This window comes from Vidua chalybeata, chromosome 1, assembly GCF_026979565.1.
Source record: "Vidua chalybeata isolate OUT-0048 chromosome 1, bVidCha1 merged haplotype, whole genome shotgun sequence".
Classification (NCBI taxonomy): domain Eukaryota; kingdom Metazoa; phylum Chordata; class Aves; order Passeriformes; family Viduidae; genus Vidua; species Vidua chalybeata.
The window spans coordinates 29,690,762-29,834,940 of NC_071530.1; the positions used below are offsets into that span (position 1 = coordinate 29,690,762).

The 144,179-nt window shown below is 37.1% G+C and overlaps 1 protein-coding gene across 1 annotated transcript; it reads left to right on the plus strand.

The window, feature by feature from the left end:
* Positions 1-43,133: 43,133 nt before the first annotated feature.
* On the plus strand, positions 43,134-106,881 carry AHR (aryl hydrocarbon receptor). The gene is made up of 11 exons (XM_053944442.1): positions 43,134-43,217; positions 50,893-51,080; positions 82,617-82,732; positions 86,164-86,253; positions 88,063-88,186; positions 92,387-92,517; positions 93,396-93,598; positions 95,238-95,347; positions 97,766-97,907; positions 98,691-99,963; positions 103,165-106,881. The coding sequence occupies exons 1-11, from the start codon at positions 43,162-43,164 to the stop codon at positions 103,318-103,320; spliced, it is 2,589 nt and encodes an 862-aa protein (XP_053800417.1). The 5' UTR covers positions 43,134-43,161; the 3' UTR covers positions 103,321-106,881.
* Positions 106,882-144,179: the final 37,298 nt, after the last annotated feature.

Sequence of the window (144,179 nt, forward strand, 5' to 3'; positions counted from 1 at the left end):
TTTTTTTAGGGAAGCCATTATTTTAGGAATAAAAAAGAGTGCATTCATATTATGGATGCAAGAGTGAAAATGGCCTGCCATGTGGGAAGGGACCATCCCAGTGTGCACTGAAGATTTCACTACAATTGCAGTTACAACCTGTTATTAAAAGCATTATACAGAGAAAGAATTAGATTCAGTGGGCTGTGATTTCTGGGACTACCTGGTGGATACAGGTTTAGGATGGAGAGGGCAAAGTCATTCTCTGACTAGTCCTAGCTAGCTCCAACATCCATGGTCATAACCAGCACCAGTGTTCAAAAGGATATTTCTGCACAGTTCAGTGAGGTTTGGTTAAAGCTCTGATGTATTAGTTTGAAAATTTATTTTGGCTACAGAGTTAGCTGAAATAAGTGTTCTTTTACAAGGGACAGCTTAAAGATGTATTTGATGGTACTTTTTCTTGAAGCCCTTTAGCACCACCAGGCCTTAACATTTCCTATTCTCTTGGTCTTGTGATTCAATACAGATCCATTAATTTAAGAAAAGCAGTGCCATGACTTTTTTGTGTTAGCTGGTGATAAAATTCCCTTTTATTTTTTGCTGCAACTCAAGGTGGACTATATCTCTACTTCTAGTTCTCACAACCCAAACAAAATATTTCTTTGAGACTATTGAGAAATAAAGATAAAATGTGCATTTCAGTTCTGTGTTTTATTTCTGTTAGAACAATCTCTGGATTTTGCAAGGATGATTGAAATGTAAAAAGCAACTTGTGGTAGAGTTTCACATATTTTTAAAAGATGAATGTAAGTTTATATTGCACTTAGAGGTATTATATCAAAATAAAAATGAAATAAAAAATATAAGTATTTCTGGAAAGATAATAATCTTACTGGTGGGAAATTTCACTACTGACAAACCCTTATTTTTTCTAAGGTTTATATGTAAAACTAAAGGTTTTAGTTAAAAAAAATCAATCAGATCCAACACTATCAGAATATCCAATCATTCAACAGCGACTGCGTGCGGCCAAGCCACATTCACATAATTCTGTTAGCAATCAAAGCAGCTGGTCTGTATGCAGCTACATTACACTGAGATCATGTATCACCACCAAATAAGCATTTTATTAGTTTAACATAAAGAAGGGTGACATCAGAAAAAAATAAATGATTACAAAATGTTGGACAGTGACCCTCTGTGAACTGCACTTTTATCCCAGAATGATTTAACTCAGTCCTTTACTGTTACAGGGCTGGGATTTTTTATTCTTGGAGGAGTCCTTTTTCAGATAAAGTACAACACTCATGTACTCAGCCCTTGTGATAGCTGAACCTTGATAGCGTATCTTTTTATTAAAAAAAAAAAAGTCAGAGATAATAGAGAACAGCATGATTTGAATGCAAAGCAGTGGCTGCTTAGAGCTGTCTTCTAGAATGAGTAGGTGTAGCATGCAGGAAAAAGTAGATGTTGTTATGTGTCCAACACACAATACATTTTTACAAAAGCAGTGATTTCAGCTACATCCAGAAGAAAATAACACTTGAATCAAAACATTATGCAATTTTTAAAACTTTCAAAAATTATTTAGTATTGAGTAAAGCAGCCTTTAAATGTCTCTTTGTTCCAGTACGTGTTGCATTAATGGGTATTTTTGAATCATATTAGTGAGCTCTGGCATAAGACAGTAAAGAAGTAAAAAAAAAAATTGTTCCACACAAAGTTCTTACAAGAAGTCATATGCTGTGTCAGAAATTATGTTGTAGATAGCGCTGACATTCTTTTTGGAAATGTAAGAAAAAAGGCAAAAGTGTATGGAGGTTAAATTGAATTAACAAAACACACTAAGCTATTTATTGCACATTAAAAATTGAATCTTACTCATCTTACAATGCCTTTTGGGCTTTGGATATAGATCTCCTGACAGCTGCAGATATATTCAAAGCAGTATTAGAAAAACAGAGATTTTTTTTCTTCCAAAGTTCAAGACCTGAGCACTGCCTCAAAAGGGAGACATGCCTTCAAGCACTGCACTTTTGATATTTTTCTGACTTAAATGCATACCAACACTCGAAGTTCAAAGCATGAATTTAGTAAACAAAGGAAAAAATATTAATTTCAACTGTGATTGCATAACAATGAAAAACACAACATAAGTTTACCTGGGAAACCCTGAAGATATCTGACTACTGTTTTTTTCTTTTTCCTTTTGGAGTGAAAATAGATCAGGGGAATAAAATGGTGTTATTCACCATTGTCTGAAACATTTCAAAGTTAGCAAACATTTCTGTTATGTGTAAAGGTGGAGATCCATAGCAGGTAGAAACATGAATGCCTTCTACAATTATATTACTTGGTTCCAGGCTGAGGTAGATGGCCGTTCACCCAGGGATCCAGACAAACTCTGTCATTGAGGCTCCTGCTGAAGTCAGAGGTGTTTTCTGGCCAAGTGGCAGCCTAGACCTCAGAATATACCATGGAAGCTCCTAGATTTCAATGAACACTAGTTCTGCTACAATTGTAGCCGTACAGCTGCTTTCACCCAGCCACAGAGCAGATTGCTGGATTTGTTTTGTCTTTGCTTTCACCAGATCACTTTTCAGGCAGACCAAATCCCTGATCTAGTTCCAGACACCTGAAGACTACAGCTGGCATGCAGGAGAGCATCAGCCCTCCTCTTTTCAGGGGTGGTGTGGATTGTTGTTGAATTGCATCGTTGTGGTCTGCATAAGAAGAATTTAAAAGTAAATGTTCCTGAAAATGAGGATTTGAGAAGATGGCAAAGGACCAAAGATAGATCTCTTTCAAGAACAAAGTCAGGTGAACAACTGCTATGTCTCATTGCAACTGCCAGGTATTTCTATAGAACAGAAAAGTTACCAAAATGTTAGTATTCTTTACGCACCTTGACTCCCCAAAAAATTTAGATAATGGAGAAGGACATTACAGTATAATGATGACACGTAATAATCACATGGCTAAAACCTCTTAAACATTTGATCATTTTACGGCTTTAAAATAAATGCCACATTGTAACACTGTATCTATAAATCCTCCCTAACACAGAAATCTTTTGCCTTACTCAGCCTAAAAGAAATACATTCTTTCATGGTTTTAAATTGAGCTTACAAAACCTGATGCTTTGAACATGGAAAAAACCCCAAGGCATTCTTTCTAGTGGCAATTGAAGGAAAGTTTCACAATAGCAATGCGCTGTTCAGCCTCCCTTCTGGGCATGAAAATATTATTGAGAAGACTCAAAAGAGTGCAGTCTATTCTCTCTACAGTACTAGATTCAGTATTTATTTTTTGCGGGTACAAATACCTTCCTTCAGATGACATCAATGAGAAAAGTTTGCAAGTAACCTGGTATCAAATGGAATCCTTATCTACTGTGGGAAATGTTCTCAGGTTGTGGATTACAGTCAAATTCTGGTCTCACTGAAGTCAGTAAGATTTTTATTGTTGATTTCATGTGAACTAGTGAAAACTCAAAATATGCTTGACATTTGACACAACAGGAACTTCAAGGGACCTTTAACATGAAGCAAACAGAACTTAGCTTCCAGCTGGACCACTGATCCTGCTGGCCATATTCTCAGTTATAACTGGGTTCCTTTTTGCTTGTTGGGCAATATAATGGGCCTTTGAAGTCTGTATTTCCTTCCTGTGTTTCTCTCCAAGGCACTAAAGACTCATGACTCTGCTCCAGCCTGGTCTCTTACAGTGAGCCATTGCCAATGTGTCGCACTCTCTCCTCTGGTTGCCAGCATCCATCCAGCTGAGGCCCCAGGCTCCTGGATGTGGCAGCCAAAAGCTGGCTGAGAGCCACTGGCTCTGCATTCTTGCCAAAGATTCTTTACTCTGCTCTGGGGATGGGCAAATAACCTCTCTCTGCCTCAGCTTCCTGACAGGTTAGAGGAATACCCTGGGGTATGCCATAGGCTGTGGAAATACAAGCTGTGGGGAGTGAGGTGCTCTGCATCAGCACCTTGGAAGTGGACTCCAGCTTCAGTCACTGACTCTAGACAGCTATGTATTCCATGAAAAAGTCAGAAAAAACATCTTCTGGCCCCAGAAATAGACTATATTGTGCCCCGAAGAGTATAAACAGATAATCTAATTTTTTCTCATATTGCAGAACATCTAACAACAAATGCTGAGAATTTTCTTTGTTTGTTATCTCTCTGCTCTTGGTTATTGTCTTGTAATCTGCTTACCTATGACTTTATTATTCATGATTATATGGCTTTTTATCTCAACTGTACTTAAACACCAAAAAATGTATACATACTTATTTTCTCGGGTGAGAAACACTAGAAGCAAAAGTAGACTTGAAACCTTTTGTTGAAATCTCTTCCATGTATAGATGTGCATAAAGACATGTCTATGATTACAAATAACTTATTTGCACAACTTTGATGAGACAGAAATAAACATCTCTGATCTTTGCATGGCCCTCATATTTTTATTTTCATACATATATATGTCTATATATAGATATATAGATATAAAATATATATATGTATATATTTCATATATACAAATATGTACAGCTTCTTATTAAAATGCAAATAAGTTTTCCAAATACTATTACAGTTAGATATATTTAGTTTTCATATTGCAAAAACATACTGTACTGTACAATATGGTATTAAAAAGAAAACATATAAAATGGAGTTATATTTCATCTCCACACATTTGTACTGCAGAGTTTATATTTTAATTCTTAAAGAGTTAGACAAACTATAAACAGAAAGTTAAAAAAGAAATTCCAGCTATTTTCTAATTATTTTCGACAAATTAAACCAAAACACTATAACTTTAATGAGTTCCTAGAACATGGCTATTTTGAATCATAGCATGTTTCCCTTAGAATATATTCTTATTAGGTCCCTATCTCATTATGCCTCTGATGTTAAAGGAACACCACATAATTTCAAGTAGCTGAAAGAATAAGATTTAAGTCTTTGTTTAGAGGTAAGATTGCAAGTGATTTCATGGATCAAGACCACCATGCTCAACACTGAACCGGGTTTGCCAAGACTTCTTTCTGCCAAAACACAGCATAGTAAAACCCAAAAACTTTTGGTTTGGCAAAGAGAAATTTAAAAAAAGTATTCAGAAGATGCATTTCTAGTGAAAGTATGCCACAGGGCACAGATTAGCCTGGGGAATAGGATTTGCTCTATTGCTTGAAGATGCAATTTTGATTATTTTTCTCATAGGCTTGAAACAAAGATTTCTGTCTAAGGTTGCTCAGACACATACATTAAAAAATGTATGGACTTTCAGATTTTCTAAACTCTTAGTTTGGAATAAGTACCATTCCTAGCAGGGTGGGGAGCTTTCTTGCTCTTCCATGCTTTTGTTGGATTCATTCTATGTTAATACCAAAAGAGATTAATTTTCTCTGTGTGACAAAGAAATTATCCCAGTGCAGATCTATCCAGCATTTTGTAAAGCTTAGGCCTCAGTGAGAACAGGAATTCTGATAGGCAAACTTCCAAAGAAACCTTACAATACTATGCTAAGGTAAATATTATGATACTTAAAATATTTTATGTTTAAATTTGTTTATTTTATTATTTAATATAATTTGTTTTAATAAATAAATATTTTTGTTTATTTTATTATTTAATAGCATTATTTTATTGCTTATTAAAAAAATTATGTTCTTAAACTTTTTTTTCCTTCTACAGTGATAGAAAGAGAGCTGTCTGAGGAAGGCGAAGGAGATTACCGAGTGATTCCACGTACGTCTAAAGTATACATGGAGCTTTGTAAAGCGTTTCTACTGAGGGTATAAGGGACTGAAAAAAATTACCCTTAAATTTCAGATAAACTGATTTAAAGTAAGAAAATATAGGACAAGTATGAATTATCTTTGCATACTAGGACATAAAATCTTCAGCAATTTTTTTCTATGGAGGTCTGTTGTTCAAGCCTGAAAAACTTCAGTTAAAATGTATTGGATGTCACTTCATTTCCCTATCCTCAGAGCAGACATATCTAGTGAGAAGAATGCCAGTCTCACTGCCAGTGAATAAGATAAGGGAAGTTTGGAGTTCATTGAAAATATTGAAAAATATCAATTTAATCTATCTTGAATGTAAAACACATTAAAAATACAAAGGAAAAAAAAAAAACCACTCAAACCAAAACCACAAAAAATCAAAAAGCAAACCAACCAAACCAACCAAAGGACATTTTTTACAAACCAGAAAAACACTTTCAAGTATCTCCAATTCTAGCTTATTTCTTGTTGAGATGGTTTCAGAAGTTGAGAAAATAGTTCAGTAACACCCCATAAACTGTTATAATAAAAATGACACCGGTGCTGCCCGGGTACCCAGTCAGTCTGAGGAGATCCACAGCTGACCGGTCTGCGGGGAGAGGTCGATGGTATCCGGATAGCTCCACCGGCAAGGATGAGAGGACTCCTGTGCTGCTCGAGGCTTTATTGCGAGGGAGGTAAAGGGAGGGGCAGAGGAGGCAGGGAGACAATCACGTGAGGAGGGAGCAGGCTGCAAGAGCCCCGAGGGGAGGCAGGACTGGGTATATAAGGGAGGAGGCGCAGGAGTGGCTAGGCTACAAATTCCCCAATGGGAAAAGGGTAAAGGGGAGGAGACAAGGTGGGGTGATATACAACAAACCAATGGGGATACAGAGGAGGAGTGGTTTTACAACAGGGGCCAATGGGGGTAACAGAAACAGAGAACTTTCTGAAACTGAGGAATACATTAACATTGAGTGACAACAACTAACTGAGATGGGTAAAAGCAAATGATTGATCGGTCTAAACTGGTGTTGTCTCCCAGGGGAGTGCCGAGACCCCTCCCACAATAAACCTCCTTACACAATTCAAGATTTGGAGTGTACCAAGGTTCAAATGACTGAGATGAACCAATTTAAAAGTATTGCAGAAGACAGATTGGAAGCTGCAGATCCACAGATCTTATCTTTCTCTTCCTGTGTGATTTCTAGCTGGCCACTGATAGGTTTAAGCCATAGAACTCAATGAAAATATTAAGAAAACCTGTTTTTTGTGGGTTTTTCTTTAGAAGCTGGCATTTAGAAACCATAAATGGTGACAAAACAATATTGTGGCTTGATGCTCGTGGTTGTAACAATGATGTGATAGGAAGTGGGTGTCAAGTTCCCTTGGTGAGAAATAGGGAATAAATGAGACACTCTGAATCACCAATGAATCATTTATAGAGTTCTGCTTCTGTGTTTTGGCTTTTATTTTCAGACTCTAAAACTAAGACAATTTTAAAATGATGGATGAAGGTGAACACTTTACAGCATTCACAAATGTGTGGTAAGGTCTGATTGCCATTAGAATTCCTAAGATCATGAAAACAGGAAATTTTAACAACCAGCATTTATTGTTTCTTTTGGCTAATATCAGAGTTAACGACTGTTCAGGATCTTTGTAGAACAAGAGAGGATGAGGGTAGAAGGACAACATCTTTGTGGCCAGCAACAAAGCCACTAAGTTCAGCAGAGTTCAGGGAGTTCTGGATTTCTCTCACAAAATTTACAAGAACTCTCTCTCTTTGAGCACACACTGTACTACATATTATGCTGGAAAATGAACTACAGTAGCTTTTACTGTGAATAAATATAGGCATTTTGATAGCCAATAAAAATAAAGTGATAAACTATGCTAATCTGAGAAACTGGGAGCTCCCTCAATTTTAAAACATGATGCCACAATTGAAAGTAAGAAATATCAGGATGTTAAAGGGAAAAATAAAATTGTCCAGTTAGAGTGTGTATGTGTACATGTGCATATATGGGTTCCTTATCATCAGTATCAGCACTGAAATTGTTTTAAACAGAAGTTTCAAAAGCAATGTCAGAGTTCAGATGTCAGTTTTGAATTAAGAAATTTAAAAGAATTTTTTAAATTCATTAATCACATGAATTAAAATATTTACTATAAAGGTACACATAAAGTTTATTCTGCATTGATTCTGAATTCCTGTAGGGTAGGACTAGGTCCAGGTTCTGGTGCCTTGTCACACCAGATGGAACCAGACAGAGACCAAATCCACTGGTGTCAGAAGCTTTAATCTCCATTTCCTTTGTTTATTCTGTTCTGTATGACAAACTGCGTGCATTGAGCAGGCAGGACCAGGGAGAGCCTGGGCAAATTTTGGCAAAGCAAGTGAAGAAATTTATCCTGCAGGTTTGCCATCTGGGCATCTCTAGATTCATATATGTACAGTGATGTTTATATTTATTGACAATTGTATTTGCTATAGTTTTGATTTCTACTATGAAGCGATTGCATTGAATTAGCAATGGTCATGTGTTATAACCAGCCAGGTCTCTGGGATGATTGTTGCATACATTTCAACACTCCTGAGCTTATAGTCCACTGGACTTACACTAAGAAAATGCTGAAGGAAAAAAACATTAGGATTGTGTAGGACAATCTATGACAAAGTGAGAGTGTACTGGCTATGATGAAAACGAAGTGTGGCTTTATCGACTCACAACATTATATGCTCTATATTAATGTTTGCATTTCTACTGAGAGACATTTCCTCAGAAGAGAAGCACTGTACTGCATGTTGGACTGATTTATATATATTTTTTATCATCTATGCTCTAGCAGCACTTTGTGAAATGTTTGTCTCTGGTTAAAAGAAAATTAACAAATTCAAAACTGGTTCTGGCTGCCATCTTAGGGCAGAATAAAGAGTAGGTTTAAGTTAATGTGTAGGTTATTATCTTGGGAACACCACCACCACTACTTTTTTGTTAAATTTTTGCATTTTCTAGTGCATTTTTTAAATTATAGAAGCACATCCAACTGCAAAAGATCTTGTTGGGTCACCCCATACCATTTTCTTTTGAAGCTGAATTAAATCATAAAACTTAGCTTCCAGGAAAAGCTTTCAAAGCAAGGACACAATGTTCTTAACTATTATTCTCTTCCTGTCTCATGAAATTGTACATACAGCCTGCTTACTTGGAAATCAATGTTTTTACTTTGATTTTTAAGTAAATCAAATTTTTTTGTGTCTTTAATGGAGCTAAATAGCTTCTTCTTCTGTGCCTAATACATTGAAGAGTGGTCAATAAATCTCTCTGCAGAGGTGAAAATTGAAACCCAAAACTTCCAAATTTTTTCCCTCCTGTAAATATGTACTTGAATGTTGAGATTGTACAGTCAAAAGAGCAATGTAATCCACATCATGCCAGTTCATGGTGTTGTCAGTAACAATTAGGAAATTTTAACATAAGAATATGAGAAACTAGTAGCCCAATTAGACCAAGATTGACTCTAGGCTTGACTTGATACAAGGTTCTTGTCCAGTTTGATTTTTGTAGTATCAGACTTATAATAAAATCTCCATAACCTTTTGGAAAACTGAAACCCATTATTATTGGTAAAGGGCCAGACATTTCTATGCTTGAAATCACTGATGTAAATGCAGTTGTGTTCACTTGAAGGTTGAGTTAGAAAGGCTGTTGTCAACTGACTATATTTTTCCTGGTTCCTAATGCATACCACCAGCTATTCAGGATAGCTTTACATTTCTCATAGGCTTCAGCTGCTCTAGAAATTACAATGCAGCTTCACTGGGTGCTTTTCATGGACTACTGAGCTTACTTCTCCCAAATACAGGCAATTCTTCCATGTGCTACAGCTACTTACTAAATCTTTACAGAGCAAAACATTAGTAAAAAAATTAATGCCTGTTTATGCTGTAGACTGTCTTTATTTCTGTCAGCAGCCGTACCACAGATGATCCAAAGTATTTGAGGTGTAAGAACTATTTCTCATTTACTGAGTGATATTAGAAGATGTCAAAAGAAAGTTAGGTCAATTGACCCGTGAAAAGATTGATTTTTCTAACATTTTTTTCAGTCCCTTATACCCTCAGTAGAAGAACTAGATTTCTGTCCAAAATTAACTGCAGAAGATTTTATAAATTGCCTATGCATCCAAACAGATGGTAAATGGACTGGATTTTCCTCTCCCAGTCTCCAAATATTTACCCTTCTATCTAGTGACTGTTAAGGAAATGAAGGACCTGGGATGGTGGAGTCCCCTCCACCACAGATAAATTTACCACATAAAGTAAAACTATCACAAGACAGAACTAAACTTAGGCTGTGAGTTAGAAGAGTGATTCCTCATAAAGATAACTCCTGAAACTGCACACAGTGAGTGGGAGTGATGGACACTGTCTATCTCAACATGCTTATAGTCCATCTGAACCAAGCTGGGGAGCCCATGGTTGCCCCAGTCCACACTGAAGTAAAGTTGCACTGATTCCAGATCAAGGGTGAGAAAAATTCCATAAGTTTTGATAAACAAACCCAAACATATGTATCCAGTGTCTACATGTTTTCAAATATACTAAGAGCTTATGCTGACATTTAAATTTCACAAGTACCAAGTTTCTGCTTTCACAGACTAATCTGACCCCTCTCTAAACCAGACAGAGTCTCTCCTCTGTGAGGTTGAGCAATTATTTTTCTCAATTTTTTTGGCTTCTACTTCCTTAGTTAAGGAGCAAAATAAAAAGTATAACTTGGGAGTTTAGGAAGTTATTAAGAATGGAAACTTATTCAGGAAAGGAACTTCTTGTTTCTCATAGATGCCAGACTCGGACAGAAGATGTCTTTTTGTCTTCTCCCCTCCCCATACACACCCCCACCCTTCCCTCCAGCTACAAAATACACTGTGGATATTTGACTCATTATGTTTCTTTACAGAAAACATAACTGAACATTGCCCTTTTATCCTCTTCAAAGAAAGTCCTGTGTCTCAGTACACAACCTTTTCCAGACAGATGTTTTTATTTCACAGTTTCCATCTCTACAGTTTGACCTGGCCAGCTCCACCTCAGAATTTCATCGGTGTCATAGGTGGAGATAATTTGCTATGACTTCATGGTTATTATTCTTTCTCTTTGCAAATGAGATAAGCTAATATTGTCCCTGAGGGCAAACTATTTTCTCTCATACTAGCAATGAGTCAGCAAGGTGTTATAATGCATGTGATCATCTCACTGCATGAATTTTCAAGGAACTCTATACAGGGTATTAGCTTGCTTGCTGTGCATTATCTATGTCTTATTGAAGCAATGCATTCAGAGAGTCCTTCTGGGTTGAAAAATACTATGACTTGGTAGTAAATTCACCTGCAGAAGAGTTTATTCCTTTTTATTCTTTCTCCTTTCCTTCAAGACTGATGCACAAACTTTCAAACTAAGAGCCTTCATCTAAAACTGTGGAGTTACATATTTTACAGAATGATCCTTAAGTACTCATTTTGAAGCTATTAATTAGTACAGTTAATGACCAGATGAGAGATAGACACACAGGGTATTTACACCAGCATTAATAAAGTACTGTAAGGCAGCAGAGGCAATAGGGGTGTTTTCAGGAGAGCCTTTAGACTGTGACATACATAAAGGAAAGAAACCTGGTGGAATTCTGTCAATTATATATTGCACTTGTGAGCATTTACTCTCATCTTTTAAATGCTTGATGATAGTAGATTTGAAGGAGCAAAGGCTTTTTCATATCACTTAATAAAGCAAAGAAGAGGTCTTCTGCCTTATCTTCAGTTTTTTACTATTAACTGAAGAAAGAATGAAGAAAATATATTTAGCACATACATTTTGAAGAATGCTTATGTTTTGAAAAGTTGTGGTGTCTGACACAACAGTATTTCATATACCTGCCACAGGATTTGTAGCTAATAAACATTAGTACTATGTGGTAAATATAGCCCTTGAACCACATTTCCATAATACGCCACTGCGCCTTTGAAAAACAGGAGAGCATACTGGCAACAGTGGGAGGCTAGAGGGAAAGAATAGAGACTGAAGAAGGAGATTTGGCTGGAAGGACAGCTGTGGTAAGACATTTGGCTGTAAGGACAGCTGTGGTAAGACATAGAGGGGATCCCCAAGAAGTCACCTGTTGATTATACTGTGCAGATGTTATGTTGCCTGGAATGCAAAAATGAAAAAAAAAAATTACCAAAGGAAAAAAAAAAAAGAGAAGGAATGACATTTCCTGCAATTATGTGAAGCAGAATATGCAGAGTTATTTAGGCCATGAATAGATCTGTGAAGAGGTTTTAGTGTGAACAAAATTACCTGCATTGGCTACCGGTCACTGCAGAGCAAAGGTAAAAAAAAAAAATTGCAGTAGCTGGTTCCAGCCAATGCCTGCATTCAGCTGCCAGTGGAAACATCCTGGGCTTTGCCAGGAACTTCACTGAAAGTCTCAGACTGGTTTGCACAGTGAAATGGTAAACTTTAGTTTCTACTAGTTTTTTCTTTAACTACCTATTGTGTTGCACCTCAGGTTCCCTTCTGAGATATGAAATAAAACAGAGGAACTGGAAAGAATTTTTCTTATGTTTGAGGGGGTTCTCCGGATTTGTTATGGATGGCATTATTGTAAAGTCTTATGGAGTGATTGTCATTGACAAAAATTGAGAAACATCTGTAAATAACTTTTTCTTATTTTCTTATTTTTCCTTTTTTTTTTTTTTTTTATATTTTTTTAAATTTCCCCCCAAGACACCATATACTTGTGTCTCTTGGATACATTTGTAAAGCTTGTTGTCTTTTGATATCAGTTCCCATTCTTTATATTTCCCTTTCAGGAAACAAAAGTTCTCTTCAAATGAAGAGTCAGTCTTAAAACAACAGGGAAAAAAGAAGCAGGTGGACTACTCATTTTAGATAAAAAGCATTATTCTTGAAAGTAATTTGGATTGTCTGTTTCTGTTGGTCATGTCAGAACCTATTTATTTTACCTGCAGGAGCGATCTGACTTCAGTTATTTCCACACTTTGGGCTGAAACTCTATCAAAAGACAAGGCACAGATATGTCTATAGCAACTTGCACCTTAAACTTTGTAAAAGTCTCAGCAAAGCACTGTACCAGTGTGTTTAGCTTCCAGAAAGCAAATTGTTATCTCTTTAAGAACAAATGTTTCAAATATTAAGAAGAATATAATTACAAAATAGCTAAAAAAAAAAAAACCAAAAAGCACACTCATAAACTTCCTCTTAAAGATGATAATTGAGTTCTACTATTCTGGAAGATTGTAAAGATGTGATTATAATTTCTTGGTTCTTACTCCCAAGAATTTTTTTTTTTTTTTTTGCCTTCAGTGGAAAAAATCTCCTTTAATGTAAAATACAGATTTCTACTTTCTCATTCCAAATCTAAAATGTATGCCCTGATCAATGAGTTGTTTCAAATAATAATTGTGTCACTAAGAAATACATTGCTGGGATGTTTTCTTTAGTAGTGTTAGAACTTCCTCTGTGCACAGTCTCTTGCTTCTCATCAGTCTGGAGACTCTGCAGACAAATTACCTGCCTTTCATCTTTCTGCCAGAGGGTGGAAAAATTACTAGAAGAAAAAAAAAAAGGCTTAGTAAGAGTTTTTGTGTAAGAGACTTGGAATCTGAGACAGAGACAGATAATTTCAGGAAAAAAGACTTTTAAAAAAGCAGAATGGAAAAGGAAGATGAGAAGATAAGTTAAGCATTATTTTACATTTACCTTTAAAGTTTTGAACTTACTTTGAAAAATTCTTTAGTTTTTATTGATAAAAAGTACCATTTATTAACTGTACTATTGTTATTATTAACCTTCTGGTAGATAAACAAGTCTAAGGGAAGAACTGTAATTTAGCTGGAGAAGGAAAGGAACATATTAATGTCCTTTTCCTTTCTTTTGAAGTAAATTAGAGAAGTGTGAAATTATGGCATAGGATACAGTTCCTCTTCCTCAATAGAAGCAGGACTTATCATTTCATAATAAAGTGGAGCAGAATCTGTCTGAATGATGCTGATAACTTCAATTTTAATTAATCCATTTCAGGGACTGCCAGACTTTGAATACGACATTTGTAGATTAAAAGTTTCAGAACTGTCAGATCTTCCACCCCCTGACCAGTATTTCCAGAACTGAGAACATTTGCTCAGAGTGGTTGTCCTGGAAAGAGCTGCTATCAAAGTCTTGCAGGAAAATCTGAGAAGTATGATATGAAGTTAAGTCTGCCATAGGAAGTGGATAGTACTGGACTCTTCAAACTGAAGAGAACTGAACCTGCTCTATAACTCCCCTCATCATTTGGACATGGCAGGGAGAAAATAAGGTGGAAAAAACTCATAGGGCAATTTAATAAGGCAAAAGCAAAGGATATGCATGCAGAAGCACAGGAAACAAAAATATTTTATTCTCTGCTTCCCATCAGAAATGGATGTCTTGCAACTTCCCAGGAACCAGGGCTTCAGTACACGTAGTAGTTGCTCCAGAAGAAAAATTACATAAATAACAGATCACCCCTGACCCCACTCTCCCACCTCCCTTCTCTTTTCTTTTAGCTTCTATTGCTGAGAACACAATGGTATGGAATATTATGGAATATCCTTTTGGTCAATTTGGGTCAGCTGTCCTGGCCATATTGTCTCCCAAGATCTTGCCCATCACCAACCTGCTGGTGAGGGGAAAATATTGGACAGAGCTGATGCTGTGCAAGCTCTTCTCAGCAGTAGTGCAAACATGGGTGTGCTATCAGCACCTTTCCAGCTGTCAGTGCAGAGCACAGCACTGTGAGAGGGCTGCTATGGGAAAATTAAATGCATCCCAACCAGAAGAAATACACCTGCTAAGGGACATAACTAAAATGCCATTTCTATCAAATCATGGTGATGTATATATTCATATTAGATCATCACTGAAAAAATCAAAACCATTCCTGGAAGCAGGGACCACTCCCCCAACCTTTTGCTGAAACTGCATCTGAAAAAAGCATATGAATTAAAATGAGTTCTATTCACTCCTGATTTCTCAACAACTGTGTTATTTGAATTCTTAAATAAAAGCATATGTTAAACCATGTAAACTTATGTCAGTATGCATTGAAACATGCATGAATAGAAAAGTAGTAACTTTCTTAACAGAATAATCTGCTAAACTGTTAAGTCTTCAATGGTAAAGAAGAGGAAACAGTCTAATTGCTCTGTGCTTTATATTGTCTCTAACTGCTCCAAATTTTCTTGAGAAAACACTTGCCAGAAACCTGTGGTTTCCTTGTGTCTTAGAATTATATTGCTAGTTACTTGTATAATTTGGTGAGGTTTCATTTTGATTATCAGATGCCAGGGCTTCTGTGATTAATTTTTACTAAAATTAGTCACCAATTCCCCTCCCCTTAAAATCACTTTCCTGGATGATTAAGAAATGCAGTTCCATACTATCACAGGGCTTCCCGAATTCTCTTTTTCAAATACTACATTCTGAAGTTCCTTTAATGCTGTTCCCAGAAAGTGACTCATGATTCTTTATTAATTATGAAATATGTTAACTCAATGAATGCACTAGAAATGTATTTTTCTATTCTCACCACAGCTTGAAGGAAATATCAGTGCCAAGGCATTATCTCTAACTGCTCTCATACTAGTAATGTAAATGTAACCTTTTTATGATTGATTCTTTAAAACTTAGCCAAATTTAAAAAAAAACATGTTAATGTAGACCTGATTTCTATGGACTACATCTTTAATTGCATGAATAATTGTAGACATTTAAGGCTAAACACTAAACAATTTCATGAAAAATGAGGACAAAAGCTTTCCTACTGTAGGTTGGCCAGTATTTTTCTCTGTTCATGCATAAGTTTATTGCTGATATGGCACATTGCATCTTTAATATTATTGGGTTTTTGCACTGTAGTAATCTGAATGATACTAACCCACTTTTGTGAGTTAGATGGATAGGTTTTATCCCAGTGTCAGGAAATAAATGGGAATATTCCTGTGTTAACTTCAGATACATTCTCTGGTATCATGAAGGGCATGTTTGGAGAAAAACCTTGTGTTTGTATAGAGATGGTAAGTGGAGCGGTTCGTATTCTTAGTTATGTTGTGCCCTCTGGCAAGCCTGCCAGGAGAGTGCTGTGCTTGTTTTGTGAAAAGAAACCTCCTCCACATTCCAGCTTGAGCATATCTATTGTTTTCAGACATAAACAGATGTCTTCCTTACCTAAGGGAAGCTCTCAAAAATCTGGAAGTAAAACAGAAGAAACTGATGTGAAACCGCAACAGTATTTGACCTGTCTGCATGCATTAATAATCTCAACTTTAGCTGAAGGCAGAGTTCTGTTGCATTCAGTTTTATTTATCTGCATGTTTTCTGCCCTGCAGTATGGAAGAACAATAAAGGATATTAGTATTAATTTAATTTTTAAAATTTCAATTAGGATTTTGTTAAATACATATAAGCTTATTATGTCATTTAGTGTCTTTAAAAGCAAGATAATTTAGAGTTGCTTAAGAAGAGCTGGAAAAAGGGGGGTAAACATATTCTTCATTCTGCCAAACTGCCCTCTATTTCACAGGCCAAAATGTCAAAATTTGTGATGAGATCAAGCTATAGATCCAGAGCAAAGCTTTTTTCTAATAATTCTGACAGTGAATGAATTTTATTTGCATCAATCTTGTCTGACTGCTAACAAAATGCATATATTTGGGGAAGTTATTTATGTCTATACATTTACTTTTTGTGACAGGCTTATCTCTCTTTTACAGCCTTATACAAATGTCTGTAGCACAGTTTAGCTGCCTGTGGGAGGTAAGATAATAACCCCAAGTAGGTCGGGATCACAACTTCTTCATGAAGACAAGGCACACCAAACTTACTCTACATTTGAGACTCATCTCCCTGAGTGCCTTCTCTCTCTCCTCACCCACCTATGCCATGGTTACAACACAGACTGTATGATGACATTAAAACAATGCTAATACTGAGTAATTACTAGGAGTACTGAAAAAAAGTACTGTGTGTTCAAGGACAGCAGGATAAGTGTATTGGTGAAGGGGAAGAAAGGGAAGTGTTGAACACAGTGCAAGAACAAAGGAAGTGGAGAAGTTTTTGAGTGAGGTGCAGTGCCCCCAGCAGAACCCTATACTGGAGCCAGGTCTGCAGCTGCTGGGAAAGCCACATGTCCCAACACAGCAAAGGCTGATCCAGCATCTCTCCAGCAAACCACACTGCAGTGACACTGGTGCTGCCCTTGCTGCTTGTGTCGTAGTGCAGACACTGCTGGGTTAGACCTGGGTCAGACATCTCCTTGCAACGCTACATCCATTTGCAGAAGTAGCAGCTGGGATGCAACAAACCTTATGTCATAGTAAAGATGCCCAGAAATTTAGATTTTTTAATTATAATTTTTTAATTCAGAGGCACCTGATGGTCAGGTTAGAATCAGACCATGAGTCCTCAGTCCTGGAATGATGAAAGTGTAGTTCTGAAAGAAAGAAAGAATGATAATCTAGAGCAAGATATGGAAAAAAAAAAAAAAAGTGATGGAAGGATTCAAGAAATGAAAAGCAAATTTACTTTTAATTCTTGTAAAATTTAACTGCAAGTAGCCTCTCATGCCCATAAAACTCAGTGAGTCATAATCTAAAATAAGAGACTAAATATAAACTAAAATTACTCAGAGATAGAAGAATTTAATCTGTGACATTCATAAGTAAACTTAGAATTCAATTTGTTCATAAAGCAGACAAGGTTTCCAGTAGAAATTCTTAAGAATTATTACTATCACAATGGACTGCTATCTTTGATTTTATTTGTTGTTTCTGAATGTGCATCATCTTGGTTTCCATGCTACGGTAGTGTGATTCATATCTTGTGGTTAGGAAGACTGACTTTTTGTTTCCGAAATTTCTGCTGTGTGAAAACATCTGCTGAAATGTAGATAGTTTGTGGTGTGTGGATGAAATATGTATTCTTTATAACCTCCTGCAGTAAGGACAGACTCGTCACAAGTAACAACACTATTCTCACAGTTGCACTCTTGGCACATTATCCCCTAATAACATGATCAAATATTTTTTCTATTTAGAAAGACAGGTGTCATGTAATATTTATATATATGCGATTTGCATAATTTCCAGGTTGTAGATGCATACATTATTTTGGTTGCAGAGAAGACTATTTCTACAATTTAACAAATTTCTACAATTCCTACAATTTAATCAACATTGATATTCCATAAAATCTAATAATTTCTATTAAATAGAGCAAAGCCTCCTTACAATACCAAGAAACACTTGTTCAATTGAAAATGAAGTTTTAAGTCCTAAGAGCAGAGAGGTTTTCTTATCCAGTTGCAGTTTATCAGGCTGAAGTGGGAACTGCCTATCATGTTGCAACATGAGTACTCATTTACTGGAGCTCCCTACTACTGGTGGCATCTCTCAAGATTCCAAACAGAGTTCATATAGCTAGACTGGAAATCCACACTTTTGCATCCCTATGCTTCTCTGCTCCCTTTCTCAACTGGGGACAACTCCCAGAAGGCGTGGCCCCCTACAAACCCTTCATGTGATCAAGCTTGTGTGAATTCTCAGAAAAAAATAATTAGCATGCTAGCTCCTAGAACATTACAAATTTTTCTGTGTATAACTATTCAGCAGACACTAAGGCCAGCATTTCATCTGCTTTGTTAGATAGCCCATGCAACTCTGTTGCAAATATTGAGACCAGAGGCATTATGCTGAAATATTTGCCACATACATCACTCTAGATAAATAAATATTCATCCAGTCAACTAACAGAGGTAATACTCAGCCTTCTCTTTTTCCTATTTTTTCAGCCTCACACACTTAACAGAAATTTCACAGGTCTTCACAATCCTTCTCACTCCGAATGCCTCAGGTGTATATGCTCTCCATGCTAAATATATAATATAAAACACAACTGAAAATAAATTTTCCCCAATAACATGATAACATGAAACATGGGAAAAACTTCTTTAACCAGAAGAGAGAAAAATGGAGTGTCTGAAAATAGTCCTTTACTCATTTAAATAAGTTTTTAAAATCAATGTTACATATAGTATGCTCACTTGTCCATAGAAGAGCTCATCTTCATTTCTTAATTTTTAAAATTAAACTGCATTCTAGTTTGTAGAGAATATGGCATATTAAACTGTGCACATATACCCTGGTTGGTTCTTTAAAACATGTGAAAATGTATTCCCACAGCTAAGTAGTTAATGTAACAGATGTTATATCTCCTTCTAGACTATTTTTTTTTCCTTTGGCTGCTTCCTACTATGAAAAGCAGAAATATGCATTATTTTTTATAAACAGCATGGTATTCAAAGACTGAAGTATTCAGCTGTGATTCTAAGAAATACTATTTCATCATTGGTTATGACTTTGATGCGTGGTGTTGTACCATGATTTTCTCTAACTACGATTCTTTGGATTTCTTTCTTTCTTCACAGTTAGAGATGGAGCTCAATTTTGCACAGTTTATAGGCGTATCCTATATGTTTTCTTGACATTAGCCAGCACTAAAAGAATGCTTTTTATTTGAGATGCTTGAAGGAAGTAGTCATAGAGTGAAAGTGGGTGTTCCCCTGTTCTCTGACATTTTAATAAGCTGAGCTAAACTTGACAATCATCTATTCCTCTTACCTCAATGGGATTGGTCTTTCATGGAAGTCATCAGATGCTCTTAAGAGGGAGGCTCCCTTGGACAGGGAGCTGACAGTCTGATCAGCACAACATTCACTGTGTCTACATGCAACTGTGACTAGATTCAAAGCCCTTTACAGAACTTATATCGCTGGTAACATTTTGAGAAGTCATGTTTCTTTGTTTGCTTCTAATTTTTTGTACAAACAAGTCCTGGTTTCAGCCAGGATAGAGTTAGTTTTCTTCCCAGTAACTGGTACTACTGTGTTGTGCTTTTTTCATTCAGTGTGAGGATAATATAGATAACACACTCATATTTAGCTGTTGCTACATAGTGCTTGCTCTTAGTCAAGGCCTTTGTCTCATTCTCTGCTATTAAGCAGGTGCACAAGAAGCTGGCAGGGACCATAGCCAGGACATCTAGCTTAGGGATGCTCTGCATCATAGAACATCATTCCCAGTACATAAATTGGGGGGAGTTGGCTCAGAGGGGCTGATAGCTGCTCAGAGATGAGCTGGGCATTGGTCAGCAACTGGTGAGCAATTATATTGTGCATCACTTATCTTCCTTGGGTTTTATTTCTCTCTCTTTAATTGTTATCTCCCTTTCCATTACAATTATTACTGTTGTATTATTATAATATTCTATTTTGTTTCAATTATTAAGCAGTTCTTATCTCAGCCCACAAGTATTAACTTTTTTCTGATTCTCCTTCCCATCCCACCATGGGTGGGGGGTGGTGAGCAAACAGCTGCCTGTTACTCAGTTGCTGGCAACATAATGGCTAACACTCCAGTTATTAATTTTTAAAGTATTTTCCTTTTTTCTTTTTTTGGTAGATATGGGGATAGTTGGGAAGGAAGATGATTCATTAGTGTCTCTGTGTGGAGACAAAAAGCCTCTTAAACAGAGGAGTCCAGAAAAATAAAGTGGGAAGAGAAATTACACTGAAGATTTTGTCACCTTCAGAAACAATTGATGTCGTTTCAGATCTATATTTCACTATTTGTTTGTATCAATGAATACCTGGTATTGAAACAAAAACATGACTCTTCAGTTGTGGTTGTATTTCCGTCGTTTTATCTGATTAACAAATATAGAAAGGTCTTGTCTATCAAGTGGTTTAATATCTCTGTGGTATAAATGTCAAGAAATGGCAGAAATTTTCACTGCTGTGCTGATGTACCTGAGTGTTTAACTCTGACAAAAATGGTAAGGAAACAACCCTAGTCTGAATTCGAGGGATGAGCAGAACATTTAAGGCATTACTAGATGCTTTGGTCTGAAATATATCCAGCCAAATTCACACTGTGCAGTGGCGGGGGTGTATAAAAAGGAAAGGAGGGAGGGTGGTCAGCCACCCATTTAGAGATGTTTTAGAGCCTAAGAATGTCAAATTGAAATGTCAACACCAAAACAAAAGTGCTTTGCTGCAATATAGAGACCTCAGTGTCAACATGGTGTCACTGAATGCAAATTTGCCTTAAAGGATTAACAATTTCTGCTCACTGTACATCCACTCAAGTATAAATTTTAAAGTAACAATAATAACCACCTTTCCCCCCAAAGAAGGGAGGAAATTGTTTTAAAGAAGGCAACTGTAGAAATAAATGCTGCTCTTATTTATCAAGTCTGGTAAAACAGGGTGTAATTGGAGATATGAAGGAAGGATTCCCTCAACACTTAGGTAGACTTGGTAGACTTAGGTAGACATGAAGGGAGAGGTCTGACTTTTCCCCTCAGGAAGCCAATGGAGTCCCCAGCACAATGAGCTTCCCTGGGAGCTGGGGCAGGCAAACAAGATCTCTGGACTATGAAGGATTCTGACTGCAGGAAATGTCTCATGAACCTCAGTAAATTGTAGTTTCTTTTCTCTGTGAGGTCTAAACAGCTTCTTACCTTTCACCAGGGACCACAGTGCCTTTTAGCACAAACTAAACCTGACAACTTGAAAGTAGCAAAAAGCTCTGCTCTCTGAATCTTTTGACCTGGCCCTTTGTACTGCAATGTCCCAAGGCAAAATTCCTTATTTCTTTGCCACTAGAAAATGTTTTGCACTTCAGAGAGACCTTTGAGTTCCTTCAGCCTGTACAGAAGCTGTGGATTTGGGGAATGACTGAGCAAGACTGTCTCCCACATCATCAGTCTGTTTTGATTTTTTTTTTTTTTGTTTCTTGTATATGTGAAGCCACTGACTTGTGATCTGACAAAATAGAAATAACACCTTCTCTTTTTGGCAGATAGGTGGATTTCTGAGATGAGCATTAGCAAATACCCAGTGCAAACATGCAGGGCAATGTTGATGTGCTAATGCTCAGAGCCCACTGATGAGTGAAGCAGACATTTTCATGATAAGCTTAAGAAAATTGGTAATCATAGGGTTAAGACACTAACACTAAAATCAGAGGCTGAGCTAAAGAAAGACCTGGAGAGAGGGTAGAGAACGTGCTCCTGCTAAAGGCCAAAGGTGCCATGCAGACTCATTTGGTAAGTGCACCACTTCTTAGAGTGTGGTGGCAGAAGCAATCCAAACCCAATGTGGCCACAGGACTTAGAAAAGAGAACTGTGGGCCTAGTCACTTGCCTGAGTTCAAAGGATCTCTAATAGAGATTTAAGAGTGCACAATTACAAGCAGGTCAGGCTGTGCAAATTTTTGTTGCCTGCAGCTGGGAAAATATAAAGTCATGTTTCCAATTTACAATTTGCTCCTGGCATTGCTGATAATACTTAAGTAATAGTTCTTAGAATAATTTACTCATCATGCTCAGATTTGGCTCAAGACTTTTCTTGTATTTGTATATATTTAGAGTCACTCATACCTAGAGTTTGTTAATCACAGCTTTTGAATCTGTTTGCCTTAGAATTGCAGAGAGCCTTTTATTTAAAGTATCAGTAGAAACATAATAAACAAAGAAAGGAAAATAATCAAACGTAACTGCCTTTAAGCCGATCCACGTAATGTTATATTGGATATCTCATCAAAATTAAAAGTGCTTAGAAAAGAGTGATTATATTATGACAGTGAAAGCCAAATGCTTTCAGCTTCTTATGGGAAATAATCAAATTGCATCATGTTACTGCCTTAATCCCATTAGGGCTTTAAGAATATTAGTTTATTCACAGCCTTCTTTCATCTAACACTAGACAAAACCCTGTATTAATCATTATTCAGAGCAGGTTTATTAAATCATTATTCAGAGCAGGTTTATTATTGTAGATCCCAGTTCCAAGTTTCTCATTCACACTGAAAATGGCCTGTTTTACAAATTAACAGATAATATTAGTATTTCTAGAAAATTGAAAAGAACATTTATTTTACTTGTAATGTAATTAATTATACATTAATAATCTCAGTTGTTTTCATTTTTAAGAGACATGTGCTTTTAGCTTTTCTGGAAACTAAGGTTTTGGATAGTGATACTTAGGGTTATATTCAGTCATATTACAAGTCATGCTTATTTTGTGGTTCACCCTTTTCCCAGAAGCCTCATATTTTATCCTTTCCATATTGTTATCAACACAGAATCTTTCTCAGTCCCCAGAAGGCTTGTTTTAAGCTACTTGTTTCCAGTTTGTTTCAAATCTTTTCCTACAATATCCTCCCATGCTGTACAGAGCAGCTACTCACCAGATGCCAGATGCATGAAGTACTCTTCAGTTGGCTCCTTTCCTCAAAATTACTGATTTCTATGCCAAACAAATTTCTAATTTTTGGACTTCATAGCTGTTGATTGTGCTGTTACCTCAAGGCAGCTGTTACTGGAAACAGTCCAGGCATCAGTGACTACTGTCACAAAACTTTCACAAAAATCTCAGTCCCTTTCTCATGTATTTTTCCTGGAATTTCTAAGGCTGAGCAACCAAACCTTAGTAGCAGTAGGTAGTTGTGGAAGCCAGAACTTGCTGCAGAGCTAATGTGTGGCTTTCATAATCTTTGAGACCTACATTTCAACAGCTTCTTTTAAGTCCCAAGTAATGCTCTTTTATTATATTTTTCTCAGAAATTATTTGAACCTGTATGATACTGTAGTTATAGTTAATGGAAATTACTTTCTTGGCTACTCTATCAGGCCCTTTAACATTTTATCTCAGAGGATGAAAAATGTATAAAACTACAGCACAGTTTCAAATTTTCTCCATAGCTAACCTGTCTTACAGGTGACATCTCGAGGACTTTCCTACACATTATAAATCATAGAACTGAAAAATATGAAGATAGGACTGCTTAGTGTAAAATGCTACACATTACTGAGTCCAGAGGAAAAACTCTATAGTGCAGAAAAAGATACCAGTAATGTTTTGCTGCATTTGTATATATCTATTATGACACTGCCTTCAATTACATGATCATGATCATGGCATGATCTTTATGTTTATTCTGATATCTCAAGAATTACATACAAAGAAAGATTTAAGGTTTCTCAAACAAATGTAAATGCTAGAATTTTTACTGTCTTCTTTGCAGTAAGCTACAATTTATTATATTTTTGTATGTAATAGTGGTAGATATAATAGAAGTATCTTTGGTAGTTTACAAATTATTAATACTGCTTATCCGTTTTCTCAGATTCTTCTCCCTTATTCTAATTCAGGCCTTTAAAAGCCTCTTTTTTCCAACTACTTCACATCCTACAGCAGATGTTTTGCTGATCCTTTTCTCAGAAAAAGCAGAGAGCACAAAAGCAACTACTCTGCAGGAGCACAATCTGATCCCTTTAAGGGCTTATTTTAAGCCTCCCATTGGAAGGATTTTGTGGGAAAGCACCTGAGGAGTGAATACTTCTGATTTGCAGGGAGCTGCTTTCTCTTGCGAAGTGATGATTGGAGCAAGATGCTGGGGAGCTGGCCATCTCTCCTGTTGTTCCAGTCACAGGAACTACACAGAAGGATGGAATAAAGGCCAGAATATAATATTTGACAATATTCACTTAGTGAAAAGCCCATAGAGAAATCCCATAGGTGACGTACATCTATACCTGCGTTGGGTAAATCATTGAATAATCTCTAAAATAAGGATCAGGGTAGAGCTTGCCAAAAATTACTATTGTTCATTTGCCTGTCTGCATTTAAATTCATTTTACAGGAGACTCTTCCTGGTGTGAATTATTTAGAGTTAACATAGATATCTTATTTTTTATCTGATGCAATGCATTAAAATAAAGTTGGACAATCTAATCTATAGCCCTTTCTATTTCTAAATAAAATTATCAAATAATGTTACTTTAGTTTATATGCTGACTCTTCTGCTTTAGAGTCCAGCTTCCTCAGTGCTAACAGGATGGTTACAGGTGTTCAGTCTTCTCCATGCCAGCCCTGCAGGTCAACTACATCCAACAGTTTTAGATACAGATGAAAAGAAGAGGATTTACCTGCTATTTGTATTTTTTCTTAGGAAAATACAGAATATTCTTGGGTGGTGGCTAAAGAAATTATGTTTTCTGTCTTACATGTTTGAATCTCAGGTTTGGATCTTAATTTTCCATCTTTACCCATCTTTCTAAATAGATTTTTTCATCTTGATACACCAAAAAAAAAAAACCCACTTTCCTTTAGGAACCAATTGTGAGGCAATAGGACAGATCTTTTCAAAGTTAAGAAAAAACTACAGATATAATTTAAAAGTGCACTGTCAAATTTTTATTCTTTACACACTAAATATTGCTTCAATTTCTTTTGAAGCTAGTAGACTGCAACATCTTTGTTATTCTTGTTACCAATTTTATAATATTAAAGGGAAAAGGGAAGTAAACCTGAACTGTGTGGACTTGTCAGCACTATCAGTGTATTTCTGTGTAGATTCTGTGTGAAAAAGACGAAGAAATTCTGAGAATAAAGAAGTCTGACAAAGTGCAGGAAACACTTTACTTCACTATTCTTCCTCTTTCCATTTTTTTCCCCAAATCTTTGGTTTCTCTTTTTTTGGCAAAAAATGATAGAATGAACATATGTGTTAACTTGAATAGAGGAATGACTATTTATAGTCCCATTAAAATAAAAAAAAAATCCACTCTTTTCTGAGTAAAACAGTTAAGAAAACTGAAGTCAGAATAATCAGAAGCATTTGTTTGACATGAAAATCTATGTACGTGAAATACAGAGGTACTATCATGACTACAGAAGTAGGACAGTGCCTCTGAAAAAGAAGAGGCAGTTTTTCATTATGGTGCAAGCCTTTGCTTCTTTTACCTTAATCCTCAAGAGAGCTGACACCCTTATGCATGCATGACATTATCCTTACATCCTTACAGTGGTCTTAGGACTATATTTTGGTTCATGCCTTCATTCAGTACCTCCCCAAGTGTATAATGCAAAGAGGGATCCATTTCTCTGCTTCTCTCCCTGGAAGCACCTTGAAGCTCAATATTTCCCCTGTGCATTAAATTTAGTGTCCAATTGCTGCAAAAGCAACAGAGGGGAGACAACTGGTGTCTTGTTTGGAGATGAGAAGTGGTTGAAGTTGGTCACACCACCTAGGCAAATCAAAAGGTTTCCATAGGTTCCTTCTTTTGGGAGTTGTGGGAATCCAGACGTTTTCCCCAAAACTGGAGACAATATGAGCCACATGTATTTTTCAAATGTCAGTTCAGTAAGTTGCATAATGAAAAGAAACATACAATTGAGATTCATATTTCTGCAAAATAATCCACACACACACAAAATTATATGAATACATCATGGCACCAAGTCCTGAAATGCTGAGATCTGTTCAGAGCTCTGGTATTTTTCCCTGTATAGGACAAAGAAAGCAAACTTTTTTTTGTTTGTTTGGGGATTTTTTGTTTGTTTTAGTTTGGTTTTGAAGACATTTTTAAACTAAAATAAAAGTCAACAGCAAATACCACAGAGGGTGAACTGGAATACATATTGTACTTTTGCTTCTAATAATCCAAATACTATGTCTGCACTTAGCATAAGAAGCAAGGTTTCTTTTAATTGATATTTTAAATAGTTGTGCCAGAACAGATGTTTTATTGAAGTCGAGGAGAGGAGACTCCCAATTTAAAGAAATTTGGATAGAAAAGATATTATGAATGTATCTTAATAACAGTAGCTGTACTCCAAAAGAAATAGCTAATTTAATCATATTGTATAGATTCAAATATTGATCCTTATGGTTAAACACAATTTTATATTTTATATAAAATATTTTTCTATATTTTAAATAGAAGGTTGTCTGCTTTTCCATAGGGGATTTGTCTATATAATCAGAAGTTACCCCAGGTTAAAAAAAAAAAAAAGATAACCAGATCTATGGATGCTTTGTCTTTTTTATGCCACATATCAACTACAGACATAGCCTTCAGCATTATGATAAAAAGAGTCTATGATATGAGGTGTCTTCCTTCTCCCATCTTGCTCCCAGAAAGCATTATTACTCAGAAACTTTCACAGCTGGAAAGAGGGTAAAGAAGTATTTGAATGCAATTATTTTCAAGTAATTGATAACTCATTTTAATTAAAATATTTCTGAAACTGCATCTGAACTTTTAGTGTGTGTAGAGTGCAGTGCATATTCTGCTATAATGTGGAGTCCTGCAAAATGGAAAAAAAGAGCATCCATGCTTTATAAACACACCTTTAGTGCCTGGAAAATTCTCTTGCACAAACAGTTTTGTGTTGTGCCAGGTGCTGACACCTCTGCAATCTTTCTTGCAGTAGTTTATGGCTTTGTCTAAGCTGGGGTGATTGCGCACGATGGTTTATACAATGACGACTTGCTCTTTGCATTTACAGGTCTCAGTACAGTTGTTAGGTTTAGCACTGCTATATAAAGCATTAAGCTTATTACACCCAAAAGAATTAAATTATACTGAGGCAATTTGATTACTTGTGTCCAAAGGAAGACACAATTGCAATGAGGTAAAAGCTTGAAGTGAATGTTGTTAACAGTAATGCTTTGCAATTAAAGTATTTTCTCAAGCATTTTCATGAAATATGTTTTCCCTTTTATTCAGTTCATTTGCTATCCCTGTAAAAATGTCTTTTGACTTCCAGATGTTTCAAAGTATGAAAGCTGATTGAGATTTTTAACCTTATTTCAGTGTTTATACATATGACACAAAATATTGTATTCACAATCTGTATCAGAAATTCTGGATTTGATGGATTTCTTTCAAAATGTTAAATGATAGGCATCTTAGTTTAATTTTTTCTTGAAACATTCAGGTCTGTGTGTGAAAAAATATAATAGCAGTTACTAATTTCAGTCTACCAAAATTAAACCTATCATGAATGGAAGCTGGTTGATATTTCATTAGCATTATTTTCAGTTGAAGCAAATGTAAAACATAAGTGCCTCATGGTGGTCTGCTAACTGCTGGAGAAGAGAGAAGACTGCTGAAGTAATGAAGCAACACTGGGAAAATCAACACATTCCTGCAGAAGCAGGTTATTCAAAATCAGCACCTCCCTTCAGAAGCAGGCAGTGATGCAGTGATGGCAAGTACTGTCTCATGGGCAGCCTTCACATCACAGCTATTTTCAGCAATATATAATTTGATAATCATTTTCATCTCAGCACAGTTTAGCATATTTATTCCTCCATAAGTTTTAATTCCGCTTAAGAGGAATGATCCTATCAACATAAAGAGGTCGTAAGGATTGCTGCATGATCAGATTAACCTCTCTTTGGCTTCATTGCCTCCAAGCTTTAGATCAGTTCTCCTTGATTTTGATTGATTTTGGAAACAGTTTGTGTGCTATTTCCAGGCTACTCCTTCCAATTCATTGACATTATACTCTATTTATTTAATATTATCTAATGTTTTACTTATCTCTATTAATATTTATAGGCCTATTCCCACCATATAGACTGATTCCACAAGGATAACATTACCTAGATTACCTACATTTTAGGACTTCTCTCTCTCTCTATTTTTGTAACTTTTTATTTTGTAACTGGTTGGTTGTACCATACATAAAAAGAATTCACATTGGCATTAATAATGATCTCTTTCCTTCTTCACAAACTGAGGTGAACAAACAGCTGTTAATAACAGTGCTGATTGCAGAACCAGAGCCATCAGAACTTCCCTTAAGACTAAAGTGATACAGATTTGTGAATCTTAGTTTACTGTGAGAGAAGTTTTTCAATGCTTGCTATGGGGCTTGAAATGATAGATGTGAATTTCCTACTGTGGTTGCTTACAACAACCCTACACCCTCATTCTTTCTCATTACCTCTGTTGAGTTTGAAACACCTGACTCCTGGAGGTTTTATTTGGAGAACTTAGAGAGAATGTTGACTTTGTTTCCATCCAGGATAAAAATATGGAATGAAAGAAAACAGGTATGACTTAGGGTTTTGCCTAACCAGGATTTATGCAATATGCTTATGCTTCAGGACCTACTTAAGAGATTTTTAAATTAGTGCCGTTGTTATCCATATGCTTGCTTGAGACATAACCATGCAGTGATTCCTTAACATCATTTCCATGGGAACTCTTCTGTTTTGTATTGTTTTCCAGACAGTAACAACAGTTCTTCAGAAAAAAATTTGGTAACTGGGTATCAATACTGGGTTTTGATATTGTTATTACCTGTATTGTTCTTAATTGTGTTTGTATTTGTAATATGGTATATTAAGGAATGTATGATATTCCATAAATGTTAGATCTCAGGCAGGATGTTCAATTTAATTCTGACTTTTCAATGCCTAGGTTCTTAGGATAATTCAAATCTTTGTATTAATTACGATGCAGAATATAAACTGATGTCTATTTCTTCAATCTGGGTAGCTTCAAGTGGAATAAATAGCACATGGGAAATGTGCCTGAGATTCCATTCAAAATCTGAGCCTGAACTGTGCTGCAGTCATTGTGTATGAAGCAAATTTATAACCATTTTGAGTAGAGCTGGATCCAAGCAGTTTATTTATGTATGAGACTCACTTATTTCAGAAAAGCAATTGAACACTAATCCTGACTTTGTTTCAATTGACATTGAAAAAAGAAAAAGAAGATTGCAGTGCTTTCTAAAGTGTTTATGCCAAAGGCTGGAAACCTTAACCCATGCTCAAATGAAGGAATTTTCTTTTCTAGGAAAAGACCTGGAGACGTGGAAGTGTTCATTTTTTCTAGCAAGTCTGAATTATTGCTGTTTCTGTTCAACCCAAATAAATTATTTCTCTTATTCTTTCCCACCTTTCTTTTTCACCTCTTGAAAAATAAGTCTATATTTAAGAACAGGTCTCAACTTACACACTAAACCTCCAATTTTCCATTGTGTTTACAAGTCAGAATGACTTATATCTACTAATTTCAACCTCTGTGTTTCTCTACTAAAATAGTAAGTGTCACTGTGGTAAAATTGCAAGTACGTATTTTCAGAAGAACTATTAAAAAAAAAGTAATTGTTTTCATTACATCTCAAACCACTTTCCAAGTATTTGGTTTAGACATCCTGAGCATTTTCTTGAAGAATGTAATTTAATTTCAGTATGAAAGCAATTAAAGAAGATACTTTTACTTCTGGATTTTTTGCTTGTTTTTCTCCTGTTGCCTGTTTTCTCTGTGTCTTCAAAATAATCAAAGTTGTGTGTGATTTCATGAATGTGTCTTTGTGCAAGATACAGCTGCAGAAGAAACAAAATGGATTCTGATGAAGGGTGAGGGAGGTACTTTCAATGACTAATGTGTTTGGCTTTGTATTGTTGCCTGTCTGCTCAACAGGAAGGCATTAGATAAAAGAAAGCTATAAAGGAAGACTTTAAAAAGTGAGATAGAAAGGTACAATAATGATACTGGTACAAATTCTCTCTACCTCTTCAGAGCTATAGATAAAAGTGTTTGAGTGTTGGGTAGATTGGGATAAGGGTGCTTGGCAGCAATAAAACATAGATAAGTCAGTAATTCCTGATCATGGGAAACCGAAAACACCAAAAATCCTTCAAATAGCTGGAAGCTTGAAAAGAAAGAAGAAGCCATCAAAAACGTGTCATTGATACCAGTTCAAAACAACAGGATGAATTTTTGTTTGTTTTCGTTTCAGTGAAGGGATTTGCTTACAAAGAGGATTTATTTATTTATTACTTTTCCCAAAGGCTTTTTACCTTGTAAAAAGTAATATAAATTACTTTGTTTCTAAAACCCTGTGTCAGCACAAACATGCTGTGACAAGTTCCCCCAAGGAAAGTCCTGTAGGGTCCAAATCCCAGATGAAATTCCTGAGTGAGCCATGCTGAATGTTTGCTACCTGACTGCTGGTTGGAATGATTAGATTGCAGAATACTAACTTGAAAGGTAGAAAAGCCTGAGGATCTGTACATCTGGCAGTACAGGTGGCTGCTCATTAAACCAAGGAGCACCATTGGAGATTTATTTTGAATCCTATCACTCCTTACAAAAGTATGATGAAATTGCAAAAGTAACCTTCACTGGTTATCTTCTATTGAATTTATATTCATCAATGTCTCTTCCTGGTCTGCATTTAGACTAACAGTCTTGAGCAGTTTGTAACTGATCCTGCAGGTCAGCTACCCTGATGCACAGCACACACTGACTTTCCTCCCTACTGATGTTTCGTCTTCCAATGTAAACTGGAGTAAAGGAAATAAAGATAGAAGAAGAGAGAAAATTATATTGAATTGCAGCTCACCTTATTCCACCACAGAATGTAGCCACCGCCTGCACCTAGGCTCAGGGTCTAACAGCACCCGCAGTTTGGATGAACTGTTAATTCCAACAGAAGCAGCATGACACTCAGAATTGAGAAGGGCACTTCTGAACTGGAGTGATTTCTAGGATTGACATAGGTTGGATATTAGATAACCAACACGAAATCCATAGTTTTCTAAAAAACCATACTTTTTCTTCCAATATCACACTGCAATAGTTTCAGTTACAAAGAACACAAGGCATAGTGTTCATAGTCACCAGCTCGCTGTCCTGATTATTTTCTTGAGCTTGAAAAAGATTGAGTTGTTTCCATCTGTGTGCGTCTGTACATCTGTTAAGCTAAATAGACTGAAGGGATTGCAAAATACTATCGGGCAAAGCACTGATTACTGTACTTTTTATAGATGGAATTGACTAGCTACTCAAAGTAATTTTTTATTTCATAAAAAAACCCACAGGTGACTTAAAATATGGGGTACTGTCCAAAGCTTATTCTGTAAGTTATGCCATCCTTATCAAGTATTTCAGAAAACATGTATTATGTCTGCCGTTTGGATACATGCAAATACATTATCAGTGTGAAAGAACCTCAAATAAATGAATATATCAAATATTACCAGTACTGGATGTTCTTACACCACGTGAATACCAAAAATTACCATGAAAAGCCTAGTCTTAATGATATTAACTCAACAGCAAAAAGGATATAATAATATTTCCTTTCCTTCCTCCATGACACACTGTAGTATAAATCATAAGCATTTATTAATTTATGTAAAATTCTGCTCTGGGTTTGCATATAGCTTGGTGTACGAAATTATTGTTTTATCTGACTAGGCACATATAAATCATTGTATGATAGTTTGATGCATATATACATATCTATATATGTATATAGATATAATGCAGCTGTAATAAGCTTGGAGAGGATCACAGGAGGTGGTTCCAGCCACTACAAGCCTAAACAATCTAGAGCATCATTTTCACATTTAATGCCATTCATCATCCTGTGTGAGTTACGTTAGGGAATCAACTATTTAGCTGCTTGTGGATAGAATGTACACAGGTGTTAAAGAACAAACTCAGCAAAGTCAGAGCATCAATTACCACAAGAAGAGTAAAATGGCACAAATATATCTGAAATCCTTGTTATTTTCATTTTTATAAAAGCAGTTCAAGCGACCTGCAGCCATGATTTTAAGATAACCATATTTCCAATCATCAGGAGCTGTAGTATTTTAGGCTTAAAATCCTAAACTGTCAGTTTTATTTATTCTGCTCTGCCTACAATAGAAAAATTTGAAACGAAGGGCAAAAAACCCCATTGAGCTCTGTTTCTTCCATCTGTATAGTTACAAAAGGAAGGAAAACAAGGGGAAAACACACATAAGTATCTACCAGGTTCTGCCCCAATCAAGATAATTGCCTCATTGTATCTATTATAAATATTGTCATGACTTTGGTTCAAATTTTGGCCTGAAACAATGGAGACCACAAAATATATATTTGCTACTTATTGAGAATGTTATGGGAATAACATAAATATACAAGGCTAACAAATGTAACAAATATTATCTAGCCATTAAATTCTGGCCCATGGATTGCTGAAACAATTGTTACTGGGGAGAGGTTCTGACAGGAAGATTAATATCCCAAAGTAAATTTGTTTTCAGGTCTCCTTTTAGAAAGGCTTTCTTTTGTCAGTTTATTGCAGAAGGATTGTGTGATGGGGGATGTGGAGGTTTCCCTTGTGTGTGCCTTTCTCTGAGGGCTTCACGGAGGAAGAATTATTGTAAACTCACAATATGCTCTATGGAGCCAAAAGACAAGAAGATTCTATGGGGACAAGATTAAGATTATTCCCATATAATTTCCTTTCTTTGTTCATTTTTTGGACTGGCTAATCCTAGAACATGAGTGCGAAAGGCAGCATGCCTAGGAAATTAAATAGAGTTGAGATGTTGGCAATGACCCAGACACTGCTGCTCATACATACGTACTCTCTTAAATTTGTAGAATTCCTTGTATGGCTCTCTGCCACTGTAACTACTGGCATAAAAGCTCTAAGAAATTTCTTTTTAATGTAACAGCATATTAATTGCTAGCTCTTACAATGACTTTTCTAAATGAGCTGTTACAAGATAATAGCTTCCATATTTCTATGAGCTTCTAGTGAAACTCCATAATTTTCTCTTTTGTCTTTTTTTTCAGATTTTTTTGAATATCTTCTTTTTGATCTCAAGTTGCTCCATATCCATTGTTAGTTTTCTCTTACCCACCTCTTTTAACTATTGGCTTATCTGGATTCTGGATATCTGGATTTCCTTATTTCTTGTGCTTATTCTCTTTGCTTTTCATCACTTTTATCTTCCTGTTATATTCTGGCTGCATTTCTAGAAAAGTACTGTAGGAATCCCACTTTTAGAAGGTAAGACTTAAACATTTCTGTGACTCTGATAAATTGTCCCAAGACTTTTTGTTATTAAGCATCTTAAAATTGTATAGAGATGCTTAATTACTTCTATCATGTGCGGAATGAATAAATGCACCAAGAACAACACAGTGTTGTCTTATTTAGCATGCAAACCACTATGCCCAGATATCCTGATCCGATAAAAATAGGGAATTGAATGCAACATAGACTCAATTCACTTCATATTACTATAACTATTTATATTTTTAGCAGGTACAGTAGGAACACTTACCAGGAGACAAGCGAGTAAAACAGAAAATAGAAAATTTGACAGAGTAGTTGCATTTCATTCAAGAAGATAACTCTAATAACTGAAGTAACCTTCAGCTGCAACTCCTGATTCTTTTAGGTTTCAGGTAGAAACAAATACAGGAATTCTTTCATCTTTGGAAACTCCCTTAAAACATATCACAATGGCCTTGAGACATTATGCAGACCACAAGCCACCTTAAGGCAAGCCTGAAGGCCAGCTGAAAGCTTCAGACAGACCAACATGCAACTGCTTGTCTTTCTTAACATAGATGAAATCAGCTCACCCAATTTCTGTGCTTGTTGTTTGGTTTCTTTTCAAATCCTACTCTACTTCAAAATATTGTCATATGTGTCTTGAAAGGATTGACAACTACTTTTGAAGGATCATCTATCATGCTGCACATTACCAGGGAAACCTCACCCTTTGTTCAAACTTACCAAGTGTGGACTCAGGGAATTCCTATAAAAGAAATCCTGGATGAAAAATAATATTTGCTGGAGTTTTGCTGCCTCTAGGACATCCTTCTTGGTAAGTCTTCCTTATGAAAGAAGCTGTGAACTGGCTCTGATATATACCCTCAGAAATAACAAGAAGTATTTTATATCTTTGAAATGAGCAACTTTTAATCTCTGGCAGATAGTGTACATAACAGATCCATTGACTATCTAGGGGAAATGGTGAACTTCTAAAGCTTCATAGTATCTACTGTAGTGCCAGGAGAATAAGAGTATTTGTGCAAAACACTGAAGAAACAGTTCTGACACTATTGAGGTGAGATTATCAGAATTGCTAAGAAAACTGACACAAGAAACTGGTAATGTGTAGGTTTCAAAGCTGGTTTAATCTAGTGTTTTTAGAACATTAAAGACATACACTAAAAACAAGCACTTTTTAAAAGACCTTTTATTGAAAAAAATGCCCATGATATCTCTTATCCACTCCAGTATTTTATCTGTCATTTATTTACAATGTTATATATATAATCCAAAATACAAATGATAAATGAGGCAGCATTCCTTAGAAGAAGCAGAACAGCATTTTTTTTTCCATCGCACAGATAGTTTTCTAACTCAGTATCTTCATTATTCAGTATCTTTATTATTGTAAACAGAAAAATACTTAAAGGACGTTCTGAACTGCAAAAGAACACACCAGACATTGGTCTGTGGCTCTTTTGCATGTGTATAACATAAAAAATATTTAAGAGACAGCTTCTGCATAGCTGAGATTGTTAAAATCTTACTTTTCAGACAACACCCGAGGCTCTACTCTGAAGCTGATGCTAGATAGCTAGTTGGGAAAATGAACATGCAGGTCACTATAACTGAGGAGCTAAACATTTATCTTGCAAGCAGGGCACACTGATTTAGAAGGCTTTGAGAAGACTCATTACAAGCAAGTGTTAAATACTAAAAGTTAGTCTGTGAGCCAGACAGAATTCAGAGAACCAGAGATAATGAGACTATAAAGATGATATGTAGCTAGCAACAGTTGTGTCTTGCTTAGGGATACATGTAAACACCGTCTGGTTGGACACTTAACAGGATAAATGTGGAAAAAATAGAAAGGATAAAGCAAACAATACATCAACTGGTTTGTGGGCAGTTTTCAGTACATGCATGTTCTCCATTAATGCTAACAAGAAATAACAAGCCATGACTACTATTTGCAGAATAAAAGCATACAAGTTTTTCCCATTGAAAGGATACCTGCTCCTCTTACCCTTTCTCCAGTGTTATTGTTTGTTCTTTGTAATGTGGTAGCTCTCAGGACCCATGCTGGCTTTAATTCTTCAAAGGCAGTTGTTTCCCTACTTTCCTGCCCTAACAGCATTGTCTTCTCTCCTCTCTTCATTTCCTCAGGTGGCTCAGTCAGAGATGAGATTAAAAAAAAAATATTGCTGGAATGACAGAAAATCGTAGTCACTCTGGATGGGAAAGTATGTTAGGTGTCTAGATTAGAAAGCCTATAAAAATGGAATTGTTCAATGAGAAAAAGTCTCTAGGAGTAAGCCCTAAGCACGTGAGCTGGGGAGGCAGCAGAGTCCTTGTGACAGAAGGCAGTAAATGATGGGTAGCGCAATTAGCTGTTAGCGATGACACAGATTCAGCTCACTGTGCCTTAGAGAGATATGGACTCAAGAAATGACTGCATTTTGTATCATGTCAATGAAAATAATTTGAATAAAACTAAGACCACAATTTTATTCTCAAGCAGGCTATTTTCTGAGCAGGTATTAAAATCACTGTGTTTGGACTTGTTTGTTTGCTCTTGTCTATTATTAATTATACATTATGTTTGTGGAAATCTCTGTGTAATTATACAGACCACATATTAGTTTTAGCCTTGGTCTTTGGCATTTAGATACCTGTGTATCTATTTGCTTTCTTTTGTTCTATTCTTCTCTTTGTATACCTACTAGATTTGACAGGAAGTATCCTAGAATGAGAAATAATACAACTGCCATTGATATAATACCTGTAGCTCATCTTAGTCAAGGTAAGGTTTTATGAGGTTAAATTAAAATGCATGACACCTAAATTTATTTATTAAAATTAGCTCAAGTTTCTTTTCACAGAAATTAAACTCTGGCACAGAAACAGCATTGCCATGTCTAATTCAGATAATTTTTTTACTCATTAGTCTTACTTTGTATATACCCTTTCCTCTTAATGAGAGCAGAAAGAGAATTTGCAGCCTACTGAGTCAGCCATCATAATTGTAAGCTTGTTTCAGGACCTCTCAAACCACAGGTTTTGTTAAAATTATAAGCCAATTTAGCAACAAAGCCCTGTTAATGAATAGAGTGCAGTAGTGTTTTTAAAGCAGAAGTAAATGATCAGCTCTTCATGTATTTGTTGTGTGTGTAAGAGAACAGAAGGTCTCAGCGCAACAATATTGTATTTGTGGTGCAGCTGGATCATATGCTGCCCACATTTGCTGACTGTCATGGTGATTTATTGTTGTGACCAAAACTTTCCTGCTTCTGCATCCTAGTGTTTGTAGGCTATTTGGAACATTTACGGCCAAAAGCATCGCAACTGTTTTCTGAGGCTAAATCTGTATTAGTAAATTTAACAAGTGCTGCGGAACTTCCAGGATGTTAAAACAATCACTGGTAGAATTAAATTGTTAGAATCATCCTTTAGACAACTTCAGCATGTTCCCACATGATTCCCAGGGGCAGTTCAGGGCCTAGCACAGTCAGTTTGCAGTTTGCATGCAATCACCTTAATTTGGCAACAAAGAAAATATAATAGTCTGTATCTGATTCCTTTAGTGCCAGTGAGCCTCAGCGGCAGGGAAGAATTCCGGGAACATAATGTATTTTTTGATCCTGGTGTTTTGACTGCAGGAAACAGCATACAATATATGCAAAACCAGTATTTTTCTCTTACTAGGTTTGTAGTTTCAGACCTAACTCTTTGTATATTCATGTAACAAACATAAACTTACTCCATCAACAAGAAAGGAGGGGAGGAGGAAGGAGTGGCTGTCAGTCTTATTACACTGCTGGTGTCTTGGTTAAAAGGTTCTCTTGGGTCATCCTGACTGGCCATTGGGAAAAGATGACTTATTATCACTGATTGCTTTATGTCCTCCAGTACTTCATTGGGAGTGGATTATGTTGGATGAAAATGCGTGGTTCTTTACTTTTCAAGACAAAAACAAAGGTCCTTGGGCATAATAATGGAAGACTATTTTAGATATAATATAAAATTTACTTTCCATGCTTGTGAGAAAAAGAGGATTGATTAATGTTTTAGGCAGGAAACTTTCATTTAAGTTGCTTGCTATATTTCTATAGCTCTTCAGAACCTCTTGGTTTCAGATTAAAAAAGAGTTATCTTGAACAAAGAGGCAGTTTCTGTATAAATTTGTTCTCTTCCACTTGTTTCTGCATATGAGAAAAAACCTGAGAATACTAAGCAATGTACTGACTTTTATACTTATTTTATAATAATATTGTTCCTTTATCTCTGCACTAAGAGGTGCAATATGCTTTTTTGGTTTACATACCATAGGATCTGAGCAGAATCGTGATCCTGCCTTAAAGACGATTCTTACTAATTTCCCAAACTTTTTCCAAGTTGAAAAATCTTGAATACAATCTTTAAATGCATTTTTAATCTACTCAATAATATTTTGGGGTTTACATACCATAGGATCTGAGCAGAATCGTGATCCTGCCTTAAAGACGATTCTTACTAATTTCCCAAACTTTTTCCAAGTTGAAAAATCTTGAATACAATCTTTAAATGCATTTTTAATCTACTCAATAATATTTTGGGGGCTCTGTTGGAACAATTAAGATTATAGATTATACTGGATTAGTGCAAGTCAATGAATTTAAAATAATTAAAACACCGTTATTAACCAAGACCTATCAGCGCGAACTTCTATGTGAGGATTATATTCTCCTTTCCCAAATAATTATATTTCATATTTTTCATCCTTTATATGGCCCTTCAACTTCTGGAAATGCTCCCCAAGTTAAATATTCAGTAGAAACTGGGTGTGATTTTAGACACTAACACATCAGAAGCACCTGCAAGGGTAGTGGTGAGGCAGGTGTCTGGATGGGAGAAAACAAAAAGAATGTGGTACTTCTATCTTATATTGCCAAAAATGTAAATAGCAGGGTGGGGGAGGGGGAAGTTTATTGTCAATCCCATTTTCTCATTAAAACTGTAGGCAGTTCAATTAGTACCTGCAAATAAGGCTTTTGTAATATTAGTCCAAATACAGAGTTTCTTTGTTCTCTGTATAATTACTTCTGTTTAATTTTTAAAAAGTGGGGTAGAATCTCCTCCAACAACCCTTGTTTCTCACAGTGATATGTTTGTATGACCCTTCCAGTCACCAAAGAATCCATATATAGGTGATTCACTAACTCTCATTCAACTTCCACAGATTATTACTTCCCTGAAATGAGTAGGACAAGACTCAGATGAGTTGCCTTCTTAGCAGAACACAGAAAATAACAGCTAAATCAGCAACAGTTCTGTATATCCATAAAACCTTAGATGCATAAATCACAATTTTAAATCCCAATCTTCTTTCTATGTCTCCAGGGAAAGAGAAAAGAAATCACAGATACTCAGACTAGATTTCTTCTGTATTATTTGCACTGCAAACAGCTAGAACAAAGTCAGCACACAGAATTAAGCTGACGGAAGTAAAATTTTGGCCATGGACAGAAAGAGTAGGGTAAAAGCTAGAAATGAGTCAGAGATGACCCTAAGATAACAAGCAGTGTTTATAGTTTTTATAAATTCTTCCCAAATGACAAGATTTTTGTTGGTCTCATAGTGACCCTGTGAATCTCCAGCTCACTCAGGAATTTCTGTCTGTTTAGTAAAAGTCTCCTCTTCCAAATAGCCCCTACCCTATGAAATGAGTGAGGGGCCAGGAGACAGAGCTTAGGAGGGAACTGTTCAGGGTAGGAGATGCAGAAATGGGGCAGAATGTGGAATTGTTTGGAACAAAACAATGGAGTTTATTTTGGAGCTAGGGCAACAGGTGTGACTGCTGACAAGTGAGAGCTCTGGAAGTTCCAGAGGATGATAGCTGCAAGGTATACTGGATATGGACCTCACACATGCTGGGGATGGAGAGAGGCACAGTTCACTACATGCACAAACATATTTTTCCTAAAAATCTCATCATTGATTGGCATCACAATCCATATCTATAAGGGCAAAAATGCTAGAATTGAGTATGAGGAGAAAAGTGATTGCTGGTGGTTTGAGAAAATTTATTCCAGGAAGATGTGTTCTTTGGTTAGAGCTAGTAAAACACCCGGGTAGTAGCCTAAAGATAAAATGAGAAGAGATGAGAGTACTATATGCATGAATGTGATCTCCATAGGAACTAAACCTTTTTTAATTGTCCACATGACATTAACCACAATCATCTTTTGCAAGACCAAACCTGTTGTTAAATATGACAAAATACAAGTTCAAAAAGAAGAATAATAAAAAGTCCAACAAAAATAATACACTATAAAAGAGATTCTAAGGCTGCTGAATCAGTTGTATAGTTTTTCTTGTTTTACACTCAATATGAGGCAACATTTCTACTGTACCCAAATTATCAAATAGAAAATACTGAGATAGTGCATTAAGAACATCAGATGAGAACTGATTTGCAAAAGTTGTGGGTAATTTTTAGAATCTTTTAGTTAACTGCCTAAAAGGCCCCAGTGACATATAAGGACATTTTTTGTGTATTCTGCAATTCTCTGTGTGCTGAACATCTGAAATCTCATATTTGCTGTTAAATAGGTGTCTCCCACATTGGAGAGGATTTCTAACAACAGGCAGTGGATTGGACTGCAAATGTACAGAAGATGCAACTTCTGCCTAGCAGCATGAATTTACCTTACTCTATTTCCAAATTAGGGAGCGAAGAGTAACCACAGCACCTTGCTAGTACTAGGCAATTCCCATGGCTTCAGAAGAAAATTGGGAGATAAAGTCCATCATAGGAGGCTACTTCCTTCTTCATGTAATGCCCAGTAGATTTGGAGGTAGCACATGAGACAGCGTAAGTATGGGTGTCTGTTACCGAGGTAGCACAAGAGATTCAAGAAAGCATTGTGATCTTGAGGCCAGTGGAAAATAAGAGATCTTTGTTCAATCTCAAAGTGAATAAATAAAAGACTGGAAGCAATTAAATTAAAAATTAGAAGAAAAGGAGCCATGAACAATGACTGTAACCATTCAACAGAAAGATAAAGTAAGTGAAGAACGAAAGCAGAGCAGCAATTTATGTTGTATGGCATGATCGCAGCCCACTTGTGTTGACAGAGAAAGAAACCAGTGAATAGGAAGAGGCTCAGGGTGAAAAGAACACTGAAAGAGACTGGGAAGTTTGGGCTGGAAGAAATAGAGTGCTTCCATAGATGGATATGTTTGGAATGAAGAAAGTGCATGAATTTCCAGTTTCAGCTCTAAAATCAAAAGAAGAAAGGGGCTGGAAAAGAGAAGGAAGTAAGACACATACAGTATTACCCATTTGTTTTTCTAGGATGCTGGCATGCTTTTGTAAAGAGAGATGAGTGAAGAGGAAAGGGACAGAGGAAAGAAACTGCCAAAAAGTTGGTGTCCTCTGCAAAAATGCACAAAGTTGGCTGGACTGTGACCGCAAGGCATTGACCTCATAAAGCATAAGGTCCTCTTACTGTGTTTTCTAAAAAAAATGTTGTATTCTAAAGACTTATTTTTTCAAAACATAATTTGACAAATTCCTGGCATCTGACAAGCGCACTAGCATCGTTAAGGTTTAGTCAAATTAATATTATCTGCCTATTGTGGCTTCAGTATACTTTGCCCCTGGCACAGGATCGCAGGGAACTAAACCCGAGCAATTAAGCTGATAACCAAGTACACCGAATGCCCGCCGCCAGCGCCCGCGGAGGTACCCGGCGGGGCACGGCCCGGCCCGGCCCGAAGGGACCCCGCTGGACCGAAAGGACCGCCCCGGGGAAACCGCTGGGCCGCGGGGCGGGCACCGCGCTCAGCCCTAGGTTTTTGCCGTACGATAATACCGGGAGCACCGCTATCTCCTCCGTCGGCAGAGCGGAGCAGAAACACCCGTGTAAGCGGGGCTTCTGTAAGCGTCGAAGGCGAGACCCCCGCCGCGGGTGCGATGCCGACAGCTGGCCGGCCCCTGCGGATGGGCAGCCAGAGCAGCACCACGGACACTGCCTCGGCCTCCCGCCAGTGGGAGCGGTGGCTGCGGGGGGACCGCACCGCGGGGCCGGGCCCGAGCCTGCAGCTGCGGTCGTGCTCCGGCGGCGGGGCAGGGCCATCCCCGTGGGGCGCGGGTGCCTCGGAAAGGGAGAAAAGGGTGCTCTCCCCGACTCTCGTCTCAGTCGTCACCGCGAAAAACCTGTGTTTACACAGGGCGACTCCCGGGCTCTCAAGTTTAGCGCTGAGACAAAATTTACTGCGGTTATTCTAGGGGAGGGAAGAGCTCTGATGCTTGCGGCAGCGAGAGCGACCGGAGGGAGAGAACGGGCGGGGAAAGCGACGGCGGGTCAGAGCGGCACCGGGGCTCTTCTTGGACGGTTTTACTTGTCAGCAATTTGGCAGTAACTTTCCCATGCAGCTCCTTTCATTTGAAACAAATGTTTAGCCGAAAATATCAGCGTAATGTCTCAGAGATTCGTCACCTAATGGGACATGAGCCGCGTCCTCGGTGACTGAGACCCGCCGGTCCTCCCGGTGCTTGGCGAGCGACAACCTTGCCCCCAGTGATTCCCGTTCTGTCCCCAGGTGTCCTGCTGTCCTTGTCTTCGGTGGAGCCCGGTGCCATTCCGCTTCCTTTCCAAAAGCCCCTATTTTTGGCAGTCGCCTGTTATTCTGGGTTTCTCTGCTGGGGCGACCTGCGGCTGTGACGGTGTCAGCCCGGCGGAGGCGGGAAGAGGGGGAGAACGGCGGAGGTGGAGTGACAGACATGGACCTCACGGTGCCATGAGCTGGTCTCATTTGTCTTCCAACCTTAACGCTGTGATTATTTTTCTACTCACGACTATTTTCTGTTATCGGGGCTACATGAGTGCTCGCAGCTGACCTTCCTTCTCACTGGCCGCGGGAGCCCCGCTCGCATCGCTCCCCGGCCACCAGAGGCTCGGCGTTTTTCCGTCTTCCCATCCCCATGGCCATCCCGGAGCGCTCCCGCCGCGCTCCCCCCGCCGCCGCGCCGGTCCTCCCTCTCCTCGCGTGACCTTCCCAACATGGCGGCGCGGCCGCCCCGGCTCCCTCCGCCCGCCGCCGCGAGGGGCCTCCCCGGCGAGGGGGCGGTGGCGGCTGTCAGCCGGGCGGGGCGGGACCCGGCCGGGAGCGGGCGCGGGGCCGGGCCGGGCGGTGCGGGGCGGTCCCGGCGCACTCTGACAGGCGCTCGGCCAGCAGACGGCGGCCGTGCCGGGGTGCAGAGCCCGCCGCGCACCCTCCCACCGCCGCAGAGGAGCCGGCAGGGAGACGGCGTCGCCTCGGCGGGGAGACGCGGCGCTGGAAAGCCCCGACCGCCCCCATACCTGTGCCCTCCGGGGGCGGCGAGTGGGTGTAGCCGTCGCCGATCACCTGGGAACCCGCCCCGCAGCGCCTCCGCCTCCCGTCCTCGCCCGCCCGGGGAAGGCGCCACCGCCACAGAGAGCGAGCGAGCTCCGGGCGGCCACGGGCAGCAGGACCGGGGCCCGCGGGCGGAGCGAGGCGAGGGCTGCGGCGCCGGTGGGGCTCGCCCGCTCCCGGCAGCCGGGGCGAGGCGGGCAGGAGGGGCGGCGGCCCCCGGCCGGCGGCGCCCTCGGCGCGGGGCGCTAGAGCCGCGGCAGGATGAACCCCAATGTCACCTACGCCAGTCGCAAGCGGCGGAAACCTGTGCAGAAAATGTAAGCGGCCCCGCGGGCGGGCGAGGGGCGAGGCGAGGAGGGGAGAGCGAGCGCCGGGCTTCCCGGGGGCGCGCCGTCCTGCCCCGCACCGCGCCGCGGGGGCCCGGCGGGGGGGGGGCGCGGGGCGGTGCGGCGCAGGGGCGCCGGGAGCGCTGCTGCTTCGGGGTGCCGGCAGGACTCTTACTGCTTTTAGGGTTTTTCCTCTCACCCCGAAAAAAAAGAAGGGAGTGTCGGGGCTCGGAGGGTCGGGGCGGTGGAAGGAGGGCGCAGCCGGCTGACCTAGATTGGGAGGCATCTGAGGTGACGGCTCCGCGCGGTGGCTGCGCTCGCCCCGCCGGGGTGGGTGCCGTGGGCGGGGGCCGCTCTCCCCTCCGCACTCCCGCACCGCGCGGCCGCCGGCCCGCTCAGGTGTCTTTGCGGGGAACGCGGGCTCGGAGTCGGGAAAGGGTGGGCACCGTTTAGGGCCTGCCTGGGAGGACTGAACCCTCGGCTTGAGCCCTCCTCTTGAATCCTCCGGTACCGCATGAGATGCGTTTATTTGTGCAGAGTCAAAGAAACCCAAGTGCTGTATACCAGTCGGAAAAAAAAAAAAAAAAAAAAAAAAAAAAGCCTGGCTATATAGTGTCGTTTTGTTTATTAATTTATGTTTTTGAGACTGTGGGAACAGTTTAGTGCCAGAGTAATTTTGTTTGCTGCACCTGCTTTAGGTTTGCATCCTGGGTTTTATATGCTTCACTGAAACGTTGCTCTCATGAGAGGGTAATTTTTAGGCTAGAGGAGATGCTTAACTTGCACTTTCAACTGAAAGTCAAGAATCTCTAGGTCATAAAAAGTAGCAAAGGTAAACTACCGAGTTGCAAGAAAAATAAGCAAAGCTCAAAAAATCCAAGTGCATTTCTGTGGGCTACTTCTGTAGATGTAAAATAACTACAAGGTATTCAAAAGCATTAAAGGAAGGAATGGGAAATATTTAATGAAATCATATTGTGAATTATATGTTTTTAGATTCATAGCAGACAACGTGGTCTTGGGGTGAAGGGAATTAGCTTGAGTGCTTGCTTCTCTATGTTTGGAGTTGTTAGAATGAATGCATGTACATAGCTTGGGTTTTTTACCGTGCAAATTAGGAAAAAAGTCTGAAAATGTGTATATGAATGTGTATGTGTATCTATACATGTCTCTCCAAATATATATATATATAATTCCCTGCTAGAAAATGTATTAATTATGAAAAGACCAGTGCCTGCTTTTTTGAGCATTGATTTCTAAATAAAAATTGAGAGGTATCTAATTAAATTCACACTGTAGATTTGGATTTTTAAGAATGAAATCAGTGTTTGTTCATGAGGAAATGAAATGTACTGGTGGCATTTGTAGCCTACTAATAGCTAAAGGCAAATGGTTCTGATTGTGAAAGGTGAGGTGTTCTGCCTTGCTGGTGAGATCACTTAATGTCTAATAATAATAGCTTATTATTAAATTTTGGTTTGCCTTGGATAGAGGATGTGAAACCTTTTTGTTTTGCCTTAGTGTAGTGTCTATGTAAGTAATAATTTTTCCTGTATCTTCTTGTTATGTAAATTGGCTGAACTGCTGTGATTAGTTGAACTTGAAGCTTTATTGCTAATGGGAACTATTTATCTATTGGCCTTACGATCAGAGGGAGAAGTTTCTTCTCAAAATAAAAGTATTCATAGTGAAATAGTTTGTTCACCTGTAATTGAAGTGGAGGCTAATTATTAACCCATCTTGCTTGGGTTACTGGAAATTATTTTTATGTAAGACATTTATCTTGCTTTTAACACATTTATCATGTTCATGTGTTTTTTTTTCTTCTCAAAATACCTTATGCTCTTTGGTTGCTTCTTCTGTTGGGCCAGCCTTGGAGAGAACATTGCTAGTGGGTCAGAGGGCTCTGATTTCTCACATAACTACATACAGACCACACCTTTAGGCCAAAAAAAAGTGAGACAGGCAATAAGCTTTTTTCAGCTGATTGCAGGAGAGAGGAAAGATGTACTTGGTGCTGGCTAATAAAGGTTTGACACTACTGTCATTTTAATCTGTTTGAATTCAATTTTTCCTCCCTTCACTCAGAATTCACAGTTATTCAGAAAAAAAAAAAAAAGAGAGAAAAGAAAAAGGTAGAGGTACAGATACATTACTGGGACTAGTATCTTTTGTAGAAGAGATTATATCTGTTGATAGTTCTAAAGTTTTATTTGCCATGTATGTACCTCTTAATGGAACATGATAATTAGTAATCTGTGTAGACAGCTTATAGAAATGGAAGAAGGTCTAAGTATAAAGCCATAGTTGCCATGGGAAAATAATTAAACAGAAGAAATACTTCTTGTTTCAGGTACAAATAACTCATGAAAACCATGGTCATAACTCTATAACAATTTAAGAAACTTCCTGCTTACAACTCCCAGTTTTTACTATATGCCTTGTAGAGACCTGGATTTGAGAGGGAATCACAGGCTGTTGTCTGACTGTGCCAAGCGTTGAAATGTGCTTTTTTGATTCAGTTGGGAGTTACATTATTGCAGCTGAAAAAGAAACGCCATTGCGGGGGAACATAATAGGCAGTTCCTGCAATTCATCTTGTTATCTTGTCATGTAAGGGGAGAGAAGAAAAAGATGCTAAACACGTGCACTGCAATTGCTTGTAATATGCTACAGAAATAATTTTCTCAATACCTTGGAGTCTTTCAATTTCCTCCCTCTTTAAGGTTTAAACCCTGTGAGTCCCCCTGGTGGCAGCAGGGCTGGGGGATGTTTCACTCCCCACTGAGGCTTGGGGAGCAATGCGTGGCCCCCGCTTTCTGTTTTTCTGTTTTTTTCCCCCCCAAGTCTTCACTTCTTCTGTCTAGTGATTATTAAGTGAACTAATATAGTAGCATTGTAGTTGGAGGGGAAAAATGCAAGTTTTATGAAAATGGGGTTTACTGCAGATAGATTTTAATGTGAGATGAAAGGTATTATATAAGTACAGCTCCAATGTGCAGTTTCTATGTCTTTCTGCCTACTATCTCTGATTTGGTTTGTTTTTCTTTTTTTCTGTGTTTGGATTAGAATTGTTTTGTATAACTGGATAAATGTAATAGACAAGGAATGGGGTGGGGAGTTCTAAATGTTTCATGCTATGCAGAGGCAAAAATCATAATGATTTGTTTATCTAGTGGACCAAATTTTAAAAAAAAAGATAGGGTTTTCTTCTTTGTTATCTTAAATGTATTTGTGGCATTAAGTACTCCAGAGTTTTGACTGATTGATCTTTAGTACTGAGTAGTCCTAGTAGTATTAGAAAGCAGAGCACACATTTTAATTAAAAAAATTTGAACTATTTATGTGTTCATTCAAGGCAAACAAACAAGAAGTGCCAGAATAAGCTTTCAAAAAGGAAGTTCATCAGAAAAGAAAAATAATCATTGAAATATTACTCTGTGTAAAGCAGTATCTGCTACAAAGCAGTTTGCACCTCTTATTTGAAATGGAGGTAGTAAGACTGTTGTCTTATGTAGAATAAGCATCTTTTATACATATTTGTCAGTATTGGGGTAGCTGTATGTTACCTGTAGTAAAATCACTGTTTAAAGTGACTTTACTGTTAAAAGTCACTTGTTTTAAGGTTTGTGGGTTTTTTTGTTTGCTTCATTTTGGTTAATGTTCCTTGTAAAAGAATGCTTTTTAGGAAGAGAATCTGCAGCAAACGGAGGTATACATATATAAGTAACATGGTCATTAGACAGGAACATAATTTTTTGGTTTTTTTTTTTTTTTTTTTTTTTTTTTTTTTTTTTTTTCCCAGTAAATGCTGGCTTGTTATCTTAGAAAGTTGTGAAATATGTTAAAACTGAGTGTCAAACTTCCATCCTTGATTGGTGTTCTGGATGTTTCTATCACTCTTGTTGAATCCTTAGTGCACCAAACCAACCTGAGCTAACTATTTGCTACTGGATGACAAAGAGTAGCCCAGCATCACATAAGTAGCATGTACTGATTGAGGTTTTTTAATAAAACAACTTTATCCCTTCAGCAATTTGAATCTTGACTGGTTTCAGTCTCTGCTGAAAGAGCTACTGGAAAGGATCTCTGCCCTTTCAAGATTGGTTGACAATAACTTTAAGAGGTTGATTGTCTGTAATTCTTACTTGTTGTTTTCAAAGAAATCATCAGCTGAATTTTCAGTAATTATAAATTCAGTGTGGGAAATAAGAGTAAATGCTTAGTTGCTAAAGTAAAGGTTTTTTTTTTTTTTTTTTTTTTTTTAGGATTCTATTACTTCCTTAGTGTCATAAATGATTTTATATACCTGGCCTCCACTGAGTGAAATTCTATGTATAGGAAAAAGATATGTTATTACATGTACTGTTAAATATGAGATGAAAAATATTCAAAGCTGAGAACATTAAATCCATTAGTTAGGTGATTTGTATGTTTTTTCCTTATATCCCTCTTTCCTAAGCAATAAGATAGTCCTGATGAACTAGTTATTAGGGGTTTTTAACAAATAAGTCTTTTAAAAACATGTCTCACTCTCTCTAGTGTTCTTCTTTCACATTCATTTATTCTCTGATTTCATTTCACACTTCAGTCTTGTTACTAATGTATCATGCTTTTCTGTGCTTGGCTGTTGAGTTTTCTACTTTTTTCCCCAGTGTTTTATGTTGTTATGAACAAAATAAAATTTTGCTTTCTTTGAATTTTCTCAGAAACTACTAAAATTTCCCTTTAAAATGAATATTCATTTAAAATAAATGAGCATGTAAATATTGAAACTTAATTTGGCCTTTTGATAATAATTAAGACTCACGTAACTGTGCACTTTTTAAACACTTAGGGTTAAAGTCCATGAAGGTGCACATGATGAGCATGTGTAGTGAAAAAACTTCTGATTAAGTATGCTGTAACAGACCTGTGAAAACAGCAGTCAGCTAGTGTTGAGATGGCAAATCCTTTAAAATTGTTAAATGAAAAAATTAAGTTTTCTTGCTTGTCTTGAAGTTCTTGGGTAACAAAGGTTGTAGATAAGTCTGGAGGCACCAAGTGTACAGAGACCTCTGGCCTTTGGTTAGAGAATTCAGATTTCCTATGAAAGGTAGAAGATTAGGAATGGAAAGATTAGCTTAAATACATTCCTTCTTTTAGTCTTTTTTTCTTTAAAATAAAGCACATGCATGAATTTAATCTTGACATAGCACATAATTTGCCTAGAAGATAATTTTCTGCACTGAAGCTGGGCTGTCTTTAGCATTGAGGGTTTATATAAATGGATGGAAAATTGTTAAGTTGCTCATTATGCCCCCGGCACTTCTGCCCTCATTTCCTTTGCCACTGAAGGATCCATTTTTACATAATGAATTTTAGTTGGGTGACAAAGGAGAAAATTGGGCATAATTGGTGTTTGATTTGGGGGAGAGAATATGGCAAGATTTATGATGGAGGTACTGGTAACTTAGTATTCAGAAATGCTTTGAGGTAGTTAAAAGTAAGATAAATCTTTAGAAAGTAAATGTAAAGTAGAAAAATGATCGCATCTAACTGACAATCTCATGAGAGTTGTTAAGATAGAAAAGCCTGTTACATAGTGCTGATTTATTTTCTCAAGTTTGTGTGTGTTAAATGGCTTCTATCGGGTCCTCTGCTTTTCAGAAGCAGACCACTTTGATTTGATAGTAGTTAGCTGTTCACTGATTGTTATACAGCTGTTACATGCTTAATGTTTGAAATACATTATTTTGTTTCTATGTTTAGGAACAGTCTAATACATAAAAATACATAAAAATATTTTGGAAATACCCTTTAATGTTGCTGCTAATGTTTGATGATTTTTAGCTTTATTTTTTAGGGCTATATTTAAGTTTTGCTATTGCTTGTGCAAATTAATTTTCTGCCAGCATAAGAGGATATGAAGAAAACCTTGCTAAATTATTTAATGTTCTCTTGGGAATATAGTGAATTGCTGGTGTCAAAGTCATTATTTGTGACCAAAGCACCCATCTAACCAAGCAGTTAGTCATCCATTGCCATTGATGATGAATCTATGGTTTTTTTTTTTCAAGAGAAAGAATTTTCCTATTCTTGATTCAACTGTTTTGCCTGCTTTTCAAATGTTTTTAAGCTAAAGCACTACTAATTTATAATGTTTACTCTGCAGAAAGTTTAACTTTATCCATCTGGGAAGTAATTTCTGCTGATACATTGTATTTCTGTCTGTTATCAACATTTTGCATTGTGGCATTTTCACATTTTCAGGCTCCACATAAATGTCCTTTAATGTGGAAAAGAGCAGTTGTAGTGCTGGGGAGCAGGCAGCCAGGCTTAAGTGCAAGTTTTTTGACAAGTGACAATTGAATAAGCAATGGCTGTAAAAAGAAGGGCTTGGATTTAAACTAACAAGAGGTGTAATTGAAACATAAAATAAAAACAAGCTAAAAATAAGAATGTCCACTCTATCAGTACTGATTTGACTGAAAATAGAAAATGAAATTACTTTTCTGTATGGTTTACTTTAAGCAGTGGCAAAAATAACTATTGGAGCTTTTGCAATTGCTCATCATGTAATTGATACAAGGATGACAGTTGGGAGCAGATTAAATGAAATACTGAAGAAATTAGCTGCTAAATGTTTTTCTGCTCAGTATTTTTGAGTGATGCATCTTGCAGAACCAACATTTCTGTGAGAGCAGCACAAATTGATAACTGCTGTAGATCTCACGTAGAACTGCAGTACTGGAAAAGTGACAATGAGTCACTCTTCAATTAGAAGAGTGTTTAATAAAGAACATAAAATGTACTATGGCTTAGGCAGATAAATTATTTGGTTTCAGTATTGGCTTGTAATGACTAGTTGCAATTTAAGTGAGTAGAGGTTTAAACCTTTTCCCAGACTTCTGTGCATATGGGAAGGGGTGAATATCCAAGTATCTGGAATTGGAGCTCAGGGTGGATATGAATGGAAAGTAGCAAGTTTACGAAAACTTCATTATGTAATTCATAACACAAACTTTTAAAATTGTTTTTTGTACTGTACAAAGGCATACTTTTGCCATGCTGTACTCAAATGAAATGCCTTCAGCTGCGAGATGACTTAAAGGATGAGCTCCCAGTGTTTTCTACAAAGATTTTACACGCTAGCTGAGCTATATCTCATGGTTTTTACTACAGTTTTGGATGCCTAGGAAGTTACTAAAACTTTTGTTATATTCAATTAATACTAGCCTCTTCCAAACTGATAAAAAATTAGGACATCTGTGAGAAATTGTTATTGAAGTGAAAAAGTGTACTGTCAAGTTTTTTGTACACAAATATTGCTAAAAATTATTGGTATATTTGGAATACTAATATTTGGAAGAATTCAACTGATATTTGACTGAAAACATAGGAAGCTTTTTAAAAAAATTACTGAATCTCAAAGATTTCAAATGTTCATTGAAAAGTTCAAGTAGGTATTGTACTTCAAACTGCTTAATTTAACAATGTGTGTTTTGGAGGGGGGATTAGGCCATTTTAGGTTATTTTCTTTTTTTCCAATGGGAAATAAAGTCACTTGGGAAAACATTTTGATTGTTACAGTTTGAGACAATACGTAACATTAGGCATGGCAAATATTTGCATTCACTTTTGGAAAGGAGCTGGCATTTACATTGCATTTGTTTTTCTGCCATAGTGTAAAGCCGTCCCCAACTGAAGGAGTCAAGTCCAATCCCTCCAAGAGACACAGGGACCGCCTGAATGCGGAGCTGGACCGCCTGGCGAGCCTGCTGCCTTTCCCTCAAGATGTGATCGCCAAGTTGGATAAGCTGTCTGTGCTTAGGCTTAGCGTCAGTTACCTGAGAGCAAAAAGTTTTTTTGACGGTAAGCATTGGGAATTTATTTGGGTTTGAACTGCTTGTAAAATTCAGTTTATATTGTATGTTGATTTCACCTGTTTAAGTGCTTAAAACTGTTAAATTTATCTGCATTTTAATGGAACTTCCAGTTGCATGAATATATACGATGTAACTGTGTAAAGTAAGCTTTCCACTTTCTTGAAACCAAATGTAACTACTTATGTTTCACTTAGGTCACCAGTCATTCAAAGCTTTTCATTTGGAAGTAATATTGCCCTTAATGGGTCCTCCAATCCTTTTCAGCAGACTGTCAAAGATACCCAAGAGATTTCTCTTTTCCCCCTCTGAAAATTGCCTGAGTAAAACTATTACTGATTCAAAATATGTCATATGACTTCCCATCCAGCTGTATTTTGCTTAATGATGCATCAAAAATGACTTTGCTTTGATATAAATTGATAGCACCCCTTCCTACAGTTGATTGCAAAGGTGACTTGTAAAGAATAGAGACAAAATCTTTCCTATGTCCAAGCCCTGATTAATGCAGGACATGAGGCATTAAAATGACAGCTGAGGTTTTCCAGTTATGTGGGCAGGTGTGAACTGACCCCAATCCTGGCAAGGGTAATACAGCAGCACTAAGAGTAGTCATGGGGTCAGAAGTGTGTGTCCGTGGTCACTTCCAAGCTGGCCAAGGAGTCCTGTCCCTCTCTGTCCTTCACTACCTGAGCTGCCCTGTAGGGTGGGATGCATTGGTTGGCTTTATGCCAGTTTCTTCGAAGTCTGATCCTATTCATTGCGGGAATAAAGCTAGGAGCTTGTATTTAATTAATTGTCTTTTTCTTTTACCAGTCACTGAGATTTTACAGTTATTATATTGAAGATGAAATCTTATTGATCAGCTATAGCTAAAAAATCTTGATTGCAACAAAGTTGATATTAAATTTCAAGTTATTTTTAAACTTTCTTCGACATTAAAATAACATCTGTTCTCATCAGTTTAAGATTATCTCAGCCTCCAAAACATGGGTGAAAGTATTCAAGAAATCTGTCTAAAATAGTTCCACTTTTTCCTGCAGGAATACAGAGTGTTTATTTTTATTTATTGTGTCAACTAGCTTCAGTTTATTAGTGCTTATGAATTTATATTCTGTTTTATTGATTGAAGAATATATCCAAGTGTCTTGATTACTGTGCTGTTCAGGACAATTCTTAGTATTGTATAAGCTCTATGGCTAGAGCTTATACAATACTAGAAGTATAAGCTCTAAGGCTAGAGCTGGCCAAATATTTCTAGCAGTGCTTTTTTCCAATGCAAATATTTTCTTCCATCAAATGAGACTTCTCTTGGCACCTCAGTTTCATGAAAATCTTTGCAAGATATTATCTCAGGTAGACTGCTGTAAAAGAAATTATTTTACTTGTCTGTGTTCTCTTGGTGAATTGAAGAAGTTCTAGTCTCAATGACATGTGTTTTGTTGTGGTTGCTTTAATGATTTAATGTTTTTTGAAATAATTCCAAGATTGCAAGTTTTTGTCTTACTTGGGATGGAGTGATAATAGTAAATCTTAATTTCTCAATTTCTTGTGCAATGGAACTGCTTGTTTTTTATTCTTCCTGCCTCTTCCCTCCAGTTTGCACTTGAAGGTCCTGGAATAAAGTTTAAGGCTATGATTTAGAGTTTAAGGCTATGATTTCTCTACAGGGAAAAAAAAGAATTGATACTTCCAGTAGAAGCTGTCTTGAGGGATTTTTATTAGCAGAAAAAGTCTTTTTGCTACTTCTTTTCAGATCTTTGTGCTGTAGGACTACAGATCAGGTTAGTATCAGTCTCCATCTGAAGGTATTTAAAGACTAACATCAGTGACTTCAGTGAAGATAAACAAAAGTATGACTGACAGACAGAAGAGTGAAAATTAGATCTTCATACTATTTTAGTTGTCTTAAATAATATGGAATCTATTTCAGTAAGATTCACTTTCCAAAAGAAATATTAATACTTTGAAGAACAGAATTGACAAAAAAGCCCTGAAAAGCCCTAGGTTTGATTGTCATGCTCTGTCTATGCAGTGCTTCTCAGAATGACTTTTTTGAAAGAGCGTTTTGTGTAGTTGGATATATGTGGAAAACCATGTAGAATAAATCTGACAAATGGAAGGGGGAGCACTGATTGCCACCTTGAGTGTCCAGGCTGAGCCAAGGCTCTACTTTATTAACGCAGCATGCTGAAGTAAAGGGAAACACTAAATGAATAACAGGATGCAAATGGGGGGTGTGTAAATTCCTGCGGAAAGTAAAATATAAACGTGTAATCATATGATCTTGCTTGAAAGGAAACCCAAGTTTTTGCTGTAACAATAGATTTTTTTTTTCAAAGAAAACACTTGCATTTTTCCAAGTTTAAATAATCTAGAGTGAATGTCTGCTTTCTGAAGACGGAAGTCTGTGAGGAGAAAAAGAACTGTTTCGTGAAAGACATCTCAAAAAGTTAGATCAATTTGAATAAATGTGCCTCACTTAAATATCTACAAGGGTTTTTTGGTGTTACTTAAAAGCTAAGTGTGTGTGCATGTATATATATATATATATATATATATGCATAAAAAACCCCTTCACTTGACCCTAGTTATTAAGATGGTATAGTGGTACAGAATGTTCTCTGGAGCTAGAGACAGGTGAGTTTTTTCATAGTGTCTACTGAAATATGTCAGACCTCTGCATACTTGCCATATTTCAGGTTGTAGGAAATAGATGTATGCATTTCACTCTTCCACAACCTCAAAAGATCTGAGTGTTGGTGATTGTATTCTGTCGAGCAGTTGCTTATGATTGTTGTTTTTCGTTAATGAAGTTATTGTGCTGCTAAGTGACCCTTTACATACACTATAGTTTAGTGTGATCAGGTTAGTTTCAAATGCACATGATGTCAGCAGGCTTTCTATATGCCCATGTCAGGCACTCTGGCATGCTTTTGTACAAATTTGACCTTGACTCAAGAAGGAAATTGTAGTAGTGGATTAAAATAGTGAGTCTCAAGTCTGTTTCTTTATAAAGTCTTGTGTGGCAAGTCAAAGCTAAAAAGTGTTTTAGGGTGGTGTCACTTCTCAGCTGTGTACTTCTACCTGCTGTACTGAAGTGGATTAGCAGTTCTCAAAGTCAAGCAGGTTAGCTTAAATCACTGCTGGAGTGTTTATTTTGTGCATGTAAGATACTTTTGGAAAGTGGCTTAAGGCAAGCTTTTTATATATGAGAGACTGGGATGAATCAGGCAGGTGTCTGCTGACAATCACTAAAGACTTTGTGTGTTGTCCTGGTATTATTTCAGTTCATTTTGCTGTTAAGTGCCCATGCATGTGTGCATTCAGCAGTGAAAAATATGAAGTAGAATGTGGTACAACAGCTCTTTGTGTGGATGCAGGTTAGTGTGAGCTCAGCATCTGGAGCACAACTGGACAATCATTTAGGCATAGCCTGTGTTCACCATGCATACTAAAGGAAAAAGCCCTTTTGCCTCTAGCTTTTCTCCTTATTTCATGAATTGATAATCACTTAAATACTTTACTGTGGTAAAGAAAAGCATTCATAATTGTTCTTGGGATTTTGGTGAAACAGATTAAAAGGTTAAAAGTAGAGTTTGTATGACTGATCACTTTTTTTAACATTAGGGACGTGATTTTTCTTTTTGAAGGTGTACTGAGAATAAAGGAGAGGCTTGCAGAATCTAAGATGAAGTAGCTGTGCTATGTGTGCGTATCAATACATTAGAAACAAAATTCAACATGTTGCTTATTAATTGTCCTTTCATCCATTTCACTAAGAATTCCTGTGGTTTAAAGTATGTGGGATTTTTTCCCCTCTTGCTTGTTGGGCAGTATTTTGCATTTATAGAAGAAAGTTTCCGCTCAAAATTAGTTTAGAATTGGTTTCTTATGTGGGATGCTAGGGATTCTGGCAAGCACGGCAATAACAAAATAATTAAGATTTATTTTTTTCCACTAGGTTTGCATTGCCTTTTTTCTTTAACTTTGTAATATAATTAACACACATTCCTTGGTGTCGTATGGCTTAAATTTACAGTGCAGCCATTGTCATGGCATAAAATATATTTTTTGATAATGTATTTTTCCTGTCATGCCCACTGTTCTATCATACCATGTGCTGGAGAGAACAGACTACATGTAGTTCCTGTTCTGGAGAGTATGGCCAAGATGTAGAAATGGGAAAGACAGGCAAAGTGGGAGACAATGTATTTATTCTGCCACACTGAAAAGGGCAGCAACATTTTCCCAGTCTAGCAGATATAGACACTTTCTGCCAAGTGTCAGGTGGCGGTCTTGAACAGAAACCTGAAAGCACAAAAATTATCAAAACACAGCTCAGTAAGACCAGGACAATACTGTAGCTCTGTCCTGACTTGCTTTTATTTTAGACAGTTACCATCTTTGCCCGCTGTGTCTGTCTAATGCAGTTTTCCTCGTGTATTTTTTGAAAATGTGACTTGTCTTTCATGTTACCTCCTTCCCCTGCTCCTGTTGCTGCATACATAGATATTTGACCTCCACACCGGGAAAAGCTAAAGCCCTGTAGAGCAGTGGAGTTAGGCTGCACTTACTGCTTTTGAGTGTTTATGTGTATGCTGCATAGGAATTTGCTGCTGCCAGCAGCTTCTAGTGGGTCTGGCTAGTATTACTTGATTCATGACTGTCTTGAGCCATTTTCTACACCCAAGGTAGAAAATACCCATAGTTTGGTTGTTCTCTAATTACCTTTCCTGTATCTGATATTTTATACTGTGCACATGAAGTAATTTTCACAGTTTTTAATGAAATACTTTGAATCTTGTCTGAGAGTTGGAGGAAAAAATATTGGGGGAAAAAGCCCCAACCCAAAGAAACCAACTCTGTTTCCTTTTGTGCTGTCTTCCCTCTGGCCCAAATACAAAATTAACACAAAATGTGAACCTTGGAATTGTATAGTTATTTCAGTATCAGACTACCATACCATTCAAATTATTTCCTAATCCATGCTTATTCTTTCATGCTTGTCTCTTTTTAAATTTTTTTTTTCTCCAGACCTCCACCCTTGCCCCCAATCCCTGAGATTCACACTGACCATTTGGGACTGTCTGCTGCAGACTATTTTAGCCTGTATTTTACGTAACAGATGATAAGTAGGGATTTAAGCTTTGAAGTCCTAAATTCTGATCTTCAAAAATGATGATTAGAGCCATGTAGCTGTGACATCACTCTAAATCTCAAAATGTGTATGTTTTCACAATTTTAGCTTTTATTTTTAGGAGTACTGTGTCACTAAGCATCTTATGTAGGTGGGCAGCTCTATACCCCCATGGATTGATGCAATTTAATATAACCCAAACCAACCATCTAAAATTGAAATTTCTGTTAATATAACAAAAAGCAAACTTAAAATGTTAATGTATTTATAGTATAAGAGGAGAAACCAGGTACAAATGCTAACAGCTAATATGTTCTTTGGATATTTCTTTTCCTGTTACGTTCTGGTATTTCAGTGATTGATGTTAATCATTGTTAGAACTCCCTTTGCAAGGAAATGAAAGGTTATCTCTTCTTCTCTGCCCTATGTGTATTATTTAATCAAAGGCATATGAAAAGTCAGTGTAGGAGCCTCTTATGTTCCACAAAGCTGTTGTAAAATTTCTTGAAAACCCTGTCGCAGAATGCAGAGCATTTATTTTTTCTCTGTAGGCCTTGTTAATAGGGAGATTAGTTTTAAGCATACTGTTCTGGGCTTTGCTCTGGATTCCTGACTCTTGTTTGCAAGGTCAGAACCTAAAATATAATTTGTCTTGTTCTAGCAACATCAGTGCTTTGGAGATTGATGCTGTTGTATGACATTCAAACCTAGAACAGGTAGCAAGATAAAAAGCCTAGCCTCAGGAAGTACCACTGCTTCTCTGGCCTCATGTATTCTAAGTCTTGTAATCCTTGCTAACATTATTGTTGTACTGTAGCACCTAAAGATAAGGTGATTTGGACCAAATCACCTTAACACAAATCACCACAACTGTTGCTCCCTCCTCCAATGACAGTTTGAGTGGACAATTATAACTAGAGCTTGCACTTGGCTCTCAACATCTGTCTTCCATGGGCTTCATGATTTATCCATCTGACTTTGTAGAAGTATGGTTTGCTTGACTATGACCTTAGAAATATGTCCTAGTTATTTAAGGCTCCAGTATGAATACACACTAAAAATGTGTACAAATAATCTATTAATACTGGAATAGTTTTTGCTGCTGTCTGTGCTGTTTGTGACTCAGCAGTTTTCTTCCTGTGTGTGTTTGCCAGTGGGAGAAATGCCCTAGCTTTGCCTTATCAGAGTACAGATATTGTCAAACAGGAAATAAGACATGTATGATTGAGTTCTGTAGATGTTTACAGTTCTAGCTAGTTCTAACACTGTTTGTTTTTCCTGAGTAAACAAAAACTTCACCTCTGTTTGAACAGTTTCTGCTGCGTACATGCTTTCATAAGCTACTCACTTTAAAAACTATTGCTTTGTGAATTGTCTTGGAGATCCAGCTAGATAACTAGAAACTAATTCTATTTACAGATCTTGGTCATTATAATTGTTTAATTTATTAGTTACCTCTTTTTAAAGAGGTAAAAAATAATGACTTTCAAATGTGTTCTTCAAAGTTTCAGGTAATGTATTGATAAATGTTTCCTGGGAAAAGTCTCTTGGGAGTTCCTGCTCATCAGTGCTCTGTCCAATCTGTGTATGTTTAACAAGGTATTACGTTAATGATAAAACTTAACCATAGTTATTCTAGAAACTTAAATGAACTAAACTATAAGAACTAGAATAAGTAGTTATCTGAAACTCCTTAAGAAAATGTAGGTTTACTGCCTGCCAGCTGTGAACATTAAAAGGGACCTACAAGTAGGAATTAGTTGTCCTTAGTGATGCATGCTGAACTCTGTTTTTAATTGAACAAAGAGATGCTCATATTTTCCACTGAATAATTGCCTCTTGAAATTCAACCCATGTGCCTTTTCAATTGTACAGTACTGCACATTTTTTGCATGGCATTGTATAACATCTAATGAGTTGAAATATATACATACTTGGCCCTCAAGACAAATTCTAACTGATTGCATAAGATAGGGATTACTGGAGTAAGTCCACTGCCTGATTGGTCAAATAGTGTGACTTCTCCATCAAACTGTGTTGTCACATCTTCAGCAGTACAATTCCTGTGGGGCCACCAGAAGACACTAGCTTTGTGAGTGAATTCCCTTTTTCCTCTTGGTATCTCCATCTGAGCTACAAACTGAAGGATGATGTCTTTGCTTTATTGATTCTTTCCTTTATGCCACATTTTTTAGCATATTGTATTTTACTTATTTGGAGGAAAAAATAAGGGTAGCCCCCAGTTTCCTCCTTGCTTATACCATTTGTTGTTTGGTTTACTTTTACCAGACAATGGCAAGAGACATGCCTAGAACAAAACGAAGTCTTTTTTGCTTGTCCTCATAGCTGCTCTGGATTTTGCTTTGATACTGTCATGCTCTCTATGGTACTCTGTGTACTATCTTACCAGGGACCAGGCTGTTGATTTGATCACATTAAAGGATGTTGAAATGCATGCACCCCATCATCATTTGAAGATAAAACTCAAGGCTTAATGGTCTCCTGCAGGAAGGGTTTGAGCCCCATGACTAAGAGGTTTTAGGAATATATTGTCCTGTGTTTCTGAAGTGTCCCCCTTCCCTCTGCTTGTCTTGGTCTATATTAGCTGACTGTAAGCCCTGTGCAGGAACCCTTGCAATTAATTACCTTTAGCATTAGGAGCATCAGCTACACTGAATCCCTCAGTGCTTCTCGTAACATGGCTGTATTGCTGTGAAAAAGCTACGCTTAGTTAATTGAAGAAATTCTTCCTCAGCTTTTATCTAGTGATAATAATACTTGTTTCATCTATAGGCTCGGGGCAAATCATGCCTGACAAACAGACTGCCTTTTATGAAGGGCACCTGGATTTGTGGACAGCAGGAGCACAGTTAATATTGTTTCCCTTGACTTTTATGGGGTCTTCAGTGTTGTTTTTCTATCACCAAGCTGGTGAGTTAACATCTCTCCAGTTCTGTCCCAAGCAATCCATTCCACTTCCCCCTGTGTAGTACAACCGAGGTCTCACTGTCAATCTCAGTGGCAACCTGTGAAGTTCAGGGGGTGACTTGAAGTTTCTGCAAAGGACAAGGAAAGAATCATCTTTCAGACCGAGTACATGCATGTGGCTTTTAACAAGATAAGCCCATGGGCTCTGGCAGTGAAATAAGCTGAGGGTAACTCTCATATCCCAGGTAGAGAAAGGACGGTCTTGGTCTGGAAAGGAAGCCCACTTGATTCCCTTGCTATAATTCAGTCATTTCAGAAAGTCTTCTTCTAAACTGCTGAGAAGTTATGAATTGGTATAGAAATGCAACTTCATCTCTTTTGGTGAAATGTGTTTTCCTCCCTCAATTTAAATAAGAGATATTTCTGTTAGAAAGTGCTTATTCATTAATATTTTTATATAGCAAGGATTGGAATTGAATGGTCTTGTAAAGAAACATCCAAACCCACTTCCATACCCTTTTAATGCAGTAGTTGCAAAACTCAACGTTGCCTTTTATTCGTAGAATAAACTGTTCTCTTTCATGTATGGAATATAATTGACAGTTTCTGTTTTTTCAGTTAAAATGGTAGAGAAATTCCCTAGGCAAAAATCCTATGAAGTTGCTGTTGAGCCATTAGTGCAGTGAAGATAAAGTTAAGGCATTGTTTTCAGTAGGGGAAAAAAAAAAAAGAATTTGAGTACCAGGTTCAAGTTTGTGTGAGGTGAGTTCCCTAATGAAACTGATGGGTAAGAAAATAACTGGGAACTCTAAAGGGAATTTAAAAACCACTTTTGATTCCTAGGCTTTACAATAAAAGTTAGTACCGATGTATAAAAAGGAACAGTTATTTCAATATGTTTTTTTCTTAAGCAAAGAGTTTAACCATTTCAGAATTAGTGATTTATTAAAAAATAAAATCTATGGCATTAGATTGTAATTTTCTAGTTGCTATTAACTTGTCTTCTTTTCTACAATCCAAAAACCTAACAAATGGCAGTTTAAACAATACGTAATATTTAATAAGCTTTTGCTTTGTTCTAACATATTGAAAAGTTATTATAGGAAGAGAAAACTCTGATTTTAGGTATCAAAGGCTCAGAAGTAGGAAACTGTTAATCTAGGTTCAATTTCCCATAGATCTCATTCCACAAGGAATTAAATTACTTCACTTTCATCTTTGAATTTTCATGCCTCACCTCAAAAAATTAGGAAGCCCTTTTTCTCCCCCTTTTTGTGGCTAAAGCAGTATCACATTAATAGGTCTGAAAAGTTACAATTTACCCTCATGCACCTCTTGCTGAACTTTTGTTTTTCTGAAGAAGCAAAAAAGACATACCAAAAGAAGCAACTGAATGGGAAATAGCTCAGAAGAAATATATGTGTGCCAGGATATGGTTTTGGTGTTTCAGCTGGTGACTGTCACCTCTGTGATAGTTAGGGGACAAGAGTTCATTGCCTCTAAGTTTTGAAACCACAAGCAGTATAGAGCTTGGTATGTGGTTGTTAAGCTTCAAAGCCCAAGTGAGAGATTACAAATTTGAACAACTGTATGCTTCCTGAGATTTACTTTTCAGTTTTTAAGTACAAGATAAAAGCAAAAGTGAAATTCTATTCCTTATGTGTGTTCAAAAAAAAACTTAACTAAAATTTTATAACTGGCTAACCGTAAAAGCACTGCACACTTATTGCTGTTCTGCTGCATTATACATATTCATATGCAGTCATTCTTGAGGCTTGTTTTTTTCGCATCTCTGCTTTAAGTTGAGGAGAACTACCACTGATGCATTAGAAGCTTAGAAATTCCCACCCACCTTTGACCCTCTCTGACAAAGACATAATAGTTTACTCCTGATCCTACATTTACAAGGTCTTTTAACCTTCTGCCCACTTCATGCCCTCAAAAATGGCAAACATCCTTTCAGTGCCCATATAAATCTCATTTTACCTTCCTTTTACATTGTCTGAATCTGGGAGCCTGATGGGGGTATTTTGAGCAAGATGTGCACACATACTCTTAGGCTTTAAGGGAATGAGCATTTATTCCATAGTGGTTGCAACTATTTATGACTCCATTTTTATTTTTCTATTCTTTTTTATTTCGTCTTTGTTCTCACACCCAGATCAGGAGCAGTAGCTCCTTATGCATAGCACAGTTTGGGAACATCTGCTATAGGAAGTGCAACTGTTTGTGTAAGCAAAGGCTTGAGTCTTCCAAATGCAGTGACTGAACTCTCATTTTTGTAGGCTTGTGCATGTTAACTGATGTTTCTGGACTGATTAATTATCCCACTGTGAAGAAAGTTCAGTATCAGTCACTTAAGGAAAAAAAAAAACCACAACTTGGTTGTTTGTTTTACCTTCCACTTAAGAAAACAGGGTTGTGTTAAGTACCACTTTGTAGCAACTGAGGATATGTCCCCCATTTAAGGGAGACTACTGCTTAAACACTTAGCATTCCATACCTAATAATGCTGTTAACTCTTTCTTTTAAAAGCAACATTTAAAAAGCTAAAAACATAAAAACCTGAGTTCAGTTGACCTGCGTAGCAGAGCTTGGGTTGGTTTTATTCAGTGTTGTGAGCAATTCTGTGGTGTATAATGGTTTTTCAGCTCTTTAACAGCAGATATTTTATTTATTTTAATCTTTTATTGGTCTTAAGAGAAATTCAATAAGCAGTTTAGGGCTTGCTGAGCTAAGTTTTGGGAATGGCTCAAAAGAAAGTATATGGTGAAAGTTGAGGAAAATCATCCCATACACAATCTGGTTAAACTTCAAGTTCTTGGGTTAGGTGAATGTTTTACAACAGAGTATGGTATATATGTTAGGCAAATCTAGTAAAAGTTCATGTCTTCATCCTGTAAAATGTTTCTAAAACCAGTAAGTGTATTGCTTCAATGTTACTACTTCAGCCAAATTTAAGAATGTCATAGCTACTGTTAATGCTTTTAAAAGAAACATGTTCTACATGGCTGTGATGTTGTAGGGAAAAGGGTTCAATTACTGTACCACTAATATTTTGCAAAGCATTTTGCTCTAAGTATGCAGCAAGCATTTTTTTAATTCATTACTTTTATTCATAATTTTTCTGTAGTTAGTAATACAAATTTACTCTTTGTTAGTAGTAAGTTTTATAGACAATAAGGCCTGTGAATTAAGGAGTGAGATTTAGCCAACATTTTGTACATTTGTCTGGGTGGGAGGAAAATAGGACATTAAGAGCTCAGGCATTGAACTCCTGATGTTCATGCTAGCTTTCCATTTTAGTGGGTCTAGCACTAGAATGTGATCTTTCAGACATGACATATCTAGTACTTCAAAGGTCAAGAGATCTTAAGAAATTTTTTGAGGATAAACTGCCTATATTACAAGACTTGCATGTTTGAGCTGAATTAGGAATAGTTCAGCAGAACACTGTCAACAAAATTTACAATTGCATTTAGTCTGATTTGTATATTTTGAAAACATTTTATAACCACTGCTTACATATTTAACTCACTTCAGAATTCAAGAGCAAAATAGACATTTGCTTCTCTGAAACCCTATTGAAGAAAAGGTTGCTAGGTAGTTTCGGTTCAAGATAAGGTTGGGTGTTTCTGTTGCTGTTTTAATGTTTTTGCATTAGTGATACAGAAAGAAATATGGATTGAAAAATGCATTAAAAAAAAGGTGGTTAATTGTCTGGACTTATGAGTATTATGCTGTGCTAGGTGGTTTTCTTCTCAGACATAACTTCTGCTTGTTAATTAAAAGTGCTTGCTATAATAAGAATAGGCTTAAATAAGAAAATCTGGTTTTGCTGGACAGACCAAGTAATTAGGCTAACTTTTGAAAATTATAAAAAAGCTTGATTGTTAAAAAAACTAAACAAAAACATTCAGAGCAGGCCTGTGTGTGCAAGCAGATCACCCTTCACCAAATGGTTCTGACTTGCCTGCTGATCATAATGTGTGATTTAGGATATGTTAGAAATCAAAAGTTGTGGCAAACTTTCAAAAAGTCATGATGCATGATATGAATCAGTTGTATTTTGACCACTTCCTAAATTGTTTTCCCAATAAAATATAAAGTGTAAAAAATATGGAATTGCATGCAAGACTTGATGACAATAGAGAACACTTAGAAAATCATTAGGATGCATATCAGAGAATTAAATAAGGCACACATCTCATAAAAGAGAGAGAAAGCTATAAAATCAGTGTGCACAAATGAGAAGTTTAAAAGCAATGTTAAAATAACAAATAAGAACATTTTACACTAAGCAGTAAGGAAGCCTGGGAAATGGTGGAATATTGTAATAAATGTTACAAGCTATATAGGAAAAAAATATTTCAGGCAAAGGATTGGATTGCTAACAATGAAAAAAATGTACTGGGTCTTACAGTGCCTCTTGTAACTAAAGAGGAGAAGGCATTAGAGATGCTAATGACAGAATTAGGTTCCACCTGTTGTGTTCAAGAATACTGGTTCAGTCTTATAAGCTTGTTTCTTGCAGGATTTGATTCCATCTGAATTAGACCAAAAGAGAAAAATGCAACAAAAAACTTTTGCAAAATCAAGAAACTCTTGCTGTGTTTGAGAGGAACCTTAGCAAGTGTTTTCATTCCATGCCTTGCAACTTCAAATTACTTTACCATCATTTTACATCACCTGTAACATCCATGCCAGTCTGTGTTTGTATAATGCAAAGGACTTGTGTTTTCTTGTGCACATATTTACTTGCATTTCCATTCATGGGATCAAGTAGCAGTGCTGAGGGGCAGCTAATGCTGTGAAATGCATCTTCTCTCTGGAATACTATGACTCAAGTGAGCCGCTGCATCTATGTACAATGACATGTTTTTGGAAGGGCTCCCACCCTTGCGCTTCAAATAGTATCTCTGTCCATTAAGAGACAAAACTATCTGCTGTCCTTTTGTGCCTTCCTCTAACTGAAGATACATGACTGTTAGTGACTAAGCTGGCCAGACTAACCTAAATAGCTGAGACTGTCCTTCAGTTTTAACCCTTTGCCTTATTTTAAGCTCCTAAGTGTCCTAGAAAAGAATATAGCCATGTTCATTTTTGTCTCTTCTCTCTCAGGAAACACATATGTAAATTATTTTACAATCTCTTGGAGAGGATTTGTCTGATTAAGGAACATAAATGAATGAGGAGGGAAGGCAGTATCAAGTGGAAGGAGACAGATTCAGATGATGCACTATTAGATGGTTATAAGTGTTCAGAAAAGACTACTGCTGTAACCCCATCTGGGAGAAAATGACTTGTGCAGACTCTTTCAGTGCTCAAAACCATGTACTTATCTGGGTGAAATCATACAGGAAAAGATTTGTCTCCCTTTGGATTTGGTAATGACCCCCAAGCCCACAGTTGCTCATGTTCATAAAGTGGGTCATGTTTTCATTCAAGATGAAAATAAAACACAGGAATTTACACTGTATATAAATATTTTCCTACTTAGGGTATTTTCAAGTATGCTGAAGATTCTTTGTCTGCATTAGCTAACCTCATTCTGTAGCTGTATTAAAGTAAATGTTGAAGTAGAGACATGTTAAATTAAATGCAAGAGACTTATGGAGAAATTGCTTAAATTTCTTTCACTTTTTTTAATGAAGGTACAGAAACGAGGATATACTTACATTTCAGACATTTCAGATATTCTGACTTGAGGTTTTATGATAGCACTGTCTGCTCAGCTATGTGATTCTTACAGGGATCCTTCTAGGACTCCCTGGTGAGTTTCCCTGCCTTTGTAGAGGTGTTTACTGACTTTTATATGTCATGACCAAATCCTCTCCTTTGTTTGCCTTCTCTGATGGAAGAACCCAGTAGGTGCTATTATGAACCTTCTTTGCATCAAAAATTTCAACTCTGCATTCAAGGAACTTGTAAAATGTGAAACATACTATTTAATGTGCACAGATATACTTCAGGCTTGCAGGTATGTGGAAGGTTCTCTGGAAGACATGTAGTCAAGATTATCACTTTCCAAGATATAACACCGGACAATTTAATCTCCCCTAATTAGAAACTTAATGCTTAACAGGATGTAGCTCATGTGGCAGCATCTGAGAGATGTTTAGGGAATAAGTTCTGTATTTCAATAACTTTATGGTTTTCTTTCTGATGTTGAACATGGTAATCAGTAGGAGCCAAAGGACTAACTAGTTTCCCAAAATGCCACTTTCTTGTGTAAAAACAACCTAGGAAATAATAATAAAAAAAATCCATCTAATGGGATATCTGCTTCATTTAGATTATATTAAGGCCACAGAACTCTCTTCCTCTTAAGACATTGACAACAGCCTTAAGAAATTTACCCTTAAATAATAATTGTGTAATTTCTAGTAACTCAACAATTAATCTCAGCCTGGTAATGTGTTAGTTGATGCAGTAAATTCAAATATAACATTGCTGCAACATCACCTTTTCTACGCACATCTCTGAAAATAAATGTTGCTGTCTGCTTTCTGAATGTGATAATAGACTACACGTTACTAAAATTTAGAGATTGTCACCTCACTTAAAGGTTCTGTAAAACAAAGCTTCATGCATAAGGTAAATGGAATGAAGAGATCCAAACAATAAATTATTTTATAAAAGCTGATTATTTTTGTGTTTTTATGCCATGTAGCAGTGAAAATTGTAATCAGTTCTGATTCTTTTGTTTATTTTATGAGCAGGGTGAATTGCTTATAGCAGAAGCTTTTGCTGTTTTGCTTGCAGAGTGAGTTGATTCCAGATTGAATTGAAGTATTTGTTACTTGAATTTATTCTGCAAGACTGGCATCTATATATTTATGTATGCAAAGTGTAATACTGCTAAATGTTTGGAATGAAATAGTAGATTTTTTTTGGCACTAGGATCTAAGGATGGAAATGCCATTTGGTACATACACACACAAAAAGTAAAAAACTGTAAATTACTACAGTCCTAACTAGACTAAATGCCCATAATTCCTTTCATGAGAAATACATTACTGAATTATGTATAGTTTAATTTACCCCTAAATTATTCCAGTTATGTTTCAGGAGAGAAACAAGTATCAGTAGTTTTCACAGCCTGCACGAAGAGCAGGGAAATAAATCTATACATTAGCTACTACTTTTTTAATAACTTCTTTTGTTGCTAGAACTAGAAATAGAATAGGAAAGCTCGTAGAAATATTAACTTTTTATCTTCCCTGCAAAGCCAAGCTGTCCTGAAGAAGGAATTCCTGGGAATTTTGTGGCAGTCTTTTTGTGAGATTGAGCAATATCAGTTAAATCTCAGAAGCTGCGTATATCCTTTGTGCAAAACAGACCATGTCTATCCCACCTGTTTTTTTATCTTTGTATAGGTCAGTACATTCCTCTGCTTGTACATTAGTATAGTCATCACCAGTAATATGCCTTATTAATTTCCTTTTGCACTTGAGTTTTCTCAGTTTAAACATACCTGAGAAACCAGTTATGCTTTTAGCAGGGTGAATTTTATTTTATTTTGCTGAGTAGCTTATACATATGTACCACAGAGCTGGAACAGTATAGACTCAGTTCACTTTTTCTAAACTGGTAAAATAACATAAATCATAAACTTTTCCAATAGTCTTGGACAACCTTGTTTAGTTGAATGTTTGGGTCAGAGAGAGTTAAGAACTGGATATGGAATATTAAAATTTGCAGTGAAAAGATAGTAATAATAGTTTTCTACTCTTTGTAAATTGTAATGTTGGATTCAGTGACATTTAATAATTGTCCATCACATTTGCAAATATTTGATGTATGCAAAGGAGGCTTATAAAATGGTGAGGTTGCAGCTATATGTGTTACTATATATGTTCTGCTAAACTTTATTTGGGCTGCGGGCTTGTATTAGCTGTTGAGCTCTGCAGCCCTGGCTGAGGCTGAGTGGCTGTGATTTGGAAGCTGTGAGTGGAAGCTCAGTGTGGTGATTTACTACTCACTGTGTTGAATACGAATCACTGGGTTTGTTTTACCTGAGCACTGTATGCTGTGAGCTGTCGTAACTTAAAGGCAAATATGTTCCCTGCTAAAACTATCCAAGCTGTAGAGTGAGCCATGTCCGCTCTCGGGTTGGAAGGCAAGCTGGGGGAAAGTGTTTGAGGGCTATCTCACCTTTCTAAATCAAACTCTTCTGTTCTTCAAACCATTGCATTTCTTGCTATTTTATTACTTGTGTTTTGCTGTAAGAATGAGGATCGTTCAACTTTATATTCATTTGGAATGCAGATAGATATCTGAAGCTGAGCTGCAGAATTAATAAACTACATCCAGAATGTGTTTGTACGCAAGCTCTTCTCCAACAGAGATGAAAACTGCTTAGAAATGGAAACATACTTTTACATCCTTTTATAACTCTATGTTATGTATTAAATGTAATGGCAAAATTAAATCCTTAAATTAGGATTGGCAGTAGTGTTACAAAAATGGTGATGTGCAAGGCAGTAAGGGGGATGTGTATAGCTTTTGCCAAAAATTCTCATGTTGCTCTTCCTTCTTTTGTACTGTAAGGCCAGGGAAATTAGTATGAAGGTGTTTCTGGTATCAGTCTGGACTTATTTCTACAAAACAATTCATAGCAGCAGTATATTTGAAAAAAAAAGTTATTATCAGAATATGCCATAATTTATAAACTCAAATTAAAACACTCTTGGTGAGTTCAGCATCCTCCTGCACAAAGGGCTGGGATGCAGGAAGGAAGTGGGGTTTGTCTCACTAACAGTCACCATCTGAATCCTGCAGAGAGTTCCGTGTCATCTTTTCATCTGTCCTATATGCATCTCCCTCAGGAACATATTAAAACTAATAATAGATTCTCATTCTGGTTTATAAAAGCTAATCTTTAATTTGATGGATTAATTTTAGAACTAAAGTGAATGTGGAAGCATAACTTAGTTTCTATTAAAAGATTAAACAAATATGGTGAATAGTTGCAACTGGATCATTTTATATAAGCATATATCTTGTCTTTAATGACAGCTGTCAAAGGAACATATTTGTAAGTGTTGTTATTAATAATTCAAACGGCTTGGTAGAGCAGATGGAGTCAATTGAGTGAAATTGTCACTAGAGTGTTTCAAAGTATTTTTGCACTATTTTAGCTTACATTTTAAATTGTTAAGCTAAATGCATATATTTCTGTAACTGTGTTGGTTTTTTTTTTTCTGATGAACATAGTGAAATAAATTGTTATTGTAAGTCTTTTTACCTAAGAATCAACTGCATAAGGATAACTTGATGTGTATTTTGGGGGAGGAACTGCTCAACTACAAGAAGTGATTTTGCTTTTCTTCTTGGCTAAATCCCAAATATTCGAAGCATATGGAACGATTTAGCAGAAAATACATAATTATCAAACAGATCTGTCTTTGCCACCTTGAAAATTATTTCTTGTGGCAGGGTAAATGAAACCTCATGTTTAGATTTTACTTCATTTGATCTTTTGCTGCTTTGGCAGCTGAATACAAAAAAAAATATGACACCATTAAAATATGGGTTGATTTGTGCTTACTCTAATATGAATCTGAATATGCTTGATAAAGGCATGGCACAAACTTCTAACTGAAATTTTGAAGTAAAGTACATTTATCTTGGTAAGAACATGAACAATCTGTGTAACTGTAAAAACAAATTTAATATCATGCAGGTGTTCACAAGAAAATATGTGCACATTATTCCTTTTATTATAAATAAAACTGCAATCAAATTTTGGCTTTAAGCTTGTTTCTGTTTCTCTTTTCTATGTGGAACCAATATTAGCGATTGCCAATTCTCTATTGCAGTGTCCACTCTGTGGGCAGATAGCCTTAATGATGTTGTAGCCTTACCTATAAAAAACACTTCTTACAACATAAAAAATGTTCTGTCAAGATTAATTCAGTATGCTCTCTTTTACGTGACTTCTGATTTTCCTTTATTACTTTACCAGATCTACAGTCTTTTGAAAACAGAATTTTATGGACTAGATGATGCATTTCCCATGAAACACTCATCCCATAACAGAGTGGTCCCTTTTCAATGGGGACTGGGTCAGAGATTAATCTTGGCTTTTTTGGTCAGTGTCCCAGATGGAACATGCTTTCTGATTTGATCTTTCAGGCTTGAGAAAATTTTTTTTTATTCTTTCCTATATGGTAGATATTTTTCAACAGGAAGAGCAAGTATTATGTGTACCCTCAGCTTTCAGACCTATTTTGCAGTGGAAAAGGAAGGAGTGTGAAGCACCTGTAGCAGAGGACTGAATAAAACCTGGGTTTATATCCTGATACTGAAAAAAAGAGCTATGCAATTTTCTTCAGAAAATTGCCTGTAAAACCTGTAAAAGCCTGTAAAAGAATCAGTGGCTACCAGTTGTCAAAAGAACCAGTTGTCAAAAGATTTATGCCATATGGGGGAAGAGTCAGGAGAAATACAGTTTCTGCATCATGCTTAGGGTCAGGGTGAAGTGGGTGCCAAGCCATTCTTACCCATCCAGAGGGAGGTATGGCAGCTGTGCATGGTGGGGCTTAGAGTGGAACTGAGGAAACTGAAGTACATATGGTATTTAAATTGGGAGTTTTCTAAATATTGTGTTGGATATAGAACCCCAAACTTGGTGTGTAAGGTCCTTTATGTGGATCTGGCCTTCTGGAGTTGTACAGTACTCTGGCCCATAGCCATATCCATCTCTATTGCACTTGTCCGCGTTAAAATAATGTTTCCTGTTGCATAACTGTTTTCAGAAGTCTGGGAGCCAGACAATAACTGTCTAAATGAAAATGTTAAGAATGTTTTTCACTTCAGCAGCTACAGTTAATAAATACTGATATTTTTGTAAACTTGTAGTAGTTCTCAAAGTCCCAGGTTTTCTGGTGGAACTAAAACCAAGTGATGTGGAAGACATTTTATTAAGTTGGACTTAGCTGTCTTTTGTTTCTCCCTTCTGAAGATTTTAGTAGTTTCTCTCGAAGCAGTCTTGGAGGTAGTATTGAAGGATACATTCCTGTAGAACAGGATTACTCCATTTATCAAACAGACTAAAGTAACTGAAATTCTCCAGATCTGAGAGATGTCATTCTGTTTGTCAGATCAAGTTAGGGTCTTACAAATATCACAGGAACAGGAACAAGGGAGCCCTAGAGAGTACATATTAGAGGAGATGACTGTGTTTGTCATGTTTAGCATGGCAGAATGCAACCTAGGTGTTATGATTGTGGTCTGTGAATGCACCAAGTCAGGTAATACCAAAAAGGGAGAAGAGCTGTTGAAGTCAATGGGCAGTGTTATCACAGGAGGAAATATGCTGGACATGATAAAATGGCCACTGGCGATTTGAGGGTTTCAGTAAAATAAGCCTTACTTAGAATGTCAGTGAGGGGAGAGAGGAAAAACAAAAAAAAAAAAAAAAGAGGAAGAAGTAAGTATTACTGAGATTTAACTAAATATTTGCTGTGGTGATGTGGTATAACAACAATTCTTGTCTGAAAATGTTGCTTTGTCCCCTTTAAGACATTGCATCTTCCATCTTGCCTTTTTAATGGCATGTCAGGTGCAGTGAAAGTTGAGCATGCTTCAAAAAGCATTTGTGAGGAAATGGTAACTACTTATGTACAGCCTTTCCAATGTTGTTGTTTCTTTAGAAATAAGAATTTATGGAATTCCCAGCAAGAAAGGAATGCATGTGAAATGCAGATTCAGTGAAAGGGGCTGTTCTTTCTGAGCATCTAGCAAAGTCTCATGTTTACTGTAAAGCTGTGGAACCAAGTTATGTGGAAGCAGATGGAAATCCCTTTTAAATGTGTTGTAGTATTGTTGACTTCAGAGATACGAGATACTGCAACAACACACCATGGGTATCTATGAGCTCCGTGTCACGTAGTGTTGCAACTCCAGAGAGGTCCCTTTTGCTGCCAGATTCTCAGAACAATCTTTGTATTTCTAGACAGTTTCAAAACAAACAAAATTTCCCCACAGCACAAACAGAAAACAAACAAAAGCCCCTAAACCCTCAAGAGCCCCAACCCCTGCCCTCCCCAACTAAAAAAATTCTGCCAGTCCACACAAGCCACATAGTTCTTCTAATGTATGAAAGTGAAGAAGAAGCAACAAGAAGCTGAAATCTGGATACTATCGTATCACTCATCTTTCTTCGTGTGTGTCGTTGCCCTCCAGGGCATCTCATCAAGGCAGGAGCTTTCTGTGTTTATGTGTATCTGTGGGTAAAATGAAGTGGTGATGTTTAATGAATAGCAATTAATTATCTATCTTGATTTCTGAAACAGTTTATTAAAACTAGAATGCAAGCATTAAAAATATTAAGAAAATTTTGTGTACCTTTTGGCTTACTAAAAGCTTATGCTATGAAAGGGACATGTCATTTCTGTATTTAGAATTGTTGGGAATAGAACCTTTACTAGAGTGTTTTTTTTTTTTTTAAATAATAAGTAAAATTTTATATATTAACTTTAGAATCTTAAAGACATAATCTATGTTAAAATATTTTATGGTATTGCAGAAAAGGTTCTGTCTATGAGAACTGGTAGACATATCTGGTAACATATTAATGAAAATTTTTGTTTTAGGTTTACTGTTCATACACATCTGACTCAACTGAGCAGTTGTTTCTGAAAGATGAATAAATAAGTTCCAGTAGTAAGTTTTTGTTAATACTTGCCGTGTGTAGGGTGTGTTTTAATATTTAAAGTTTTAAATATTTAAAATGTTTATTATAAAAAATTCTGTAAGGCTAGAATTATTGGAATAAGCTTTGCAAACTTACACCATGGTTTGCCTGTGGTTTTATCAGATTGCTTCTATCAAGTTTACTTATGGACAGACTAGAACAGGCTCTCTGTGAAATGAATCCTGTGGGGCAGAGCAGATGACAGAGGCAGAGGTTCCTCTTCTTTGCAGCATTCCTTGCCTTTCTATTTCCCTCCTCTTTGGGGTTGTAATGAATAAAATATAGTTTTCCTTTGCGTCACAGCCTAACCCTTAGCAACATAAGTTATATAACGCTTGCTGTTGCTATTTCTGTATTTCTGCTAGATCAGAAATACAGACCTCCGTCCTGTGTGACCTCCTAAGCACAGTCTTTGATAAAAGTGTCTGGGATAAAATCCAGTCTGACCTTTTTTTCCCTTTTTCTTCTTTGTATATCAGAAGCCATTGAAATTTATACCTTGTTTATTATATGGAGACTGGTTATATGGAATATATGAATGGTTATATGGAGTAACCATTCATAGGTCTTTAATTCATAGACTTCATAGTTCAACATAGCAAACCAAAATTGTCAGGAAAGAGGATATTGAAATACTGTGCAGTTATAAGCTTCAAGCTTTGTGTAATCTGATGTGATTTTCACATGGAGCACTGAGATCTCTCCCAATTAGAGAATCTGAACTTCCAAATCTTTACTGCATTTATCCTTGCAGTGCTGGTGGAGCTGAAGTGCTCCTGTTCTGGTTTCATGGCTAAGGAAATGAAGTGTACAGTGCCTGTATGATGTCCACCACAACGCACAGGAAGATGATGTCAGAACCACAAAACCATTCATCCTCTCAACTTTTAGGCATATTTTTGATAACTTCCTCATTGTCTTCAGCCTCTCAGTCTTTTTCTTTCTTGCCTGCCTTCCACCCAGCCTGCCCCATGTATATGCTGTAGTGTATATTATAATCCTATATTTGCTTAAAAAGTATAATGGTGGCTGGTACTGTGTAAAAAATATACGTAAGCCACAGACTCTGCACTATTTATTGCTTTCCTCATTTTTGGATGTAGACTTCTGCTGTCTCAAAGTGCTAACACAACTGAAGCCATGGAGAAAGACAGCTGCCACTTTTGCAGGCTATTACAGTTAAAGCATCATTCTTTTAGGATATTAATATGAGGTTTTGGATATTTCTCCAAAATAACAGTAGAAACCCAGCATCTTGTCCAAATTCTGGCTCAGGAAGTTGCTATACATTTAGCCCACCATAAACTCATTAGGTAAGATCTAATTCCTGTCCTGGTTACCTGCTGTTACCTATTCAGCTTTCCATAGGAGACTGAGGTTAGAGTTCATTTCTTCTAAGAGGCTTTTTGGTGGTATAAAAATAATGCCAGGAAGAGTTAGAGATGTTTCATACAGGCTTTCCCATGTTTCAGGTGCTAGAAAAAAAAAAGTTTATGGTTTTCTTCCTCCTGTTTAGAATTTACACATGTAGTCATGCATTTAGCAGAACAATAACTTTTAGCAGTACAACCAACTATTAAAATACATCTCCTTGTTTTATTATAAATGAGATTTAGGATTTAAATTGTGGTCCACTAAACACACAACTTGTAAAACAGCAGATAAGTTACCAACTTGATGGGTCACCTTTTGTAACTTCAAGATATTTTGAAACGCAGCTGATATGGGCTTGTATTTTTTTTCTATATATGTAGTTTAATAACTATTTCAATGAAAAAAAATTTGCAAATTTAAATGAAAATCTTGTTCTTTAGAAGATACATAATCAAATAGTATGTTCAAGTATAACATACCATAAAGTAAGGGAAATTAAAATACTACACTATAGTATTTATAGGATATGATGGTTTATCAACAAAAGCTGTAGGATTTAGAAACTTTTTGAAAGGTTGTTTTCTGCTTTTGTTTGTTGTTAGTGTTGGTAAATTTTACTAAGCAGCAAAATTAGATTTAGAGAAAAGATTATTTCTTTTTTTCTCCCAGTAGAACAAATAAGTGTACTCCTTTGCTATCTTATAAATAATCTTGTGATTCAGAAATGTAATTTCTGGCAAATTTGTGGCTCCCTTTGAGTCTTGGCCAATGAAATTTGATTGAAGTTTAGGTAGGAAAAAAGGTGATACTCCTGCCAAGTTTTTGTCAGTTTTATGATTTATAACTCTGAGCATTGGAAATGTATCCTTGCCATAGACCTGGAAACCAAGTAGAACTGATCTGGACTCCAGACATGTCAATTTTGAAAGGGCAAGCAACAGGCTTCCTTATGCCAAAAATAGCTTTCATGCTAAATTATTTAAGTGTATTATTTGATCACAGATAAATGAAAAATAGTATTTTTCACTTTGGACCATTTTTGTATAGTAGGGGAAACACAAGGTCATTTTAAATTTAGATGGGTTTTGTTAGGTCAATCTGAAATATCACATGTTCAAAAATCATGGTACTTGGTATTGAGAAAAATGGGCGATGCTTTTATTCCTTATGTATATTTGTTATATATTGATTGCAATGAAGAGACTATTTTAGACTCCTGCAGCAATTCAAGTAATGTGTACCGCTTCTGCACTTTTCTCTTGTTGAGTGTAAAATATGTATGAAGACATGTCTGAAGTGTAAGTACAGCAGGGCCCTTGGGAAGTTCTGGAGCTGTACCTTGAGTAATTTCAGTCCAATGCTGACAAAATATTTACTGGTTCATTTTTGGTTTGTAGGTCTGTTTTTATCCATGGTCTCTGAAATGTTCAAGTAGGATTCTCAGTAGAACCTTAATATTGAAATTTTTTTATCTTAATTATGCTAAAAGTATAAATATTTCCCCATAGTCTAGCAAATACATATGGCTATATTGTAGTAGGTGCTTTGGTGGCAGCCACTATAGGTTCCCAACAATTTATATTGAAATATTTTGTATCAAGGCGCTTTTAACCATTGGAATCATCTGCTTTGGAGATGAAAGTTTCCTTTTCCTGTTCTTAGCCTAAACATTTTTGGGCTAGTCCTACATTTCTTCCTCCCTTATATAAAACTTATTTTATACTTGAACATCCTCACAGATGGCTAGACTTGTGCTTTCTGCTGTGTCTGATTGTATAGCGGATGAGTATGCATTTTATTTGGTTTGAATTTGGGCTAAAAAGAAAGTACAGGATGACTGGAGATGGAGGGGGTGCACATGCACAGAACTTGTCGTGCATCCAGTGCAAGTGGATGCTGCTGGGCTCGGGTTGCAGTAACAAAATCTGCACAACTGGAAATATTTGATTTCTAGAGATTTGTAACATCATTAAGCAGTCTGTATCTGTACAGCAGTTAAGTTATTGACTCTCAAAAGCCCAGGAATGTCACGGTGCGCTGTCGCAGTGTGCTGGGCTGCGTGCTGGGTGTTAGTTCGATGTCAGTGACAGCAGGGGTGCGACATTCCCCCTGCGAGCTCTGCAGATCCCAGTTATCACTGGTCCGACGCAGGAATAGAAAACAGCAACGTGGGTCTTGGGGTAGAACTGGGGTGATTTATTAGATGGATGCCACAAGGACCCAAGACCAGGGCCCAAAGACCAGAACCCCAAGACCTGCGACCCCAAGAACCAATTTAGGGGGTGTACAAAGGATTTTATACTACAACTCGGGGTGCGTGGTATAGGACTAGTAACCAATGAGGGCACAGTGGTGGGGGGGGGAAGGGAGTCTAAGGAGGGACTTTCTACAAACCTTTCAGGGAAAACAGGGGAGGGGAACAACACAAAGAGACAAATGGGGTATTGAGTACTAAAAGATTGACAAGGAATGTTCTGAGAAAGGGGTAGGGATAGGGAGGGTTGACAACTTGGGAGGGGAGGTGAATAGTGGGCAAACAAAAACTTAAAGCAAAACAGACCACAACACAGGAATTGCTCAGAACCTGACCCCTTACCCTTGTTTTGTTCTCCTTTTTCAAATAAAGAAAATAATTTTTTCAGTTAAAACTTAATCTGGTAAAAGTTTTACTTCCCCTCAGTGTCATGTTTACTTCTTTCACCAACCATAACCTACTAACATTTCTTTGAAAGTAGTCATGGTGGTATGATTTATCCTCTTGTGATAGCTGCTTCATGGCATTTTCTCTCTCTTGAGCCATGAATAATTTCTTTGAGGCCAAATCAAGAAATACCTGTCTCTTGTGGCTTATTGGTTCTTTCAGTAGCTTTTCCTAAATATGCATACATATTTATATGTCTCCACATTAGCTGAAAATATTTTTATGAATCTATGTACCATGTCTTCTGAAGCTGATAGTTTTTAAACTATAATTGGCTTTTTTATGGAAAGTAAAGGCAGCTCCTGGGTATGTTTTATTGGTAATTTTTCTGTTTTAAAATGTATTATTTGGAAGCAGGTCCAATACTGTCATAATTAGGTGCATTCGTTGATACTTAAGAGGGGAAAAAATGTATCCTTTGTTACTAGTCACTACCAAATCTACAATTTCATCCTCATTTTGCTTATATTTACAAAATCCGGTTATTCAACTTCCATGACCACTTTTGTAAGGTGTTCTGATATTTCTCTAAAATATTCTGATGTTGCTCTGCACATCAGAAAACTTATGTATTTTTTACATTTTTATTAATGTATTTATTACATTTTGAAGTTTCAGTAGTAATGGAGAGCACATGTTGTTATCCATTGCTCCATCCATCCACAGTTTACTGTAATTTAGAAGCTGAACTGTAATTTATAATACATTTACCAGGAAGACTACTCTTAAATTATTTCATCTTCAGATATGTAAGGAAGAAGACCCACTGTAAATCTATCTTGACAGTTATTCAGAATCATAAATGAAAGGGTAGGAAACGGAAAATTTAAGGATGCAAAACACAGTGGAAACTTTTTCTCGCCTACATGTAATGTGTTTTGCTTGTAAACACAGCCTATACAGAAGTCAGTCTTGCCTCATGTAACATAACTATGACTTTAGAACTAATTATGATAATTCTGAATTTTATTTTCTCTTGTATCTCTGAATACAGAGCAATCCTTCACAAGTTTTATTACTAAAATGTACAGTTTTTGCTATCCAGAAGTGCAGCTATTTACAAAATATGCAGTCAATGCATCTTTTATCTTCCTAGAAAAATAATTAGTTGTATTTTTTCCTTGTGTTATGTAACTTTCATAAACTTTTTTTGCCTTGATACTGTCAGAGATGGCAGGTGCAAAATGTTTAATATAATCTGAAGTGATAGAAATAGATAAGGTTTTATGTAGATACATGTGTGTATATATATGTGTATATATATATATATATAAAATACTTTCTCCCACTTAAAATGGATCTTTCACCAGTATAAACAATTTAGCTTATGTTAATGATTTGAGCAAGAGTTTAATATTAAACTACTGTTTTCTCAGTAGTGCCCTCCTTGTCTTGTGTTAGCTGGTGACCTTTGTGTTGAAGCTTAGCATTTGTTGCTGGAGCAAGACCACCCCCCTCAAGAGAACTGTTGTTTTTGTACAGTAATCTAGAACAGACAAGTAGAATTTATAAATCTACTGAAAAGGTTATGAAACGGTCTCAATTGGCTTTGACTGCAAACTTTGACCTGTTTGGCCAGATTTTGGAAACCATGCCAAAATTTGATTTAAAGCAATTCTGGGAAGCTCTTTAAGATTAAATTCCAGGACTGCATGACTGATGGGCTAGTGATATACTTGTGATATCAGACAAGGGTTGCTTCAATACAGTTTTAGGCTTGAACAGATCATTCACCTAAAAGTAAAAATTATCTCAAGTCTGATTAAAAGAAATTTGTTGCATCTCAATATGATTTTAAAAGGTCTGTTTAAAATTTGGCATCTTGATATTCTGTTCTCTACACCTCTCAGTAGTGAGCTACCCAGACTCCTCTAAAACAATTTGCTATGCTTTTTCTTTGGGGAAGAAAAAGTAGGAAAAGGTTCTAAACACATCATACTTTGGTATGGTTTCCGTAAACCTTTTCAGCCAGCAGTTGCTGAAATGGTTTTATTCAGCACCCTAATAACACGTGGCTGGATTAGATGAATTTTGAGATGGAAAGCTTAATCATACATTTTTTCACTCCTTAGATAATCAAATAGGAGACATTTGGTGTGTGAATGCTCAGGTTTCAGTGGTGAAAAATCTCTCCAGACTTCACAGCTGAGCACCAGCAAATGTGCATTTGTGTCAGAAAATCTTTATTTACTCAAAATAGAAAAAAACTCCACTTTTATTTATTTTTCTCATTTACTTTGTTCTTTCTGATGACCTGAAAAAAAAAGTACTTTTTTCCAAATTTAGTAATTTCTAGATTTGAGGAAAACAGCTTAATAACCTTGATTTGGCTGAGTTGAGTATTGACAGTGTCCTGATACCCACTGATGGATTCTACTCTGTTGTTCTATGGTCAGACAACTGATCGTTACATAAAATATTAGTCACATTGAGGGTAAAGGCATTTTTATTAGATTTCATTGTTATTAGTATTTCCTTTGAATATTTGTATAAGTGCTGTAGGTGTGTCACTTCTCTCATGAACAGGGGAAGTAGAACAATTTTTGAATCCTTTGTCTTTAAGTAATTTAACTATCTATATTGTATTCTTAAAGTAATAATAAATTAAACAGTTAATGTATGTATGTGTTAAATCAGGCTTCTTGCATGAATGCTTGTCAGAAACTTAAAAATAATTAGATAATTAGATAATTGCTAATGTATATGCCTTATGATGAATTCTCTGCATCTCCACTTACTTTATTAACTTTGCAATAATTAGCACAAGTAGGGCCCTCTCAAGTACATCGGTTAGAGTATATTTGCACTTGCTCTATGACAATTTTGTAATTCTCTGCTGTTATAACTTCTGGTGAAGAGAATATGAAATCATTTACAAGATTCCTGTTGAAGGTGCTGTAATAGCTAAAGATGGCTGCCTAGTCATTGATTTTGCAAGCTGAAGTGGGTGAAATAGTGGAGCTGGGACTTCAGAACAGCAGCCTGTCAAGTGAGGAAATCATGGCAAGGATTCTTACTGAGAACAGGAGTGACAGCTGGAAGGAAGAGGATGCTGGTTGTGGGCTGAGGCTTGAGGGGAGCATACCTACCAAGTATAAACCCTAGAGATCAGGTGTTTGAAGGTGAAAAAGACCTTTTTCATCTTGGACTAGAGTCTCTCTTGAAGGACAACATAGTGATTAAATGAGACAGTGGATAGACTTATTTTTTAAATAATTTTCCTCAGATTAGATTACTTTCTGAATATCTCAGCAGATCATTAATGAAATTAATCTATCATGAATTAGTAGTTGATTCAGCATGCTGCTTATAACTCATGCAGTTTCTTATAGTGACTGTTGGTCCTTGGAAAGAAGGAAGATCACCTAATACCTGTTGTCCTTATGTAAATAATTTTTTGATGAATACTTATAGGGTTTTAAAATGAAAGATGGCTTTTGTCAGTAGTTAGAGCTCAATTGCTAGAATTCTGTTTCAGACCTGAAGAAGTAGGTGTATGTCAAATGTTTTTTTTTCCCTCCCACTCCATACTGTTAGTCTAATAAAGTACACTACATCTCCATATAAGTCTCTTATAACCTGAATGTAATGGTTAAAGTCAGAGATAAGAAGTTGGCAAATACTGATGTAACCATTGTTATTTAATTTATCTTTGTAGATGTAATGTAAAAGCAACTGTCTTTTACATTGCTGGCTGGGTGCTAAAGCATTTTGCAATCATAAAACAATGTATGAGAATATATATATATATATTTATGTCTAGAAAAATCTATTAAATGTCACTGTCTAGTTTTCTTTGCGATTCAGCTTGTACTTCAAATCAGGGAAGTCTAGGCAATGGAATGATGCTTATTGCAGGACATAGGATTAAATGGCAATCATTAACCTACTTGGAAAGCAAATGCTTACAATCCAACCCTCCTGCTAAAGTTGTGTAACAGATATTTTTTGGTTTGGGTTTTTTTGTTTGCTCATTTGGTTTTGATTTTTTTTTTACAAATATAAGTAAATTTGCTTTATTTTTAATGTTTTTAAATTATTAGTGAGAAATTCTGAGAAGTAGCTTGATAGTGAATATATTCTAGAGTATGTGCACAGATTTTCCTCTTTACTCTGTGGGAGTATTCCTGTTTTAATTTCCTGTGTAGGAAAATTAAGAGAGGATAGCCCACAATGAATTCTATTTAATTCAGAGACTCTAAGACTATAAAGTAATGAGCTACTGTGATTATTCTGTCTGATGACATGAGTAAGATAGACTATGAGAACTAGCAGAACACATATGGCTGATTTTAAGCTAGGTGATGTTGACTGTAATATTACTTTTGGATGAGTTATGCTTTGTAAGATTTAGTTCTCCTTTCCATTAGCTGGTGTTTCAGAGGCCACCTGATTGTGTGGCTAAGTCTGTTCAGAACTGCTGCTTAGCAAAGTGGTCCTCCCATGCTGTAAGGTTTCTTGTTTCTGGTAGCCTTCAATTTGACAGTGTAGAAGCAAACATTACAAGTGTGCATCCTGGTATCTGGGGTTGTTCAGCACCAGGGACTTGGGTGGCTTGTAGCAGGCACTGACAGGCCTGTGATTGATCTGTCAGAACAAGGTAAATTTGGATTTGTTTCCTTTTTTTCATGAGTTGTATACCAAATTATGGATATACAGCTCTAATTTCCATTGTATCTTCCATTTTTACTAATCCCGATTGTTGGCAATTTTGCATGGGCCTTAGTTGTAAACAGCTTGATTCCATCCACATTCTGATTTCTGCAAGAGGTGTAGAATCCAATTCAGGAAAATGTTTAACTTCACACACACATCTTGTGCACCTTGAAAGTTAGGAAGAATATAGCCACCAGTGCCTTGGCTATGTTCGAGCTCAGGAGCTGTGATAGATTCTAGCTCTCAGACAGTGTTTAATCCTATCAGACATTATAAAGGAAAAACCCACTTGTATTTAATGACATACAGTATTTTGTAGAATGGCAAGAGTGATTAGGCATCTTCACTTGCAGCTTTCACAGCTGAATATGGACTTGTTCAGTAATCATACAACATAAATTTTAAAATGTTTTCTTCTGCTGCCTGTTGGCTTCAGGGGTATTTAGTGAATATTCTATATATCCTTTTGAAATATGGTAGAAAAAAATTGACTACATAATGTATTCACATGAATTTGCTGTGACTGTACCTCTGTGTGTCCTGTTGCAGGACATTTTGACTACCTTATAGGAAGAACAGCAGTAGGGTTTTAATTTCACAGCAAACATTTAGATACATTCTGATCTGATTAATCAGTTAATGTCTCTTTAGAACACATTTTTCCTCTGTGGTGCCTTTGAGGTATATTTTAATTAAAAATGTCTGGCTTGAAAGTTCTTAGCTGCCATGATCGCTTAAAAAATGGGAAAGGCATAATTTATCTTTCAGATAATATTTATAGAGTAAAAATATAATTTAATGTAATTTAAAAGTGAGTGAATAGAAGTTCTTCAGGATTCTTGACTAAAGTTCTGAACAGTAGAAAAATTAAGGTTTTCAGCAGATTGAAAAATCATTTGAAATTTAGGCTGAATATCTCATCAGTATGAGAAATTTGTATTTTACAGAAGTCCTGTTGTTTTTATAGGCTTTATTCTGTTATAAATTTCTGTTGCTTTGCATCATAGGAATTTTGGATATGGTAAAGGTTTAAGGTACAATTGCTCAAATAATTTTTAGCTGTTTAGACACTACAGACCTACTCAGACTAATTTCATATTTGAAGGCTTTTTTTCCCCCCCCTCTTTTTTGGAGTGGTGAAAAGTAGGTAACTTCTGAGTTATGGATGATCTTTGAGTATGTAGTTTTATTTGACAGCATCCTGTTTATTAGAAGGATGCAGAGATGAGACTGTCGTTTGGGAACTTCATAGCAGTATGATCTGATTCTTCATTCCTTAGTTATTGGGTAACTTTTTCTTTCAATTAGATATATTTGTGATCTGAATAATGATGATTCATTGTTATAGTATTTTATCTAAAGCTGGAAAGAGTACCTAGTTGTTTAAAAGGTTAAAATTTAACTATGACAGAAAATACCCACATCTTTTTGTTTGAAATACCTTTCTTTGTTTTGTTGGGATTTTTTTACTATGTACCATGCATTTAGGGTTCATGTTTCTTTCCTTCCTTTCCCTGAAGAGAGCTTTAGGTCTAGAGCAGGCTTTACCTGTCTGATGAACTATAGTTTGATGTCTGAAATTAGGTGGGATAAGAATAAGTGCAAGTGTTTTCCTACCTTAACACAGAGTTGCTGCTGTCATAGGAGGATGGCCTGTGAACACAAGAATGTCCTTAATTTGTCACAAGAGTGACACACTAGAAGTGAGTCTTATAGTAAAGAGAAGGAGAAGAAGGAAAAAAGGTATAAAATAATGAGACTTGGGTTGATTGCAATAATAATGGTTTTGTTGTGAAAGTACTATATATAGAAAAGAGAAAGATGACAAAATTGGAGGGTTCACTCTAAAGGTAAGGAAAAGGCTTGACATGGAAACAAAAATCTTTCATTAGACTGTGTTTATAATATATTAAAATGCATGTATTTAAATCAATTTTTTGTTACACAAAATAGCAGATCATTACCTAAATTTCTAGTGAGCCTTTCAAAGATTGCTCAAATTTTTTTCTTTTCTTTGTTCTAGTTGCATTAAAATCATCTAGCTCTACCAGACCAGAAAGAAATGGCATTCAGGAAACCTCTAGAACAGGAAAGTGTGGAGAAGGGGTGCAGATCCTGGAAGGAGAACTCCTATTGCAGGTATGTTTTGCGACAGACATATTGTACAAAGATTTAAGTAAAAAAAAACCCAACACCTGTATTTAGCATATTAGATGCTCAGGGATGAGATACAAAAAGTTTTCTTCCTGTGAAATTCTCATTTTCTTTAGGGTAATATTAAACAGCTGCTGGATTTTTGTAGCAGGGACTTCAGAGTGGATGTTAGAATATGGACTCCTCTTTAATGTTTCTAAGTAATTTATTGGGGGAATTCCCATCTCTTTGCATCTGTTGTTAATAAAGATGTTAATATAAAGGAACACTTTTTATAAGGGCCAGATAAGTTATTAATTTACTGTAAATTTGGTGACTAATTGTCTGAAAGAAACAATTTTTCCTTCAAAGACCTTGGGCTTGCTGAAATGTCTTGCTTTCTCGGTGTTTTGAAAGAACTGAGCATACATAGTATCGATTCAGGACAAATTTTAAAATACTTTGAATAACTTTTATATGAAATAATGGAAAATATTAATTTAAAAATTGTGGGTTTTTTTTTAAATTGTCTAGCCTGTTTTAATGTCCTAAGCATATGGATAATTATATACTACCAAATCTAGATTAAACTCAAGAAATTACAAATTTAGATATTACTATGTTCTAACTAGTTTCACAGAATGGATTTTATGGAGACCTGCAGCTCCATTTGAAATATGTTGTTAGTCTGTCCTCTACAGAGTTTTCACACTGATGTATCTATCAAAAGTTGCAAATCATTCTGTCAGAGCAAACTGTTTGCTTCAAACAAAAGGAATTTCAGTGTTCAGAGACTAGAAATGAAAACAGGTTCTAAGAATCCCACAAAACAATTATTTTATATTGATGCTAATTGGAAATTGTTTGCTAACCAGCTAAAAAAACTAGGACATATATTTCATTTTCTAACCTTAATAAAGTATGACAAAGAACTGTTGTGGAGTTACTACCAGTGAACAGCTTTCTTTTAAATAGAAAAGAACCTAAAAAGCTGAAATATATGGTACATTGGAAGCATCTATTTAATCTGAAATACAAGGGGAGGTTTTATGACTTCTGACTGGAAGTTATATGAGGGAACTCTTTTCCAGTATGAAAACGAAGTGGGTGATATAGTTATTACTGAAAATTCTGCCCCTCTTGGGAAGTAAATTAACCTAATTTCTTAAATGTATTTGTTTTGTAAATATTTTATATATGTGAAAAAATTTATGAGAATGAATATGCAGATAGAGTTTTCTTAGGTTATGTAACAAGTCATGAGTGTGATGAAATTGGGAATTTTCTAGAAGACAGTGGGAAGCAGTAAGTTGTAAATATTGATAAAGTCCTTCCCTTCCACATATGCTCAGAACTCTTGCATTACTCAGGTAAACAAATTATAACTGATGATGAATTTTTCCTTTTATTATCTCCCTACTTTTTTTTGTTTTGGAAAAAAAATATGAATAAACATCCTATTGTTTGTATTTGCTTGTTCGTCAGTTGTTCTTGCATGCTTCCTAACAAACAGAAAATTGTCTTTAATTTCCAACATAGAAACTGTCTTGCCAATTCAATATATTGTGGAAGCAGAGATCAAATACATAAATGTGCCTTTCTTAAAAGCAAGCTAAATTTCCTTTAAAATTATTTAAATTATTTCAAATTCTTATTTGAAATACAAAATCTGTTACAGCACAAGCAAGTTTATGATAAAGAGTGCAAGAAAAAGATGACCTTTAAGAAATATTTAAAACTTAATTCTCAACTGTAATGAACAATTTTGTAATTATCTCTTTATTAGGACCATTGAGAATAATTTCTAGAGGCACAAATATCATCTTCAGTTCTCCAGGATAATAAACTCACTGAGAAATTTCATTATGTGTTTTCAGATAATTATTTTTGGATTGCATTTTGCAAAAACTTCCATCAGAACTCATCTCTCATTTATTAGTCTATCCATTTTAGAGAATTTTTGGCTTAAATGATGCATATGGCTATCTCAGTAACAATCCTAGTTTGAGAACTGTGTACTAGGGCCAGTGCAAAATGTGATTCCAGGTACAGAAGCTGTAGGTAGCTCTGAATGAAATGGACCAGAATAAGCAATTTTAGCATTTGAGGCAAAGTTAGATGCTGTGCAGCTTGCAGATGTTTTGTGTCAACCAGCTGAGGTGAAATGCCCTGCAGAACAGGTCAGCAGAGGACACGAGCACCTGCCACTGCGGCATTCTGCTCCCATGAAATTACTGCGAGCTTCATCAAAATCAAGGGTTCTGTGTAACCACTAGAGATTCCTTGGATTGACGATGGTATTTAATTTCAGATTATTATTGATTTTTTAATCTCATTCCTTATTCATGTAAAATTTATTAAACTTATAAGGTGTTTTTATAGAGCTAACAACTGTTTATGAGAGTAGATTAAATAATATCTACACATTAAATTGGAATGGTTCACAGCATTTAAAGACCAGTCATTTAACCAGATATTTCAGTTATAAATTATTGCTTTTTGCAGTAAGCTATAGGATGTCCTTCACTTACTTTACATTTTCTATGTACCATAATTCAGCATAAATAAAGATTTTTTTAAAAAAATTGTTTTGAGTGCTGGCCAAATTTGCCTTTGAATGCAGCTGAGGAAATTAAGTGGCACAATATACTCACTCCAGCCCCTAGAGACTGCCTTTTGTTAAATCTTGACTGAAATCCATAGAAGTAAATCGGCACCTTTCAGATGAGCTGCCAAGTCACAAATGTACTGTTTGCTATCACAACAATTGCCATGGACCGTATTGATTGGGAGTTTAGATAAACGCCCTTTGCGTGACTTTGAGTGTGGAGCCGCCTGGTCTGCTGCTCCACTGAGGGGGAAATCTCTTCAAAAACATTGTTTACTTGCAACAGTCTGCTTTTGCAGAGGTTTTCTATTTTAAGTACACTATAAAATGTTTTCTTGGATTATATAGGGGATCTTGATAGCTTGATTTCCTGTCCACAGTGGCCTGTCTGCACTATGAATAGAATGGATTTTGGGACTGAGTTTGTGACATGGCTCTTGTTTGTGCTGTGGGCAGCTGGGGGTATCCAATGCTTGAGCCACACAAACATGGTGAACTGCGGTTGATATTAGATAAATTTATAATTCTTCATATATGTTCCTTGTCTTGTACAATCAAGGATATTGAAAAGTCATCAATATGGATTGGCTTCTCCACTGAATTTTAAAATAAAGTTTGTTTTTTTTTTCATTAGATACAGTTTTCTTCATTTTAACACTTACACTGTAGAGAGATGCAATGAGGAATCCTGTTTGTGCTGTCAGATAATGATGTGCTTTTGCATGCTTCACATTTTATTGAGGGACTACAGTATAGGTAGACCTATAGACACAATAATTATCTGTAATTTTATCTCTGAAGCTGATAGATTGCTGTGTTTCTTCCCCAGGCATTAAATGGATTTGTGTTAGTTGTTACAGCAGATGCTCTGGTTTTTTACGTCTCTTCTACTATCCAAGACTACTTGGGATTCCAACAAGTAAGTTTATTTTTTCTTCTATTTTTTTCAGAGGTTTTGCCTAATTTCAGGGAACATCAGTGTTCGTATTTAGGGTCTTAAAATTTTTTTGTAATAAAAATCTTAGGTACTTTCAGTTGAATTACTTTGAAACCATATTACTTTTCTATCAGCTTACATAGCCAGGATGCCAGGCCAAGCACAACAGGAATATAATTTCCAAAGTTGAGTTAGGCAAGATAGGAAATTTTCACACTTAATTATTCTTTACTGGAACAACTGTTTGAAATTTATACAGTGGTGTTACCCAGTTTATGATGCTGAGTGAGACATAATTCAATGGGAAGGTAATTATTTTAATAGAAACCTTTCATGAAAAATGATTTCCATATGCCTTGAGATTTATAAATATCAAGTGAGTGATTTCGGTATTTTTGGAATTTGTTCTCTTGCTCATGTTTATTTGTTTAATTATTAATTTCAGCATTTGAAAAGCAAATTTGACAAGCATTTGTTTTTACTATTTATGGTGCAGATCACATATGGCTGATTTCATTGGGCTTGAAAACCAGGTACCAAAGTACTAAGGACTGAGGCATAGCAGGCAAATTCTGTCCTTGTTAGAAAACTCCTGGGATTACTTTATGGGAAGATGATAGAGTAGTTGAAGAAGATGATAGTTATAGTTCTCAAAGTATATCCATGAATACTGCATATTGATAGATTCAGCTGCTGTCTAAAAATAGCAAGAAACCATGCTTGGTCTGCAATTTCAGGTAACTGATAAGAGATTGGGGAAAGTTTGTGTAAAATAAAATATTTCAAAAAAGCCCATTTTTATTCCTGGGTTTACATATTCCTTCAGTGCTGACAAGTGAAAAAAGAAAAAAGCTTGGAAAACAATTTTGGCGTAACATTCATGAAGCAATGCCAGTAAATCAAGTGCATGATATAGAAGTAAAGTCTTAAAGTTACAAAAATTAGCATTTCTGGCAATTTGTTCTGGAAAATACTGATTGTTTTATGAAATTTGTCATGGCAAAATTTGACCTAGGCTCCTGCTTTTGCCAGTTCATCTCAATTACATTAGATCTATGTTTTATTTAAATATTTTCTGTTTATATAATGGTTGGGTTTTTGAAACATGCCAAAAAACCGGGATCTTAACTCTTCTCCATCAACTGAGTCTTTTCTTGACTATTTTGGGTGGGTTTTTTTCCCCTTTAAATTCCTTTAAGCACTAATCCTTGCTCTTGAGCCTTTGCCATTTAGATCACATTCCTAACCACACAATTGGTAGTGGAATAAGGGCTTAATAATTGCATGTTTTAACGCATCCTTAAGAAGTGACAAAGCTTTCAGGGAGCAAATCCACTGTTTATAATCTGCTTAGTTTAGTTTTGGCAGTTTGGTTCAGGGTCTTTAGCTTCTTTTGTATTCCTGTAGCACCTATAGTGGGTTAAGTCGAGTACTACCCGGTAAATACTTTATTTACCAGTTTATAAAATTAAATCATTTAAAGAGAATCTAAGCATAGCATTTCCAGGCCTTCTCAAGTAAAAGCAGGTAAAGAAATAGTTGACATAATGTAACTTTTTTCTAAGGCAAATTTTTTTATTGTTTCCCATGTTTATAGTCATGTGTGTAACTGAGCTGCTAAAAAATTGTTTCATGAAGCTTTGCCACCTGCATGTGATTGTATGTATTTATCCCTGAGCAAAATGGATTTTACTATATCCATAATAGTGTTGTTGATCAGACAATTTGTATCATATTATCATATAATTTTCTTATTGTCATTCTCTCTCACCTTTCTCCTTCTGTTCATAGTCAGATATTATACACCAGAGTGTATTTGAGTTGATTCACACAGAAGACAGACCTGAGTTTCAACGACAGCTACATTGGGCATTAAATCCTGCCCAGTCAGGAGATTCTGGACCAAGTGTACAAGGTGAGAACAAATTTTATTCTTTGCCTGTTGGATTAGTTGTTTGTTTTTTGGGCTTTTCTAATTTGTCTATGTAAAATAATTAGATAATTTTAGGTGAGTAAAGGAAGAAATAGCCTCTTTCAAATTTATTTGAATTTTATGGACACGTTTAGCCAACAGTGAGAATTATTATTTTTTGCATTTTAAATAAGCACTGTTATTTGTAGCACAGCACCATTAAAATACTATTTATACTTTAAATTGGAAGATTGTAATTTGGGGCATCAGTGACAATGTTTCTTAGACTGATCAGTCCAAGAATCAGGCCTAGTTGCAGTGTTACTATAGGGAGTAGTGCATTCATTGCACATAGACCAGTACTTCTTTTGGAGATAAAAGGGAAGAGAAATAAAAGATTAAATACATGAGCCTTTAAGATCAAGCAGAGTATGCAGGTTAGAGCAGAGTTGTCACATGTTACTGACTGATGCTTAAATGAGCTGCTATATTGAGAACAACTAAGGAGAGACACATTGCATGTGTATCAGAGCAAAGATGTGTAGGTGCAGGTTATGTGTAATCCAGGAAGCATGTGTCTGCATCATAATGACCACAAAGGCATTGAGACAACTGCTCCATTTTAATGCTCCCTTTGCACAACAGTTGTTTAAACATGTAGGTAAAATCTTCTGTTACTGTGACTTGATTATAGGGGGTTTATTAATCCATAAAAAGTCCATTTTTAAAATAAATCTTTAAATAATTTTAGAAAAATTAGAGTATGGAAATGCCATGATTTGATAGAGAAAAGTTACTGTGTTTAACACACCTCAGTATATTTCAGTTTTTCATTTAGCGGTCAGCGTTGTTACATCATCTCTAGATCGATCTCCACAGGTCTGCTGCACAGCTAGTTAATAGTCCAGTTCATTACAGCAAAGAGTGCGGTTCTCAGAAATCAGATTTTCATCCTGTTTGCTTCAGGGTGCAATTGTATCCTATGGACCTTAAACAAGTGCATATGAATTTAGAAAAGGTTATTTGAAAAGTATGACACCAGGTTGGAGTGGCCTCAGATTTGACTGAACATCAGAAAGTGCTGAGCTGAGTGTCTGATTACAGACAATGTTTTGGTTGGTATCTTGTGTTTCTAGCTTGCTAAAAGCTGCTAATTGTGCCCCATTCCTGAAAGCATTCAGGGCCTAGGTGGATTGGGCTTCTAGCAACCTGGTCTAGTGAAAGGTATCTCTGTGAATGGCAAGGGAGTTGGAATTAGGTGATCTTCAAGGTCCCTTTTATCTCAAACCATTCTATGATTCAATGATGACTTTTGAGCCTCAAGTAGCATAAAATGTTTGGATGTTGAGGATTTTTTAACTGAATTCAGATTTATAGCAAAAGATAATGCTATGACCATAAGGATCCCCTCCATTTTTGCTAATTTAATCCATTTCTGTTTTAATACATCCAGCTAGCATTATGTAGATATTTATAGATCTATTATAATTATGCTCCTGAGTCTGGGAACTGATTCTGCTTCAGTTAGCCTGGACTGGTTATTTCTCAGTCAGTACTCTGGTATGCTGCTAGACCACTGGTTTTCTCAGCTGTTACTGTGCTTCCCAGACATGCCTCCTGGTCCTTGACTTGTTCCCAGAGAAGTTTGCAAAATTCTGATTTTTTCAGTCCCAAATATCTGCTTTGGGGCATTAAGTCTGGATTATCTTTTGAACTTCGTGTATTGTGCAACCATATGGTCTTGAGTTTAAAGGCAAGCACTTAATGCACTGCATGTTCTGCACATTGCTCCATGGTATTGATGAGATCCAGTGTGAGCTTTGTGAGGGATATGTAGTGTTAACTGGTAGTTTTGCTCTAGGGATTGTAGATGCTCTGTAAGATTCTTTGCCTTCTTACAGTGAGTCACTTCAAGATCCTGGCAGTAAAACCTTCCTGCCTTCTGTCTGCCTGGAAAAGTGCAGCAGTGTTGCTTTCACGAGTGTAGGAGGCTCAGTTTTGAAGCCCATTGCCTCCTGTTTTGAGTTCTGTTCCCCTCCTGTCGGGAGCCACTTCTTTCACCACAGCTTTGCTCACTCTTGGTAACTGTACATTTTACTATGGAACTTGACAAACTCAACAGCATCCAGCTGGACTTGCTGAACCTTCAAATTTCAGCTCTATATTTACCCAAAGAATAACACTGAGTTTCTCCTGTGGCAGAAATGCTGAGGGATGCACCAAACAGTGCCAAGGATGCCAGCAGAAACCCTGGCACTGCTTATTGGGTACTAGATCTGCACCCAGAGCTGGCATTTTTGAAATATTATTTTGGATTTGCAAGCTGTTTCCTTGATGCTCTTTCTTCATAATCATTACTTCTTCAGACAGCTTCCTAGAGAAGCACTGCCTCAAAAGCGTTGAAAATTCTCACTGTCAGTTAAGCATTTTGTAATAAAAAAACTGCAGCAGTAGCAAGTAAGGAAGTTTGCTTTGTCTGCTGAGAATTGTCCATATGACAAGTGTGGGAATTGCTAATTTTCTAATTTCAGAGTAATATGGTAACTGGCTTGGACTACAAATACCTGAGTTTGTCTGCCTGTGGGATCTGCTCATAATAGTGACTGACCAATACAGTTCTTTAGATGACTGTAATTTCAGATTATCCCTTTTCATCACACTAACAGCTAGGACAGAAAGAAGTTTCTTTTTCTCCATACCTTGAAGTTTATTAAGCAAAAATTGACCTTGCATGGCAGTTATTTTCAGAAAAAAAAAGTATCTCCTGATTTTATCTGAAAAGCTTGATAACTCAGCATACTTGTAGGATTTATATGGCCTTAGGTTGCAAGGCCTATTGGTAAGATATCAGCAATCTCATTTGGCTCCAATTCAGTCCCTTGAATTCATAGGAGATTAAATAGAACTGGCTTTTGGTAATGATTTATTTACCTTTGGGTGTGTTTTGTCAGTGTACTAACCTCTGAGCCTAACTGTAAGTTTTTCCAGCTGTTCATGAGACAAAATTATATTCCAGAAAATATAATGTGGTGTGTTATTAAGTGACATACTCTCCCTGACCTCAACTCCATGTCCGGAAAGTCAATATGGGTTCTTAAAATTTCTATTATTATTTTATCCATACTTGATAATCAATTCTGTAAGAGTACATGGACTATTTTTTTAAATTAAAGATTATTTTATTATAAAATGTCTTTTTAAGCTAGGTTTTTCTCAATTTTCTGCATGAATGAATTCCTAGGGTATGACTGGTTTTTTATATGTATTGCAAATAAGATTGCTTTGCTAAATTTGCTGTGAGTAGTCATGCTCTGGTATCTCTGTATATGTAGTCTCATGTAGAACATATGTATTTTATCAGGGGTCTATTTATTTACCTTCTGGTTTTACTTTATATTCCAAATGTTTAAGTCTGTTTTGTAAATACGACTTAGCAGCAAATGCTTGTCCTGACAAGGTGGAAGGATGCCATGTTGTTATCAAAGTTAACAATCGTGGTTTTGAGTATTTTGTAAAACAAACAACTGCAAAACACAAGTACTCCAGGTGTACCTAGAGATGTAACTATGGTGTTTTGATCAGCAGAGCCCAGATATATTTTCACTATTTAGTAGGGTGATTTTGCCTTCATTGGAGAAAAATGCTGATTTTTTCTTTGTGATGGTTTCCTAAAGTTGCTGATTTTTATTTATTGCTACATCTGGCTGTCTGGAAAGTAAGTTTCAGTGCTTGATACTGAGTTTTTGAATACTCAGTTACTGTAGTTGCTGTGCCCTTTTGCAGATCCTACCATTGTAGGAAAATGGGTGTGTTCTCTGCTGAGAACTCTGCTCTTTGCAACCGGTCCAGAATCTAGACTGTTGACAAACTTAATGAATAAATTAAAAACCCAAACAAACAAAAGTCCCAAATTAAAAAAAAAAAAAAAAAAAAAAAAAAGGAAACAACAAAAAGACCACTTAAAAATAAATTACATTCAGTTTTCAAATACTATAGCCTGTAAAACATAATCCCATCAGAAGAATTGATGTTTAACCTCAGTGTTACAATAATAATAGGTTCTAAGGATGTTTCCAGTTTACATTGTTCTTGCTCAGGTCATGACCTAACGCTTTGTTTATGAGAAGGAAGATAGTTTGTTATAGATAGCCTTCACTAGGTGTTCTTCTAAAAATAATCCTTATAAATAATCCTTTCCTGCAGGAGATAATGGCTTTTCACAGCCAGCAACCTATTATAACCCAGACCAACTTCCTCCAGAGAATTCTTCCTTTATGGAAAGGAATTTCATCTGCAGGTTACGATGTCTCCTGGATAATTCATCTGGATTCCTGGTGAGTATGGAGTTACAAAAAAAGGTCCACATACACTTAAAAGTTGGAAATCTGCATTATCTTAACAAGAGGGGCAGCAAGTTAATTTATTTGTTAAGTCTCTAAAGACATCTGAGCAGCTTGAACCACAAAGTTTCAGTTAGTGACTCTAAATGTCTCCCCTTTTAGATGTCACAGCCAGGTGCAAGTTCTCTTATTTCTCATGGCCCAGTTTCCTCAGTGAAATTCAAATAAGCATTTGTAAGCTTTTGTAAAGTGCTGTGTGATTCGTAGATTAAAAAGCATTACAAGAGTAATTTCTTGTAGCAAGCTGAGTATCTTGAAATGCCGTAAGTTATGGTAATTAAGAGGACCATAGTTTTTCCTTATTTGGAAAAGTTTGTGCTTGCTTTTTTTAATGCATTTTTTTTGTTAGTCAATTGTTTAGTTTTTAAAACAAGTGTGAGTTTATCACCTTCTATGTGATATCTTACAAAATAGAATTCTTTAAAATTTCAAAGTTTAACATACAAATTTGCAAGAGAAATAATGAAATAATTATACGCATGTATGTTTATTAGAATATTAGAAGCTCCAGCTGATATTTGATACTACATGCTTATTTTTTTGTTTTTTACAAAATAATCTTCCCATTAATCAATTTTTCAGTATGTTTATTAATAGATATTAAAGCTATACACTCAGGGGTATAACAACAGTGTTCTTGTTGTGCTGTGTTGTACTGTACTTGTTAGCTAACTTTTGTGTATGCCATCCTATAAAACTTGAATCTCGTGGATCTTAAGAAAAATGAAAAATACATGTTTTACATCATAACAGAAGTATCTTGCTTTTAAATATCTCCAGCATGTAACAGTTACTTTTTTCCTCATCCTAAGGCTATGAATTTTCAAGGACGACTGAAATTTCTCCATGGACAAAACAAGAAAGGGAAGGATGGTGCTACTTTGTCTCCTCAGCTTGCACTGTTTGCAGTAGCTACTCCCCTGCAGCCACCATCTATCCTTGAGATACGAACCAAAAACTTCATCTTCAGAACTAAACACAAACTGGATTTCACACCCACTGGCTGTGATGCAAAGTAGGTGTAAATTACTCTGTAATTGTCTAATAATTCGCCAATAAAATAGGTTTTAGGTATGTATTTGAAATATAAAGCAGACTACTGTTTTGGTATATAAACCGTTTCAGTGATGGTTGTTTAGAAGCTGTTTAGGTTGTTTAGAAACTGTTAAGGTTTTTCTCTCCAGCCCTGCTATCAAGTAAAGAGAAATAGGTTTACCGTAGTCTATTTCCTTGAAATGGCATTCTGCTCCTTGAATCTCAGTTGTTAGAAAAACAAAGCAAAAGCCCACAAAACCAACGCAAAATAGAAAAACCAAAATACAGCATACTAATGAATTAGGGAAGAAGAAACATTTCATGTTAAATCTGATTTGAAATTTGGTTTTAGAATTGATAGAACAAGTATTTAATTTTATTCTACATTTCTCCTTCAGTTCAAATAGATGTAAAATACAATGGAAATGTTTTTTCCTTCAAAATAATTTAAATACTTTTTATACTATGATTTTACCCACTTCCAAACTATTCTTTTCCCTATGTAAAGTTTGGAAATACTACTGCAATACTAGATCCAAATAATATTATTGTGCTTCAACATGGCAAGAAGCCCATTAGGATGCTTTTTTATCAAAATAAAAGCCTCTGGCCTCATTCCTTCTCCTCTCCCTCCTGTTTTTGACTGACATTTGACTTTCATTTTTAGTGGAGTCTCACATGGGTTTCCATGCCTACTTACAGGATAGAATTGAATTACTTGGTATTTTATCAACTGAGAGACCAAAATGTTTTATTTCTCTATGCTAATACAAGTAAAAAAAAAAAAAAAAATGTTACTACAAGTGTTTCTTTTCTCTGTTTGATGTTTTTATTCACTTGAAAAAAATAGTTTATGTGTATTGTTCCCCATCCCTACTTTTCCCCTTTTTTTACCTTTTGTCTTTGCATCTCCATGTCTTTGTTTCAAATTCTGTTTAAGTCTCTCTTTGGCTATGTCTTTTTATCAGGTATCGCACAGAGATCACGTGAATTCTGTTAAGTGTTTCATCTCCCCAACCTCTAGTAAAGTACTCTAATTTTAGCTGCTAGGGTCAAACATGACTCTTGCTAGTGGTCCTCTGAGTCATATCTTGTTTAAATGCAAACACAGGGGTCCCATACCACTCAATAGCAAAGGGGATGTAGTTCTGAGATACATCTGGGTTCGAACTAAAAAAATCTAATTTAGACAAGAAGTTTTAGATAACTGAAGTTAAACCCCTATTTAATTCTACAGACAAGCACCTATAGGTAAATTATAAGAAACAGGGCTAAGAAAACAGTGTCCTTCTTTGGAACTAATGGGAGCTGCCTGCTAGGAGTAAATATGTTCAGTAGTATGGAAATGAGAATCCGGCTGGTAGGACTCTTTTTTATAATCTTATGGTTTTGTCAACCCAGTCCTAGTCACTGAAGGCAACCTGGCAGACTAGTTACAATTTTATGAATTGTTGACTATTTTTTATTAGAGCTGTTCTGCTTGCGCATACAATTGATACAGTAACAAATTGTAGTTAGCACTTGCTTCTGAAATGTTCTAGCCATAATTGACTTGCTTGACATTCATTCTGTGAGTTGCTTCATCAGCAGTGTTGCAATTTTTTGGTTTTACCTTCCAGAGGAAAGATTGTCCTGGGATACACTGAAGCAGAGCTGTGTATGAGAGGAACAGGATACCAGTTTATTCATGCAGCTGACATGCTTTATTGTGCTGAAAATCACATCCGAAGTAAGTTTCATTCCCAAAGAATGGCTGTAAAATCAAAGCATGGAGTATATTTTCAGTATAAATGCCATATGAATTACAGGAAAAAAAAAAAAAAAGCGGTTGTTAACAAAGAGAACATGTTCATTTTATATGTTCTATCTGTCCTTCTAAAAACTTACACTAGTTGAAGAAATGTTTAATATTCCTATTTAGACCCTTTTAGAATAAATATTCCAGTCTCTGTCACATCATGCTCTTCTCACTTTCTTCTCTGCTCAACCCAGATTCTGCTATTTCAAGAACTTTGGACAGGGAGACTACCAAGGATAGCTTTTCTCTTAACAAGTTAAATAAAGCATTTTCTTTTGATATCGGTGTAAGCTTTTTACCACAAATTGATCTCTGATTTAACATGCTAGCGTCCAAACATTTCTGAGTTTGATTCTTGGCAGCTTGAGTTGGTTTAAGTAACAATTTTGGAGAGAAGCGTAGTGTTGAGGAAATAAGCACCAACTATCTGATGTATAACTATTTAGGGGACTCTGGTTTTTTACTTTTTTTGTTAGTTATAACAGAGTTATCTTTGGAACTTACAGAATCATCTTCAGAACCCTATGGTACTTCTTTTCTACTGACTTCTCTTGAAAAGTTCATTTTTTTTTTCTTTTATCCCCTCATAGACAATTAGATAATGCTCCTCAGCAGGTTGTTCTCAACCTACTGAAGCACATTTTCTGCTTCAGGTTTAGCTCAGTCACTATTGCTTATCAGTGGTTTTGTTTCTTTCATAAAGAAAAACAAAGCAATGGTTCCAGAGCAGAAGGGGTCTGTCTAGAAGTGCTGGATTTTGGGCAATTGTATTACTTCCACCCCTCACCTCTGTGAATTCTTAATATTTTAGAATTATCTTTAAAATTCACATTCATCACACAACCTTCACTTAGAACAACAAAACCAGACAAAATAAACTAAAGCTTCCCACACAAAAACCAAGATAACTTCATCACAACACAGAACAAAACTGGACAATTTGCACAAAATCTGCCCCCTGTCCCTTCACCACAATTACAACAAAACTTCCCCATGATAATTTTACTCTCTAGGATTGTTCAGTGCTCCTTTTGCCTGTTACCTCTCCTGGTTACTGTCCGTATCTCAACACCCTCACGATCCTGGGTTTCAGCACCAAAACAACTGTAGTGGGTTGACCCTGGCTGCATGCTAGGCACCCACCAAAGCCTCTCCATCTCTGCCCTCCACAACTGAACAAGGGAGAGAAAATATAATGAAGGGTTCTTGGGTTGAGATAAGGAGAGATCACTCACGAAATACTGTCACAGTCAGGACAGACTTCATCTGGGCATATTAATTGAATTGATTACTAACAAAAGAGCAGGATAATGAGAAGTAAAATAAGGCCTTAAAAACACCAGGAAACCTTCTCCAGCATGGGCTTCTCTCTCTATGGGTCTGCAAGCCTCTGCCAGGAGCCTCTTTGAGCACTGGCCTCCCATAGGTTCACAGCCTCCCATAAGGCATCCACCTGCTCCAGCATGGGTCTCCTCCATGGACTGCAGGTGTATCTCTGCATCCCCATGGTTCTGCATGGCACAGCCTCTGCACCATGGGCTGCAGGGGAATCTCAGCTCTGGCATCTCCTGCCCTTCCTTCCTCACTGACCTTGGTGTCTGCAGAGCTGTTCCTCTCACATTCTCAACCCGTTCTTCTCTGGCCACAATTATATCTGCACAATAACTTTTTTTTTTCTCAGTTATTATCACAGAGGCATTATCACAATTTCTAATTGTTCCAGACTTGCCCAGCAGCCTGTCCACCCTGGAGCTGCTAGGGATTTGCTCTGCTGGAAATGGAGGAAGTTTCTAGCAGCTTCTTGCAGAGGCCACCCCTGTAGCCCTCCCTGCCACTACCAAAACGTGGCCACACAAACCCAATACAGAAATGTACTGTGAAAATTGAGTATGTTTCTCAAGCATTGCTAGTGGTAGTGGGAACGAAACATAAGGTTTTTAAGTACCTCTATATAAACCAGTCAGAATGTGAAAGGATTGGCTTCAGAACTAATGTGTTTTCTAATTGTTAAATTCTGCTTTATGAAGGTGAGAAACTTGGGCTTTTGTCATTTATGTGTTCTAGTATTTATTAATTTCTGTTATTGAAGAAATAATGGACAAAGCCCCATATAGAATGTCGCCAATCTGTAGCAGATATCTTGCAGTTTTGACTTCTATTTTATGAGTAAATTAGACATCTTGAAGTGATCAGTCATCCTGATTCACTGGGAATGTGTTAGCGCCACACCGAATTGGGTGATTGAGGACATGAGATTTGTAAAATTTTTCTACAGATGGGATTTCTTTCATGACATGCATGTTTTCATGATTTGTTTGCTGGACAGTAAACAGTATGTTTACTCTTTAGTGATGAAGACAGGTGAGAGTGGAATGACTGTATTTAGGCTTCTAACCAAAGAAAATCGATGGGCCTGGGTACAGGCAAATGCACGGCTTGTCTACAAAAATGGAAGACCAGATTACATCATTGCCACACAAAGACCTCTTACGTAAGTCATCAGTTCATAAAGTAGTATGCTTCCAAAACTGAAAACTAGTTTGAGGCTGTTTATATTCACAAAGGAATTTCTGTTTTTTAATTATTACCCTTTATATTCCAAATTCCCCAAATTCTTTCAGTTTGCTAACAAACACGTAGGAAATTCTGATATTTCAGAACTTGTGGCATAGTCCTTTTGCATAAAACTTCAGACAAATTGATTTCTCGTAAAGAACAAGGTGAGCAGCAGAAGCATGAATTTATTCCATGCGCCATATTCAATCCCAATGAGCAAAACCTGAGAAATCCAACTGCAGTTGTGTAGCACGAGCAACAAATAACAAATTCAGCCTGAATTTTAGTGCTGAACTAAGTTCTACATAATATGGAATTCAGCCTTGTTAAATAGATTAAATAATTTTTGCTAAGGAGTTTGTAAAATGGAGAAAAACAGATACTTCAAGTATTGATTTACTTGCTATACTAAGAAAAGCTTAATGCATGGAACAAAGCCCACTTGTTTTCATTTCAGCTCATAATGCACAGAAAATGGTGTATGCTGTTTAGATTTAATTACAAATGTAATATGTAAATGTGGTATTACAGTCATAAGCTCCTTATTTCATAATCTGCCTCTTGGTTTAACTGAGCCAAGTTGAGCTAGAATAGGTAGGTATTCGAAAAATGCCTACAAATAGAATAGTTCATTTTTCATGTTAATTCCATGGGACAAAAAGATTAGAATAACTGATTGTTACTGCAGTACCATGCTACATATCTGATTTATTTTCAGAGATGAAGAAGGGGCAGAGCATCTACGGAAGCGTAACATGAAGTTGCCCTTCATGTTTGCCACTGGTGAGGCTGTGTTATATGAGGTTTCTTTCCCTATGTCAAGCCTTATGGACCCCTCTCAACCGAAGAGTAAAAGCACAGTGGGAAAAGGAGCCAAAGCAGCGCTACACGATGACTCTGTGGATCCAAACTCCCTCCTAGGTGTCATGTTAAGGCAAGACGAGTCTGTTTATCTCTGCCCTCCAGCCTCACATAAACTTTCTTTTGAGCGGAACTTCTTTGCAGACAGTAGGGATGAACTGGGTGATGTTGTTGGCAGTGGCTGGACAGACAATCTCCTACCTGCTGGGAATCACAACATTCTCAAACGGGAGCTGATGGAGTGTTCCCAGGACAGTACCGTTCCACTTCCTGAAGACAGTGCAGCACTCTTTCAGGATAACAAAACCAGTGATTTGTACAGCATCATGAAAAATCTGGGTATTGACTTTGAAGATCTAAAGTGTATTCAGCAGGACGAGGAGTTTTTTAAAACTGAATTATCTGATGTGGATGATATTGGGGACATCAACATAACTGATGAAATCCTGACTTATGTTCAGGATTCCTTGAATAAATCTGATTTCTTATATTCAGACTGTAACCAGCAGCAGCCCTTGGTCCAGAATGAAGGTTGCATGGTACAGCAAGATTTAGATCCACATCGACTTCATCAGCACCAGAAGCAGCTTGTGGAACAGCAACAACAGCAGCAGCAGCAACAGCAGCTCTGTCAAAAGATGAAACATATGCAAGTCAATGGGATGTTCACAAATTGGAGCTCTGGCATGCCTCTTAGCTGCTCACAGCAGCAGCCCCAGCAATACGTGTTCCCTGGCATGCATGCCAGTACATCCGAGTTCTCTTACAAATCAGAAGTTAACGCTTCCCCTTATGAGTGTAGGCAAGACTTTATTCCTTACAAGCAACCCACAGCGATGATGCCACAGCTTTCTAATTTTGCTCAAATGGATTTTCCAGCAGCAGGTTTTGGTGGATCGACCTATTCAGCTTCTTCCAACTTTGAGGATTTTCTCAGTTGTTTGCAACAAGTCCCTGAAAACCTTGAGTGTGGCATAAACTCTGAGTCAGTTATGCTGACTCCTCAAACATGCTATGCAGGCGCTGTTTCTATGTACCCATGCACGCAGGAGGCACAGCCCAGCTGCGTGGATCAAATGCAATATGATCCTATGATGACAAATCAACAGCAACAAACATTGGGGAACAAGGTATAGTAAACAGCATTGCTGCACCGCTTGCACTTTGAATCCAGTTTATATTGTTTTGGGTGACTGCTGGGGGGCAGAGTTTGTTGTGACTGAATTGCTGAGTTTGAATTGGATGGGTTAGCAGTGTGTGGATGTCTTTCCTTTATTTGTTCATTAGAGTGAAGAGAGTTGCATTTGGTCAAGTTTATATATATATATGTGTACCTGCAGTCTGATGGCTCTCTTTAGCAGTATTAATTAAGAGTGAATTAATTAGTCTGTGGCACTATACTAGTAATTTTCCTGTTAGGAGCAGAAGAAAAGTAGACTGGTCTATGTCTTGGAATTTGCTAATAAACCCTTTAGAGAGGAGTTGAGTTTGCTTGGCATACTCATTTTCATTAAAGATGTTGTAAGGATCAAAAAAAAAAATTGGTTTTGAAGTGTGAATATTGTATAGCTACTCAGATTCCTCAATGATTTTAGGATTAGGGAAAGCATTAGATTATAGTATCATAAAAATGGCATGAAATATGAACTGTTTCACTCCTATACACAATGTTGCTGCAAAAAAAAAAAAAAAAAAATTATATATTGCTATAAGTGAAAGCCAGCTTGTTCCTCAAGCTGCTGTCTAAATTAACTGCCAAAGAAAAAAGAGTTGGAAAAAGCTATAGTCACAGTAAAATAATCTGGTCCTTTTTCACCAAGAACAATGCACAATAAAAGCCATAGAAGAGAGGATCCTGGCTGTAGCACAGACTACAGTTGTAAACACTGTTCTTCATTGGTAAAATTAACTTAGAAATAAAATTCAGTTACTAGTTCCTGATTCTGAATAACCTTTGTTGAAGTACTTTTTGTTGTACCCTTTATTTCTGTTAATGCTGCTAAAGTACAGAGCCACAATTATTTTTTTTTATTGTTGTAACTCAATGAGTTAATGTTCTGAAGTACTGATCCTGCAAATGCTTATGCACATGCATAAGCATTTACAGAATTAAAGTATTAAGTGGCATTTAACCTATGCAAGACAAAGATGAGGAATGCAATTAGAACATATCCATTTTTTACATGCTTAATACAAGTACAAAACATTCCCTTTTTAAAACTGCTTCACTGCTGAAAAGAATGCAATTGCAGAATTGCAGAAACTTACCTAAATTATAGCACAGTTCAGCATGATGAATGGCTTCTCCCTGAGGTTGAAATTGCATAAAGTGACTTTGAAAAACTGCACTGTGCAATCTTGAGTATGACTTGGCTGTGCTTTGCCTGGCTATGCTTGGTGTTTAGTCTTTCAGAGTGCTCCTTAATAGGGTTGCAGAGCAGTTCCAGGGCCATCCAAGTTTGTCTTTATAATAACAAAGAACTACTCTTTACACAGAAGCTGTACTAATGTGATGCATCAGTTTTGAACAGCCGTTGCATTTGCAATTCCATTTCTTTATTTTTAATGGCTGGTTTCAATTGCATTTATTTCGCAGATTATTTTGTTGTTACCCTTCCTTAATAATTTTTGTTATCACCCCTTTTTTAATTTTCTTCTTTGCATTTTTTTTCACATCTATCTATAAAAAAATTAATGACTAGGCACCTCTGAAGAAATTATATCTTTTACTTCATATTTACTAGAATGCTGTGCTGCAATAATAATAGGACATTTAGTTTGTTGTAAAAAAAATTATCAAAGGCCACTTTGTGGAAAAATTGTTCTTACTTAAGTTGTTCAGAGGCAAATTCAGCCCCTCTTGTTATGGTATTCCTGTGCTGCGTGGGGTTGAGTAGCACTACATGAGCAGAAGCCTCATGTGACTAAGCAGATAGGATACTGCTGTCTGAGCCCACATTCACACAGCCAAACCAAAGTAGGGCAGTCTTGGTGGCTGGGTTTAGTGCACTGACATCCCTGTCAGTGGTTAGAATCCAGAGAGAGGACAGATATTGCTATACAAGCCACGACTGGTATCTTTTCAGACTTCTAACTCCCATTGATTTTTCCATGAAAAGACTACAGAATGAGAAAGCCAGAAGGGTCTATTGTGGTCATGTGCCTTGACTCTCTGCCTTTCTTATAATTGTGGTGGGAGCATAGCCAGTGCAGTCTAAAACCACTTTCAGTGATGGAGAAGGACAGAAAGGCCTGTGATTATTTGGCTGCTTGCGTAGGATCAGTATTCCTTTATTAAGCAGGAGAAACCTTCCTACGTACTTGATTCTTTGTTGAGAGCATTTTTTAAAAATTTAATGAGTGTGGTCACCTTGTTAATGAAGAATATTGAAATAACCTGCTTCTGTCAGAAACAATCCTTGTGTGTACTCTTAAAAGTATATCAGCTTTGATTAAAAACATAATTCACGTGACTATAGCCTTGTTGTTAAAAAGTTAGAGGAATTGTGCACAGTTAGTCAAATTTCAATGTTTGCACAGAAGGAAAAAAAAACTAATACTTGGCATAATTTGATAGATGAATGGATGAATGAATGTATAAGACATGTTCTTAAAGACAAACCTTGAAGGAATGAGTACTTATGATATAAGCTATTCCCAAAGAGATGATGGAAATGTTTAAAATACTTTGTTGTATTTTCTTTGCATGACCAAATAGAGTATTTTGTAGATAAAGTCCACAGCATGACAGGAAGCATTACATTAGGTGATTAAAATAATCCTATAAACAATTATGTTAAGACTGATGAAAGCCATTCATTGCTCTTACTTGGCACTGTCAATATGAAGACTGTCAAAAAGCCCACCTGCAACATTTCAGCCAGCAGATTGCACACAGTATGCTTCAGCTTATGGATAGGACTGCATGTGCATTCCTGGAGGAGCTGTTATGTCTGGATCCCACTGCAGACATGGAAAGATGTAAATAGGTTGCTTTTAAAATATAACAGCTGGATGTGACAATTGGGAGTTCTCAGAGTGTACTTTCTAGAAATAGAAACTCTATTGCACTTTAGATAATAGAATTATTTCTTGGCTTAGCCAGAAATAGGGCTCCCATTGACTTCAACATGGGTAAGGTTCACAAATTATTCAGTCTCTATTTTAATGCAAATTAAATTATCATTAATCATAATTTTTAAAAAAAATTAAAGCTAATCAATGTATTTTAAAATTATTTCATCCAATGTGTCTTTAGGAGGATTTTAAAATACTTATTAATAAATTAATTTCCTATAACTAATCATTTATATTCTCTTTTTTCCTGCCAGTTCCAAAATGGTTTTAATGGAGGAAATGTAAATGCATCATATGCCTCTCAGTTAGATGTGATCAGTAATGCACAGACTGCCACACATCTTCAGCCTCTTCATCATCCAAAAGAACCCAGATCCTTCTCAGATTTGGCATCTAGTGGATTTATGTGATTCAGATGTAGAGCTCCATCTGTGATTTTGTCTGCACGTCAGGTTGCTCTGAGGAAAAGCTTGATGTGTCTCTCTTTGAGTGTCAGACTTGAACAGCTAAATTACATTTTGAGAATATGAGGTTGGTTGCACTATATACGGGTGGATATGTAATTCAAGACCTGGCTTCTTAGAATGACAGGTGGAATTAAATCTTCCGATTTAAAGTATGCATGTGCTGTTTTCCATCAGGCTGACTGTGTCCTTGCAGTATGGATTACATACATACTACAGACTATGTCATGCTATACAACATAAGATAAGGCAAATGGTTTTGTTGTTTAGAAAATAATTGGGCACTTTACAAATAGCATTGATGGCACAAGGAAGGTGATTCACACGTGGATTATTTCCAGACTTTATTTTTTAAAAACTATTAAAAAGCTCTAAATTCATAAGAATCAAAAGCACTTAATTTTAATGCATACTATGCTCTGTAATCACTTATTTTATATTTGAATCCTTTTGTTTTAAGTCTCCATTTCTAGCACTTTAATAGAAGGCTTAATACAAGGATATGATATGCAACTTCAGGTTTTCTATGAAACAGACCCCTTGCATTCCTCCTTTTCATGTTAACCTTAAGTGCCTCACAATTTAACTACCTTGTTTCTGATGGGAGCTTATTTCAGCAAAACTCACTATAAATGTCATCTGTAGTATGTGAACTTTTAGCTAATATCAACAGTGCTACTGGTTGTGTCTTTTTTTCTTTCCCTCTAACAATTATTTGTTTAGAAAGTGACTTAATTCATCTGTGGATTTGTTACACTATTATCAGGAGTTGTTAATGTTCTGAATTTGGTTCAGTTAAAGAATTTGGGTTTATTCTATACTGCTTTTCTGCTTTCTTCAGGTAATACAGGGTATATTAAAAAAGCAGATTTTGCTGAGGGGGAGGAGCAGATCCTCAGGATTAGTTTTAGATTATTAATGCTGAAAAACATGTGCCTTATCTTGTGTTAAAATGCTCATAATGTTCTTTAGAAATAATACAAGGCTGCTCTATGCAAATATTTTCATTAAAATGGATATTGAAAAGGATTGCAGTTTCAATAAAAGGGGTAAGGGAGTCTCAATAGTGATTGGCATTGGCATTATTTTGACTGCAATTTTCAATGTTAATAGTGGGGAAAGGGTTGGTTTGGTTTCAGTTTTATCCCTGGCAAATTGCACTGCGAAGAACAGAGGATATTCTTCTTGCGTGTGTTGATCCTTTTGAAAAACTTTGTGCAAAATACAAAGTTGGGGAAAGAAAAAAGTCATTAGAGAAACTCTTCTCGCAATAGGTTTTATTTTCAGGGAAAAAACCAAACTAAACATATCCACTAAACATCCTGGGGTTTTGTTTTGCTTTTAACTGAGGACTGTAAAATTGCAGACACCAATGTTTGGTGCAAAATAATAATCTACGTGAAAAATACAGAAATGTGTATATGTTCAAAATATTTCATATTCTTGTGTGTTGTATAGTTCATATATAATAAAATGTCTTTGTAAAATATTTTAAAAGGTTAATTTTAAAGTATTACATTGTTATATGTTAAGAACAATTTTATTACATTTGTTATATAATGTTAAATGGCAATTTAGCCAGTTTGTTTGAAACAGTCAAAAGTAAACTGGCACCCTCCAGATAGTTGTTAATATTGTTTAATAAAGGACAATCGCTTAAAATTGGAATCCATTCATAGCTGAAACATGCTTTCTTTGAAGAAGAGCATATTTTCTTCCATTCTGTGTGATGGGATACATGATGCCAAACTTCTAACTCACTAACAACTTTTCAGATTCTAACTTCTAACAACTTTTCAGATTAATAAATTCAGTAGTTCTTTTAAGTGAAATTAGCATATATGAAAGGGATATTAAGGAAGCAGTTGCTATTCAGGAAAAGCCCATAAAGACATTGTGGGTTTTATTATAAGGTCACTTTTTTTTTCCCCCCTTGTTTCAGATTTTGTTTTCCGCACAAGACAGTAGTAACAAATTCACTTTCTATAATTTGAATTAATCCTTTGTTCTGTCTTTTTTTAATTGAAGGTGATGTTTTAAGCCAACATCTGAAATGTCTTCCATATCTAGCTAGTGTATCATGTTTGCATTTGAACTGGAAAATTAGAAAAATGCTGTAAAACCAGAAGGTTGAAAGGGATAATATATGTGTTCCATCTTACAAACCATTATATATCCTGTTTATGAATTTAGTTAAACCAAATACATGTTGTCCTTTCACTAAGTGCCAAGAATGCAGTACTACAACAGTGCTGCCCTACTTAATGTAAACAAGTTAGTTGTTTATATGCATATCAGCGTATTTTGTGCATTATCTTATGCGTACAACGTTGACTGTATTAGTGCACTCTTGATCTGCACCAAATTTTACCTACAGTGCACAGGTGTTTCTGAATTGGATCTCTATTAGCCCTTCAGGTCTGTTATAAGTAAGGTTATAAGCCAGTGTTAGTCAGTATTACTGTCTGTTTTTATACAAGTTTTCTTACCTTGTTTTTTGTTCCAGTTCTCTCTCCTTTGCTATGCCTGCACATACCATGCAATACACCTCTTGCGTTAAGGTATGGTTCTGTAGCGCTCTTGCTCATCTCCACTAAAGTTTGTAAGACATAATACATGGTAATAAAATATTCACTTGAATGTAGCTGAAATGTATGTTCTTTTACTACAAAAATGTTTGATTTCAGCAGTATACAAAAATACGTTATCGTATGGTTACTAATATCTTTTGAGAGCTTGTCATCTAAAATAGTTTACAAAACTTGTTATTTACGTCACTGTGGACTTTGCACTTCTCTGAATATTAGATGCAAATACAATGTATATAATTTAGAGTGGTGAACAAATGTGTATTTGTCCATGGAATTAGTATTTTATACTTGCATGAAAATGAGTTTATAAATAAAGTTTGTAAATAGCAAGCCACAATTAGTAGTTGGAAGGCTCTTATATATTCGTTGCTTACTCACAGTAAATTCACAGTTGAACAGTACTGAGGCAGGAACAGGTTTCTGCATTGATGCTGCTGAAAAGAAGCATGTTCTTTTTTGTGATCTGGAGCTGGCCATTGGTACTTACACTACACTGGTATTTACTGTTTATTGCTAGTTCATAGTGACACTAAGTTAAGAAAACAATTAGTTTATTTCTAATAATATTTGCTAATATTATTGTTTCCTGTGTGCTCTTGTGGCTTTGCATGATAATCTTTTAAATTGTTTATAATGCTAAATCAAATGTTTCACTGTAATTCCTTATGCAGTTTATCAAATTTACAAGAGTTTTTCAGTTTAGTGACATGATGGACAATAATTTAATTGGCTGGAACTACCATTGTCTTGTAAAGTATATTAAGACAAATGTCTTATCTAGAATCAATACTAGGCTATGAACTCTGTATGTCAGTCCTATTGTTTACTTTTCTTGCACTGCACAAAAAGACATGCTAAGGTACAAGTATAATTCAACAAGACTGCAAATCTATAAGGTAACATCTGGAAATAATCAAGCATTAATATAAGCAACACTGGTTATCCTTTTCTTTGTAGTCTGTTGCATTTGTTAAAAGTACATCTTCAAGCCACATATCAACCTGCTCCCAGAAGTATAGGACCTTTCTGTCCTTTGTTTGAAAGAAGGAGATACTTTCTTCTGGAGAAAGCCATTTTCTTGAAGATTTATGAAGTTTTTTCTGCTTTGCTCTAATTCAGTGTGAAAGTTAACAACCATGGTGATACCAAACCAGCAGTAGGGCACTGCATCAAAAGCTCTGGCAATTTGTTGGTAGAAGTTATAGTCTTACTCAAGGCTCTGTCACAGGGAAGCTTTTCCAAATAGCTGTTTTGGAGATCTTCCTAGTGAGGAACTACGTTTCCCACACACACTTTTAAACTGAGAGCTGTTTTATTCTCAGGTGATTTTGTTTATCTGAGAACTGGCTTTTTAAGTAGCGTTAATTCTACTATCCAGAGTAAGAGCCCGATTTTACTTCTAATATTTTTATTCTGTCATTGATTAATTTAGCAAATTATCTTCCTGCCTTCTTTCCTCTCTGCTCAGGCATCCTTCCCTTGTAGTAGAATTTGTAGTTCTAACTAAGTAATACAAAACTGAAACATCTTTAAACATCCGAAATGTAAGTTGACATCTAAAACTAAAAATTAAATTCCCCCCATTGTATACTTTGCATAATCTGAACATGTAATTTCCAGCATGGGGCACTGTTCAGTTTCACCCATTTCATTCCTGCTCCCTCCAGGAAGCAGTGCTTGCTTTGATTGTTTATCAATGAATCTGAGCCAGGTCTACAGAGAGACATCATTCTTTCATTCTAGCAATTTCTGGTGCATTGATTTTTCTGGTGAACCCACATTCTATAAATCCTCTTATCTCTTGAAGTTTGTCTTCTTAACAAGTGAACAACAACTGTAATATTTAGGCATCAGTATCTAAGTGAAAAAAATTCAAAGATTCAACCAAATATGTGAAATCAAAGTTGTGATCAGTCTTATGAGATAATGAGTTTTCTTCTTAATAACTTGACTTTTCTATTTGATGTCCAACACACAGTGTTATTAGTATTGCATAAAGCTGTATACACTTTGTTTCCAAAGTAGGCAGTCTCTGAGAAAAGGAAAGGTCTCTCAACCTTAAACTTTTTTATGATTTATGCTGAAGCTAACAGGCTCTTATCTTCTCTTGAATCTGGCCAGGATACAAATAAAAGTATAAGCAACACTGCTTATAACTTTTATTAATTACTAAATTAACTTCAAAATTAATAATTTCAACAGATATTTTAACACATTTTGAAGGCTGTATATGATCATATTCATCTGGATGTCTGAAGTCTGTAAAAATAAGTTGGAGAAGTTTCATTATTAAAAAAATATCATAAAAACAGTGGAGGATGCCTGAGGGGTGTTTGGACTAATGGGAATCCCTCATGCTGCATAATAGGAATAATAATAAATGTAAAAGTTCCTCCCATTCTCACAGAATGAAAATTTTTGATCAAATGTTCTCCTTTTTGCTGGTTATGGACATTCAGACTTCCCACAACATGGAGTAGTGGGCATCTGTTGGTACATGGTATGAAGAATTTGACTCCTTGTTAGTAAAAGGTAAATTAGAAGAAACTATGAAATTAATTTGTGACACTTGTCATTAAAGTTTTGAAGGGAGGTGTACGAGAAGAAAGGATGGTGTCACTCAGGGGACTTAAAAAATGGTTGAAGGTGTTAGTATTCTTTTCTACTTTCTAAATCATAATCCATGTTTTTTTAAAGAGCAAATTTTAAATCTTCAGAGTCCTTACTTGGCTGCCTTGGTTATTCCATAACTGCTCAGATCCTGGTGATACCAATCTACTTGGCTACCAATCCCTCAAAGTTGCATGTCAGGTGTTTCTTGCATCTCTGTGGGGCTCAAACCACTAAGTGTTTTCAGAAAATACTGAGAAAATTTGTCCAATGGAAAGCAGCCAGAAAGTCTGTCAAAAGGAGCTAATGTTAGCTCCATCCCCTACCTTGTTTGGACTTTCCATGTGAAATGAATGGTCTCCATAGTGGTTCATAGGATATCCTGAAATGAAAAAGTCTGTCCTTTTAAGTCATTCCACTTGGAACAAGTAGTTCATGAATAACGGAGAGAGTGAGAGAGCAAGGGATGTATCCTTTGGTCTAGGATCTGGGACATGCACTTAAGACAATTGGATTCTTCAGGAGGACGTGCTGGATTCCCAGGATAGTCTATGGCCCAGCAATTAGGACATTCATTTAGTTCTTCATCAACATCTTTTTCATTCTCTTGAGGGGAGAAATGTAATCAATTTTGGATGGAAGTTTAGACATAAAAGCCTTACAAACAAAATAAAAAGCTAGTGTGAACGTCATACTTGGTTTTACATCTGCAGTAGAGGAAGGATCTCTGCAGCTGAAATATGTTACAAATGGCCTCGTTGGAGAGTTTATTCTCTTTGATTTTAGCTGTCCATACTGACATACATGTTTTTTAAAGCACAAATATTGAAAGTTCTCTTCAACATTATGATCATAACTGTTTCGCAGATGTTTTTCTACAGAACGTGCAAGTTGCTCTTCCAAGTTATAAATGGAATTGTAGAGTAAGTGCAGAATGACTTTCTGCCAGTGGAGTTCCAATTACAGTGCCAAGAGTTGGTCAGGACTTCACAGTACTACCAATCACTATAAAAAATAGGGCAGTCCTTTGTTGGCAGAAGTACCTAAAATTACTGAACAAAATAGTGTAGCATTTGGAGTCCCTGGTGGGCGGTGGTAGCAGTGCTGTGTAACATGCACATGTGTGCACACAGAGCAGCCTGTGATCGTGAAGGCACATGATGGTGTGCCAAATAATGTTTTAATTATACTGGCATCTAATAGAAACTTGAAAGGCTAATAAGAGCCTGTGACACCTCGCGCAGTATAAAGAAGGATCTGCGTTAAACTTCAGACCTAGACTCATAATCAGTACATAAGCTTTTATGTACTTAGCTTTATGGCTCAAATCTACTTTCTGTCCCTCAATAGTTCTTAATAAAATAAATAAAAGGAAGTTCCCAGGCAAAGAAAAGTTTTGTTAACTTTGTATTTCAATTTTAATATTGCAAAGTAAAATAACAATCATAGGACCTTCAGACCACAAATATTATTATTAAGCAGCAAAAATGTGGAAATGATCAGTTTAAAGAATGTAGATAAACCTCATCAAATGCTTCTAAGCTCTGACTTTTTCCCCTCAAATATAACTCTGTGAAGTGACTTTGTCAAGTTTCTTCCAGTTCTTCCTTTTTTTGCAGATATCTAAAACCAGCATTTAAAATGTTTCTTGCTACAGATGAGAAATTGCTACAGATTTTCTGACTCAGCTGTGACCTTAAAACTTTTGGAAGTTCAAAATGCTTTGAAGTCAGCATGCCCATTGCTAGAATCGGGACAAAAGTGAAATATGTGGCAAAAGATCCAGATCTGAGTGGATGTACCACTGGAACATTTTTCCTTGCTTTTATTTATTTGTAGAACTAGAATATTTTTGTTTTAATGGACACATTTACCTACCTATTCTCAGGGGTTGCATAAATCTTACAGAACCTGCTCCAAGAGATACCAGTAGAATGAGACCAATTTGAGTTTATTGTTTAGATATTATCAGTGTAGTTTTTGGTCTCTGCTGCTTCTGGATGAAGACAACTGTGTAGCTTCTGCCGTAAGGGCTGAAGTATACTCTTGAAATCACTTTGACAGACAGCAGAGCAGGTGAAGAACGTAGCCTGTGGGAGCCTGTAGAGCAAGAACACTTACTTCATGGCTGGAGCAGCTGCCTGTTTCGTCAGGGAACAAGGTATCCAGACTCCTGCAGCAGCACTGCACAGTAGCTGAAGTCACTAATAGGATATACAAAGGACAAATATGGCTCAGAATTGCTGCCAAGACTCTTAACTCCTGTACAGGCACTGCAGGGAGATCTGCAGTGCTAAGTGCTCTTCACATCACAGGGCCCAGAGCCAACTGTAAACTCCTAGACCAGACTTGCCTGACTGGTGACTCCTTCTTATGCAACAGCCTTGTTGTTTCTAGGATGAGCCTTCTGCCAGGGCTCAACTGGCAGCAGGAAGGACTGCATTCAAATGTGGATCCTCGCAACAAATACACCAGCTGAGCTTCCACCCAGGAACTTGGAATAACTGATCTGAATTATTCAATGTTCCAAATGAGCAGACTCCCATGCTTGCAGACACAGATCACCTAGCCATTGTTATTTAAGGGGGAAGCGGGAGGGGAGGTGAGGTGAGAAAGAAAATTCCAACAAGTTGGTTAAACAGGATGATTTATAACACCTAATGCCTAAAGCAAATACCATGCTATTTTAGAATCTGCTTTCCTCTGATGTGGCAACTGCTAGGTCAACTCTCGTCCACTTTGAGGTACAACCTAAGCAGCAGCCCTCAATTGATAAAATCTATTGGGTAACATGACCCAATTTGAACAGCTGCTAAGTTGCTTATCTGCTTTTTGTAGCTTTTCCAAACCTCTTTACTACCATTCTTTGCAACTTCTCATTGCGCTCCATTCTTTGCTCTGGCAGCTGCTGTTTTTACCCATGGCACGTTAGTGAGTGGTTCGTGCTACAGCAGCTCAGAGCACTGAAAATAGCACAGAGAACTATGTCGATGTGTGTTAGCCTAAACAGCTTTTCCTGCTTTGCAGAGGAAAGGGAATTGTTTCATATCAGTTCTCTATTCTGCTTCAGTGGAGAGATTGATTTTTTTTTTTTTTTTTTTAGGCCTTGACCATCTGTCTTACAGCAGAATTGGCAAGTAGGATACCTGTCTTGGGACTGTCCCTTTTCATCACTCTTCCTCCTCTGCCCCCTGCATGCTAAGAAAATGGCAATAGTTCTGCTCTCTCTTTTCCAGTTGCTTCTGAGTCACGTCTTCCCTCAAAGCAATCTTTCTCAACATTTTGGGCTGTCAATCTTCATGCAGCCCTGAGTCAGTTCTCCTGCCCAGGAGAAATCAAGCCACTGCCAGCAGTAAGAGGTAGGTAGCAATTCTCTGGCTAAGATAAACATACCCAGCCAGGTATTGCAACCCACTCATGTTACCTTGTCACTCCCCACATTAGAGGAATAGAACTTGTACATACTTCTTCCACCCATTACATCTTCGGAGCCTTTTATAACTTCCTAGTTGTAACCTAAAACTTGAGAAACACTTTAAAAGTTGTATGCAATAAATGATGAAGGACCCTTCTTCCATCCCTCAAGAGCTAGTATTTGACCTCTCATTTACCATACTATATTTTTAGTGGTATAATTTCAGATACAATTACCTACACTCAGCTTATTAAATCATGCATGAAATGCTTTTTCAGTGCCACATTAACAACTAGCTGCTCAGCTTGCTGGAATTAGAAACCAGATATGTTGTTCTATTTACAATAAAAAATCAGACTGTGGTTTTAGTGTAGATTGCTATAATAAAGAGAAAAGGTCCCTTTGGTGTTCTTTAATTTATGACACACTGTAAAATGTCCAGGCACATTTTGCCTGGTAGCAGAAGGAGAAAAAATAGTAACTCTTGGCTGGAGATTAAAAAAGTCTCACACACTATTAATGTATTTTGAGATCCTGCACATTTGGGAGCAAGTCAGCTACTTATCTGCTTCTGGGATCATACTCATTTGTAACCGCAGTAAAGTCTCTGTGGCTTTCATGATTTTTTTTGTTAGTCTGCCTAAATAAAATCATTCACATCAGATGAATGTCAGTACCATGCCATTAAGATCACATTAAAGAGATCTTTAGGCTAACATTTTTGGCCTTGCAGGATAAATTGCATCCTGTTCTGATTTCTTTTTTTTTTTTTTTTATTCTTAATGTCTCAAAGCCTGCTTTTTAAGCACTAGAAACTAAAAATAGTCAAGTGCTGTGAATTACAGCTATATTGTGCTCCTTACCCTGCTCATGAAAAGTCTTGTCATCATTCTGCTGAGTGTTTTCTGGGGAACTGTATAAAAAACTGTGACCTATAGTTTTCTGTAGTTTGTGATCATATTCAATCTCTGCTTATCAGTCAGGAACCTTCAAAATGGCTACTTCACTGCAGAACTTGTAGTAGAAGTACATCACCTGATTAACTTCAATCAACTGCATCAGTCAACAAAACCATTACTAATGGATCACAGAATGATGCAAAGATCTCTTACATCATCCCTCTCCTCACACTGACAGAACAGGATTCCTCATTGTCGTAGAAAAGCTTCATCTGTCTGATTAGGGTGACTGTGGTACATCCTATTCATGCAAGATCCCAGTAGGCCTGTAAAAGCTCTCCCTGTGAGAAGGATTTCCCTTCATTTGTCCTATTTTTCTCCTCTTCATTTCTTCCTTCTAGTCTTTATACAGTTATTTCAAGAAGCTGCCTTCCAGAGAGGTGCACAACAAAATATTTCTTGATGATCACCCTTAATCGATTTGAACAGTATGTATTCAGGGACAGGTATTTCCATACACCATGCTAAAAAATAATTTGTATGAAGAGAAAAGTAAAAAGAAATAGAATGATCCAGCAGTAGTGGCAGGTCACAGGCTATTATTTTTTTCTTGGCAAGATAATTCTTCAATAAAAACCTCCCCTTGTAACACAAGCCCATTGTTTTTATTGTGTTTTGAAATCCTTTTCTATCAACAAGCTGGGTTTTTAGGGGGGTTGGGGTTTTTGTTTTCTCTTTATTTTTTTTTTTCTCAAAGGGAATGTAGTTCATTACATCAGCGCTGGACAAAGAGACATTAGTTGAATTGATTGTTTATTATATTAGAGGCATACATATATGGGAAAATCTCTTGCCTTCTTCTTTATATGAGGTAATTCCTTATGCATGCCAGATTTATACTGCTTTGATTTTGCTGAACATTGTGTTGAAAACTCATGTCAAATGCCTATCCAATGTCTCTTTCTCCACCACTAAGAATTCCTTGTTTTCTTCATCCTTTGGAAGAGTTGACAGTCTGCATTTCCCAAAAAATGAGATTAAAAGGGAGATCTGTTCTGACTGAAGAGGATGCAACAGGGAGCTGCTAGATAAAACTGTGGAAGAATGACCAAAATATTAAGGAAGCTTTGGGAGTAATAGAACATCCAGTGATGGTCCCTTGGGGGTTAGTTTGAGGTGCCGTTGTGTCGGACACTCAGACCTAGACTGAGCTAGCTTGTACTCTGCAAACAATTTATATAACTTACTGGATTTCTCCCATCTTTTATTCATGACTCTGCTTGGTCCATGACTGGGGCCTTTCATTCTGTGGGAGAAACATGTGTGCACAGCTCAAGACTGGATGCTTCCTTGTGTGCTTTTAAAGGGCTCATAGCTGCCTGCCAAATTGCTTTTTCTTTTTGGTTTCATGTGTTTTTGAAATTCATACAAAACCTTTGGAAATGACTCACACAAACATTTCAAAATCCATCCAGAAGAACTGGAAAAGGAAAGTGTTTACTCCTTAGCTGACAGCCTTTGTGTATCTATCTCAGCCTACAGCAGGTGTTCTCAGCTATCATCAAGATGCTTTCACAGCAGCTGAACACATACATTTCTTTGCTCATGATATTCGTTTACCTTATGGAACTTGTCAAATTGCAGCATAAGTTTTCTGAGCTTATTTGCAAAAACTGCAGGGAAATCCCGTATTCGCCACTTCTAAATATTTCTGACAATGTTTTGTGGAATCCTTTTGGCCTATGGGAGAAACAAACAAAAAGATAAGTATAGATTTACCAGCTCACTTTCTGTCTTCCCCTCTATCCCTGGCAGTGTCTATACCCTGACTGCTCTTCCCCACCTGGAGGTCCAGTCACAGTGGATTTAGTTCAGTCTGCAAGGTAAGAAAATTACCTTGTTTAAAGTTGTCAGGTGAGTTTAGAAGTGGCCTACCTTACTTAGGAACTCTGATGCCTCAGGATAGAGATCACTTCTGCCTGTTCATGTAGAAAAATACAGAACATATTTGCAAAAATAACTGTACTGTCCACATACACCTAAAACAATTCTGGCGGTCTCTGGCTCTGAATGTCACCTCTGGGTGTCCCAACTTTTCTCCCATCCCAGCAGGAATGATTACCGCCTCTGAAGCTGGAGATGATTGTCATTCATGTAAAACAGGGAAAAGCTCTTATGCCTATTTTAAAAATCAATATTTATAGCTTTGAAAACACTGACTGTGGGGGATTTTTAACCTTAGTTTTCTGACCTGTGCTACAACTATTCTGGCATCAAAGAAGGGAAGGTAGAAAATAATGACAACAGAAAAAAAACCACAGATCTTTCCACATTTCAGTCCTGCTACTAATCAGCAGACTTTTTCATAAATGATGATACACTATTTGAAGAGGTTGAGACAATAGAACAAAAAATGTAGTTTATTTTCTAAACACCTTTGGAAGATTATCTTTTCTCCAGGTGGCAAAATCAGCTTTTGTGTTGTTCCTGCTTTCTATTTTATTTTTTCTCAACCATTCAACCTCTCCTTGGCTTCTGTGTAGTTTCAAATAATGTAATCACTGCCCTTCACTGAGAAATTGAAACCTTTGCAATCTACTGACACAGCAATTAGCAATCTACTGACGCAGACTTACTGGTATGCATCTTTTCCTCCTCGCTCAGCGATAATGTCATCATCCATTTTGCTCTTAACTCGGGGTAATGAAAAGTGACTATTTGAAATACTTCATTGTTGGAAATAGAACAGATCTGTCAGCAGATGTAATGCTAGATGGAGCTTTATTTTGTATTTTACAGACTATCAAGCTCATGACTAGGGTGTAAGATCAAGATCAGCTATTTAATTACTCAGAGTATATATAACTAGTGGTTACACAAATCTTGAAATTCTGAACTCTTAAATTCAATTTCCTATGCATGTCAATGAATGACACACTGGAAGATATTCAAGGACTAAAACACAAACATCTAGTGCCATTTTAGCTATAGGCTATCCAAAATATCTACATAAGCAATTCCACAATTTTACAGAAGCAGCTGGTAGGCCAGGGGAGATTGGTGCCTATTCCAGATATAGGAATCACAACCACATTGAAGCATCTGCACGTTGTTGAGAAGCACTTAGGAGGAAAACAGTTGATAAATAATTACATTCCTTTTACATTCTGACATGATCAGCATGTGGATTTGTTTAACATGTTAATAGGCAATCAGTTTGATTTAGAAACCATCTCATAGACATGGAAATCAGGAGGGCAAAACTGAATTGAATTTCTTATTAGTACTATTCCACCCCCAGGTCATAGTCCTTTTGTGCTTATAACTGGTCAATGTTGTTGTGCTATTTTTTTTTTTAATTGGAAAGACTTAATTGTATCACAGCATCTGGAATGCAGAAGCAACTTATATTTTTACATACAAGAAACTGCCAATCTCCTCTCACTAAAGAAAACACATAATTTATTTCCAAATATGACCCCATGACAGTGCGTCTCTTCTGGCCTCTGGTGCTCAGCCTTCAATATAAACTCACTCTATCAATTATCCAACACATTCAGCTAGGTTGCATCCTGTTTCTAAGTATTCTGTGAGGAGAAGCCCTTGGGAATCATCCATTTATTGCTGTCAGTGGCATCTTGCCTGTTCCTCTCTCTGTGACGGGATATGAAAGTCGACCAGAAAGCTTTTACAGTGACAGGGATGTCGGCTGTCTGCCAGTACCAGTGGGTGTTACAGCAATCAGTGCAGGCTGCCTTAGGCAGGCATGAAAGCCAGATACAGTGATCCCAGCACTTCAGCTCTGCTGGAACTGCTGGCACTCAGCTTACTTTTCTATGCTTGCTCTTTTTTCTTCAGATCTCTGGCCTGGTGAGGAGGAAGAACATTCTTTAAGAGGTATTTTTCAAGCAAGGTATTTTTCAGCTTTTCTTTTAAAGCTGATTGCAATCCCTTAAGAATATGTCTTGCATGTTTCTGGGCAGCATCAGCTAGCTGGGACAGTGCTGGATAGTTTTCACAAATGATGCATCCACTTCTCCAATAGAAGCTCTGCCATAACTGTTCCACTCTTATCTCCTGTTTCTCATTCTGAAGAGACTTTCTATTTGCAGATGAAGTAATTGGCTAAAGACAAACTTGCTGACCTGGCCAAAAATTCTGTGGACAATTCTTCACAGTTTTATGAACTAACTGATCTATGACTGAAAAAATTCCGAGAACTATGTGAAAAGCCTCACCTGGGACATATGCAGCATGTAAACCCTCATATTAGCTGTTGTAAGTGATTAAATCATTCAGACTATCTATCCAAGAGAAAATTTTACTCTAAATAAAGCTAAAATATGAGCAGAGCGGTTTCAATGAGTGTGCTGAGAATCTCCACTATGAAGTGAATAAGGCTGAGAATTATCTTTTACCAAGGTCTGGCCTGACAGAGGAATCAGGAAGTTTTAGATAGATAGATAGATAGTTAGATACATGCATGCATATATATGTAAGAACCAAATTACCACAGAAATCATCTTGTTAGAATAGTTGCAGTGAGAATCGACAAGAAACAAATAAAATTGTATGCTATAGAGTTCTAATCTTTAGAAAACCCTCCTATCACTTCCAATAAATTTGTTTTATAGATTTCCTCCTGGCAAAATGTCTGTATTGTCAATAAAAGAGGTATTTTATTTTTAAAACACATGCAATTTACTTGATGCTTTAAATTGCCTTTGAAAAACTTTGGCTTCAAAGAAGTGCATAACAATTATCCCACACCCATGAAGTGAATAATAACTTCACTTTCTCCAAAAAGCAATGGTACAGCATTTTTCTTTGGCTTTTTGCCAAATGCAGAGGCATTAATTAAGGTTTTACTGTATTTTTCTTTATAAACACTGTCTGATTTACCTGAAATACCAACATGATCTTTTCCAGAAAGGTCATTTACTTAAGGATTTTTTTTTCTGTACAACATACTTTGCTTGGGGATGACTGTCATTTGAAGTCATAGAGCCACTGACCACTTGCGCCAGACTCTAAACATTGCAGAAGATTGTAGATATGTTCTGACATCTGAGTCCCAACAGATACCAGGTATGGTCAGGTCTTCAGACTCTTTCTTTGCATTTAGTGAAATTATAGCATAATATTTTGCTTTATTCCCTTGACCCATTTAGTAGTCTTTCCCTATTGCTTTGATTAATTTTGGGGAAGCCCCCTTTCCTACTTGAATTTATGTTTATCATGATTTATTATGTTTAATTGGATTCTGCTGTATGCTGAGAGCCACTGAATGACTTTGAGGAAGAAAATATACACAATGTCACATCAGACAAAGTGCTAGCATGATTTCATTTAGTTTCATAGTCTGCTTTTAGATACCAAAAAGGGAACTAGAATGTATGGTCACTTCCTCTGCTTACTGCAGTGGAAGTGTACTTTGTCCACAAACAGGAAAAATGAAGGCTTAGGGTATAATATGATCCTCATGGGCCCCTTCCAACCTGAGATACTCTGTGGTTCTATGATCTCCTGCATTCAAATAATTTTCAGTCCCAGACTAAACTAAAATGTAAAATAATAAATGTAAGCGTGAACTAGTTTGGCGTCCCATTAACTGTATTTCATTTTTTTGCTATACATTTCCTGGTTTTTCTGTCTTGACAAATATGTCAAAATAGACTCTAAGAAATGTAACTTCTTTGATGTACTCACAGAAGAGCTCTGGTCCATTCTCCCCTGACACAGTCAGACACATTCATAGAAGTTGCTAGGGATGGACTTTCTGATTTGAGTATGGAGGTTGAGTGGGCTCCTGTGGAAAAGGTTACTTGTTTTCTTTTATTGCCTTTCCAGGGACAGATTTTGTTCTAAAGTGATCCATTGTCCTTCTCCCATAAGTATGACTAGATCTCGATGGAAATGGAGACCTGCACTCTTGGCTGCTCACTTGTGAAGCACTGAGTCATGTAATGGGCTGGCCCAAAGCAGGGGAGATTACCCCAGTGATAAAATGTAACTCCTCTCTAGATTCCCTGCTTAAATATGCGTCCCTTTCATTTAATTAAAGTTGAGTTTAAAAAAAGTTTTCATATTCTATGTATGCAGACCTCAGCATATGAGACTATTTTATTGAGCATTTAAAACAACTTTTGATTTACAGATTCATGGATGAATCAGAATGATCTGTGCCAGCTAGTCTGCATGACCATTATGTAGGTCTGTCTTGACTCACACATTGAAAAAGTACAACAAAAACAACAGCAGACTGAAAGGGTGTGGAGTCAGCACCAGCCTAATTTTAGAATCTACTTGTGAGCCTGATGTCAGTATTTCAATTGTTATTATCAACAAAGATCTCAACCTACAGTCAAGTGAAGTCTGGAGAGTGATTCAGATGCTGGAGTCTGGTCTAGTATAATCAGACAGGCTCTCTGATATCAGTTGAGAAGGATTTCCAGGTCACCAGCATCTTTGGTGGTGAAAGAGTATGCTCATATCACCCCACACACAAAGTTATCAAGTACCACTGCATTTTTCTGATAGTTAGGACACATTTTCTAATTACTGGCCTAACTGTGGTTGGGCAATGATCATTTATCCTACAAAGCAGGGGAATCTAGATCACACACTGATGGAACAACCTAACCTGATGCAGACCTAAGGGCCTGCTCCTCTCACCATGCAGTTCCATAATCCCAGATCAGTTCTGTTTTGGCTGCTACTGATGTTTCAGGCTCTTACCTGACATTTGTTCTGGATGAGTTCCTGCTGTAGTACTATTGCCTTACACTGCATGGAGCAAGCATACATTCTTCATCAAAACAGAAGAAAACTGCACTGCTGACTTGTATTTACTTTCACTTCATTGCTTCATCCTTTGAACTTTGTGCTGGCTGGTGACCATAATAACCACATATGTCACTTTATGCTGTAGATAATGTTTGCACAATTATATAGCTTGTGTAGCTTTATGGTCATCATCGCATGTACGCTGCTTTTCTGCAAGTCCCATTCCAGAAATCAACCTGACAACTTTTTCTAAACGCAGCTATTTCTAAAGCCTAGAAAAGCTTTCTGTCTTAATCTATTCTTGAAAATCTGAAGTTCTGCACATTTTTTTCTTAGTGTTTTAACTTATATTTTTATTGTGAGGGAAAAAAAGCACAGAACAGGTCCAGTGCTTTTCATGTTGCAGAAGATAAATATATCTTCCAAATATAAGAACTCTTTTACTATTTTAGTATCTTTAAAGCAGGAATAAAGTGAAAGTTTTGAATCGATCTTTTCAGTGACAGCTGAAGATGGCCAGCTGTCAGAATCGACAATAAAATAAAGGGAACATGACCAAGACCATTCTGAAACATTCTTTCAAAGACCATTTTTGCAGTTATTCTGTTTCGTTCTCTTTGTGTTTTCATACCTTGAAATGTTATACTGGTTGTTATATTCTTAAAGAAGATATTTGAAGAATGGTTCACAGTCCATTTATTGTTATTCTGTACAGAGATGTGGTGAATCTATGTACTCTGCACCACAGGCATAATGTAAAGCAGATGGTTTTTCCTCAAGCAATGAGTACATTAAAATCAAAACTATAATACAATGTATATAGTGCTTCTAGATTAAAGCTCTTGCATGCCAGATTTGTAGCTTTGATTCTTTCTGATTTTAATGCTTAGTAGGATTTAGCCCAGTGATTCTGCCCTTGGGTCAAAGTGAATCAGCTTTTATCTAGGATGATCATATATTGGCTAAGCCTTGTAGCTTTTATTTTAATAAACACGTAACTTTAACCTACCATTACATGCACATAAAATGCTACAAGTCAAGCTTGTGCACAATACCATGGCCAAGCCAGAATCCATTAGAGTTTCAAAATGTGGTTCATTTGCAGCAAGAACAGTTCTAATTTGCGTCCTTTTAATTGTTCTGATTGCCTTTTAGTCAGCTTTCTTATAATCAAATTCATGCTTGCCAAGGTTAAGCTTCTCGTGTTCACAATAAAAAGGCATCTTCAGACTCCTGCCTTCACAGTGAAAAGTCTTAATCAGTTTGCAGTTTCTTGCTAGAAAGTGACATAGTCTTGTGTGCAAAGTGACTTTCTGATTTCCTTATCTTTTTTGGTAGCACAAGAAGCTACTTTCAAAAAATGTTTCTGTATCATTTTGGCTTATTTTTTAAACCTCTTTGTTTCTCAAGACTTTCAGGACTTTGCTTATATTCCAAAAGATTAAATTTCTTGAACCTGGAGTTATTATTATTCTTTCCCCAACTCTCTAAAAATACATTTTGAACTTCGAAAGTAGTCAAGTAGATCCTCTTTTCCAAAATGTTCTTTTACTGCTGTTCAAGGGCAGAAGCGAAAATCTGTCTCTAAGGCTCCTACCTGTGATACTTGCAAGACGTGTATTATTTCCAGAATTAACTTTGTAGCTGACCCCCTTTGGTCATCAGGGCACATGGTGTGGTGTGACACAGACAAAAGCAAAAGGGCAAGTTGCAGTCTGCTCTAGAACATTCTGATTTTCTCAGCACATGGGAAAATCTTGCAGGGTGATATTCAGACTGAAGTTGGAGGGCAGAGGATCATAAGCAGCTCTTTCCACAAGTGGTGTTTTTCAGTAATTCTTTGAAAGCATCCTGAGATCTGTGGGAATACAAGCTTGTTTTGTTTGGGAAGATATTTACAGAAACTGAAGCTAGAAGAAAATGAGTATCAGACATGCAGCCCAAAAATTTAACTGACTAGTTCCAGAACAATTAGAAAATAATTCCCTCTCATTCCAAATTGATTTTATATATCTCTTTGTCTAGACTACTCAAAGAGGCAGGCTGAGCCTGACCTACACTCTCTCTGTCACATTGGCTATATGCTTCAGTTTCACAGATTTGATTCATTAACTCAGCTATTGCCTGAGCAGTCCCACAGAGAAGTTCTCAGTAGGAGCAATAGCATCTACATAGGCCTGGGTGGCTGAAGATCAGGTAAAAAAATTTGTTTGGGTCAGTCCACCATGTTGAAGACTGTATTTTACTGAGGCAGGACTCCTGTACCTGTTTGCACAGGCACTGCTCCTGCCCTTCTGCCATCCCTCTCTTTGCCACCAGCTCTGTAGAACTTTGTAGATCTGTCTAGATTCACTACGGAGTGTCATTTCCAAAACAGGATCATCAGCTCCTCAACGAGACTATCTCAAGAACTATGCAAAAGAGATATGCTATCATTCATACAAACAAATTAGAGGGGTTTTCCCTCCTGCCTTTTTCTCCTGCATGCAAAGCAGAGGCCTATTTATCATTTCCTGTAAGTCTGGCAGCTCTTGACTCAGAGCAAAATCATTTACATTAATAAAGAAAGAAAGTGAGGCTTTCTCTCTAAATATAGCAAAGACTTTTTCCTGACTGGTTCAAATTCAGACACAAGCAGTATAAGGTTGTCACTGAGTGTTAATATAACTCTTACAAAAGACCAACCAATAAAAAGAGTGCAGAAGGTGCAGAGAAAGCAGAGTCCTCCTACACTTTGCAGTTTGATGTTAAGATCATGCAGCATGTGACTTAGACTAAGCACATCTAAAGATGCTCAGCAGGTCTCCAGCAGGTCTGTAGCAGGTGCCAACACATCGAATAAAAAAGTACAAATATTTGAAACAATTTGTATATTTCACATGTTAATTTAGCTTAGGTGACTTTAATACTGTCTGTTCCTTCAGACATTCCCACAGCAAGTTCTCCCAACCTGTCCTTCAGGTGAATATTCCTAGGGGTGAGATGTAAATTCACAGTCCCAAATGCTCAATTCCTGCTAATGTACTGGGACAGCCCACAAAGCCCCTGGTGACAGTGGGAGCTGCACTGGTACATGGAACTGAAACTGCTGCTTCATTTTGCCAAGAAAACAGACCAGTAGATCTTTATTCAGGACAATAAAACCTTTGGGTTACTCCAGCCAGCTACAAAAAGATGAAAGATGCTATATTGCAATACATATCTACTGAAACCTTCCAGCTCTGGATTGAAATATGTTCAGTTTTAATTACCATATTGTTAGAACTTGTTCACCCTGCCACAATTAATGCAAGGAGAATGCATCTGCACAGCAAATTGTTTGATCATTATTTCATTTTAAATGGGGGATATAAAATTACTGCAGTGCAAATACTCCCTTTTTTATAATTGAAGAACTCATTGTTCTTCGTGAGATTAACTATGACACTCCCATATTTTGTCAACATTTTCATCTCCAGTTGGAAAGTGGTGTTTTCTGTGGCTGCTAAGAATTCTCTTAATCTACATTGAGCATTTAGTTTCAAAGGAGGAATAACAGCTAGGGTAAATGACTGATATCTGCCTGCACTAATAAATCCCATGTCTAATGTTATTTTAACCAAAAAAGCATTCTCTTTCTAATGTATGGAGTTCACTTCACACAGAGATTTCCCCTAAATTTTAAAATCTAAGGTAATATGTGGGATTATCTACTTTGATCTTGTTTGAATTGGGTTTTTTTGTACCACATATGGTTTCCAAACAATTCAGAAATATTACTTTTGGACATAATTATCTGTTTAGTTCAAAGCTATAATACATAATGGATAATTTTCTACTTTTGAAAATTTCAGCAGGCATTGAAATTAGCTCAGTCAATCTTCCCACATAAGAATAATCTTTGAAGAAAAAAAATCCAAACAGAGATAAATACAAAGGAAAGCTTTCGATATGACAAGAAAAAAATTAATGGAAAACATGAGGTTACATTTGTTACAGAAGTTACATTTGAGATTATGATGGTCTGACTGTCTGTAAGTGGTAGGTATGCCTTTTCTTCTTCAGATAAATAAAAGGTAATCACTGTGTAAACAAGGATATTCTAGAGATGAATCAAGTTCAAGTGATATTAGCCAATTTTATGTTATATCTATATAACAATATATACGTCTATAAATATATTTATATAGTCACAGCTGTCATTTTGCTGTAAAACATTCATGGAGGTTATTTTCATTTTATTCCACCACACAGGCAATGTAATGATTCTGTGGAGTTTCATTTGGAAATATGCTGTGGTTTAATGCTGAGTTCACTTACTTTTTGTTTAAATTCCCTTTTCATTTTTTTACTATGTAGTTATACATATATTTGAATTACAGAATAGTCTCATTATGGTGGCTTCTATACTCAGGGAAAACAAGGATAAATAAAGCTCTAAATAAAATAAAACCATATGCCAAGTATGAATGCTTTGAACCTTTGCAAAAACAGAGGAAGTGAAATGTGAATTCTTTCCTGTGAAAACATTTGGGGAAAGTATGAAATCTGGGAACTGGCTGGGTTCTACACCATGTTTGTTTACCAGATCAAGCACATAACTGCACCAGGTTATGCAATGCATCGTTGTGTGTTACCTGTGGGCACCTTCACAGAGAAGACTTTCAGGAAGGAAATAATAAGGAAAAAATATTAAAAGAAAAAAAATCTACAGTTCACACATAAAATTATCCTCTTCTTATGGAAACTAAAGTTTGCCCCACAGTTTTAGTGAAGAGCAGCTATTGTCACTGGGACTGGTAGATCATGGGAGGACCCTGACTGCAGCCTTAGAGAAACTTGGAGATATTTGGGGAATAGTCTGAGGCAGAGCAGCCACAGGTGTGGTGCCCAGCTAGAGCCAAGAAAGGCCCTGGAGAGGGAGACTGAGAGAAAAACCTGGGTTTGGACAAGGTGCTTGCAGGACAGACTGGGACCTGTCAGGATGAGACAAGACCTGCAGGTCAAAAGAGGAGGGCCAGGTCAAAAGTTTGGGGGCCAGGTGAAGGGTTGGAGTCAACAAGAGAAGAGACAAAGGAAGATAAACAGACAGAGAAGAAAAGACACATTTCAGAAAGAGCAGGGATTACTCTGTTAGAAAGAGCAGGGATTACTCTGTGTGATAGTTAATGCACCCCAAGTGGGGCTGATCCAGACCCTGGATTCACACTGGGGGTCTCAAGCAGAATTTGATTGCTGAATGAAGCACTGAGGAGCCAAATATGAGCACACAGCTGCTGCAGAAGCCTGCGGACACATAAACACCAGAGATGCTTTCCTCTTTCGCCACAGTTGCCTGGGGCCAGGGCTCACATCTCAGCACATCACCAGAACAAGCCCATTTCTGACGGGGTTGAGCAGCTGGGAGCTGGGGATACAGGCATTCCTTTTCCTAAATCTCCGTTGGGCCGTGGTTGGAGAGGCATTTGCAGAGCACGCTGAACGCGCTGGTCACTGACACGTCCCTTTAAACATTGCCACAGCGGAGGGGCCCCTTGGCAGCGCTCTCTTGCTCGCTGAAGGGGCTAAAGTGCTCACCCCAGCTGCAGAACAGCACCTTTGTTTCCCCAGCAGTTATCTTCAGGATCTGGGAACCCAGCCTAGACCTACACTTATCTTTCCTAGTCAGGCCAGCAGGAAAGCTATGTTTCCTGGAAAAGGTGCTGGAAATCTGTTTGCATATTTTTGTAGGAGTATGTGCGCCCCAGCGATTGTAGGAGTAAGTGGACCTCACCTGTAGCAGTGTGTGCTACAGACCTGGAGGGATCTGGATGTCTGCACCATGGTGGAGACAGGGAGGAGGATGCTCTTGTGAAATAGAGGGTGAACTAGCCTGGCAGCATGGCATGTAAGCACTGCTGTGAGGTCACCTTCTCTGCAGTCTGCCAGGGTTCTGCTGGCCCCCACACACAGCCAGGGACCCCCACCCTGATGCAGGTGTCAGGGTGCTGGAAGATACATTAACATAAAAAGGGAGACCTTTAGTAAGTCAGAGCATAGTTGTGTTGGCAGAGGCAGACCTTGGCAGCAAAAGCAAAGGTGTGGTTTTGTGCCCTACCTGCTATTCTGTCCCATGCAAGCCAATTCCCACTGCTAAGTATTTTTACAGTAAAAGCACCAAATAAATCTGACCAGCACTTTGCACAATGATGATTTCTAGCTTCAGCCTTTAAGACTAATTTGCTTTTTTATCTCTTTTTATATTGATTTTATCGCCTTCAGTGGCATGCCATAAATGAGAGCATCCTAATATTTATTACACCCACATATCTTTGTTAAATGTTGGTGCATGGCTACAAGTACCAGAAGGCAATGAAAAAGGAATAGTGTGAGAACCACTGTGTGTACAATCACTGCAATAGCCCCTTCATTATGCTATAAAGTATGTGCTTTACCACATATAAATGCGGTCTGTATTTCACCACGTGTTGTGGTCTTTAAAAATATGTGTCCTCAGGTTGATTCCTCCTGCTCTGAATTTCTGTACATGTCTTGCATCAGGATTTTCTTCAAGGCCAGACTCCTCTCCATGTGCCATGTACCTGCACATTGTGGCCCCAGGCATACCTGGAGCCCATAATCTTGAGTGCCTGCCCCAGCGTGCTTGGGATTGAACAATGCCAGGCGTAGCCAGGCAAGCTGCCTGGGAGACATGGCTGTGGTGGGAAGATGCTGGAAACTGGGCACTGCTCAGCCTCTGCTCACTGTCATGACTATTTGGAAATAGTATTTTTCTACTAGAAAAATATTTCCCTACTTCCTCTCAGCTCATACATTGGACCATGCAAAATGGAGCCTCTGCTCTTTGACAAGCACTTTAATAAGTTAGCAATTTATTTTCTTGTACTTCTATCAGCTTTCTGTCCTGAAATAAAAGTGAACAAAGAAAGAAATTTTGTCTCCCTTTTAAAAGCTGTTAATTATGCTCAAGCTACTCTTCCTCTGATAGTGATATACAAGTAGCAGGTAAAAAGGATGAAAAATATACTGAGATAGACTTAAACGGTAATTCGCCATTTTATTTGTAAAAGGGAGGAAACACAGAAATTTCTGTGAAACTTTCCTCAAACTAAATTTATGTATCCCAAGTTAGGAATTACCACTGGGAACATGCTGGGAAATGAAGACATCTGGCCCATGGACACCTGACAGAATTTGCATCTCTGCTGTAACCTTTGGACAGAAACATTTTATTTTTACCCTAATTATCTTTGCAATCTCACCACACTTAGTTTCATTTTCAGCAAAATAGAGAAGGAATTTCCTTTTTACCACCTAGCACAGTGGATGCAAGAAACATCCTGATTTAAAGATGAGAGGTAATTACAACACAACTGTAAGAGCTGAAGGTACTGATGAGAGCAATGTATACAATCCCTCAACACTCCAGTAGTACTCAGGCCACCTTTCAGGTCTCCAGGACTCTGGTGCAACTCTGATGGCCCCAGTGTACTTATGTACAAAGCTACTCAACAGACTTCTCAATTCCAATTAAGTGTTAAACACCACCTCTATCCTGATACTACCCCTCATATCTCTCTGTACATTCAGTGTCCTCAAAAAAGGACATAACTTAAGCCAAAAACACTACGATCCTTCTCAATATCAAACCTAGTTCTGTTGCTGCTGTTACAGTCCCACAAAATCAGCACCCATCACACACCCCTGACATCATTTCCCCTCTAACTCCTTTTCTTTATTCACCTATATCTCCATTTACTACTTCTGCATGTGTCTTGGCATCAGACAGTACACGCAATAGGAAAAAAAAAGACTGTGGAATTCCATTCTCTTTCATTTAATCAATAAGTTTCAGAAAGGGAAATATTTTTATAGTTAGGAAACCTTCCTTAAGGAAAGGTAAAATGAATAAAAATTCAGTTAGCAAGTAAGAAACCAAAACCTGTTACAACAGTCCATAAAAACCAGCAACTTCTGGGGCTGTGTAATGCATTTTTATTGTATTTACTATGATATAACACATAACTCTTTTAATACCATAGCAGTGACTCAAATTAAACTGAGTGGAGAGTCCACCTACGCTTTTTAAGGGTCTTTGAAAAGGTACATAAAAGCTTAACTGTATGAGATGTCTGTAATCCATTGACAAAATAAAAATACAGTGAAAGTGTGTGCCTGTGAGAAACACTGTATATGCTCTGCAAGCAGCTTCCAAACCACAATATCTTAGCAGATTTCAGTTTCCAAAACAAAAAGCAATAAACTCTATAATGCACTGCTACACTGCCAAAATAGTTTTAACCATGGTTTATGGTTAGATAAGCACAAATAGAGCCAAAATGAATAAGGTTTGGGACTTTATCTGTGTGTATATACTTTAGAACAACCATATACATTTTTGTCTTATCCCAGAAAAGTTATTGGCGTACTCTAGTGCACCACAAGTAGGGTTTACAGCCAAAAACTTAGTCCATTGTATTGCAACTAAACTAGTTCTGTTTTGGCCATTAGGTTTTGTTTTGTGGGGTTTTTCCATCTCAAGAAAAATAATAGAGCTAGCCAGTTTCTCATTTGAGACATCAAAGATTTATTGTTTTGAAAGTAAATGGAAAGAGAGAGGTGTCAGTTCCATTTGAAACATTATCTGAAGTGAGAGTATGTATGTTAACCATTCTGGGGGTTTCCAAGCATGATCTAAATATGTGTCTGAAGCACTGGTTGTGCCTATTCGTTCTTTCAATCAATAACACAGACCAGACCAGATCATAAGGTGCTACTGCTAGCAGATCCTTGTCATCTGGACCAGAGCTCCAAGTTAATGCTCTATAATTATTAGTTACAGCTTCAAAAAGTCCCTTTTTATGGTGGAATGTAGGCTGAATAATACCATAAGTTTACATATGACATCCTAGTGAACCTAAGCACTAAATTTAATGCAGTAAGCAGTGCATTGCACAGCTTGCCCTCCTCAGAAGGTTTTATACTAAATGGCTGTGGGAAGACTCATCTCACACGCCTGCCTCCAATCACCAAATTTATTCTCCCATAGAAGTAATTTTCCCTCTCTACTTCAGATCCCCACATTTAACTGAAATGTTGCCTGACCTGAACTTCCCTAAGCAGTGTCTCTTCTTAGCTATCCAGGATTCAGAGGAACAGCTGGAAGAGTACCCTTTGTTCTTTCAGTCTAGTCCATCCACATGCATTGCTAGCAATTATCAGGTTCCAGACCTTGCATCGCCCACTGCCCTGGCCAGCACAGTTTAGGAGAATGGTGTTTTAGAGCTTTGAATGGCATCACAAAGTGGTGTGCAGAAGGCTGTTGCAGTTAACATTCCAGATAGAAACACCACAGATTGATTTTCTAAAACTGGCTAAAATTGATATTAAGAAACATCTTCATTTTTTAAATACCCAAGATACAGAATTTCACAATGCCGTGTTTTCAACTAAGAGCAACACTTGAGGATTCACAAGGGCTTGTCAAATGAAAAAGGAAAATTGAAAGCCTTTCTATTATACACTCCCTCATGTTTAAACTACTAATTTTCTCATTTGCATCTCATTTCTCATTTCCATCTTTCCGAGGTTTTGTTGAGGCAGTTCTTGGTAGATGGGAGAAATATCAGTAACATGTTCTAAGAACTGATACTACTACATCCTTGCTGAGGTGGCAGAACTTGACATGTTCACCCACTGACAATTACCTTGAGGGTTCATCTTCTTTGTTGTCCTTGTTCTGCTCATATCTGAAATTTATTAAGACAGCATGATGTGAATAAAGGAGATTTTCCCCGAAACCGGATATTTCTTCACATTGCCTTGCCGGGAATTTTTGTTAATGGGTGGTGGCTGGAGGTCCAGAAGGGTGGTGCTACATGCAGGTCATGCACTTCTCATGTTCTTGCCCACAACAGATGTCTCAGGTCAAAACTAAACCAAGAGTTAGCACTACAATCTGTAAGGAGGTAACTCTGTAACAAAACATCTTTTAGTCATAATATAGACGAGCTTTAGGCGCTTTAGGTGTCTACATTCTGGGTGTTTAATTCCCTAAGTTCTTAAAAAATCCTAGGCTTTGTTCATGCAATGATCAACATCATCACTGTCCTTCAAAAATTTGCAACTAACCAAGCCACTTAATCCTGGAATTAACTCTCAATAATGCAAATGAAGATGGTAGAGAACCTGATCAAATTTAAATCTGGGTCATGTGATGAATTCACAGATGATCTTTAATTGTTTATCAGAAGGCTGTTCCTGGATTTCTTAGCAATGGTATCCGGTTATTAGCAGTAAGCATTAATTTCCCACAAAAAAACCAAATGTTGGTTTTTAAGAACAAGCGCAACGTGGTTCCAATAGATTTTATGTTCTTTAAAATTGCTTGATCTCAGACTTGATATTGCAAGTCCTAGAAATAACTGCATGTTTGAAGCTCTTTCTTCAACTATTAAAGCATGGGAAAATTCAAACACATTTATACATTTATTTAGTCCTTCTGTTTTCTTAAAAAAAAAAAATTGTATTTATGGGCCTAAAGAAATCAGTACGTATTGGGTACCTACACTAAAGTTCTCTAAACTAAAAGGTTATGAATTCCTAATGCAGACAAAAAGGTGTAAATATTGACATTTACCAGCTGGACTTAGCCTTTCTTAAGCTTACACTTTAGATTACAGTACAACCTGTAAGCATACACTCACAATGTGGAGCCAATGCAGGATTACAGAAAGTAATAATTTACACAGTCTAGCAATCCAGTTCCCTTCTTCCAGGCAAATCCATAAGTTTCTTTGGAAAACACAGGGCAGATTGTCCAAAACTAATTAGCAGATGCATTTGGAATGGAGTTCTGAATTCTGTAGAATGGAAATATTTGTAGCCTTTTGCTCAGTCACAGGGTTTTGGTGTGTGACACCTTTTGCACTGTCTACCTACCATGTGTCAGGTGCTTGATCTGTGTGGAAAAGCAAAGTTTCTCATATCTTTGACAAAACAGGCAGATTTTGTTATTCTGGAACTGCTGATGTGAGAGAAATAGTATAAATACAAAGGATAGAGAATAGCTGACATAAAAGAATGGGGAAATTTAGAAATAAAATCTACTCTTTGTATAAACTTCTATATGATGACAGTTCAAAGAAAAAGGACAAAACTTTTCATGTTAGAAAAGTTAGCGATCACAACATGTTTAATACTGCTTTTTATGGACTGGAAGAGGGTGATGCTGATCTGCTGAAGGGGTCTGACTCTGAACATGGAAAAGAGTTCCAACTTTCCACAGATAGCTGTGACTCCACAGAGACTCCACCGTCTCTATTTGGTAGTGAACTCCATACTGTATACAAATAAAAAAACAAATATACATAAAGATCTTGAAAATTATGCAAACAAATATAGACAGAATAGTCTTGTTCCAAAGTTTATCCTAGGGCTCCAGATGACAAAAACTTTGAAACATTTGTTTCAAAAGAATTACAATTATCATGAGTTCTGTTCAAGCATCAACCTGCAGCATGTTTCTATTGGAAGTAGAGCAAAGTCAGGGAGAGGTCACAGTCACTGCTTATTTATCCGTTTGTATATTTGGGAGGTAAGAAGGATGATGGGAAAGGGATTGTAAAATAAAAAAAGGCAAAGAATTATACACACAAAAGGAGCAAAGGGGTAACTAACTTGCCATTGGAAGGATAGGAGGATGAGTTTAGAGAAAGACTGTAAAGACACCATGGGCAAGAGGAATTCTGAGTTCCCCAAAATTTGTGGGATTTCTTGTTTGAGTTCTGCCTCTTCCCACGAATAGCTAGCAGTTATCTACAATTAGCTGCAATTGTTCCTCTTCACATTTGATACAGTTTCTAACTCCTGACTCAAGAGCGTCAATGTTTTAGCCTTCCTGGTTGATCAGGACTGAATTTCTGCTGCCTCTCACCTAAATAAGACTTCAGAAAGCCCAGAGGCTCTCATGGAGTGCAACTGGGGTGAGGAGATGAACAGATGGGCAGCAGACAACAAGGAATAGTTTATTGCATAGATCAAAGTACTCAGAATGGCAGCACTAACTCTAAGTTATTATGAACCTTTGGTATGAAAGAGGGAGGTTTTAACAAGTGTTTGAGGCACCATTTGCAAAGAGTTTAAGTGTTTAACCTACAATGCTGAAGTCACTCTTGAATCAGCAAGATTTTAGTGTATCATGCAATATGTGTTGTGAATATTTTGAAAACACTGATGTTCTTGTGCCTATATAAAAGCTAGCATAGGAAAAAAGTATTCCAACTATATTGAGTAGGGTTATCCTTGAAAGTTGCTTTTTTCAGATTTGCTTTCATGGGAAGAGACATCAAGTATGTAATCAAACATAGCAATGAGAACACGATAAAACATTGTGCAAATGGAAATGAAACATGATTTCTCATAAATAGCTGTGCTTTTGAAAAAGTTTCTATACCGCGTAAAAAGCACCACATGTCAATTTTATATTCCTGCAAAACTTCATTTCCTAGAGGCAGTCATTGACTGAAGATCTATAGAGAAGAGGTTTTTTTCCATGTTTTCAGAGAGATGAAATATTTTCCTTGTGGAAACTTCTGGGCACCATAATGTCTTCAGAAAAGTCTTAAACATCAGTTTCCGCTTGGTGGCAAATATATCATGAAGGCTCTGTGACCAGCTAACAAGTGATCCTGCTGTTGCTGCAAAGCAACAGGTGGACAACACACAGCGGATCTGATGAGTTTAAATAAGCACGTTGCAGACAGGCATTCCTCTGCAAAAGAAGCACAGGCTAGCAATACCAGATAGGCCTGAGGTGATGTGGGCATTCTTCAAGCCAAACTTAAGAAATCCCTACTTCACATCTGCACTGCTGACGTGTCTCCCACCTCCCCAGTTTCTGCCCACTCCCCATCCCAAGTCCCCCTTCCTCAAACCATTTCAGTCATACAGCATCTCTAAACTGGTTGCTCTTTATACACCTGTGACATAGCCTTAATTATTTCTGTCCAATCACAGTCTTCAAGCCCCTCTTGAGATGCAAAACAGTGCAAATACAGACTCAAAAGCTGTTTCTGTGGGCAGGCTATGACAAAAGAACTTACTAGGAAAGAGTCTGAGACAGACTAAATAATCCTGGAGCCCTCAAACACATGAGACCTATGCAGCCATTTAAACTGCTTGAGCTTTAGCTCTGCTTTGTGTCAGCATTTCATTATTCCCACAGAACAGATGCTTGTTTTATGTTGTATCTTCCATATTCGTTCAGTTTTGAGCATTTCACAATTAACTCTATCCATGACAAATAAACCCTGACAGAATTCAATGCGTGGGAGACAGATGTAAATGAGCAGCACTGCTTTGACCAGCTGTATCTGGATGAACCTCAGCAACAAGCTGCCTGTCAAACTCTGCCATTAAAAGACAAAACCCTCACATCTTGTGAGCTGGTGTGTATGTTTGTGTGTGCTGCAGAGGCCTGAGCTGGAATAGAGATCATGCTAAATGGGGAAGAAGAGAACCTGTGTTGGAGCAGCTGCTGCAACTCAGCACAGCTTCATTTAGATTTTCCCCCCTCCCACAGCAAATGCTAAATCTATCCTGCTACAGAGGAGTTCAAACCATGAAGATATTCTGCACAGAAGAGGATTATAAAGCCCTGTGATGAGCCTGGAATGAAATTAAATATAGCCTGTGAAATGAATGTACTTTTCTTATTCTGCTCTGGGAAGTTTAATGAAGGAGATTTTGCCTCTCAAAGCAGTAAGTGTAATCTCTCATGGATAGATCCCAAAATGTCCACAAAATGTGTGACAAAGCAGTAAGTGTAATCTCTCATGAATAGATCCCAAAATGTCCACTAAATGTGTGACAAATTTAGATGACTGTTAAAAAGGAATGTGTTTGCCTTGTCTGGGGTCTTTTTTTTGTGTTTTTGGGGCAAGAGGAGCGTGTGTGTGCATGTGAGTATGTGTGTAGGAAAAGGAAGGCTCAGCCAGTCGATCAGATTTCATTAGGTTTCTAGCTGCCAGCTTTAGGCTAGTGGTTTTGGAATATTACTTGGGATCGTTTCAAGTATTTTCAGCTTTGAAAAGCAAGTTGTTGTAGTTTCTAATTAAAAGAGAGGAAAAAAAAGGCCCCTTTGTCAGTTAATAAATAATGGTCATTGACACTTCAGTTCAAAAAACCAGGAAACTCTGGAGCTTTCCTTTCTCCGATCTCAGCTATGGGCTCTTGGCAAGAGACAGTGTCCCCAGCAGAGGACCACCTGCAGCTCGGGAGCAGCCAAGTTCTCAAGCTGAGATAGAGGATTTTTTTTCATGACCATGATGTCCACTTCCACTCCAGCCCATCTTGAGACCAGATGCATCCAGATACAGAACTGGAGGGTGCCAGATTTACAGTATAAAACACCTTCTTTTAGCATTACTCAATCTATGGGATCCCAGGCTGCTTATTTTATCCCTCATAACATTAGAAAAGAATATGAATTCTGCCAAGTTTAGTAGTTTCATGTAAAGCAGTGACAAAAAACCTTAAATGGTAAATTCTCTAATGTCTGAAAAGTACCATAAACACTCCTGCTGAAATATACATATATTTATATATGTATATAACATCATATCTAGGATAAGGAAAAAAAAAAGGTATACTTAGCATTTCTACTTGCCTCATTCATATCGCTTATTTCACCTTGTTATGACAATTCTTATCCTTGCCTAATAACATCAAAATTATGTCATGCAGCTCTTTTAGTATCTTCAGAAACTTTGGAAAATATTTTCATATCTTCTCCAGATACATGGAGTTTTAGATCACACCCACTTAGTGCTCAACTGAAGCTACAGATAAGACTCATGCTGGGATTAGCCAAGGGAATAGGAAGTTGATGGGACTTAGGTCTGTGTTATGTTTGTGCTACACATTGTCCCAGAAACCATTATATGTAGATGACTGGAACTTTTGTGTAGAGATCTTCAGACACTATAGGTGAAATTAAAACCTATCTCTAAAATTAATCATGGCTAGAGAACACCACACTCATTGGTATTTCTGTGGCTCATGTGAGCGTAAGGATGGCCAAGAACAGCTAAGCTGAGCCTTGTACCTAAATACGAGGAAGGTGGGTTGGTAAAAATTCCTCTGGCCTCTCAGAAACTTTTGTTCTTGATTCTGTTTCTGTGATAATGATCCAAAAAATTTTGGAAGGGTCCCTTCATAGAAGTTTTACATGACATCAGCTTTCCTTGTGACCAGCTCAAAAAACAACTATAAGAGGTATATATGGAAACAATAAAGACCTGCTGTTTTTATGGAAGTGTAATGCCATCCAAATAAAATCCACCATCTATGGAAACTTTCATTAAAAACATAACTCTGAAAGACTCACTACTAGTAATTCAACAAAAAGAACCCTTGTTTTCTAATGCAAATGAGAGTCCTGTAATGTCAGGTTTACCAGAGAAACAAAAAAGAGCTATTTAAAAACACATCAGAGGGAAGTCTGCATGTGAAGATAATGAAGGACAGATGTTATCTCATCTGAGATAAAGATGAGATGCTGTGCTTATGATTTCATGCAATGGAGTCTCAAGAATAGGTGTTTCATGCATCATATGCCATTGAAAATTATATTTTTTCATTATATTTGGTATTATGCCTGCACTTTACAGGGGACACAAAACTCCTTGGGCAAGATCAAGCTTTTCATCAGCTGCTGACAATGTGATAAACTGTCCTCACTCAAAAGGCTCTGACAACAAATCCGCCATGCATGCCCCGTGTCTCTCCACCATGTTTAAACTACCCTTTTGTATCTCAAACACATGGAAAATTAAGCTCAACTTATCAGACATATCTCAGTATATGTACAAAAATATGATTGCTGAATGATCATTTTTTTTCCTCCGGAGGCTGAGAAAAATTGCAGAATAGCCTATAAATAATCAAATACCCTTTGAGAAATATTTTAAAGGCAATGAGTTAATATTAATTCAACAAAGAGGCAACAGCCTAAATGGTAAAATTCTATCATGAGTAAGGATTTGGCTATAAAGCAAGGATAAATATTCAGCTTTCAAAATGTACAGTGATTATTAATGACTATTTTTAATAAATTGAAAAAAAACACTAGAGTGTGTAAAAAATGTGTTCCAGTATAACTTAGATCAGAATTAAACTGTCCAACTGAGAATCAAAGATGGCTTGCATTCATTTTAGATTGCTAACTTGCTTTTTTTAAATGTTTTTAATTTTTTATTGTAACAAACGTTCTTGTTTTAGTTTGAGTAAATAGAATGGCTACTGTGCTTTTAGTTGAAGAGTTATTTTAGATCTCTCTCATAAACCATTATCTTTCATGCTTTTCAGTGCCCAGTCGTACTAAAAATATGGCTGTGACATATCGTCTGCTGACATTATTTTTTACTTTTTTTATACTGGTGGGGAACCCTGTGAAAGGGTCTTTAAAACATTTAACAGGGTTTTAGATAACTCAGTTACAGAGTATGGCTATCATGTAAGCCTTCAGTGCTTACATGATAGGTCCAGGGTGTTTGATAGGTAATACTTTGTACCCACTGTAATTGCTTGTTCTTGCAGATTGCAGAGTAATCCCAAAAGAATTCTATAGTCACTCTACATTAACATAGAACAGGAGAAGTTGTAATGTGTACATTCCTTCTCCAATAACACAGGCATAATAAAAGAATTAAGTAGGTGTGTCACCGACATGTTTGTTTCCCACAACACAGGCTGATTCTTTCAGAGCAGAGAGATCAGACACACTAGTGTGGAAAGCAGCACTGGAGTAGCAAGTACAGCAAGTTCAGACAGGTAGAGATAGTAGCAAAATATTTTTTCTTCATTTCAGGTGCAACAGCTGAAAGTTGAATGTTGACACTCCCCAGTTCTTTTCAAGTCTGTTACAGAATAGGGCTGAAATATATTTTGGCCTGAACAAGTTATTATCAATTTTAATAGTTTGGGGAAGCGGGGGTGGAGTGTGTAATTTATCTGCATTTTCTTTAACATATGTTCATTTATGAGTTCATTTGTTTAATCTGTGTGTGGTATTTTATCAAATTTTCATAAACAATTTCTCTTAGTTCTTATTATATAAGCAAAGTTCTTACATTTGCCTGTGGAAGAGAAACAGGATTTACTTGAGGAGAATGAATCATTTTTAGTTTTGCTCACTGATGTTGTACATTTATCACCTTTAAAAGTTCCAAGTCAGATTCTCAGAAAGATTAGGTATACTGCTATTAATTCTTAATTTATTAATTAGAAAATGTTAGTTTGATGTATCCTTTGGCAATAGTCTTCCTTGTGATATATTTACAGATCATAAAGCGAGCATCAACCAGGAAGCAAATAATGAAAGCCTGTGCGATATAAGCATGGATGAAATCCCACCAGCAACTCAGCTGCAAAAAAATAATTTGGTTAATTGCATGCTTACAATTTACTCCATCCCAAAACCTTTTTATGCTTTGAAGGATGACTAACAATCGTACTCAAAGACACTTCCTCACCCATATTCTCAATATGCACACAGAACAAAACATTCATGGACACAGGAGATGGCTGTGCTTGCAGATGTGCCATGAACAGCACAGTACCTTTGCCATCCCTTATTTTGCCAGTGATCACCATAAAAGATGCAAGACACACTGCCGTAAATGATGGGTCAGCAAACTGTTTTGAGAAGAACTTAATTGCACTGGTTCAGGTGTACTGCTGTCTCTCTGCTGTACTGTGGTGGGGAGCTTCCCTGGGGCAAGACACATGGGACACATTCCTCTCACTCTTCAAATAAAGGGAATGAGAAATAACAAGTGAAGCAGGGTCATAATATCCTGACAGAGTTTACCTGGGCTGAGTTGAAGGTTTCATATGGAAAATTATTTAGGAGGCCAGTTTGTTAATGTGAAGGGATGGGAACAGGAGAGGAAACTGTGAATGACAGGTCTGAGGAATCCAAATTATTTTCACTAGTTTTATCAAGTGCAATACATTCTGGAAGTCTCACTCAATTTCCTAAAATCCAGCCTTCTAAAGTGAGAATATTGCAAGTGTACCAATCTGGTACTGGTTAACCATAACATTGCTAACAATTACCTCATACCTCAAATCTTTGCCAAGGGTTTCTATTTGCACAGAAAAAGGCTGGCAGTACCCACAGCCTTTGTTTCAGGCAAAGTCTCTCAGGTTATTTTCCATGTTTTTCCTCTTTCTAAACGCAGTCTTTTTATAAGGTTCCCCGGTTTCATTCTTTCCATATGTTTTCTTCTTGGCTTTTGCACAATTGCCTGAAGTTTGAGGGCCCCAGGTGGTGTCACAGAGAGAGGTCAGCTGTGCCCACCCCCTGGCCTGGGGCCCAGTGGGACTTTCCCAGTGTCTCCAGGTTCTCCACCCCACCAAGGAAGCAGCGTCCCCCTTGCTGTCCCCACAACCTTCAAAGAGTCCCTAGAGCCATCACTCTCTCTCCTGTTTGGCCTGAGCACACAAGAAAATGGATCCCAGTTGCACAAATGGGCAATTCTCAACAGCCAAATTTGTGCCAGGCAACTGATAGAGTGTATTTAAATATCTGAAGCCAGGTGGCACAGAAAAAACACCCGGATGCATGTGAGGTAACTTAAGCTGGCCAACAGGGGATTCCCACTCAAGAGTAGGATTTAGCTCTATTTTAAAAGGTAGTTCTGCAGATTTTTTAATAGAGGGGCAGAGGATTCTGTTAACATACACTTCACAGCTACAAATCAATTCCAGAAGTAGGGTAGATGCAAAAGCGATGTTAAAAAAAGCCAAAAGAGGAAGTCTGTTATCCCAGCTGAATTCAAAGCAGTGAATCCTAAAGTTCAAGTCCCCATAAATTTGATTTAGAGCAACACTTTGAAATAAAATTGCTTTCCTCTTAAGAGAGCTGCCTTACACTTAGAATAAGCCAAGCAAAATCTGTTTGTTGAAGGTGATCCACTTGACACACACGTTAGTATATATATGAGCAGAGATTGTGATCTAAATATAGTAATTTTTACACTCTCTCTAAGCTCAATGAATAATTAAGTGTTTTTGCACAGTAGGACAAGAGAGACTAAGAGGATATCAGAATTGAACACATCTAGCTTTGCTTTGCAGTGCTTAAATGACCTAGGTTTGAATCAGACAGATCAGACAGAGGAAAGATCTCTAGCTGGATATCTCACCCTGCCTAAGCCCTCCCAACACTGATTTTTCAGTGGTGAATGACAGGGGAAGACATAGACTTGAATCAGTGTGCTTTGTTTGAAAAGAATCATCCACAATCCTAAAAGCAGTTGAGACAGAAGACAAACCAAGATATGTTTGTAACATGCTAGAGCTTAGTCATGAGTTACTTTTTTAATTAATTTTACTAATTTTATGTCAAGATTTAGACAGAAATATGGAAGAACTTAGGCCCTGAAAATAGTGAATATCAAAGGCAAGTCAGGGAGGAGTATGAAAGGTAAGTTTAATCAATCTCTCCAAACTTTCCCAGCTTGAATATGTTGCAGAAAAAGACGTCTTGATTTAGTCATGTTCTCTAGTGAGAAATTAACACTGAAACAAACAAACAGGAAAACTATGGCAAAGACTCTTGTGCATTTCAATTAAGAGAAAAATTCTCAACAGGTTTATAGAAAGGCTAGATCTGCTTATTTGAATTCTTTGGTGGTTCTATAGTAAAACTATAAACACACAGCCTATCTTGAAAAAACAAAATATCTAAAGCTAGATAATTCACAAGTTAGGAAATAAACTTAAGCGTTATCTTTGTGACAACAATCCAGCTTTTTTGTGCATATGCATCAAGATAGGATCCCAGACCACCCATGCCAGGTGCTCAGGATGGATGGTTAAGTAGGTTTATAAAAATCAGTTTCTTCTGTGTATTGTCCCCAGTGTTTTTACTCTAAACTGATTAAATTCTAGTCCAGACAGAATTGATTTTTTTCCCCTTGTTTTTTTCTGTACTCCTTAGGAGTACACAGTACACAGTGCCCATGTGTGATACTTCAGTATATTTCCCAGCTCAGTGGAAGCAGGAGCACACAGGCGGCTCTGTGCCTCTAAGTCTCAACTGACAAGACATTGGAGGATCTGGACTTCAGCAGAGCTGTTTAATTGCTATCCTGTACCCTTGACAAGTCATCAGGTCTTGCAAGCAATTAAACTAGTTAGTTAAAATCCCTATTACCATATATACACGGTGGGGATGTGTGTGTTTTAAACTATTCTTTTGCATGATTAATTTGGCATCCTTAATAACATCACAGCTCAGTAATTTTCTAGCTTGCTTGTTTTTCAGGACAAAACTTTGAGACACAATAACCCCATGCAACACTACAGGCTGGGGGCAGAGTGGTTGGAAAGTGACTCGGTGGAGAAGGACCTGGGATGCTGGTAGAGAGAAGCTGAGCAAGAGCCATCATGTGCCCAGGTGGCCAAGATGGCCAATCTCATCCTGACTTGAACCAGGAATAGTGTGGCCAGCAGGACTGGGAAAGTGATTCTTCCCCTGTGCTTGGCGCTGGTAAGGCCACACCTCGAGTGCTGAGTCTAATCCTGGGCCCTCAGTTCTGGAAGGACATTGAGGTGCTGAAGCATGTCCAGACAAGGGCAATGAAGCTGGGGAAGCTCTGAAGCACAAGTCTGATGACAAGCAGCTGAGGGAGCTGGGGTTGCTTAGTCTGGAGAAAAGGAGGCTCAGGAGTGACCTTATCACTCTCTACAACTGCCTGAAAAGACGGTGTAGCCAGGTGGGGGATGATCTATTCTCTCGGGTAACCAGCAACAGGACAAGAGGACATTAAGTTGCACCAGAGGATGTTTTGGTTGGACACTGGAAAGAATTTCTTCACAGAAAGAGTGATTGGACACTGGAATGGGCTGCCCAGGGAGATGGTGGAGTCACCACCTCTAGAGGTGTTTAAGGAAAGACTGGATGTGGCACTCTGCCATGGTGTAGTTAGCATGGTGGTGTTCGGTCATAGGTTGGGCTCGATGATCTTAGAGGTAATTTCTGACCTAATTTATTCTGTGATTCTTTGATTATGTGTTATAACAGATTCAGGATGATGCCTTCCTTTAGTTATTTGAGGGTGTCATTTTAGGACAATTTTCAACACCAAGGTCCCTCAAAAGGAGAGTCTCCACATATTCCCTTGGATAATAATGCTTTTACAATTGGCTCTTCCATGATGCTGACTACAGCAATGGGGATAGACTTCAGATTCTATGATTCACAGAATCTATGATTCACGATTCTATGATTCACAGAATCATAGAATGGTTTCATTTGGAAGGGGACCATGAAAATAGTTACATTCAACCCCTCTGCTGTGAGCAGGGACAACTTCAACTAGACCAGGTTGCTCAAAGACCATTCAACCTGGACTTGAACTTGCCCCAGGGATGGGGCCATCCACAACTTCTCTGGGCAACCTGTTCATGTGCCTCACCATGCACAGAGTGAAGAATTTTTTTTCATAATAACTAATCTAAACTTACTCTCTGTACATGAAAAACCCAGAAATTTTTCCTCTATGAAGGTATTTGGGTTTTTGCAAAGCTTAAAAAAAAGAGCTGAATTGTATGGTGCATCTCATTTAAAAACAAGTTTGTTCATTCTTCTTTAGAGTTCTCCCAGAAAAAGCATAAAAAGACTTGTTTCCTGAGAGCAGAAGAACTCAGAGTGCAGCTGGAGTGGCATTATGGGTTTTTATATCTCCTCTGTTTCTGTTTTTAATACATGATCAAACTTAAGAGAAAAACACAGTGGATATTCCTTTGCAAATTAAACTTTAGCTTGTGGAGTGACAGTGTGGTCTGAAGAAGGGATGACAGTGTGGCCTAACCAGAAACGGTTTCTCATTGTATTTATGTCTGTCTTCTGGCCTGAATTCAGGGATCACAGAGAGTGTGTAGGAGCTATTAGGATGTGTTTGGAAGATTTCAGCGTTAATTTCTTCAGGTTAAGGAATATTAACTTTTCCTGTGGAAAATCTTGTGCCAGTGATTTACAGAGCAGACAGTAAGTGAAGGGACAGATTAAAAGAAATATGTTAACTGTTTGTTATCTACCGGTGCTATCCTTTTCTACTGTAATTAATGCTTTTGTAATGGAAATGATGGCCAGATACATAGGAGAAGATCAATCCCCTGCTTTCATGTGAAGAGAAAGTCAGGTACACTTTGTGGTTTCAAGAACTGTCTGTTGCCTGCCTCAAATCTCTGCTCTGCACTGGTAGATTTGTTGGTGCACAATTTGGTTTCCATTTATTATGAATTCTGTCATCTGTGTCCTACAGTGTATCAGATGGATCAGCCTAAAGCACTGACATTTGCAACCAGTTGATTTCTGCATCTGACTGAAGTCACTCTGAGGGCTGAGTTCTTTCTTCCCTTCCTTCACCAAAGCCCTGAACACTTGGAGGAGGTTTACCACCCTTACAGACACTTTCCTGAGAGCTGCCACGACAGGAAAGAACATCTTGTGATGGTCTGGGCCCACAAATCTTGTTGATTATCTGTGTTCAGTATAAATCACTCTTTAGTGCTGCAAATTACTGACAAATAAAGCTAGAGTCCTGTGTATTCTTGCTTTGTACTTCCTGCTATTTATGTCTAATGAAAAATCAAGCCATGTTTCCTTGCAAATGGAGAGAGAATGCAAAACTGAGCCAGAGTGTGAGACTACAAAAATTGTGCATTACAACTGTTTTGGGAAGCTGGTCTTAATTTGTAATTTTCCCCCACAGTAATTCAAATTATTTTTCTAAGTGATTGCAGTGACCTTTTTGTGGCAACACTCATGTTGCTATGGCAAGGCTTATATTAATACTAAAAGGTACTCTCAGACCGCATGCCTCCACTGAGACATACAAATGCTTGAAGGTGGGAAATCTGCCAAGATATTCTTTCTACACAATTAGGAAAAGGAATGTATGGTTAATAATTGTTTTACTCAGAAGCAAGGAAGGAGAGATATATTTCTACCTTATGTATGCACCATTCCTCAACATCAGAAGAATGTAAGGCCCAAAACTTCGCAGAGTTGTTTACAAATGTTACAAAAATATTTAAATATACAAACAGTTTGACAGGAATTTTCATAATCATGGTTGTCTATGTTTACTCTCAAAAGAGAAATCATGACCAAGCTCAAAAAGATTTATTTTCAAAAGCAGTTATAACTGAGAAACTTCATTGACTTCACTGGGCTTGCCAAACTTTTGGAAGTGCATCAAAAAGCCTATGAAAGCAGAAGATTAAAAAAAAAAAACTTAAGCCATTTTTGTAATAGGTTATAGAAGGCTTTTTGCAATATTTCAGGATCAAATTCTGCTTTTTTAACTCTTTCTGTCTTCTCACCTGTAGGAAGAAACATTTTTCAGCACCACAGATCTTAATATGAATGTTTTTTACATTCTAATTTTAGTTTACATGAATATCAGTCAGTATATGTGATTTTGTTCATCTGTGGATACATTTCATATAAGATCCATAAGTAATAAAGGGTTAAAAAATACCTATTTCAGTTAATTGTTTGTTCAGTTAATTGTTGAGAGCCACAAAACCTGATTTTGAGTTTGGCCTGTAGAGATATCTCTGGGTACTGCCCAGGCCAGTGGTGTGATGGATGGCAAACACTTCTGTATTTACTGTGGCACAGTGCCCAGCCTTTATACTGTCTGCTTCCTCCTCTTTGCAGCCCATGAAGTCTCCAGTTATTTTTCAAAATTGCAGTCCTCAAATGATACCAGAATTCCAGACTATAGCTGAGACATACATGTCTCCAGCATACCCTCTTATCTTATGAGAAATGTCAGTCTCTACCTAATGAGCCCAAATAAGCTATAATTAGCAGAAACCCTCTTTATACCCCTAATAACAGAATGGTCAATTGTAAATCAGTGGATGAGGTCATTATTTTCAATCAGACTCTTCTGTCAAACACCAAAATTTTGTAGCTAAGAAAGCAGAGACTTCTTACAAACCACTAATCCTCATTCACTTCATAAGTAGCTTAGCAGAGTTCACATGAACATATGAATCACTCTGTTTATATTTTTTCATTATTTTATAACTGTTCCAAAGAAAACTCTTTTATAACAGCAATTTATAGTGTAATAAACTTCCCAGCATATACTCTTGCTGTTTTTGTTGCAAAACTAAGATTTTTTTTTCTATTCTTATTCTTTTTGAGGAAGTGAATATTTGGATTGTGAATATTTCCATCCCATTAGCAATAAAGTTCAGAATCACTTTGACTAATTCATTGAACAATGCAGCAACTTTATGAACCAGAAGCTTCTGCAGACAGATGTTTGGGTGGAGACAGTGATGCAGATAAAGGGAACTGACCTATTTGGTGTTCAGGTAACAAAGTTTAGCTGCTTCTAACATGGAGAGAGGATTTTTTCTTGACTCTTACACTGTTGGGTGAGAATGAGTTTCTTCAAAAGTTCACTCAAAATGTCTATCATCTATAGCACA

What these genes read in the sequence shown, in the direction of transcription:
- AHR (XM_053944442.1), top strand. Translation starts at nt 43,162, where the DNA reads ATGAACCCCAATGTCACCTACGCCAGTCGCAAGCGGCGGAAACCTGTG. An exon ending in AAGGAGAACTCCTATTGCAG is followed by an intron (nt 82,733 to 86,163) that starts GTATGTTTTGCG and finishes TTTCTTCCCCAG; the next exon opens with GCATTAAATGGATTTGTGTT. An exon ending in CCCACTGGCTGTGATGCAAA is followed by an intron (nt 93,599 to 95,237) that starts GTAGGTGTAAAT and finishes TTTACCTTCCAG; the next exon opens with AGGAAAGATTGTCCTGGGAT.